Source organism: Myripristis murdjan, chromosome 14, assembly GCF_902150065.1.
Source record: "Myripristis murdjan chromosome 14, fMyrMur1.1, whole genome shotgun sequence".
NCBI classification, from domain to species: domain Eukaryota; kingdom Metazoa; phylum Chordata; class Actinopteri; order Holocentriformes; family Holocentridae; genus Myripristis; species Myripristis murdjan.
In genome coordinates, this window is record NC_043993.1 from 17,777,530 (window position 1) to 17,921,708 (window position 144,179).

General features: G+C 41.1%; 1 protein-coding gene across 3 annotated transcripts; it reads left to right on the top strand.

Moving 5' to 3' along the window:
* The first annotated feature begins 8,091 nt into the window (after positions 1–8,091).
* dscama (Down syndrome cell adhesion molecule a) lies at positions 8,092–113,214 on the top strand. Of its 3 annotated transcripts, none has more exons than XM_030068602.1 (33): positions 8,092–9,054; positions 32,243–32,560; positions 32,715–32,864; positions 71,989–72,135; positions 73,149–73,427; positions 73,926–74,201; positions 74,739–75,035; positions 76,496–76,771; positions 77,959–78,237; positions 78,762–78,881; positions 80,175–80,354; positions 90,460–90,656; positions 91,998–92,094; positions 92,266–92,394; positions 92,690–92,857; positions 94,274–94,344; positions 94,816–95,059; positions 95,932–96,078; positions 98,826–98,981; positions 100,507–100,640; positions 101,085–101,238; positions 102,640–102,757; positions 104,009–104,172; positions 104,548–104,646; positions 104,784–104,972; positions 105,386–105,676; positions 106,691–106,867; positions 107,251–107,281; positions 107,418–107,533; positions 107,659–107,817; positions 108,933–109,130; positions 109,291–109,593; positions 111,202–113,214. In XM_030068602.1, the coding sequence occupies exons 1-33, from the start codon at positions 9,012–9,014 to the stop codon at positions 111,579–111,581; spliced, it is 6,087 nt and encodes a 2,028-aa protein (XP_029924462.1). In that variant the 5' UTR covers positions 8,092–9,011; the 3' UTR covers positions 111,582–113,214. The 3 variants fall into 3 exon arrangements, with proteins under 3 accessions (XP_029924462.1, XP_029924463.1, XP_029924465.1); XM_030068603.1 differs by having other exon boundaries at positions 107,659–107,808; XM_030068605.1 differs by lacking the exons at positions 77,959–78,237; positions 78,762–78,881; positions 80,175–80,354; ... (20 more) ...; positions 109,291–109,593; positions 111,202–113,214 and having other exon boundaries at positions 74,739–75,028; positions 76,496–76,641.
* The last annotated feature ends 30,965 nt before the right edge of the window (positions 113,215–144,179 follow it).

Below are 144,179 nucleotides of genomic sequence, written 5' to 3' on the forward strand. Positions count from 1 at the left end.
GGGATTAATTACAGCTGATTCCTATTCATTTCCCTGCACTGTCTACTGAAATTAGCTCAGACTACAAGGTTCACCCTCCACCCCCCACCTCCTTCTCTTCGCTGCAACCGCCCAGAGAGTACAACATTTTGCGCAAGGTGACTTCCAACTCTTGACAGGCTTTCTACAGGGTAAACGGTGAAGATGCCCCAGGGCAGAATGCCAGCACCAGGGCCAGATGGGAGCCCCAGTTCCTACCTGCCACCCTATCCACCGCACCCCTCCTCCCCCTGCACATTGCCAGTCCCCCTGTACTCCCCCCTGCCATCTGTGCCGACCTGCCCCTAGCTGTCAACAGTTCAAGAGGGGAGGAGGCAGGGAGGGTGGGGTGTGAGGTGGTGATGGTGGTGAGGGAGGGGGGGGTTCCTGCCTGTGTGTGGCAACTGACAACACAGCAGTGCAGATGTTGTCAGGGTAGAAAGATGGCGGTGCAGGCGACAGCGAGGCTAACATCTGTGCTCCCTGTGGGAACAACAGAGCAGCACTTTGCAAGAAAGCCACTTGCTGTGATACTGTGTCAATAAACTGACAGACGTGGTAGAGAGGCGCTTAACGTCCCGCGCGGCGCTCTGCGGTTAAGAATCGTCAGCGCTGCTCTTGGCTTGCAAAGGCCTTGGAAAACCCTGTGTATATACATGCAGCACATAGTTGTAGTACTGCTGCTACATAATGCTTGATTAATTCCATAAATGTATACCAAGGATTAAACTAAGCTTAGGACACTGTGCGATGTAAACTAGATAGATTTACATCAGCTAAGTAGATCACAGCACTGTGATACTGTAAGCACATCATTTCATATCATATCGTAGGTTACACAACGTCAAGTGACCAATCCAAATATCATCATCTTTCTTAATCCTGCATCCCCAGCATTTTTTATTTATTTATTTTTTTTTTGTAGCTGTAGCACCATAATTCCTCTCAACATTGTGCATGCAGGGTTTGGTATTAAAAAAAAAATCTTCCAAAAAATGTTTCAGTGTTAAAAATGAATCTGTTTTCCTGCTTGTATCCTCTGCCGTTTTGTTAGTTTGTGGCTTGTCACTGCTGATTTTTCCTGTCACTGGATGCTCTCCCCCACCTCGGTCTCCTCATGCTGCTTGATACAGTCTGTGGCATGTGTCAGGTATAGCCCTTCATTACTACCCTGCTGCTCACACACACACACACACACACACACACACACACATAAATACACACACAGGAATAATGTATTGAGGATGTTTTCATCTTGACTGTGTGTATATGTGTGTGTGTGTGTGTGTGTGTGTGTGTGTGTGTGTGTGTCTTTGTGTGTGCACGTGTGTGTGTGAGAGTGAGAGAACAAGAGAGAGAAAGAGAGAGAAAGAGAGAGAGAGCACAGCAGAGAAGGGAAAATGAATTAAAGGACTTCATACATTTTTATGACCGCACCGATAAGGTCAGCCATGTGCTGTGGTTACTAAGCAACGCTGCCACCCCATGTTGGACAGTTATGGACCAGAAGAGTCAAACTCAAAGATGTTTACTATACTGCTTGGTGAATGACAGCCTAGAACGATGTTGTTGCCGCAAAATCTGCGCTCAGAACAGTGTAAAATCATTAACTTTCAATCATTAACTTGTTCAGTATTTTAAAAAGCATCTACATGCCAGCGCCTTATTGCACAATATTATGGAAAGTCATTCCATAAATTGATAAATATATGACAAGATTTATCAAGCAGTAAGCAGATGATGCCTTGACTTTCATAATTTTTTTTCACATTACACACATTGAAATCAGTGTAAAGCATGGCCTCATGTAGCTCTTTTTTTTACATAAAACACTGCAACTTTAGAACACAGGATTACACTGATATTTCAATTTTCCAACATACAGGGCCAATACTGGGCTTATAATAAAAAACAGTCTTCAGCCAATTAGTGTTGTCTACCTTCAGTAGAAATGGTGCAGTTTGTAGGGTTATGTATTTAGTGAATAATTGAATAATTCGATTATTTCACTGGTACTTCACAATTATACATGAATACAATAATAACAACATAATAATGTTATCTTAGTTTGTTATGATGTAAAGCCTAGTTCAAGGGGAAAAAAATCTGTATTGGTATCAATATCAACCCATATAAATAACACTCCAATAACACACCATTTTTAAAAAGGAAATTGTTTTAAACAGGCAAGAGACCTTGTAGTGCTTAATCAAAAATAATTAAATGTTGTCTTCTCACCAAGCAGTACAGTTCTTGAACAGTAGCTACACAATGCTGTTGATAAGTAACACATAAAAAAAGTAATGCATGATGTGTAGAATGGCAAACATAAACACTTAAATAAACTTTCATAAACAAGCAGGAATCCATAAATGTATTTAAGTGAAAATGTTACTAAAGTACATCCAAGGCTTCTAATTTTCAGTATTTACAGTAAAAAAATAATCTTACAGTAGTTATACCAGGGCTGAGCCATAAAATGGACCCAAATATCTCAATGAAATCATCCTGACAACTGCAGTGGTTACCTCTGTAATGTTTTGATTTTCAGTGGAACGATGTATCAGTGTGACATTAAAGAGAGCTTTTCATCAGTGACAGCATACAGCGCCTGAACTTAAATAACCATTACTACACTCTACTACCATTTTTTTTTCTTTTTTAAAGATTGTTTTTAAGGCAATTCTGCTGTATTTGATAGTTACAGTAGAGGAACGGCAGGGATGACATGAGCTTAGATTCGATCCCAGGCCACTGAGGTAAGAACTTGACCAGAGGCACGTGCTCTACCAAGTGAGCTGCCGGGGCGCCCATACTACAGTCAGTTGTTAGTGCTTTCTCTTGATCTTCACAGAAATTACACAACTCAGGACAGCTCTCAGGTATTAAAATTTGCAAATCACTGCTTCAGCATTCCTCACCAAATATTACGAGTTTAGGTAATTTAAATTCCCTAAAATCCTAGAATTACCTCTGAATGACCCTGCTGTACACTCAATCAGGACTGGACAGCAGGGCATTGAGTTGTGAGATACAAAGAAGTCAATGAGTGGAATCAATGTATAGATCCAGTAAGGTGGGCCATCAAGGAGCTCTGCTCTGTCCACTCAGTTGGTCACTACCTTAAGAGGCAGGGTGATTATTGAAACCAACTATGGAAAATTAGTGTTTTTCAGCCTTGTTACCCAGGACTCTACAAGGGATACAGTTAATTCCTGGATCCTAAAAATTTACTGTCATACATGTTAGGTTTACTGCAAAGAAAAGCAGGTCAAGTCCTCACGTTTGTGGAACAGTAGAATAATTGTAGAAATGTGTCCGCAGAATTGCCACTGTAGTTTGAAACATAAGAGAATATTATGTTTTGAAGGAAAATACACCCAAAGACACTTGTAACACCAGAAATAACAGCGACTGGCGACACATCTTGCACTCCTGGGCCTGTGATGTCAAATGAAGATATTAAACAGGGAATAGCAAAGCATGCAACATTCATACAGTAAGAAATACTTCATAGAAGCGAAAGAGATGCTAATGTCTCTGCAGACAGTAGCCTCAATAGACCAGAATACAATGCACTCATGAGACATGGTTTGATCGAGTGTGACTCTTGCTTTTTTTTTTTTTTCCTTGAGTGGAAAAGACATCACAAATGTATGATGTCTAACAGTGTGAGAGTATTCAAAGGTGGATTTTGCCTTTAAATTTGTTGTTTCCCTGGGTTTTAGGGAGACTATCGCCACCCTATGTCACCTACAATGGGGAACATATGGTGTGTGGCTATTTTCAAGCAGACAAAGTGCTTTCCCTCCTCTAATGGTGGAGAATTACTCTCACTGGGAACACGGTTTCTCCATTTCTTTATTCTGGAGACATGTCAACTCATTAAACTTGAATTGTGACTTTGTTTCATGTTCCCTTCACAATTTATAGGCAGAGAGAGAGAGAGATTCAAAGATGATCTAATAAAATCAGGGTCTCACAATATACATTAGATGACTGTTTCTCCATTTCTACCTTATAACCTGATCTGAATTATTCAACAATTTGACCCAGGCAGTGAAGCTCTCTTATTCCTCACAAGTCATAATTGAGATGACCTTGTCATCACTGGTCTTTTTAAAGGCATAGACAGATATATATTCACTGGGTTTTTTGAATATCATCAAAGAATTTGAGATTATTTTGATAATAAGAATCATATGAGTTACCCTTGGGGAATCAGGCTCTTTAATGGATATTATCATTTCATACTGCACATTTTGCGTCATTTCATACTGTCATTTGTGTCTTTGTACTTGTAAGTCCTTTACTTACTGAACTACAAACCTGTGCCATACACATTGTAAACTTGACATTACTTTGAGCTACAAATAGCTGAATTGAGCAAAATATTAAAAAATTGAGCATATAAATGTGTTCAAAATCTTTAGGAAAAAAAAATCATGTACCATTTTTGTGTATTCAAAAAAAAAAAAGTGACCATCAGTACTGAGAGCAAATCTCACATCTTGTTCCATCAAGTACTGTAGCTTCACATCCATTTCGTGGAAATGAACTGTAGTGTTTTGGTCAATCCTGGCTACTCACGACTTGATGAGTGCTTGTCACAATATGTGCTCTGTGGGATATTTATAACCCTTTCAGTGGTCTCCATGTTTAATGATGAGTACAGGCTGTAGTACTCACATTTCACTTGCCATGTTGCTAGTATGTGGCATTGGCCTCCAGTCAGCTCTCTCTCTCTCTCTCTCTCTCTCTCTCTTCCTCTCTATCTCCCTCTGGTATCTCTCTCTCTTTGGCCATTCTTTTCTCTTTCACAATCACTATTTTATCTATCTGTATCTCTCTTGATACATTGTTTTGGGAAAAGCAGAGGCTGACAGAGATGGAGCTCTTTTGTTGGTAAATGCTGTGCTGTGGAGGCTCACGGTGTACAGACCGCCCCTGGGCATTGTAGGACATGGTCACCTGATTATGTACCATCCACTGACAAGATAGTCTTCTGCTGCAATGCTCAGCGAGCAAGGAGCAAAACAGTGTGGAGTGGATTTCCTTCTTTTCTGTCTTAATGTCTGATTTTATGCTTGGCTCTCATGTAGAAAAAAAGAAAGCAACAACATCACAAAACCAAACAAGGATCCATATTTTTTAATCCTTTGACTTGATTGACAAAGCTCCTGATGCAACAGCGTGTGACAAGTGAAACTCAGGTTGACATGTATTCTCACTAGCATGAGTCATACACGCTCACTAAAAGTCCATTACAAGAACATTAAAATTACCATGCTACATTACAGTAACAACAGTAGTATTTACACAAAATTATTGTGAGGGATACAGATGTTTTAGAAAGTATTCACCCCCTTGACTTTTTTGCTTACTTTGGCAGTGCAGCAATTTGAAAATGCATTCTTGCACAATTTTTTTGTGTCAGATTTATGCAAACCACTTTATCACTATGAAAAATAAATTTCTGCAATGTATGCAAAGGTATAACATTTAAATAAGAGAAGGCTTTAAATAGGATAATACCCTTGATTTGATCATAACCTCTTCACAACATATCATGGAGTTAAACTAGGGATTAGAGAAAAAAGGGATTTGGTTCTATATATTACCATGCTGCCAGTGATTTAAAGCTGATCTCCTTACCCAAACGGTCCACTGGGATGAAGCCGGGTAAGAATAATTTACCATATGGCTGAATGATTAGTCATAGGAAGAAAAGAAATACAGTGAATCGATGAGACCAGTGAGGAAATGGGTCAATGCCGGGTAAATGAGTCTTCCGGTAAGCTGTTGTGTGTTTGTGTGTTTATGGTTTGTCAAAAACATAAAGCAACAATAATGCATCTAAACTGAATTTGTGCATCTACATATGCTACCACTGGTGGTTTGCATGATGCTTTTCTTGTATCTTGTTAATCCGTTCATCAGTGTTTTCTGCGGATGTTTTTAACATGAGTTCTTTGACCTTGATTTTTGAATTAGAAACAAACAGACAAAATGAGGGAGAAATATATAGTAATCCAGGTCACCGTGCAATGCAGTCATAAAGATGGACGACCAATGCCCTGATGAATATCAATAGGTGATGTTGTGTAAGCCAACTTATCTAATGAATCGTCTCATTTTGCAGGCAGTCTAAGTAGGTAGCTGTCATATTTTCCGAGCACCTATGAAACTGGAGGAAAATAGTACAGTAGAGTTTCTAATAATAATCCATTTGAAAAGGCTAGTGGGGCGTTGAGAGTGCCAGGCTGCAGACCAGCGCTGTGCAGAGGCAGGTAGAGGAAGAGGAAGAGGAAGAGGAGTGGAGCTGTGCAGATTATAAGGAACACAGCGCCATAACTGAATGAACAACGTAGCCCCTCACTGCAGGGGAGGCAAGGAGACTGACAGGGAGGGAGACTGGGAAAAATCCCCACACAAAAAAGAGAATTACTTTGTACACAATGTGCGAGGAATAGTGCATGCGTTCCTCCCTGCCATCTTGGTCCGGATGGCTGGAGTCAGCGATAATGATCTGTTTTATTTTGGGGCTGCCTGGCTGGAAGCGCAGGGGCCAGACAGGCGGTGACAGGTCCTGTATTCCTGGTGCAGTGCATGTTCATGTGCAGGTCTGATGTGGATGCTAAATCTAAGAGACAGACACTGGATCTGGGCGGAGGGCTAAAGCCTGGCTCGCCTACTATTTGAACAGAAATGGGCCAAGCTGAATTCAAACAGTCACATGGTAGCGGCTGTCATCGCTGGTACAATAGTGTCAGGGCCTGTGAAAATCGTTTTAAATTGAAAATATACACAGGTAATGTAAAAGTGTGATATTCCTACCATGACACTGTGCCTGTTGGTACCGCTGTGAGAGAAGTAGCATGGATGTTTGCTCAAAAAATTGTTCACTAGAAAGCATTTATGACATTTTTTTTGACTCTGTACCCTATGTGCATCACCCAGCTATGGTGAAAATTTCTGCTGGTTGAAATAGAAAATGAATAAATCAAATTAATTCTACAGTTCAACATTTTGCCCAGTCTGCAATAATGTGCTCTCTTCTTGTGGGCATATGTTAACTTCTTGTGACACCTCCTGTCGTTGCTGATGTAGGCCTACATACAGACAACCATGTTTTGACTGTAAAATCACTGGGGCTAAATCCACCTATAGAGATGGTTTGCCCACTTTTATAAGCTGATGTTAATATTTATTATATAAATTATAGTATTTATCTCATATCATACTGGTTTAAATTACATAAAGATAAAGTCATTTATGGGGAAAAGCATAAATTAAAGTTTTAATGAAAATATAATTCATTTTGTTTACATTGGTGGCTATTTTTCACCAGCTGAAGGTCAGTGTTAATGTTTTATCCACCATTCAATCTCTGATTTCTCTCCAGTTAGGAAACGAAATTGTGCCAAGTTCTACCTGTACATGCTTGTTGTAGTTATGGCCATTAATTCCGAGCCTCCTGTGTGGTTTTGAGCAGCAGTGAACTCGGGGGGGCTGTGAATGTCTGACATGGCCGCCGTTTGATGCCCCCTGGTGCATTGGGGGGTCGCTGCTTATATTTGTCAAGGTCAATTAATGAATGCAGGGCTAAGGCTGGCTGGATCCCCAAAACGCCCCCGGGGCTCATAAATTATACAGAAAACACATTAAAAGACAGGATTTGATCTCCTCCAATTAAGATAATTTAGCTTTTCCCCCCATCGCGAAAATGCCTACATATCTAGTCAGGTGTAGCCTACATCAGTCCCTCCCTCCCCCTCCCTCTCTGTCTCCCTCCCTCAGCATCCATCCTCCAGCCCAGCACAGCCGCTAAACCACAGAAGAATGTCCTGCATGGGCTAATTTTGTCTTCATTATGTTAATGCACAGGTTCCCTCTCTGAGTGGGACACCTATATATATTACAACAATAAGACAGGGGGTGTTTTTGCGGTGTTTTAGAAGCTCTGCTGTGCGCCCCCCCCGCCCCCTCCTACTCTGCACCTTTAAGGCAATGGAGAGGGAGAAAAGCGGCTGCGGAGAAGGAGGCGAGGGTTTATTCCACAGTGCTCTGAGGCAGGGCAGGTTATAAGCGCAGGGACCAGTGTGCGCAGTTTGTGTGTGCGGCTGCGGGGGAAAGATGCGTGTGCTTGTTGCTCGCCGGACGGAGAGAGGCGGCGAAGAGAGAATGAGTTTTCAGCGCAGCTAACAATCAAGTCCATGCGCTTTTTTTCTTTTTCCGAAAAAATCCAACTTTTGTGCATATTTTTTCCCTTTTGGATGACTTGTTTGACTTGAGTTCTCTTTTTGGCCGCGCATAATCTTGTAATTTATTTATTTATTATTTATTGATTACTTTTTATATTGAGATTTTGGAGGCATTTTTTGGTATGTGTTTTGTTTTGTTTTGTTTTTCATTTTTAATTACTTAGCGTAGGAGTTGTGTGCGCGTTAAGGGGGTTTGTCCTGCCTATGCGTCTCCTGCCTCTGACTCAGCAGCAGCAGCAGCAGCAGACCTCACCTGGACCCAGCCGAGCTCCCTCATGTTCCCCGCAGAGCAGCGCTCGGAGACCGGGGGAAGACTGCACTGAGGCCCGGTGCGGTACGGTGCGGTCAGTCCAAAACGGGAGACGCGCAGTTGTGGATAATATAGTATCTCCTCCTGTACCCGGAGACAATCAAAAGCAGCGGCAGCAGCAGAAGAAGAAGCCCATACCTCCTCCTCTTCTTCTTCTTCCCAACGTGAAGGATTGGGAGAGTGAGTGAGTGAATTAGAGAGAGAGCGGGAGAGAGAGAGAGAGAGAGAGAGAGAGAGAGAGAGAGAGAGAGAGAGAGAGAGAGAGAGAGAGAGAGAGAGAGAGAGAGATTTGTGCAAGCTCTCTTTTCTTTCGTTGCAATTGACTTGTTGAAGAAATAAAAAGGAAGAAATTACAGGAAGAAAGAGTGCGGGGAGAGAAGAAGAAAAAGCCTAAGCTTGGATATTGAACGGAGCGGGGCATGTGGATATTGGCTATTATCTTTTCCCAGTGCATCTTGAATGGTAGGTAATGCATTTGTGCACATTGAACTTCAAGTTTATGTTTAATATCCAGCAGGACTGACCGTGCAAATAATAACCTGAGCCCCCCCCCCCTGACTATTTCTAGATTTAAGATATTGATTTCTGCCTTTTTCCCCCCCTGCAGTATTAAAAGGAGGAACAGGCTGTTGCTATGTCCTGACACAGAGGCTTAGTTACGGGCTTCACAGGGCTTGGTAGTTACATCCAGGTTAACTGCCCATACAGCTAGAGTGTGAAAACGCTCACCTACTGATGTTTTATTACCGTTTTAGATTTTATTTTAATGTACAATATATAGAGAAAGACAGAGAGGGAGAGGGTTAAAGAGATTGTGGCATTTTTGGGTGAGTGATATAGATGCATCTTATTTTAAATGTGAAATAAAGGATTAAAAACTGTTGTAAGAAAATGTAGGCTTAAACTAAATATCATAATTATTTTAGTGTATTCTCGGTTTTTACCATAAAGCATCATTTATTCCCTCTCATCAGATGGGGCTGGGCCTAAGTGTGGCTTAATTTTGCTAGATTATTTTTTAGATGTTTAGAGTGCATGATCATTTTTAAAATCATTGTTTCATGTGTCTATGGTTTATGAAAAATGTGCCTTTTCTGAGCAATTAGCTTTTATTGTAACACACTTTCCTGTTTCCCTGGTGTAAGCAGCATTTTTTTATTGTTGGAAAAAAAACATAAAGTGCATATGAATTGCATGCAAACACTAGAATTATTTAGTTTATGAAAATGCAGTAATTTTAATCCAGGTATGTGTATTGATTTTTTGATACAGTAAATACACTTCTCCTGAACCAAGAAATATGATGCTGAAAAAATATATTAAATTTAGTTGCATGCCACAATAAAGGCCAAAAATTTGATTACTGTATTTATTAAATTAAATCGTTTGTACGTAAGATTACTTGCACACTGATCTATCCAGTATCTTCTAGAAAAAAGGATTAAATGGGTTGGCTGTGCTTTTTTTATGGCATTGCACCCGCCATATTAGAAGCACAGACATGGAGTCGTTTTGGATTGGAAAAAAACAGTAGACAAGCCCTTATCACCCTTTCCCAAGTGCACCTCTCGCAAAATGCACCCAGGTCCCTTTTTGTGCACAGTGATTTCCCAAAAAGATGGGTTTAATAAGAGGCAATTGTGTTTTTTTTTTTTTTTTTTTTTTGGTCTGGTGGTGACTGATTTTACAGCGAATACAAGAAGGGTGTGTGAGGAAGAGGGGGGGCAATGAGGAGGACAAGGGGCTGTGGGGCTAGAGGGTGGGTGTGTGGGAGGGCAGAAATCAGCTCGAAAGAAAATTGGGGCATTTAGAGGCTCCTTTGAAAGATGGACGGACAGAAAGGGGTCAAAAAAATGAAAAGTGGACACATGCAATGTAAACTGAGGGTAGAGGGTGATGCGTCAACTCAAGATGACAGGAAAACCATTTTGTGACCATGCTGAAGGGCTGAATGAAGGCAGTGGTTGTTTATAGGAGAGAATAGAGTAAAAGCAGTGACGGTGGCGTAGCAAAGACTCCTCTCTTCAATTGTGGCACGACAGTCTCCAGAAACAGAGAGGACCTGTCCCATATAGGCTGATACCCATTTCAGATCTCACCCAATGGCGCGCTCAAATATCTGCTTGCCTGAGTACGATGTGTTTCTTTGCTTCTGAATGGCTTTTTCAGTCTCTTTGGTCCAGGCAACAGCGTTGCAAAATGGCTGCTGCTAGAGGCTTCGACATGGAAACTTTGAATGGCAATAACAGCACTTCTGGTTGTGATGAACATTACGAATGTGGTTGCTGCTGATGCAGTGCATTTAATATCGATAGACGCAGTTCATTTAACTCTCACCTTTCCATTGATCCTGAGATTAAAATATTGTTTTGTGGGCAGAAATCAGAATAAGTCACAATGCACAATGACAGTTTTGCTTCCATCTGTATGACACTAAATATAAAACACACCTCTACATGCTAATCATGATTATAAGACAAGTGATTCTTGGTCAATTAAAAAGGCCATGCTTGCTGATCTGAGATGCTGCCTGCTTTACTGTACATTTGTGTTTACTGAATAACCCTGAAAATGATTAGTGTGAATGCTCAGGTCCCATTACAGTAGTACAGTTTGCACCTCTTCTGGGCAGAGAGACGAGGCTTCCTGAAATAAAGGCTTTTAAGGCTTGGGTGCAGTACAGGCTGCTGAGGTTGTCTCTATGGAGACCTGGTAATGAGTGCTGCTGCAGCGTGGACTCTGGGCTGGAGCAGCGCTGCTCCCTGCTCAGGTGACCCCGGAAGTGTTAGCCATAGATTTTGGCCTGGCACTCTTTCAATGATAGTTTTGCGTGAAACATTTAAATTGCTCCTCTTGATCTGATGCATAATGCTCGAAATGTCACTGATTCTCCTCTCTTTCAGTTATGCTCCTATGGATATTTACGCAGATAATGATGTTTTCATTGTGCATTCTATGTAGAGGATCTATTTTAAAGACAAAATATTCAGTCTACTATCTATTTGCACCAAAACACCCTTTTTTCGGTGGTCATTTCTGGTCAGTAACTCCATTTTACTCTGAATTGCAGTTTGCCAATTCAGGGACACATTTGCAAGCTCGTCTGCAGTGGATATAAACAATTCACTGTTGTAGAGAGTAAAAATTGTTGTAGAGTTCACTTCAGTGGTGCTTGAGCTTTTAGAGTGCTCTTGCAAAAGTATCTCTATTAAAACCTAAATGGAACGGGAACAACAGATTCTAGTTATGAAGAGATAAAATGGGGGAAATGGCATAATGTTGTTTTTGCTCAGCCATGCCGGGGGGAAAATCTGACACATGCTCAATTGGACACTAATAAGCAGTGTAAATATACAGCGAAGCTCCTCAATTGGCACTTAGTATCACTCTGTGCATGTGTATTTTTAGCTTTGAGCATATGATGGTGAGGGGCTGCAGTGGAGAGGGTACCTCAGCTTATTAAAACATAAGCCTTTTTAGTATGAATTCATCCAGACTTCACACTGTATTAATGCACGAGTAGGATTTAGCTTCCTGCTGTTTTTTGTGGTTCAAATCAACATAGCAAGAAACTGAGATGTAGGAAAGTGACTGCAGGCTCCTTCAGGCTGAACAACTGTGTTCAGAAGATTAAAGATATCCAAGGCCCCAGCATCTGAATATCTGTCAGCAACACTTAGACTGTTCATTTAGATCAGAAATAGCCCAGGGAACCCAGGTATGAGATTAACCTTGATAAAGCTGTCATGAGGACTGAGATTGTAATCAACCAACCCCAGAGAGGAGAAGTGGGTTTTGCGCTGAAGATACCAGATATGTAGAGTTAATTTAATAAAACTGTATGGATACAAATGCAGCGCAGAATTAAGAGTGACCATTTAATTTAGAGTCCAAATGGAGGTATCAGTGATAGATGCGATTTTAATATCTGTAGGCTTACTGTGAGTGTGGAGGCCATGTGGTGTTTTGTGTCAAGAAAGAGGTTGGAAAAGTATTTTCCATTACTTCAATCAAGATACAGCATTACTTTTTTGTCCTATATTCCCCTCTGTGATAAGTGTTTATTAGTGGCCATTTTTTGACATCAGCAGTCCACAAACCAACATTTAGGCCAGTAACCTTTGCAAACATTAAACATGGAGCCCATATTTTGGTTAAATTTGATATATCTTTCTGCCAATCTTATGACGATTTCATTGTTTGACTAATTATCGCTACCAAAACAGCGTTCCTTGGAGGTCATGTTCAGGCCAGTGGGAGACTGGGTCTGTGTAGACTTGTGTCTTTTGGTATACATCTGTCACTTCACATAGAGTCAGAATGGGCTGACAGAGTCACAGCAACACACATCAGCAAACAGCGACTAAACTCAGCTCCTCAGCAGCCTCTGAGGCGGCCATTAATATTAGCAGACCTGTGTCACTTCATGCAGCACAATGTAGTGGCAGCATAATTCTTAAATGTCTGCTTATTCATAGCAAGTAGGAACAAGGCCTTGATGTCTTTTACCTCTCAGTGGGGAGCTAATTATTAATGTGTGCGCTTGTATACACACACACACACACACACACACACACATGAGAGAAAATGTAGCTTTAAAAATATAAAATATAAACATATAAAGTATAAATATAAAGTGAGTAGAGTCAGAGATTGAAGATTTGCATCAGGATTAGAAAATGTAATTTTTTTTTTTTTTTTACATAATTCTACATTAATATCCACTGCAGATTATTGATTATTGTGCATTATTTCACAACAGTTGTGCACCAACTTAGTCAGTGACATGTGCTCCATTGATCAGTTCAATATAGGTGAAAGCTTTCATTCCTCATGAACTGCAGCTTTTGTACGAATTGGAGATGTAGTTGTGAGGGTTTACAGACTGGAAAGAAGGGCTCTGAACTGTTTTAGTTAGATTATACATAAGGTTGTGCAACTCTGGATTAGAAAGGTACTCCAAGTTGTTCCTTAAACACTAAGTGACTATTAGTGAAATCTTTTTTTTTTTTCTTTCTTTTTGGACTCACTCATCACACCAGTATTCGACAGTGCCACTCTGTAGTGAGTCAAGATTTTCATGGCCAATCAAATTGGCAAAAGGGGAAATCTCTCCACTGTTTACTTATGCCTTAACTTGGCTGTTCAGAGGAGAGTAGACTCAAGCATATGTTAATGGATGCACATTGAACTGTTAAAGGTTTCATTTAACCCAGACCAGAATGCTTAAGGAGATGATGGTGTGTAGTGAGGCAGAAAAAGAGGAGGGAGAGAGGGGAAAGAGGGACAGAGAGAGTCAGCTTGTGTTATGTGGTATCTAATGCTCAAAGAATCATATCAAATCTGGCTATTGCTGTTTTGTCATGCAGAAACATGACTATATTTAGCTGCTGACCAATATATCAGTCACGTATTATGTTTTTAGAGACTGATGAAGATTGAATAATTTGTTTGATTTATCAAACATAAAAGAGACCTTTAGTTCTCTCCCATTATGGTAATATACACTACTGTGCTTTTTGACAGTCATGAGCCAGTGTTACGGCTAACAGTGACAGATGTAGTTCCAGCTCTTTGCAAATGCATTTTTGAATTAACATCTATACAAAATATAATCCCAAAGTTTATTTTTATGTGCACGTAATATTTATTTTGCGTATCAAACATCCACAAACCTGAATATTTCTAAGAACTGCTCTACTATGTGTTTTCTTTAGTGATGGTGCCCTTTTTCTGTCAGTAGTGATATGGCTACCTCTTTGCCCTTGACTTCATCAGTGTAAAGTTAAAGTTTATGTTTATATCACACTTATAAATTATTACAGAGTTTTTATTTCAGTGGCATCATCGATTGTAACCAGCAACATTAGAAAGCATTGTTTGGAGGTCATGTTCAGGCCAGTGGGAAACTGGGTCTTTGTAGTCTAGTGTCCCTTAAAACACATCTGTCACTTCACATGGACGTCAGAGTCACTACAAAATGTCAGCAAACACAAGTACACAGCTCTCAGAGTTGCTCCAACACTTCTCCGTAGTGTTTCAGTTTGTGAGCATGCAGTGCATTTTCATAAAATAATCGTAAAATACACAGTGTGGGCAAACACTGGACATTGGTTTTGATTGGTGTTTGATTTTTGTGTCAGCCAGGAAATTGCCAATTTTTTGTCTTATATTTGAAGACGTGCTGGGGTTTACTGGTAGCATTCATTCAATTAGGTCACAATGCCCACTTCGCCTGTCATGTATTTGATTTTTTTTACTTTTTATAAGATCTGATATAGGTGAGGAAATTATGTAAATGCATTATTTATACCTCAGCAGACTGTTTCTAGTCGTTGTCTGGATCAGTAATTTAACAAAACAGTGGTGGTGGTGGTGGTGTTTGTTTTTCAAAGGCTTCAATTATAAAGTGGGGCAGTAGGCTAATGCTCTGACCACGCAGGTACTGCAGACTGACGTAACTCATGCTATCTTGTACGTCAGGATGCTGGCCATTGTTTATCTCGCTTTGGCTTGGCTGCATTATCCTTACTTGGATTTATGTTCAGTTCTGTCAAAGTGTAATATTACATATAAGGATGCTACTGCTGACCTAAGATATTTTGGATTAGGATAAGAGTGATAAATCAGTATTGGCCTATATCAACACTTTGATATGACACTAAATATCGATTGGGATTTTCGATATCATAATATTGTGATATGGCATAAGTGTTGTTTTGTCCTGGTTTTGAATGCTGTATTACAGTAAATGGACACAGTTTTCTGAACTTAATAGACTGTTGTAGCTTTTGTAGCTGTTCTGTTAATTGACTACCTGCTTGGCCATCATATCTACATTGCTAATGATTGTTTATTAAAAAAAAGTCTATTGTGTATGTCCATATTGCTGTATGCAAGTAAAAGAACATTTTCATCAATGTTTTCTCCAGAATTCTTGTCACGATGGTAAAGCCCTTGAAATCCCAAAACTCTCTGATGGACAAATTTATATAGTGAAAAATTTCAGGTGAGTTGGCAGCTCTTTAAGGCAGGTTGTCCCACCACACCTGTTCAGTAGTAGGAGAAAATATGACTGGTATTTCAGGCCACTGAGACTGACTCCAGCACATTTTGTGGACACATTCTCTACACTGTACCTCAGCCTTTATCAGAGAGAATCTAAAATCATGCTCTTTTCTGAAATCAGCATATCTATAAGCACACAGTAGACAGACAAACGGCAGCCGTTCAAACTAGGATTGTGTCTTGTAGGTGAAACAGAGAGAGGTTTGGCTGCTACTGTCGTTTATGAAGACATTGCAAGCCAGTGGCAGAGAATCTGGGGGCTTTTTCGAATGTGGTTTGCACACTGCATACACATACTGTGTAGCTATTATTGGAAAGCCATTTTTAAAGGCTGTCACTGGGGTAATGGAAGTGTCGCCAAATGACCCCTACAGAGACTCTGGCTCTTGGGGTTTCTCCACACCCTTCTTGGGTGGAGACGCACATGCCTGCATGCATACACACAGAGATCTGCCTGATTTGAGCCACTTTGAACAAAACATATTGGTATGCCTAAGAAGAAGAGATAGCAGCTGGTAAAGTGGTTTACAGACTCACTCTCTTTATTTAATGGCCTATAGTAGCTGTGCACTAAATTAGACTTGGGTAACTGTAATCATGGTGGGACCAAAACAACTGTGTGGAAAATGAGATGCTGCTGGTGAAATGTATATATATAAGCTTGGACTTTTATATAGGCAACCCGCATTTCCTTCAGTTCATTTAATAAGAATGGGATAACCAGAATGATAAATGGCTAATGTACCAATGATTTAGATACATTTTAAACACAAAGATACTTAAGATTGTAGTGCCTCTCTCTCTTTGTCTGTTTTTTTAGTAATATTTTTAGTAATAACGTGACAGTTATAATATTGCAGTTGCAAGAATAATATGTCTTCTTGCAAGGTATTGTATATCCAGTTTCTTTTTTCTTTTTTTTTTTCTTTTACAACAAACAAAACAAACAGAAAAGGTCTACAGTCCAGTGACTGGATTCAAATTTAGCCAGACAGTCAACACAGAAGACAAAAACACAACACCCTAGGAAGTCTACATTGCATATGCCCAAACCTGTACTACCTGTTCCAAATACAAATTATGCTCAAGTAAGGGGCATCAGGTCTAAATATTGAGCAACTGTGCAAGGAATGGACTCCAAACCTCATTAAATAGATCCTCCCTCCAAGCCACTATAAGCAACCTGCTCATAATGTGCCATTTTACTGAAGACCTCGATCCATTATTTAAAAGTGGATACGGTGGCGGATTTCCAGTGGTGCAGAATTATCCTACATCCTGTTATCAGAGCTAAACAACACCATGATTCCTGGAGTTTTGACATTTTAACTTTGTCTGCGAGTAGACCCAAGAGACACAGTGTGGGACCTTTGATCAGGTGTATTCCAGATATTTTATTTAAGAAAAAAATGATGTCATCCCACATATTGCATGTTTTATCACAATTGCGTAACATATGCACCAGAGTTCCTACCTTTCTGCTGCATCTCCAACATATATCATTGTTTCTGAATTTAAGTCTTGCTTATTAAAAAAATTGTCACAGCATTTCGCATGAGTAATAATACCATGATGCAGAGAGTTTTGTTTTGTTTTGTTTTGTTTTGTTTTGTTTTGTTTTTCCAATTCTCTTCTGGGATTTCCTGCCACAGATCCTTTTCCCAACTTAGTTTTAGGCCATCCAATTTTGGAAAGTGGTTACTTCTAATAAATTCATAGACTTTTAACACTCCATCTATTATAAAGTTCCTGAATCCCAGGTGTATTTTGCAAAATGTGATTTTTATTTGAGAGAATACAGTCCTTAGCATGTAGAAACCTCCAAAATTCTGAGTTAGTCAAATTAAATTTCTTTTTAATTTCATCAAAGGATCTGAAACCAGCATCTCCCATCACATCACTAATCATCTATCTATCTATCTATCTATCTATCTATCTGTCTGTCTATCTATCTATCTATCTATCTATCTATCTATCTGTCTGTCTGTCTGTCTGTCTGTCTGTCTGTCTGTCTGTGTCTGCCTATCTATCACTCTAAAACCTAATATATCCATGTTATTTGTACTACAGCATCCATATTAAACTGTGTGCTACATGATGGAGACGTATTGGATAATGCATAGCTAAGAGTGCATGAATGTATGTTTGAATACAAATCACAGGATTTGAGATAGTTGCATCTTAAAAACAGTGAAATACATTTTTATACACATACTTCAAAGCAGTCCTTCCTCCCTCAAGTCTCCACCAGCTGTAACTCTTCATCTGTCATATTCCTAGAGGTCACTGTAACATCCAGCACCAGCACACAGTCTGGTGTAGTAACAGGGGTGTCCAGAGACCTCCAGTGACTGCAGGGTGTGTGTGTGTGTGAATGTGTGTGTCTTCACCTTAATAATGTCAGTTGAGCTGACAATCAAACAATCTGATCAGTCTCTTGTTTCCAAATTAAGACTTATTCTGTCAAGAGGGCAAACCAGTGATGTTCATTTAAATGTTTGAATCGAAAGGCATTGTATTGCCGTATTGTCTTCTCATCCACCCACACGCACGCACGCACGCAGACACACATACACAGACTAAACATTGCGTTTTCCAGTTGTATTTCAAGGCTATTAAGGAATGATGTATCATAAATACAGAAATGGAAGCACATTAATATTGGAATCTACCAAATCTACCCATCTTTTTCTCTTAAAAGTCAAATTAATTTTGCCATTGTCTACTTTCAGCCTCTTGCAGTCCTTCAACAAAAAAGCTGAGTGTTAAATTTGAAAATATTGCAGTCACACTGACCAGTGCTTAATGTGCTGGGACCTTTTTTTATTGTGACAATATTAAATCAGGTACTCATTGGCAATTTCCTTCCCTACGGCTGACTATTGGACGTATTCACGAGGCATAACCAAAAAGTGCTGATTAGCATTCAAAAAACAGCTCTATTCCTGTAGCCCGAAATGTGTAACATTTTCAAACATTCTGGCAAACGTTTCATTAAAGTGCCGCTAGCCCCCAGGTCCATTCCGCTTCAGTCTCCGCTCTATCAGGCCTTCCCCAGAAGTGATTATGCTAATTGCTGTTTGATCAGATGATTAAATTATAATTCGATTAATCCCGAGCACTAAACGCTCTGAATACGTTTATGTGTATTTTGCTGCCTGGCTGTGTTTGAAGAGCCCCAGTGTCCCCTGTCACCAGGCAGACAGGCTGCTATAGGACAGAAAAATACACAGTATTTAAAGCTGCTCTGCGAGTTATTATGAAAATGAAGGAAACCTTGATCTTGATCTAATCATCACAGCGAACACGATGGTTAATAAAGGATGATCCACATTTGTGTGCAGATTGAGTGTAGCTCTAATGCAGATGGCTGCCATTTTCTCGGTCGTTGCTTGTCTCTGTTCTTCTCAATTGACCGTGTGTCCATCAGCGTGATTTATAATCGCGCTGTATGGACCATCTCCTGTAGGACTGAATTATGAAGATGCCATATACTGTATGTCAACTATACATCACAACCCTGCTCTGTTATTATAAGGTGTGTGTATACATGTTTAGTCGCATATTTCAGTTTTGCTGTGTTTCTTGTTTGAGAGTAGCAGTGGTGCGGTTTCTCAAATGAATTTGGATGCGGAGGAAACACACAAACACTAATGCGCACACACAGACTCACACGCACAAAGCAGATTGGCCAGCTATATGTTTGCATTGTGTAAATAGAGGAGGACTCGCCTTTGCAGTCGGCTTAGTGAAGATGAAATACTCTCGCCTTTAAGGCAAATGGAGGGCTGTTGGGTTGGAGGGGAGAGGGGGGTTAGGGAGTGGAGGGGGTTGGCATTTTTTTTTTTTTTTTCTGAGGCACAAGAGGATGGCTGTGAGCGGAAAGGCAGTGCTGTCTAGTCATCTGACCCACAATCCCATTTAACCCCAGGACTCTGATTTGCCCTCCACTGTCAACTGCAAGCCCATTTTGCCTCTTTGTTTCTCTCCTGCAAATGGCTGCCTTTATTTTAACTGCTCCCCATGACACAAAAACAATAAAGCTAACTCCTGTAAATATCTGCAATCATAGCCTATAGCAGAGTAAAATACAGTCTGACCTTCAAGAAATTTTCTCTAGACCATCTAAAGGTTTCATGCAATAATCTATTTATACAGAGCTGAACTAATTTTTTAGAATGTTCTTAATGTCCTTCTTAATGCAATACATATTAACAAACAGATCAGTAACTTAAGACCTTTCTGAGCAACTGCTGTCACAGTCACATTATTTGCTGAAACCATGTTGTATTTAAATACATACATACATTTATATATGTCAAAATCATATCAGCAGTGCATTACAGAGGTTTTCAGAAAAGTGTACCTAAGGGCAAGACAGTTAATACTGTATATGCAATGTTACCCAAATTTCTGATTCTGATTGATTATATGAACCTTTCACAGCTTTCATATCAGAGCTGGGTGAAGTGGACAAATATCAATATCAATCAAATATCACAATGTCTTGGATTGAATACATTGATATTGATATTTAAATAAATATGGCAGGAATGACTTCTGATGCTGTCGTAAGGTATTTTTACTCAAGGGAGTTTTAATAAACAGTCATGGTAATGTGAATATTATGTCTAAGCAGGTAGAGGCAAATAATAGAATAGCAAAAACACTAAACACAGTAAATTGCATCCCCTTATTGTAAAGTAGCCTTTAAAACGAGGAAAACAACACTAAATTAGATACCCATTTTCACATCACAGTATTGATAATATTGATATACTGCCCAGTTGTAATTCATTATATGGAATAGTGACCTCCTGAACTGCTGCTCCTCCTCCAACAAGAGTAGGTTAAACAACTTTTATTTAATGTTGCTGTAAATATATTTTATTTTAATTTGCTGACAAAAACAGAATACCATAGCCTCTTCTATGGTGTATAAGCATGTAACGTGTGTCTTATGTCAGCTATAAGGCTCCTGTGTTGTGCTGTAGCATATATAGCTGATCTCGAAGCCGTCAGCCTTCCTCCTTCAGCTAATCTCCCCGCTCATCCCTGCCTGCTGGGTTTAATGTCCTCCTTCTCTGTTCACCTGAGATCCCCCTGTATCTCTCTCTCTCTCTCTCTCTCTCTCTCTCTCTCTCCCTCTCTTTCTCTCTGTCTTTAACTCTCTCTTTCTCACTGTCCATATCGACTTTAGTCACAGCATGCTTGACACTATAGCAAGCAGAGGTGAAAACAATTTTACTGGAATAGAAACAATGTCATTCTGAGCCTCTCCTAAAGCATGCATATATTGTATTGCATACCATATATTAAATGAGTTTATTATGAGTAAATTTGAGTTAAGTCGAAGTGATCAGTTTTGAATTAGAGTAACCCAAGGCAACTTTTTCTTCATACTAACTTTATTGTCAGTAGAGAGAGGGGAAATCCCACAGTTACTGTGAATCAATTCCAGACTCAAAGACTTATTCTCATCTACGCAACCCAAATGTGTCAGAGGACAGGCATATGGTTGGGCTGACAGCCACTGTGCTTTATTTGTTGTATTTTGGCGGTGTAATATAGTGTGTGAGTTCATGTTCGTGACTCCAGAGCTCTAACATGAAACCCATGTCAACAACAAGCTCTGATTCATACTTTGATATTCATGCGGGGTAATAATACAAGTTGCCAGATTTGGCTCAGCCCTTTCCATATCAGTGCTGTGTCACTTAGGAAGGCTAATGGAGCATTATGAATCTCTCATATGGTTGTTTTTACCTGTTTTTCGTTCTTCCTCTTGATATGTCTTGGCATATTAGCTTCAGTGGCAACCAGAGAAAGATTGTTTACTGGCTCAGACACAGGAGTTCCTCCACTTTTCATTGTGCATCTCCCTCCCTCCCTCCCTCTCTCTCTCTCTCCCTCACTCTCTCTCACTCTCTCTATCTCTCCCTCCCTCTCTCTCTCTCTCTCTCTCTCTCTCTCTCTCTCTCTCTCTCTCTCTCTCTCTCTCTCTCTCTCTCTCTCACTTCACAGTATTTGTACAGTTCCATCTTGGCGATGTAACTGATTAAGGCCTTCCAAGCGCCCACTCCGTGGGAACGCCTCCTCTCTCCTGTTGGCGCTCATGTAAATGAGCATTCATATGCATCAACTAACCCACTCCAGAGCGACTCTCGTCTCGCCCTCCAGAGAGTCGACATCAGAGGAGGGTATCATTGGTTTTACATAGCGGCTACGTGGCACTGAGCACACCACTCAACATTATTCATGAGGGCAAATTGGGAGCCGGTGATTCGGGAGAGTAAGGATTCCCTGTTCTCCAATCTGTGCATCACGGCACAGCGCAGCGCTCCTCTTTACCGCTTACTGTGTAAGCCCCTAGGGCAGGAGAGGGGGGGCAGGTTGAGGGTGTGTGGATGGGGGTGGTGGGGTGGTGGGGTAGTTGCTTACTCACTGTCATCATGAGGCCGTCCTGTCCTCCACCCCATCTCCACCTCCCCTCTGTCCCTCCCCCCTCTCTCCTCCCCCAGCCCTCGCTCTCCCCTCCCTAGGCGGTCTCTGCAGAGCTCTGCCTTAATTACCTGCATCTCCTGCCATGAGCTGTCAGTGTGGCTCAGTGCTTGTTTGCCCCACTGGAGTCGCCCTAATGTCTTGATGCCCTGGTGCCCAGTGTAGCACCACAGAGATCCCTGACCTGGCGAGGGCCGCGTTGTGGCTAAGAGCCAACCGGACTCTGATGTTTTAATACAAGATCAGCCTTGGGCGGGATGGTTATGTTGTGGATAATAGCTAATTCAATGTGATAAAATCATGGGAGAAAGGGGGAAATAACAGGCCAGTGTTGCAGAAAGCCAAGCAGTCAACCAGAATAATTTGAAATAAAAAGTAGGATGAGTAAGTCTTTTTTTTGTAATCTCAACAAAAAAACTACAAGGTGCACAAAAGCAGATTCAACTAAGGTGTATGGTTGATTAATGATGTTTGGTTGAGGTAAACACAGGCCCAGCAAAGAGCCCCTGACACATCGGTGAGCTAATGCACAGGCTAATGCATAGGCCTATTTATATTGTGTGTTAGTGGGGCCTGTATTGATCAGACATTTACTTAAATAAATTGCCTGGGTGGTTTTGGAGGCAGCTGCTGATGGGCACTGTCAGAGTGGAGGTCCATAGGTCCGACTGAGCAAATGCTAACCCTGCACATTAGAGGGGGGCTACAATGAAGGTTTTTAATTTACTCACTTGGAAGAGGAGAATTATTAGAGCTTTGCAACTGGGATTTTTGTGCACTAGCTGATTCCTTCTTTATGAATGTGTAGATTAGGAATGGAATGATTGCTCTTTTCACTGGTTACACTGTTTTAAATTTCAATCATAACAATAGCCATTTTTGATTAGTGTATTTTTAAAAGCTCACTTTGTGGCATATGCTGTCTAGCATCAACCAGTGGGATCTTCTTATTTTCCTTTATCTGTCTGATTTGCTAACATCCTAAAGGGAGGCTCAGTTAAAACTGCCTACTCCTGTAAACACACTCCACATCTGTTCTTAAGCCTTGCATGTCTGCAGGCTCTGCTTGCCCTTTACAGACAATGACGTGCCTTCTTAGCCACGTAAGCTGCATTAGTTACATTTTTAATCATCATACCTCATAAATTAGTTGTAAATGTGTTCCAGTTGGATAAAAACTACAGGTATATGTCTTCTTAAGATGACCATCCCTGGTCATATTGTGCATTTATTTAACCATACATGCCAGAAAAATACAAAAAAAAAAAAAAAAAAAAAAGTTTCTTTGTATTGTTATATCAAAATACAATCACTTTTTCCTTTAAAACAAAATATGACACGTTGTTACGTACGCATGAACCAACAAATAATATCATGATATCCACCCATTAATCAATCTTCTGCTCGTAGCGGCATAGAGCTAAGATTCACACCCACTTTTAAACGTTCAAATCCAATTCCCCCCAGCATTACCTCCCGCCTGTCTATCCTGTCGCACTCAGAAATACCTTACCATACAGAAGTCAGATACTCTGCCGTTACATCAGGACTTTTACGCAGACAGTTCATAGTGCTGATAATGGAGTTAAGGTGTGGTTTTAAATACAAAACCTATGAAATGACTTGTGAAATGATTCCAGTGTGTTTTAACAATCATTTAAGATTTTCAGCAGATTTTACCAATATCAAGAATACCCAAAAATGTAATTGATTTTGTCACAACAATTCTGAGACTGGATCTCCAGTCTAGATGTTATTCTTTCCTGATGTGTTAGAAATATTCAGTAAGTGGGTGACCCTCTGTCTCAAGTGTTCTCTGACATGGTGGTGGGCAAAACCAGCAGCATTACTGACTGAGGCTGCCTCCTCGCTGTCTCGCCCATCTCCCAAGCCCATGTCAGCCTGTATGTGCAGTGCACCCACACACATCACCCCCACCCACGTCCCTCTGTACACTCTCCTTGACCGAAGTGTGTATGGAGCCCTTGAGCTCCAAACACAGCAGCAGGGCCCTCATGACAGGAGGAGTGCATTAGGAGTCACCTGCATCCAGGATTAGAGGCTTCAGCAAGGCTTGCCACCAATAGGTCCTGACACCTGGGACTGGGCCAGCCATTATTTCACACAGCAAGGAGAAGGAGGCCCACTTCCCTAACCCAACAGGACCCCCTCCAATCCCCCAACCCCCACATCCCTCAGTCCTTCAGCTTTGCTAAAAGAGAGAACACAGAAAAAAGAGGGAGTCCATTCATTATAGATGTGTGGGATTCATAATTGAACAATATCACTTTTTTCTCTTTGTGGTTTTGGCTCACGGAAAAATGATGTCGATTAAGAGAGGCTCTGGCACAGACTGTTTGGCATATGGTGACTGTTAGTGAGTGTGTGTGTGTGGCCATGACAGGCAAGGGAGTGGGCTGCTGTTGCTTAGTGCATGGTAACAGTGTGTGTGTGTGTGTGTGTGTGTGTGTGTGTGTGTAAGATGCCAATGCCGTGTCAGTGGAGATTGAGATTGAATGAGCCTATTTTTGCACAATAAAAAGAAAGAAAAAAATGTAAAGAGGCAAGAATGCAAGCACTTGTAATATCTCAAATCTCTTTTTTGGCTCAGTGAAACGTGTGAAATGGGACACAAGCAAGAAGTTCTAATGAAAGGAAAGAAAATTAAAAAAAAAAAAAAAAAAAAAACATTGCCACATGATTTTTTTATAGATCTATTCAATAAACAGTTACATCGTCTAAAGAAGATTATCCATTTTAGAAGGGTAAGATTGAAAATACCACCACTATGCATCAACAGAGAGAGAAATTCAGATGAGTCCTTTGAGATGTGGACCAAAGTGTTGCAGACTGCAGCCTTAATCTGCCAACCAAGCTGACGGCTGACCGACTATCGATACGGTCCACATAAATCTTTTATCTCCTGTTTTAAGATTCAGCCGGCTCTTGTTTTGATCTAGCTTGTGTGTTCTTAGTATTATCAATAGATTCTCAAAAGTGTGCCTCTTTGCTCTGCAAAAAAACAATGCCTTGGATATGGGGATGCGAATTTGTATGTGTTACATCTTACTATTTCATGACAGCCATTAATGAGATTATTATTTAACGGTGCTGTACACAAACACACTTGATGACAGCAAACAGCCACCCACACACTGTCTCCTTTGCTTGCAAACGAGCATTATGATAATTTAGGCTGGTTTGACTTAGGCTATTCATTTACAACTGAATATTCACCCTTCTCCCACCCCACCCCAAAAAAAATCCCAATTATTTTTTATGTAATTTTTGCTTTGTTAGGTAATGCAGTAAGTAAGTATCACAAGAAATATAGAAAGGATTGGGCACGGAATTGACTTGACATTGCAAATAGTCCAAGTGGGATAGCATGCAATAATGTGGGATTTTCCTGTCAATACAGAGGCACAGCATTCCCCTTTCCTCTTTTCCCAGTACAAAGCAAAATTTGTCTTGATCGTTTTTTCCCAGTGGAACTGCATTTGACTTGTACTGCATAGCTACGAATCGCGTTGTTTGCCCAGTGTGTCTAATAGCACAGCAGTGTCCTTATCCATACAGTGACTACAGCACTTTCATTTTGGACTGCGCTGCTTTTCAGCTGTAGGGACTCATGAAGGTCCAGTGGATGATAAATACAGATAGTCAATGGAGAGCTTGGCTCAGGGTAGTATGTGCTCCAGTGTCTCCCCTACAAGGTTGCATACACACACACACACACACACACACAGGCGCACAAATGCACTCTTCACATTTGTTGTTTTTTGCACCTGCATCCTTGTGTAAAGGTTGAGCAAGTCTGAATGTGAGAGACAGGGTCAGAGGAGCGTGAAGGAGAGATGAAGGTTAGAGAGAAATAAAAACAGACAGAGCAGATCTGGGAAAGAGAGAGGGAGGCTGAGAGAGAGAGAGAGAGAGAGAGAGAGAGAGAGAGAGAGAGAAACAAAAGAAAAATGGGGGGAAAAGGGAGAGTATGAATTTGCAGATGCACCTGAGAGACAACAGACATGGAGCATGCCTTTGACCTCTGTCGTGGCCTCGCTCCTATCTCTCTCTCTGCTAATAGCTGCCTGCGTGTCACTGTCTTGAGTGCTTTCCAGCTTCCCCTCATCCCCACTCGACCCCCCTCATTGTTTGCCTTGGCAATGCACTGAAAAATAAATGGGCTCCTACTGTATCTAGCCGAACTGTTGGGATCTGGCAAGGTTCACGTCCATCACGGCTTGCTTGGTTTAAGGAATCAGTCGCCCAGAAATGGTGATGGTGGTTACAGTGGAGGGAGGGTCTTAATTTTTCATGAGTTGGTGCAAAGCAGATTGAGACAAAAGCAGTGATGAGGCAGCCCCTCTTCTTCCCTTATGCACCTTTCAAACATGCTCAGACCAGGGGCTGTATGATGGGTGTTTATTTTCATCAAGGGAGCACCAAGTACTGCAGCACCCAACCCCCTCCCTAAACAAAACGCCATTACAGGCCCAGCGGACCAACTAAAACAAAATGTGGCTCCTGCTCATGCAAAATTACTTCTGGCCATTTCAAATGAAAATGAAAGTCATGATTGCATTTTTCTTGCAAAAACTGACCAATTAATGATCTCATTGGAGAAAAACTAACATAACAAGCAGTGAAAGTGACCATTCATATTGCACAGAATAACCATTTCATTGGGAAAGCCTAGAAGCCAGTTACAAATGTTCATTTTTTCCAGCTGTTTTCAAAGTTCTAGATGTCAGTAACTCTCCTTAAAGACATTTTAACAGCTACTATACTGAACACTTCATGCCTTCCAACATCTGTGAAAATTTTGTTCGATGTCAAAAAATCAGTACAGGCTTTATTTGTTTTAAAAAATTTGCTTAATTTTCGAATGTTATTGGAGTTTTGCATTCAGATTTTTTTACCCAACATTTTTGCATCACACTGGTATCACAACTTTCCCATGTACAAATACTGCTTGTCCAAAATGGACATTTACTATTAATTTTCTAACAGTGCGGGACAGTGGTTGCCGAGATTGTGCAGTACAAGACTTTAAATTGTTGTTTTTATAAACACGCAACCTGAATGAGAATGAAATTCAGCAGCTCAGTACAATGCATTGTAAATTATGTGAAGGAGGATGGGGTCAGAGAACAAGAAGGGGTCAAACACTGACACAATAACAGACACTTGTGAGAGTATGCAAATTCACAGCACCATCTGGTAATTGGGAGAATTATTGTTGGAAATTTATGCAGTTGAGGAGTGCCAGGATGGCTGTTTCTGTTTGAAACCAATAAACTGAATAGTGTTAAAATAGTTTTACTTCTGGTCAATGAGTTGGCTAACAGCTGTTTGTAACAGCTGAGATTTTATGATGGTATAAAATCTTGATTTTGGTATGTGTGGTTCTGGACCCATGTGCCTTCCTGCGCAGAGCAGTCTGTGGGAGACATAATAGCCATTGACATTAGGTCCCTCCACATGATTACCTTATCTCAAATTAAACCCTGAAATGTTGTACACTCATCATTATAGAAGGTGTGAAATTTGGAAGTAGTGATTTTACACATATGAATGCAGCGTGTTCTGAATTGCTGATTGTTATGAACTGAAGACACATCCAAATCCTTTTGGTTCTTTTCCTTGTTTAAGGGTTTAAATAGTAACATGTTGAACAATGCTATAATCTCTTTCTGAAGGGTAACTATTACTAACTTCCTGCTCATGCTTAAAATTTCCATGCTATTTCAAACCAGCTTTCCATACAAATGATTAGTTGGCAGAGAAAGATTAACCAAGCAGAGATGGGAGGTTATAGTAATACATCTGTTTTATTTATTTATTTACATATTTATTCATGTATTTATTTAGATTTTTCATGTTTTCTCAAATGTGCAGAAAATGATGAGATGACTGAAAGTAGTCCTTAATGCCATAATGAAGCAGCCAACATAAAGAATTTAGGTTATCCATCTGTGTGTTGAAGACAGAGGACATGCAGACCCAAAGCATAAAATACAGTCTCATACATACACTCAGGCATGTACACCAACATGATTGTGTGTGTGTGTGTGTGTGTGTGTGTGTGTGTGTTTGTGTGTGCGTGTGCGCATAAAGTATAATCACACATTCACTCAGTGTGAATGTTTTGCCAACCTGTATCAGCAGATTTGTGTTTGAGGTCTTGACTCATAGATCTGCAATATGACACATCAATATTTGAGTGTACTTCTAAACTCCCAAATGACCAGTTTGAAAGGGAATTAATATCCAGGTTTCAGCATCTACAGGTCTGCAATCAATAAAATATCCCCCCCAGAACTGACCAACCCCAGAGCCGCTTTGCCTTTTCTTGCCACCTCTTGGATAAGAAACTCCCAGGCTTGTAGCTGCCGACAACCAACATCCATTCACATTTCAACACCTCCATGACCAGCCCTCTGAGTACTGCATGTGTGAAGAGAGTGCAGCTAGAAATGTGCAGAAACATGTGTACGCGACAGTGTTTGTTTGTCGTAGCAGGTTGAACAACCAGTGGGTGGAAGTGGCCGGTGATTTGAGCGCGCTCATTAGGAATTTATGAAGCGCTAAAATGTTTGGTCCTCGGGGAGCAGGGATTGGCAGCTGTCGCACAGGCAGGCAGGCGGGCCGGCTGGCGACAGGAAGAGAGCCCGTGTTATCAGAGCCAGACTGCTACAGATACAGTCAAAAGGCCTGTGATATTTACAGTAGGTGACTGACAGACTGGGGGTGTTCACAGAGTAAGGTGAGCTTTAAAGCACCATACCTGTGTTCAGAAGTTTTCTACTCCTATCATTATTTCTGCCAGGTGGTAGCCTGGAGAGGATGTTGCATTGTAGTTCTGTGTGTCTGTGTATTTGTCTGTGTGTGTCTGTCCGCAGCTAATCTCACATACTACTGGGCCTATCAGCTAAAAAAATTTGTGCACAATTATGACTGTATGATTAAGGACCTTGTGGTGGTTGCGGTGATTCAAAACCTTTGAAAAAACTATTCTATACCATAGTCGGGTGCTAACTCTTAAGATATATATATATATATATTTATTTTTTTCATTTAAGTCCGTGCACGGGAGAAGAAAGATATGCAGGCAGTGCCTCCATTTTGTCCCTTCTCACAGTGGGTGAAAAAAGGGGTGGCTTGTCGCCTAAGGCCGAGCACTGGAGAAGGGGATGTGCGCCTGGCAGAGATCTGCACTCTAAAGACTGCACTCTTCTAGTGCAGGTCGTGTGTTTACTGTGTATTTTCTATTTTTTGAGCCTTAACTTTGTGTTTATATTACATGTAGGCACACCTTGCCCACGTGCAATCATTCAGCAAGCAATTGCATCATTGTAAGTTCTTATTAGTACACTAGTAATATTTGGTATTGATAACAGTAGCCTGTACTTTAAAACTTGAAATAAATTCAATAAACATAAATTCAATGAATGATAGTCATGTAAAAAAAAAAAAAAAAAAAAATTCTGACCCATCACAACTGGCTGCTATAGCAAATATGCACAACTTTCAAATCTGAAACTTTTACAATTTTACATAAACACAAACATGTAAATCAATTAACTTTTTCATAGTGCTCAAGTATTGATATGAATAGTTTGCAGAGACAACATACTCACTGAAGCAGTGACTACTGAAACCAAACCATCTTCTGTTGCATGGGCAAAAGAGTGATGGCAGCTCAGCATGACCTTTACTTTTGTGGGAATACATATCCACTAACTTATACAACAATGGCATGATAAGATGTTAACTTACATTGGCATGTAATGGAAATCAGCCCAAAATACTGCCCATCTTTCTAGCACAGAGGCCAAAGTTACATCATGCATGTAGTTGAGCTGCACTATAAAGACAAATCAGGAGTTTGACTTACAGTAGGATGTATTTTGTTGTGTAGTCACACATCAAAGTGGCCTAGCTTGAGGACAAACTTACAAGATAAAACAAGGATCCAAACTATAATACTGTTACCATAAAATGTCTTCTCACCTCAAAATGACGCATTTCCATAGCATGGTATTGTATTGTTATATCATGTCATTCGGTATAGAAAAATTACACATTAACAGGTGCAGTAAGAGTCCCTCTTGTACTTTTGATGTAGTTCATTAGTTTGGGTTTGTGTTGTGAAGTTTTCAAATCCCGATACATAATACATAATCCAAATATGAACAAAAGATACCTGCTATTGAAGGCATGGCTATTAGTCAGATAGATTTTCAATTTCCATTTGACTGAACTCTTTTTGCAAGGGCTATGTGTGACAGCTAAACCTGAATTTAAATGTATGTTAGCTGGGGCAGCTAACATCAAATAGCAAACATGTCAGAACATATTTCATTGAACCTTATTAGGTGCAGCTGTATAGAAATGCAGAAAAATTAAATCTTAAGGTCAAATTTACTGTGTAAGGTACATATTTATCTTTTATTATTATCATTCATTTGCTCCTCTTCTAAAATAAACAAAAAAAAACAAAACAAATGAATTATACAATAATGCCTCCACCCATGATTCTTTGGGATCCAGCCAGTATACATATCCTGGCTTCATGCCCAATGTGTGGGTTTTCCATTACTGCAAAGACTTGCGTTGTCAGTTTTACCCAGCACAGTGACTTACTACAGGGGAAGTGTATCACATTACATAGCCTTGCTTCATTAGTTAAGATGACTTGGAAACAGCTTCTGCTGCATACTGTGTAGACAAACATGACAAATTGACCCCATAGCAGCTCTTAGGAATATTTTTGCCAATATCCAAATTGTAATCATGGAAACTGATTCTCAGAAAGTGTTTGACATCACAGTAACAATATAATTGTTACAATGACAGATCGCTGACATTGATCCAAGATGAAACCTTCTGGAGGCTTTAGGACCTATGAGGGGAATTGCTTTTTATTCTGAGGAAGCGATGGGTGCATATTAGTTTGTCATAGAGAAAAGCATGGACATTTGGTTACTTTAGGGTCAACAAAAAACAGAATAAAAACTTAATGACACAAGTGTGATCTTGTAAACATTCTATTTAGTGTTATAAAAAATAAAATACGATGTAGCCACTTGCAGTAAAGCATTAGCATTATGGTTGGGTTGCTGAATTGAAATGGTTATTTTCTTTCCATGCACTGGAAACACACTGTTTGCTAGAAGTTTGGCCTTAACTTCTAGCAAGAGGTCTAGAGGTTTTATTGCTCTGTTTTAATTTGTTTGATTGTTTTTATTCTTTCTACTGTTCTTTCTGTTTTGTTGTTCTATTATCATTTTTGTACAGCACTTTGTTTTCAGCTGTGGTTGTTTTTAAAGTGCTATATAAATAAAGCTGAGTTGAGTTGAGTTGAGTTAAAGTCATTGGTAACAAGGTTGACAGGTATGCAAAACATACAGTTTTGAATATGTCCTGTATTTCCCAGAATCCTGTGTGTTTGTGTATGCAGCACACATACCCCCACAGCTTATAAAGGACTGGTGCAGGACTGTGTTATGGGTTTTATTTGTGTGTGTGTGTGTGTGTGTGTGTGTGTTTTAGTGAAGGGGTGTGGCTCCAGTTGCCCCCCTTTCCAATCACTGTGCACGTTGTGTAGTCTGGCGCTGTGCTGCCTCTGTTAGTTCATATCCACTGCTGCTCTCCCAGAGTCCTGCTGCAATGCCTCTTCATAGACAACAAAAGACACACTCCTCCAAGCTCACTCCACTGCAGCAAAGACAAACACCATGGCCAACCAGAAAAACACACATAGGGTGAATTCCAAGGCAAACACAACACAGTCGAGATGTAGAATAGGATAGTCCGTTCAAGAATAATAGTTATTTAATTTTGTTCAAGAATAATAGTTATTTAAATTTGTTGTGAGAATAGTTTGGGGTTTAGCAATACATTTTAAACATATGAGAGATAATCATTTGCACATATTAACCTCTGAGTGAATGTATCAGTCCATCCACATTGTTCTCCAGACTTTGATAGGAAGTAAATAGCTTACATATGCTCATGCAGCACATCCCCACATCTGTCTCTAATATTTCTATTTCTGGTTTCATTTCTCTCCCTGCAGTTTTCAGTGAAGATCTACGTTCCAGCTTATATTTTGTCAATGCATCTGTGCAAGAGGTAGTGTTTGCCAGCACCACAGGGACGTCGGTGCCCTGTCCCGCCGCAGGCGTGCCCCCCGTCTCGCTGCGCTGGTACCTGGCCACCGGCGAGGAGATCTATGATGTGCCAGGGATTCGCCATGTGCACCCCAATGGCACCCTCCAGATCTTCCACATCCCCCCTTCCAGCTTCAGCAAACTCATCCACGACAACACCTACTATTGCACAGCGGAGAACCCCTCAGGGAGAATCAGGAGCCAAGATGTCCATATTAAGGCTGGTCAGTTTCCTTCTTCTGTCCCATGCATGTCTGCACTTTGTCTAGTGGTACTTTGTAGAAACCCAAGTAATGATGTTCCTTTATGAGCTGTAGGTTTTCTGCCTCAATATTAGGAGATTCCATGTAATGTCACTCTTTATTCCCTCCCCTCCAGTCCTACGAGAGCCCTACACTGTCCGGGTGGAGGACCAGAAAGCCATGAGAGGCAATGTGGCGGTCTTCAAGTGCATTATCCCTGCCTCAGTGGAGGCCTACATCACTGTTGTGTCCTGGGAGAAAGACACAATGTCAATCAACGCTGAGAGTGAGTCATCATGTCCTTCGTTACTAGACAAGCTACTGTACAGTGTCTTAAAACCTAATGTTGGAAATGATCACATGTAGGCCTGCTGGTGGACATCCAGTAATGTTGCAGTTTGTGAGCATCTTGTTTACCTCCATGCTGAATTGTGCCTCTAATGTTCTTGTTATGTCATGATGCAATGTGGCAGCCGCTGGTGGTTAGATTGATAACAGCCTATGGAGGATTCCTAATGGATATGTTGGTTTGAACCTTGTTGCACAACAATCCACACAACTCTTACTTTAGAGGTGCTACTTGTCACACGTTAACATCCAAAAATTATTACCATTTTAACTCTGAGGCAGGAGTGTAATTACCAAAAACAAACAAGATCACTCTGTTGTGCACCATTGAATCAAATTTGGATGGTGTGTTGGATTGCTATACAGAACAAAGCAGATTACCTTATGGCACCAAACAGGAAGAAGGCACTGTTCTGTTCTTCCAGCATGTATGAAGCAAAAGCTTTCAGAGTTTCTCACTGTGGCAAATGGTAGAGTGACAGGCTGATATAAAAAAATAAAGTCACTTGTGACATGTTTATCATCTTAAGCAAGTGACAGAAAACATGCAGAGTAACGTGACAGAGAAGGAGGGAGCAACATCCTGTTTATGATGGGACATAAATCTGGCAACACAGGGTTTATGGCAAATGTGGTCCTGATATTGATGAACACCAAGAACACAATCCTTGAGTCCTAATAGAGCCTACCAGTCTTCTCATTCATGGTCTCGTTTGTTTATGGTAATCATACCAATGAATCAGTCAGGATTAATTTGACTATATATCACTGTTTAAAAGTACTATATATTGTACTTTCAAGGTTTCTCTTAACTAAATGACAAATTACGGGCAGAAGTGTTTGCCAAGAGTTGAGGATTGTGGCAACAGTGTGTATGGTCCGTGTGGACAGTGAGACATGAGGGACATGAGGGTTGGGCCGCGGCATGGCTCTGTGTACCAGCCGGCCAACCAGCCCTGCTGTGCATGTGTGTGTGTGTGTGTGTGTGTGTCCACGTCTGTCTGACCCAATGACAGTGAGGTCCCACTCCTCTTCCTCTGCCAGTCTTCTACGAGAGCGCAGGCTGCCAGCCGTGTCACTTAGTCTCAGTGTATTGACCCATTTCTCTGGCTGATAGGAAGCACTGCAGCGCTCCGATCATTCAAATCACTTAAATGGAACGCTCGCCTGCGTGATTGTTTCCCAGCCCTGGGGGGCAAATTCACTTTATGTGGGGCATTTAACAAACTCAATAGACAAGAGCTAATGTCATTTTGCTTTTGGATGGAGGGCAAATGCTGGCTAGTGATTGCTTCTTTTTTTTTTTTCTTTTTTCTTTTTGTTGACGTTTCACATTTGTCCACTGAGGCGAAAGCGGCCATGTTGAAATCTATAGCAATCTCTTAATTGTCCATAAATGGATTTGCCGCAAGCATGTTTTTTGAGCCTTGGGTGTAGCACAGTTGTATTGGTGATGGAATTTGGTGGTTTTAAAATATTGAATTGTTTTTAGACTTCTTAAAATGTATTACTGCACTGTTTTTCATCAGTTTGCAGTATGAGTTCATGTTTGAATTGCAATTTCACATTTTAGAATGCTGTATCTTGCAGAGCAAATTACTTTTTCACCAGTTATCTTTACCAAAAATAGTTGCCGCATGCTCAAAACAAAGTGTTTATCTTGGGCTGTTAAAATCATCACTGTAGCTGTCAGCCATGTAAATGCTGTCAGAACAATCATCCAGCCACCAATCCATGCTCTTCTCCATGCTAAATAATGGATGACGGAAGCCTATGAATCCATGAGCAAATGGTCTTTATTCACGTCTCAGTGCACGCATCCTTCTGACGCACCGTCCATTCGCCTCATCTTCTATGGTACACGCATTTAAGTGCAGTTTTTGTGTGTGTATTTGTCTGTATGTGTGTGTGTGTGTGTGTGTGTGTGTGTGTCCATGTCTGTGTGTCGGCACGTACGCTGACTGGCAGCTCACTGGCAGCATGGCCAACCCAACTTCCCCTTGACCAAACTTCACTATTTTAAATATTTAATGAATTAAAATAATATCAACACTTAAACTTGGAGAAAAAAAACTTTGTGAAATAAAGCTTTTCTGTCTTCGGCATGAATAATTGACCTGAGCATTTCTGTTTGGAGGGTGTAGCATGATGTGCAGAACCCATCTGATGGGCCCTCTGTAAGTCTCACTGGACATATACTACTTTGAGATGTTACAGGGTGGACTAACAATGCACCACTTAAGGAGTTGTGGTGTCCATTAGAATAGAATGGAAAAATGAAGATGAAAAATACATTCAATCAGGTCGCCCATAAAAAATAACAGTGCAGTATAGCATGTAGCTCCAACTCAATCCTGAATACTGAACAAACAAGTCCTGTGAGATAAATTCCCAGTTTTACTCACCTTCCAGATCCTTCCAAGAAGATTGTTTACATATGATTGGTTTGGGTAAAATTACTATACCTGAGTGGATAGATTTTCTCGCCTGGTTTATGAAAATTTTATATCTAAGCCTCAAAACTTGACTAAATGATTTGTTTAAGATGAAAATTCCTATATTTACTCGACCAAAAGTGTTGACCAAACACCGAGATGGAGCTTAACCTTGTGCTGCCTTGTTTAGTACCTGTCTGCACTTCGGTAAAAACACTTATTTCGTGGATCAGTTTTGCCAGCCATATTATTTTGAGATTCTGGTTGAAACACTGATAAGGATGAGGAACTGATGATTGTGGAGAAATGTGTGGACAGAAAGCAGAAACATCCAGGCATTTTTCTCCTCCCTCAACTGCAAATCCAGTGATGTGTCATTTGATCACAAAATTTTCAACTTTATTTATTTATAACTTTTACTTAACAAGCATGGTAGCAGCTACTACATTGATAAACAGAAAAATTGTGATGTGTTTACCAAATGCACAGGCAAATCATGTCTTGAAAATGTCTTGATTAGTTCTGCAGTGGTGGTTTAGTTTATCTCTTATGGGTCTAGGAAATTTGTAATATATATTAACATTGATTCTTTGTCATTGTGTTATCCTTGACTTATAGCTTTCAAATTGTGAGTCGTGGTTATCCAGGATGACAACATGTATACAAAATAATGTATGTGAAAGTTCTCACTCAGCAATTTTAAAACCTTGATAATTATGTTTATTAGATCATATTACTCTCTCAGAAAAGATATGATTCGATTTGAAAATTTATGAAGGTTCCTGAAAAGCATCTAAAGTTCCCATATTAGACATTTTTTCATATTTACTGTGGCTCAGAATTTAAAATAATGTACGTTTTAAATAAATGTTAAAAATTATGTTAAAAAGATATTTTTTGAATATATTTGGAGATTGAGTCCTTGCAATACTGGACTGTGATTGGCTGGCAATACCAGCTCCTCGCTCAAATGGGGTAAACCTGCTGAGTGGAACATTTCCAGGTCAAACGCTGCAAATTTACCTGATTGCACGGATATTAGTAATTATTTTGTGAAAGTAGCCAATCAGGGCCCTCAGGTGGGATGTGTTTACTGGATTCGGTCTAAAACCCCCTGTAAGAGACTGAGCTTTTTAAAATACAACAACATTGAACAAAATCAAAATTTCACAATGTCTCTATTAAACAAATGAGCAAAATCAGCTAATACCCTTAAAAAACACCATCATGGAGAAAAATCTGCATTCTGTTCCTTTCATTTTAGCTGTACCTGGTGGGGAGAATGTGCCTCTGTACCTAGCGTCGGGTTGTTTATGGGGTGTATTGTGATGGACTGTGGCTAGCTGCGGCTGTATTGCTGTGCTGGGCCATTCCCCAGGTGCAGCCTGTGCTGCAGTCACTGAGGAGGCCTTGTAGTCATTTGCCTTGGCCTGATGTTGCCTGCTCTGCATTCAGCACCAGTAGGGCCGAGAGGGGGCCGACCCCCCAGCACTACTGCAGAGACTCATACACACATACACAAACACACACGCGCACACACACCCACACAGGGGCTTCTTTTCATTCAGCACACGAGCTAAGCACAAGGGCCGTCGGCCATCACACAGCTTCTCTTTGCTCTGCTCAGCCCTCCCTCATCTCTCCTCTGCTTCAGTCTTTTCTTCTTCTCTTGCTCCCTCTTCTCACTCTCGGAAACACACACAAACTCACACACATACACTAATACGCAGGCACACACGCCCAAAGCATCCAGAGATTTCTCCCATTCATTCCCCACACTCCATAAGTTTAAAGGCTAAATATTATTAGTTATGCAATAAATATTTCATGTTAAAGATCAGTCGGGTTCTGGTAGTTCAGTACCTGTAGTCACAATTGTTTAAGGATCTTGCAAATCCCTCCAGCACCTTCAATCTGGCTATTTGCTGAGCCATCTTGTGCATTTCACAGTTTCTCTCATGTTTGCTGACATTTGGAACGTGTTTTCGAGTTATTTCTACAGCCAGTCTGTATCCCCAAGCCACTGCCGTAAGGGAGAAGAGCCAGCCACACTATGTCAGTTTAATTGGCTGCATATAATGGGCCTTTGAAGTAAATATCAAGAGTTTCTATCAGAAGGCAGCCGGACGTTATCATGTGTTTCCACAGTGCCTGATGTTTTCTGCTCCGCATTTCAAGGCAGCTACAAAGCCAGGCCGGTATTGGAGGCATGCAAATGTCCATGAGTTGAGGAAGGCTTAGCGGATGGTTGTTGGTGTAAGAAAACCTCAGCTGACCTGCATGTTTTGCAACTCGTCTTTGTCACTATGGATACAGTCAAGTCAACCCTGAGATGTCCTTGGGAGGCAGGTGTATGCAGACACACTGAGAGTAAACCTCCAAAAGCTCCAAATTTCATCTTTTGTTGTATGTTGACAGTGTAAACAGTTTGTGCGATCTAAGCAAAGTAAATCTTGTCTACACGTGATGCACATATCAGGGTTCATATTGTATTTCACAGCAGCATGTGGTAAAAATGAAAGAGCAATTGAAATCCCTTATCGTCAGTACTCCAGTGTTGTGTTTTTTTTTTTTTGTTGTTTTTTTTTACGGTGATAATGTTTTTGTAGAATGGATGATGCCTTACTGTAAATGTTTGTGAGGAGAAAATCATTTGCCATAGAGTCTGCGCCATAGCCCACAGGTAGTGCGGCATAATGAATGTGCATTGTTGGGAGCAGCTCACTCGCTGTTGCTTTTGCCCTTTTCTCAGAACGGTAAGGAGAAAGCGCAGCTATTGGTGCAGCGCAACCTTGAGCTGGAGGCTGGGGTGGGTGGGTAATGGTTTTACTGGTCCCTGTGTGGTGGAGATGAGAGAAGGAGGAGGGGGTGAGGAGAGAGAGGATAACTAAGTCTCTCTCTCTCTTGCTTGCCCTCCCTCTGTCGACAGGCAGGGTTGGGGCTCTGACGTGTGACAGGCTGGATGGAGAGTCTTTTTCCAGCATTCGTCATTCTGTCTGCCCATGATTGGCTGGAGTATTGTTATTCACACAGAAAAATGGGTCAGGTGGCCTGTGGAGAATCGAGTGTTTGTATGGACGGATGGATGGACAGCACATGCGCACACACACACACACACACGCGCGCGCGCACACATGCATACCTACATACACTCACACTCACATGCTTGCACACATCCAAAAGTCTTCAGATGAGGATTTGACTCTGCAGCAGAGCAATAGTGTCAGATAAATAACAGATAAATGAAAATAAATCCAGGTTATGTGGTGAGCGTCTCTCGTGTTGCGTTCACTGTGTCCTCTCACAAGCTGAGAGCTGCTTCTTCCCCCACACCCAGTGGCAGGGGGCTTAGTGAGATAAATAAAGGGGATACGCGGAAGAAAAGAAAAAAAAAAACTGGGAAGAAAATCAATACCTGTGTGCATGAATCTGGCTGCGGCTGCCACAAAGCATTATGGGAACATGACGGGTAGACACATTTGTGGGCTGGGCAGTGTGCAAGCAGCATGATAAGCTATAAGGGTAAAGAAAAACCAGGAACCACATGAAATCAAAATGTTTTCCTCGAGCACTGGCTGCTCGTTTTAGACCCGGATCTGAAACAAGCTAATAATTATGCTAATTAAGGGATGTGATTGCCAACAATCAGTGCAAACTGCTACACTGTAAATGTTTTGTTGGAAATCATTACCATTATTTGGTAATGATTTTTATTGTTTATTAGTAAAGGGACAATACAAATTAAGATACCACCATTATTATTAGTTGACAATCAGTTAATGTAGCCGATGCTCTATATATTGAGGCCTAGTTGGGCTTTTAAGAAAGAACGTTAACGAGATTGTGTTAAGGGGAGTGAAGATGAATATTGAAATACACAGTATTATATAGAAAGTAGATGGTAAAAAGAGTTATATAGGCAAATTCATAACTGTTAAATACCTGCATAAATTTCATACTGTTAAAATAGAAAGGAAACACAGTTATCAGAAACTTGAAGCAACAAGCAAAAATAACTTAAAATGTATACAGTTTGGCTTTTCTTTCAGTCGGCATTTAACATTTGCGTAAGAGTTTTACATGACTTTACTCGATGTTATGGTATCGCCTAGCAGCAGTGTATCAGTACACATTTCACACTGCACCGGCTCTCACCAAGACATGTTACAGCATCAGCTATCAGTCATCTGGCAAATACCTAGAAGTTGATTGTCAAGTATATGTTCTCTTGCTAAGTTTACACACATAGAATCAAAAATATATATATATTTTTTTTTTCCACATAATTTCCACAAAAGTTCATGAATAAAAATGAAAGAGAAGATTTAAAAAAAAATTAGACACATAAAAGAAATGGGAAAGGAATAGGCATGTAAAAGATTAAAGTTAAAGATTAAAGAATTAAAGTTAGGTTTACAGTTGACCACAAAAAATGGTTAAAGTTTTAGCAACAGAACGATAACACAATTCATGCATGAAGCAGTTCCATATGTAGGAATATTTGTTGTTGGCTAAAAGTAAGTAGACACTCAGTTGATGAGGTCTGTTGATTAGCATGTGAGATTTCCTTTAGTCTACTAGTGGTTGGTTGAATACAAGCCACTCATATACTGAGAAAAATCTGTCAACGGACAAGTTGCACACAGTCAACAGCGCACTATCCAAATAAAGTGTTACCAATTTTATTTCTGCTAGCAATGTGGTCTGGAGGTAAGAGCCCTTTACTGAAAATGTTGATTACCCAAAAGAAGTTGTGCACTGTTTGATTGTGCAATTGCTGATTTTTTAGCCTTTGTTTAGGAAAACATGTTATACGTCTGGTTCGGTATGCCTAAAAATAAGTTATCATTACACTTATGGTCATACCTCAGATGTCCCAGACTGATATGTAATGAATGCTTTATTGCAGCATTATAGGTGGGGTAGAAAATGCAACCATAAAATCACTATACAGTTATGATAGCATTCTTTGATTGTATTGATTGTCCGGTCCCATTTTCAGATATTACCATTACACAGTGATGTGTGTGCTCACCACATGCCTCTCCACACAGCTTCCTGCTCCAGTCTAAGCCTGAGACCAACAGAGATATTAATTAAATTGGCTGATGCCCTTTCTCTCTCTCTGTCTGCTGCACTGGTGCTGCTATGATCACACTCCCAGCTCCATAGTGTGCTGTTTGCTCACCAGTAACCGCAATTTGTTCTTTATTAAACTCTCGGGGCTGGGAACAATTAGGGTGTGAGCTGAAAGTGGTGGTTGGTGGTGTGTGTGCATGCGTACATCTGAGTGCAGGGAGGAGGAGGGATGAGGGGAGAGATACTAAACACTGCTTAATCTTTGATAAACAGTGTGGTCTCCTTTGTGCCGCTGCAGTTTGGCACATCTTCTCCGGGCTGTTCAGTGCTGTGCTGTGCTGGTTCACGGCTGCTGCCTCCACAGCTCGCGGACCTGGACGGACGCCAGGTCACGTGTGGCTCCCTGCCAAGATACAGATTAGCTATAAGCGCAACATGAGCTAATCGTGGAAGGAGCCACCAATTAATTGGCACTTAGAGATTCTATGGACTGTATGGATTTGGTGCCGGGTGTTATCAGTGGATCAAAGTATTTGGCATGAATTTCAGTGGTGGGTGCTGTGTATTCACATGTTACATTAGAAAAGAAATATATTCCTGTAGCATCAGTGCATGTGTACGTTTGAAAGATCCTTCCCATGATAAGGCATTCGTTGATAGAAAGAGAGAATGTCGTGAAAATCAGTTGATTTTGGCTTTCGTTTGGTGCCCATATGTATGAGCTGGAAAGTCAACTGGAAGTTAACAAGAGGCCTGGAAGCTGGTATTCACATTGCTGCGAAGGCTCTGTGTGTTTATCAAACAAGAGTGGGAGGGCTAAAATAATATGGCAAAAAAAAACAAAACATATTGCAGTTGTTTTCAACTGATATTGTGATAGCGATACAATTAACAATATTAGTGGGAATGGTAAATATTGCATCATAATTTTCATTTTTTCTGAAAAAAAAAAAAAAAAACAACCTAAACTTAAAAGATGATATGATTTTTCCTGGGTCTGAACCAAACAAACACATTTTCTTACATCTGGAAAATACAATTTGTAGGCCAGGGCATCTCTGTACTGTAGTTCCAATGCTTTTTACATTTATAATGCTATTTTGGCTCATATTTTGATGCACAGGCAAACAAACATCCTGTCCAGTTTCATAGCACATTACAAAGGCATATGGACCTCACACACTCGACAGTGCAGAGACAGTAGAGTCTTAAAGGGCACCCCGCTGCCATAAGGAGCTGGTGATCTTCAGGCATTTAACCGATCATCTGCATTTAAGAGCATCAGGGAAAGAGAGACAGACAGAGACAAAGAAAGAAGGAGAGAACAGCTCGACAGCTAGACGAGCGTCAGTCAGTCACAACGCCACCGCCTGCTTAGCACCGTGTGATTACTCTCTGTCAGTGATAAGGAGGGAAAGGCAATTCCTTCTCCTTGTTCTCCAACCCCCCACCACCGCCACCCCATCACCCGTCACCCCACACCCCCTTCCCATCCACCTCTCCATTTCGTCCACGTTTCACCTCGCTGTCGGTTACTCCGACGTCACAAAACAAGGCGAAAGCGATTTCGCGAGGAAGACCTTTGACCGGCAACAATAGCTGCTCGAAATCGCCACATCTGTGCAAGAACCTGCAGACGGGTTAATGTGCATCTGAACGTGTGTGTATTTGAGAGAGAGAGAGAGAGAGGGAGGGAGAGAGAGAAACAGATAGAGAGAGGAAAAAGTGCATTGGTGTGTGTGTTTGTGCGTAGGAGGAGGAAGAGGGGGAGTTGGCTGTGAATGGCTGCTCTTATCGTGTGCATGCAGCTGCTGCAGTGTCTTTGAGAGACAGAGGGGCTGTCCATGCATGCCACTCACTCACTCTGCCTATTCACAGCCTCCCTCCCTTGCCCTCTCTCTCTCTCTCTCTCTCTATCCCTGCCTGTGCTGCGTTTTCTGTCAAGGAAGCAAGAGAAAGAAAGAAGGGGAGAAAAAAAAAACATGTCTTGAGCTTTAATGCAGACTCATGACACACGGGCCCGCAGTTTCACATCTTCAGATTTTTATAACAAGGGACAGGCAAGAAATGAAATGTCATTTGACATCACTGCGTCACCCTGGTTGATATGTTTTTGTTTGTGCGTGAGTGCACTCTGGTGTGTGTGTGTGTGTGTGTGTGTGTGTGTGTGTGTGTGTGTGTGTGTGTGTGTGTGTGTGTGTGTGTTGACACAGACATTTTAGCGTTTCAATAAATCATGGTTGTTTAAGTGTAAAAGCTCAATGGGCCTTGAATGCGGTTCGAATGTGCTATTATCACATTATCATGCAGAGATCTGGTTTCCTTTCCTCCTGGACAGAAGCAAATATTCAGTGGAAACAGTGGATTGGTGTTTGTGTTTGTGCAGAGCTGACTGTTTTCACTGCACTCTCGGAAAACAAAATCACCTTGGTTACAAGTTCCCCGGTCTCGGCTCACTCTCAGCTGCTGCAGGAGGGGAAAACAGTGTAATGAAAGGAACTTTACGGTAGATATACAGTGGTGGAAAACAAAAGAAGTGGAGGGAGGCTAACCTCAGCTGTCCCACAAGTCAGTCAGAAGATAATGGTGATGAGGGGTCCTCCCCCAGGTCCACGATGCTAATCAAAACTGGGAATAATGAAGTGAATTAATTCATCGGGGAGCTGGTGCCAGCAGAAAGGTGACCTGTAGAAAGGTATTTCCAAGGCAACCCGCCATGGGAAATCACCTTGATAGATGGACGTCTTGGGCAGCTGGGGGAAGTGATATCCCCGAGCACTGTGTGTTGCATGCAGAGAGCATTCTGGGAATTGTAACCCCCTCCCTCCCTCTCTTCCCAGCTCTCCCTTGCCCAGGTGCCCTGTCATGTGCACAGTACACTCCTGCAGCAGTATTTTTCATGCTGTGATAAGTAACCTTGACTCTGATAAAACAGTGCAGAGGCAGATGGTGGGACAGGGTGATTAAGAATGAATTTGGACCGGCCAAAGACAGTTCATGTGTTTAATCAAGGTGTTTTTCAAAAGATGGAATGGATATTTTTTGGGATTGCATTGACCCCAATTTAATTGAACCAAAAATATTTTTAATTAAAATAAACATAAAAATCTGCATCTAAATTTGAAATGGATTTCATATTTCAATATTTTTAAATGTTCATGCTTTCAATGATAATTATTTTACAACTAAATATTAAAAGCAAAAATATATCTGTTATAAATCAAAAGCCAAACTGAATTAATATTTCAAAATTTTTCTCTCCCCAATCAAAATTTAGTGCTGCAGCATTTTAGAATCTAAGGTTCATGTTATTTATTTTAATTGACTAAACTATACAATAATAATAGTATTAAGGAATGAAATAAGTAGAAGAGATTTTTCATGTAATAAAATAAATGTCACATTTAGGTCTAATTTAGCAGAGGATTACTTATTGTAATTATAAATAAAACATAACAGTTCAAGATTCATAGAATTATCAACAATAATAATGCATTACAACTGAATCTGTTTTTTATTGATTGCTTTATTTTATCATGATATATTTACAACTTTGAAATTAAGAGCTTGAATTCTCTTTGGAAATTAAGTCTTAGTAATGAAAATACTTTCTGTTGGCCTTGCCAACAAATGATTTACATTATTTTGTCTAAGGTGAGGAAACCTATTTTTTTTTTTTTTTTTTTTTTTGGAAATGCTTGCATAATCCTTTAGTTCCACTTGGCAGCTATAGACAGAGATACAATACCAAGGGAGTCTGTGAAAAAATAATTCAGCGGACAAAGAAATTAAACTGATAAGGAAATGCATGAAGCATCGTTTGCATAATCCGTGCTAATCCATAATACAGAATACAGAATGAACTGTCTAAAAATAACTCCAACCGCCTTCAACTTGCACAGGAAACATGTTTAATTAGCATGTTAGATGCTACTGCTCTTTTTGCAACCATTGATAAGAATATTACATTTTCATGAAAAAGGAAGGTTTTCGTTCATTTTTCTTAGTTTACATTAAATTGTCGTGCATTTGGTGACTACAAGAGAGAAATAATAATAATAAGTGCAACAAAAATGGCTTTTAAATTAGATATATTTGACTAAAATAGGTAAATAAGTGAATTAAATGTTTGTTTGTATTTCTGGAATTTGTATTTACATTTAACAAGTAGTGATGAACCCCAGAAAGATTTTTCTGTAACATCCAGAAAATCGTCATGTTGTTGCTGAGGGTCTCAGTTGACGCTGTCAGCCCCACCTGATTGGCTAGAGCCTACGATGACTCGTTGAGCGTTTGGCCAATAGCTTTTGCTCGGCTTCCACTCCTCTGTTTTTTTTTTCCACCCTAAATAAATTGCCTGGAGAAAATGAACAAAAAAAAAAAAATTAGAGAAAGGGAGAGAGCCTTTCATCTAATTGAGAAGCTCATATTAGCTGTGGTGGGAAGATAAGCTCCTCTCTCTCAACAGCTATTAAGCTCACTATATGTTAGCCAGTTTCTTCTCTCTTTTTTTTTTTTTTTTGGCTTGATTTTTTTTTTAACTGCTCTCACCTCTGCACTGGGAATTAGCATGGTGTCAGTTTCATATCATATATGAACTCCCATTGTGTCTATGTTCGTGTGTGTGTGTGTGTGTGTGCGCGCGCGCCTCAGGTGTGTTTGACAAGCACCCACTGCACCTGTAGACACACACACACTCCAAAATGGAGGCCAGACCATGTGACCTTGTGCAGCCATTTTCTCGCTATTTCCAGTAAAACCACAAATACACACAGTCGCAGGCGACACACACATGCACATACACACTCATTCCTCTTTCCAGCAGTCCCTATTATTGCATGTAATGCTGCCATTCTCTAGCATTTATGAGTGCAAATGTGTATCATGTTGTATGCCAGTATCACATGCATCATTAAAAGAAATAGCATTTCCCTTATGTTTGTGTTCATACAGCTATGCAGTGTAATTAAAAGACAGACTGGCGTTTTTCCTCTTCCAAATAAAGAAATTAAAACATTTTGATGGACTATGGAAAGGAACTATTTGTCCTATGATTCTGAATAAATATTTCAGCAAATTGTAAATGCAAGACAGTTGTCCTCAGTGTAACCAAGTGCCTGAAACGAGTGCATCATGGGTCAATTACTGTGTCCCAACATATGTTACTTGACAATGTGGATAAACCTCTGCCTGGATTTATTATGTGGTCTGGTTCTTGGGGTGTAGACGGTATTTCTGATTACATTGTATCTTCTGGTGCCTTGATCCCTTTAGCCCCCAAACCGAGATTACATTTCCACAAAGCCTGAGGGTCACCCCGACCCAAGATTTCTTGGCGTGACGGCAATACTCTCTTGAAAGAAAAAAAAAAAAAGAAAGAAAAGAAAAGCAATCAAGTGGCGTTATACTAGTGATTTGTTAATCTTTTCTCAATCAGAGTGAGGAAAGAGAGAGAGGGAGCAGGGGGACTGGTAAAAGGTTTGCTCTGTCTAGGCTGCTGCTGTGCTCTGGCTTACTGCCTCTCTCAATCCAAGGCAGCCATTTTGTGTCAGCCAGTCTCTGTTGTTAGAACAGTGCTGGCTCTCAGTGCATATTGAATAGATGAGCTGATCACTACAGGCAAACATAGAACATTTTTTATGCCCAACCAAGGCTCTGCTGTTTTTTGTCTGGAGAGAGAACATCTACTGAAATGACGCATTATTAATGTGGGAGAAGCCCTTAAGATAGAGACGTTTTGATGATTGTTGCTTAGTTTAATGCTCATGAGGAAGCACATGTGTAACAGTTGTCTGTGCCTGTTTCCGTAGGGGAATCCAAATTGTTGAGCTCCACCTAAGTAAATTGCATCTACGGAAGTCTCTCTGTCTGTCTTTACCTAATCTATTCATGGTTACGGCCTGTAAAAGGGTTCCTTTATTACTCTTGAACAAATTATTTAGCAGTCTGGTCTTTATATTAACATATGTTAATGTTCAGTGTCCACTGTTTTCCATGATTATGTTGTTGCTTTCTGTCTTATGTTGCTTTCTGTCTGCTCTATGTGCTGCATGTGTTTGGCACTTTTTTGTGCTCTATGTTGCTTTCTGTCTGCTCTATGTGCTGCATGTGCTTGGCACTTTTTTGTGCTCTATGTTGCTTTCTGTTGCTTTATGTGATTATGTCTGCATACAGGTGCTGTGTCGTACAACCAATTTCAGTACTACTGACAATAAAGTTGTATCGTATCATATCGTATCGTATCGTATCGTATCATATCGTATCGTATCGTATGATTGCAGTAATGCCTGATGATGTTATGGTATCAAGTCCGCTACCCCTTATTCTCCAATAGCAGGTGTATTGCTCATCACCCACAATCATTCTCCTGTGACTCAAATACTTTCTTATCTGTGTGAAAAGAGTGGCACTATAGTAGCACTATTGTGTGCCTTGTGTAGGGTCTGCGCAAACACGCTGTCTAGGTAAGTGATCAGTCAGCCCATTCAGAGAGGCCCCATAATGGCCAGTTTCTTCCATCCTTGTTTGCTCTGTGCTTTGTGGCTTGGGCGTCTGGCAGATGGACCTTTAGGGATTATACCTGCTAACGAGGAGAGGTGCAGGGGGGGTGGGGTGACACCAGAGGAGGAGGAGGAGGAGGGGTGGAGGGGCAAGAAGTTTTAGTTATGATGTGGCCTTGCCAGAGATGACATCCAAGCCACCAAAGGAGCCACCTTCCACTGAGCTAATCATTATTACACTCACTTACTAGTTAGTTTGCAGTTAAAACACATGCTTGTCCCCTACAAGATGAACAAATGCACAAGATTTTCACATCAAATTATAACCCACTCAGCCTACAATCTACTTAACTAAACTTTTCCCAGGATTGGTTTGCAGTGCATTGCGTTTAATCTGAAACACAATGCATAAATGTGCCACCTATTCCGTGGTGCTCTAATGATGCACAATAAATTGAGCAATTCAGACTTCAAGTATTTCAAGTCTTTCTTCTTTCATTCAAGTAATTCAAATATAATCACATCTGTTGACTATTTACAGTGCTGTATATTGTATTTATAGCGACTTTGAGATGTGCAATCTGATGTTTGCACACTGGTATAAGATATATGTTAAAATATATTTGTGATGTCAATGAATATGTTGAGAAATTCCCCAGAGACTTGGTGGAGGGTGTTGCAGAGAAATCATTATTAGCCTCAATTAGCTGCATGATCAGTGGTTACCAACATGAAATTCCCTTACAATAAACAAAACACAGAAGCAAGTGTTCTTTGGCCTGAAAAGAAGTCCCAGTTCATCAGATGTGATTTTTTTTTTTTTAACAATTCATCATCACTATTATCTGTAAAGTTTTCATGTACAGTAATATTTGTGTCACATATACACAGTGACATTTCTATTTAGTGTCCAGCTCATATGAAGGACTTTAGAGGCAATTATGCTTTCATATTTTCCAGTACATGGTTTATTGTAGACTGTATGAACCTGCTAGTTTCACGGTTGGCAAACTCATCTGCATTTGTAGTGTGTGCGGCAGCAGCCGCAAAAGCAGTCAGTTTCCTGGGAGGGGTTTGGGATTACACTGGGGTACCCTGGGGCCCATGGACCCTCACCCAGGATTAGAGCCACACATGGGACAGGGATGGACAATGACCGGCCCTTACAACATGATTATACAAGGCCTGTGTCCAGACAGGATGTCCTAATCCCTGACACCCCCTGCTCCCCCCTCCCACCCTCCACACTCCTCAGCATATGGAGACGGACGGAATTAGCGCAGTGGAAGAAAATAAATGAGTTAAAGCGGCCAGCAGCTTAGGACCGCCAATATTTGTTCTTGGGTGACCCGTCTGAATGTCTTAGAACTGATGCACTCGTGGTGGAAAGCCCCCTTTTTCCCCCTTTTAGTTTTTTTTTTTATTATTATTATTATTATTATCATTATTATTTTCAGCAACAAAACATTGCATAGGCCCACAACACTGCTGTGTACTTCACTCAAATTACAGCTTTCCCAAATAAATGATACATTTTTATCCAACAGTTTGCAATGGACATGGGCAGTGGAGTTTGGTGCACACTGTCGAGAACCAAACCGTTCAGTAAGCCACAATCTGACCCTGATGGACTCCTCATGTGACCCCACCAACACGCCCCACCCCTGGTTCAGCCCAGATCTTGTTAAATAGGATTACGCTGGCTACCTGCCATTCAATGGCTTGGACAAGACCTCTTATCTCTTGTCTTCATATGGCTGCCAAGAACAACATTGTCCATAACGACCTACATTAAACAATGCCACATACATATAACTTATTGGGTTTATATTCTCTGCTTAGGCTCGGTATTGCTGTCCTCTCCATGCTGATTTCCATGGCTAAGTGTAGGTTACTGGGGTACTTTCATGCCTAATTGGGATCTAATGAGTGGCCTCACACTAAAAGGCATTCAGGCTCAAGCCAATTAAATGCTTTGATGCCATTCTGTCATGTGTGTGTGAGTGTGTGTGTATATGTGCATACGTAAGTACAAGCGTGTGCACATGCTAGTGTGGGTGAGTGTATTTGTGTGCATGTGTGTCTTGCCTGTCTCGTACAAATGTGCGTCTAGTTCTGCATGTGAGTGTGCTCTCTAAACCACGTCTTAATTCCCCATCCTTGAGCCAAGAGCCTTTACGCCAAGTAAAACGCAAAGTTTGTCCATGTATTTAATATGCTGGGGGCTGAAGAAGACTTTTGCAGGACAGAATGAGCAATGGAATCAGTGGAATGTCCTCCAAAGCACATGTGACATGTCTACAGCACCCTGCCTTACTCTCCCTCGAAGAAGGGACACCAATTCAGCGGGGTAAGAGGCTTTGTGGCCAAATCCCCTGTTGATCTTCATAAAGTTTGTGTCTTACAATTAAGTACAGATGGTTTGCAGCTGGTTGTAAGGCTAGTAAATAACTTGGGCCTCTATTTTCACCAGGGATTTCGTGGGGTAATCCCTCTCTCTGACAGTTTTACCAGATTCAAATCAGCCCAGCTTTGCTTTCCTTCCTCCAGTTCTTTGACCATATTTTCCCCTCCTATCCCCCCTCATTCCATCAAAAGCTCCTTATCCTCATTTGAATATGCTGTCATTTAGTAGAAGCACACACAACAGTACTGTATCTAAGAATAGGGATGTGGGTGATGCAAGTAATCTCTCTCAATTACCCCTCAAAAAAGCATTAACACTGAGATCTTAAAATGTCATTGTGCAGGTTGGAATCATATTTTTATCAGACTATGGATATGCTGAGAAATCATCTAAGCACGGTGCAAGCTGACGCATGTTGCTCAATGCAAATACATGAAAATAAGTCACTGGCTCTCTTTTACTTCTCATGCCTGTCATGCCAAGTACACTCCTTAATGTGGTAATCCATAAGTCTCTTGTTTTTTTGTTTTGCTTTGTTTTTTTCTCTGGCAATGTCTTTGCTGCTTAGTGGGGTATTTGCACTGTGCTTCCCAGAGATTGCTCGTCATTCAGTGTGTCCATTGCTGTGATGTCTTCTTTCTCAGAATATCCGTTGATGAGGGTTCTTTATGGTGACTGTCACTGTCATGGTGACTATCACTGGTCATCATGAAAACTACCCAGTTCTTTAATTTGTTCCAAATCAAACTGCTGCAGGAACGTATAATGCATTGCCATACTATTTTTTCCAGACATTGGGTGTTTAGAACAGCAAGTGTGAAAGCTTTCATTAACGGTGCTGTGTTATGTCAATCTGCCATAGAGAAAAGCAAAACAGACACTGATTTATATGAAAGTTTTAAAACAGCCTGACTGGAGGTACCTCATGCTTTTCATTATGAACACCGATATCCAGTTTGTCTTACTGACTGAAGAAATCAGAAATCAAACACAAACACTAATGGTATTGCTTAGCATTCCACCATAGCTCAGCTCAAATAATGCATGTCACTGTGCATAGAAGACCCCTGTTAAGCAAATCTCTCTCTTGGGGCGATGCTGGGGCCCAGAGGAAGGCAACCCCTAATGAGGAGAGAGTTATGGCACTCGCACATCCTGAAAGAGCTGTGATTATCAGGAAGTCAAAAACAAACGCTTCTAGGCAACGGCTTGACCCCGCCGCTCCTTGTTTTCACATTCGGATGCTTGTATTATTCAAATATATTTATATATGTATCCTCTCTAAATGGAAGGCCCCGGCGCGGCAACGCCTCATCTGCATAAGACAGTAGCTAACTGCCCTAGTAGCGCCTCGGGATACGAACAGATGGGAGTGTTTAGCAACCTTACCCACTCACCCCTCCTACTCAAAACACACACACACACACACACACACACACCACCTCCACCTCTCCTTCTCCACCTCTCTTCCATGCTTTCCCCCGTGCCCCCCTACCATTCGCCCCCCCGCCAACTGCTCAGTTAACCTGTCAGTTTTCATTGCCCAAAATTCAAGGTGCCATATGCCTCGCTCTGACTTCTAACCCTCTGCCCCCACCCCACCCCCACCCTCCCCCCACTTCCTATCTCCTTCATGGTGACATGAAAGTCCCCCTTGAAACATAAGGATGTCATTCCCCACTTGTGGTGGCTGCTGTTTGATTCCGAACGCCTGCCTGAGATCACAGAGATTGCATGCGTAGCTTGTCTTGTATAATAAAAGGAGTCAGTTAGCGCTTTCCCTGCACAGTTGGAGTGCATTTACCACACTGGCACCAATGAGACTTTTGATGAACTGCTCGGGTAAATACGACAAGTAACTTATGAAGGGAATAAATGCTTTGCCATCCTGAGTTTGTAATATGCTGTGTTGTGGAATGCAATTGAAAATTGACTGATATGTGCAACACCCACTACAGGGCTCATGTGGCCTCACCAATCGGCTGATGGATGAAAGGGATTTAGCAGTGCTCACTGAGATTGGCTTATTGTTCAAATGAGTGTACAATATACGCCAGCAGCCCAGGAGCGTGCCCCATACCCAGATATCTAATAGTCTAGTCTGCGATGTTTGGCAGTCCTGTCCAATGAATTCCAGGCCATTTGCCCTTGCACAGAGGGCAGCTCCCAGCAGGCCTGGCCGCAGTGACAGTTTGTTGTTGTTTATAAGGTCATCCCCACCACAGGGGGCAGCATATTCATTACACCCGCCCCATGGCTCTGTTTGTCTCTGGCAGTCTGTTTCTCTGTGGGCTCCTGTCATAAGGTCAGAGGGTACTTGCTATCATCCCCCTCCTTGTCCGCATAACAGGCCAGGAAAGTCATAATGCCTTTAGAAAAGGTTAAAGGTTAATTTTCCTCTTAGCAAAATGACAAGTTTATCTTGAGAAATGGGGCAAAATGCATGACAACATAATTATCTGACACATCTAGCAGGCCCATTGTATGTTTGTGTTATTTTAAAGTCATTTAATCCAATCCATAAAAGTATGCATTTTAATGACTCAGTAATGTTAATGCTTAAATCCAGAAGTTGATCTCATACATGATCAACAGTTAGTACATTATCTGTGATAAAATTTAAGCCCACAGTCATCTACAGTATAGTTTCTGGTGTGTAGTGTTTCTGAAAGAGAGAGAGAGAGAGAGAGAGAGAGAGAGAGAGAGAGAGAGAGAGAGAGAGAGAGAGAGAGAGAGAGAGAGAGAGAGAGAGAGAGAGAGAGAGAGAGAGAGAGAGAGAGAGAGAGAGAGAGAGAGAGAGAGAGAGAGAGAGAGAGAGCAAAGAAGTGTCTGGGAGTGGGAGCAGCAAGCTAAGTGAGGTTGTTAGTAGGAAGCTCTGACAGTCCAATCCAGCATAGCGACCATTCAAAAGACAGCTCCTTTTGTTTCTGCCTCCCTTTCTTCTGCCAGGGTAGGAAAAAAAAGAGGGAGTATCTCTGTGTGCAGTAACCCGCTGACACCTCCCTCTGATCTGCCTCCTGCTCTCTACCTCCGCCACCCCCCACCACCACCTCCCTCTACTACATCCCTCCATCAGCAACCCCCCCCCAACTCCCTATGCATATGTCATTGCCTAAGAGTCACTCTCCTGGTTGCCACAGTAACCAGCTCACCTCTCTCTCTCTCTCTCTCTCTCTCTCTCTCTCTCTCTCTCTCTCTCTCTCTCTCCCCCCTCTCTCTTTCTGTTTGGCAGAATGAGGCAGAGAAAGGGGGGGCAGAGAATGGAGGGGTACTGAGGTGAGAGTCGTCATTTTCAGGGGGAGAAGAAGGGGAATTTCAGCAAGCTTTTCTTTGCAATTTTCTTTCTTTCTTTTTTTTAACATTTTTTTATCATTGCAGACAGGCAAAGCAAGAGCAAAAGAGATTGGAAAAAAACAAAAACAAATAAGAAATAATAACATAAAATGAAAGACAGGGCAGTATGAGTATAAATAGGAGGAGACAAGACATGTATAAAGACAATGTTGCCCCCCTTCCCACATTTACACCAGTAATGCCAGTGCTAGCCGGCATTCTCCACCTGCTCCAACCATGATTCCCCTCCCCCCTTTCCACAGCAGTCCTCCCACCTCCTTCATCCCCCTCTCCTCCTCCTCCTCGTCCTCTCAGAGTGGCGGTGGGGTGGTGGGGGTGTCTGCCCATTCTATAGAGCATCGCTGCAGGCAGCCTCTCCCTCTGACAAGGCCAGTCATTCAGCACCTGAGCTCTCTCTCTCTGCCCTTTCTATCTATCTATCTATCTATCTATCTATCTATCTATCTCACCCTCTCTCTGCATCATTGCACGTGCCCAATTACTCTCCCATTACCTCCTAATTACCCTGGACACAACAGCAACTGGTAGCACAATCAGAAAGAAAGCAGAATGTAAATCAATTACATTCATTTTGACATTATTTGTGAGACTTTTTTTCCACTGGGTGGTGGCATGTTAAATGCTCCCCTGGTGATTGTGGTAATTTAGAGCAATATGGTAATAGGGGTGCTGATGGCTATTTCTCCTTTCATGAGCCGCTGTTTTTGTCCTTTCATGAGCCGTCGTCGGCCAAATTACATGGAAGGTTTAATTGAGTATTTGAGATTATGGACATCGCAGTTGATGAGTGATAAAATCACCTCAGTGATCATTGATTATCTTTTTTAGAGAACGCTTCATGAATTAGATCATCACTGACTCGAGCCGTTTTATTCATGCATGCTAAATAAACCAGCATTAGCAGTCACAGGTTTACAAATAGCAAAATCTGAGAATAGCGTGGCACGCTTGTCTGTGAAGAGTGAACTTCATATGATTGAAGGGGCCAAAATCCATTCAGAACAAATATCTGAAAGATTGAATATGTAATTGTCATGTCCAGATACAAATTTGAGTAAAATTTTTGCCACTATTTGTTTACAAATATACACAATGTGCAAATGTACAGTATGCAAATATGCACTGTATATTAACTTTAACTTATAACTTTCAAAATGATTTGAAAGAACAAACTGTGCAAGTGAAAACAGCGTCTGGAAGTCCACAGCCAAGAATCAATGACTTGGCATTTTTACTGTTAGGTCACAAATCATATTTGCATGCTAAGACACTTCTCAAAACTCACTACTAGTGGACAGGATGTCAGTTCACTTAACGCCAAGGTATGGCAGAGATCTTGCATTTAATATTTACTTTGCCACCCAAAGTGTGAAACCTGCTTTTATCGACTAAATGTCTTGGGACAAGTGGAGCAACAAATGATGACTGACAAGATACAATTTTGTCGGTATGATAAATTATAACTGTAGGTCACCAAACTATCAAATACAAAGCAGAGACAGACACGGCTGAGAAGCAATATTGGTCCTGGTAATGCGACTTTTTTTTATTATCTTCCAAATAAATTTCTGGTGATTTTTCTTTAATCTTTACTTTTATATAGAATTTTGAAAGGATGAGACAAAACTTGGATTGGATATTGTGACACCTTCCCATGGTCGTCAGACCCCCATGATAGCAGAGAGCTATGATCAAATGTGGCACGTGTCTACAAAGAAGGATTAAGGACAATTTGGCAAAAACAAATTGAACTTGTATACATCTTCTGTTAGCATGCAAACATAACAGACATTTGCACATTCACATTTTGTAATATGTATTTGCAGCTACAAGATCTTGAATGAGCCATAGTACCATACTGGCCCAGGGTTAGGGTCAGGGATATTGTAAATAACTCTTAGGAGGGTCTATTAATCAGGTACCACTTCCTGCAAGCACTCTTGCAGCTTACCATACTGTACCAAGGTTAGGTTAATGGATATCACTCCCCATAGTTTATGCTAAAGTGCTAGCTTGGAGGGCCGCAGTGAATCATCTACAGCAGACAGCTGGATGATTTTGGTGTTTGGTGTGTTCTCATCACTCGACAGCTAAGTTGACCAGCTGCCCAGTCTCCCTCCAAAAAAATGGTGTTTTCTTTATAAACAGAGCTCCATCTCCTGCCGCTACAGTATCAGTGTAACCACTGCAGTTTTCTGTAGGTATTATCCATCCATCCATTCTCCCTCCCTCCACCCATCCAGACTGTGCTTATGGGCTTCCTCAGCAGGCGGGGTTGTTTAACGAGGGCAGCGGGACAGTGTGGCACTAATTGCTGTGTGTGATTTATACCAGGCTGGGACCAGACAGGAACACAAGCAGACACTGGTACTCTGAGAGCAGCTGCTTCGCCCAATATTTACTTAACCCTCTGCTGGCGGGCCTGGCACTTGTGGCACTGATGGTGGGTCTATGGGGAATAATTTCACTGGTTAGCATTATGTACCGCAGTAGGGTTGGGGCCATGTTTTGGGACCAGCTGAGATGGTGAGGGTTGAAGTGGGAGTGTGCGCCGTATGGCAAGGTAGATTGATGCAATTAGAAAGAAGACTGTGATTGGTCTCATGACACCTTTGCTATCCTTGAGGAATCATCGCAAAGTGACATATTCACATCTTTTTTCACAATAACTCAAAGGACCATACCAGTGATTTGGCCCATTCACTACAATTTCCTCACATTTTGCATTGCAACAAACCATTTTGCAAATCATGCGGGGGTACTAACGATTTCACAACATATAATCAAAATCCCTTGATTTTCACATTTTAATTTTTGGTTGAAACACCCATCTTATAATGTTCTGCTTCTGTGGCTAACAAAGTCATTGCCATTCAAAAACTATGTAACTGATAATTGGCTGTGTAATTAAAATGTTTCCCTGGGAACCATTTAACTCCTCCCAATTTCAAGCCATCAAAACCCAACAGTGCTGCTGCTTTTAGGAAAACGAATGTGGACAACTTTATCACGGTGATGGAATACTGGTGTTAAGAAAGTTTGAAGTCTATGAAAGTTCATTTTCATATCATGGTGGAATGAATGGAGACCAGTGGCTAGATAAAAACTAGGAAGAAAATTATATTGGAGTTCTAAAATACGACTGCTTTCCTAACCTAACCTTGTCATTCTCACATGCATCAGAGGAACCAAGAGTCACTCCAAAATGTTCATGTCTTTTTCAAAATTTGCATATTTCTGGACATCTAGATCCTCCAGTGAACAAATAATAACAACAACAACCCCAAAAAAATAATATTTCACCTCCAAGGTGTTTGTTTGTTTGTTTGTTTGTTTCTTTCTTTCTTTCTTTCTTTCTTTTTTATGGACAGGGGAGTGTGTGATAGTGCTTGATATCCTTTTGAGCATTGCCCTATTTTGGGCAGCATAATTTATACAGTGCTCAGTGTAATGCCATGTGTTAGCAGTGACAGACATTTCCATCCCACGCCTGTCTGCCTGGCTCATCTGGAGTGATAGTCTGTGACATCTAGGGGGTTTGCACCCGCAACTCAATTAGTCACACCTCGAAGAAATTAGCAGCAAAAGGCTCTAATGTACTTCCCCTGTAACAGATCAGTTCAGGAACAGATAATATTTCATCAGGGTAAATATTCAAACCTAGATACAGGGGTGAACTAAATGATCCCAAGGTGGGAAATCATGCCTTGATCATGAATATTTAGTTGCTGCTGTATCAAAAACAAACAAACAAACAAACAAACAAACAAATAAACAAAACAATACTGTATCCTTGCGATCCTCACATGCAATGAAAGGAAAAGATAGGTAAAAAAAATAAAAGGAGAGGAGCATGTTTCGGTCTCCACAGCAACACTGATTGATATTCTTCAGGTGGAGCAGCTGTCAAGCGGCCTGACCACTGCAAGCTAATGCTCTGCAGGGAGACAGAGAGGAGGGGGAGGAGGAGAAAGAGAAGGAGGAGGGGGAGGAATGAAGGGAGACACAGAGGAAAGACAAGAGATGAAAAGCAAGGAGATGGAAAGGAATAGAGACAGAGAGGTGATGGGAAAGGGAGATAGCTGAAATTAAAAAGGATGATATAAATGGAAAAGCAGAGTGATTTTTTATGTGTGATTTTGAACCAATGAAGGAAAGGCGGAGGCTGCTGTGTTGGATTAGATAGTTGTCCTGTAAATGAGGGGTGTGTCTCCCTTCTAGCCAATTGTAAAGGGGATAAATGGTGAGTGGAGCACAGTGTTTCAATAAAGGTCAGTCTTCTCACATCAGGATCAGAGATCAGTTTGCTGATATATGGAGCCAATATTGGCTTTTTATTAAAATTAGACATGGGTCAGTCAATGTTTTGCCCCACTTATGATACAATAAATATGATGCAAGTTGTTTATGATATCAAATAATTTTAAATTTGATCAATACTGCACTATTGTTTGTTGGAATTGATGACGTTATTATTGTGACATTATGAGAGTCCACAGTGTCCATGAATATGTTTTATTTATTATCAATATAGTTCTGGGTTTCAGGGAGAGTTTTAATGTCCTTCAGTGGTGTGAATGTTGTATAAGAGTTTATTCATCCTCACGAGAATATAATTATGGAAGAAACATTGAATGCTTGTAATTTTCTGTCTTTTTTGGCATACAAATGGTCAAATTGGAAGATACTGAATATCTTTTAGCTAGCTTTAGTCAAAAAGTATTGAGCCTTCACAAACCCATAACGAGCAAACCCTAATGTGCATCACATCTCAATGTCACACAGTCAAATCAAGCCAACTGTTACAAGTTTAGTCACACACTACCAGCAAACGCAAAATCCCCAACACCATGTCAAATATAATTGAGCATCAAGCAAACAACAGGCTCTACCAGTGACTTTTAAGCAGATCTTTAGTTCAAGCTGCATTTTGTACAGTAAAACAATCCAGAACAAGCCTACAGAAAACACAAGTTGGCAACTTTAGCTTTTAGTTTAGTGTTAGTTTTTACACAGTTACAAAATACACAAAAAATGACAAAGATAACAAATAATATACAGTACAGGGAGAGGCAGAAAACCCAGTGGCCTTATTTAAAGCCTCCACCTAAATAATGTTAAAATTTCACAATGTTATAGAGAACACAGAGTTGACGTTTTGGTCACTTTTTTCAGAAGCAGTGTTGGTAACGATCAGCTGGTCTGTGAGCCAAGCGCAAGCATCACTGATTAGTTCTTGTCAAGTTCATTAAAATAAGCTATCAGTGAACTAGGTTATACAAGATTACCCATTGTCTTTACAGCTCCATCTCCACATCACAAAATCTCTCAACCACCTTTTTCTTATTTAACTCAATATTCCTCTGGAGGCTGAGACTGACAGTCTGCATGCAGACTTGCAAATATGTTGAAATTCCAAGCAGCTGAAATTCCTCTCAGCCTTGGCACTGCTGATTGATATAGTTTTATGAATCAGGTGATTCAAATTTGGAAATGCAAGATGCATGTCACTGGTGATTAGGAAGGAAAGTTCTTGGTCGGTCTTAAGCTCTGTTAATAAAATTACATTGGTAATTCTCAGCACATGTACAAATTTTACTTTAGTTTTGAATGAGGGAATATTAACATGTAAACATACATGAATGTACTGAAAGCCATTTTCATGCAAAATTGGAAAAAAGACGATAAATAAATAAATACTATACCATGTTCAGATTTTTAAAACCTGAAAGCCTTTTCCTGCTGCCATCAGTGGATGGGCCTGTATCAGTGACCTATTCTAAAAATCATAATTGTAAATAGTAAGCAGTTTGTGTTATTATCAAGGCTAATTTCAGAAGTAATTGTGCTTGATGTTGTAGACAAATTGTTGATTGCAGACAAAATCCAAACAAATAAACAAACAAAAAATGTATTTGTGGACCCCTATTGTGGTGGGCCAGGGTCAGAAGACCTGTCTGCTCCGTGACAGGTTTTGACTATAAATATTCCGCTGGACTAATGAATGAATGTTGGTGTCAGTGAGCTGACCCCCTGACCTTGTAACCTATTTGTTACTAAGTCAGATGCAGTAACCTTTACAAGGAAGTTGGTGACAAGAAGGCCCTGCTGAGAGAGGGGTTTCCACCCCAGGCCTGCAGGGGTTTCACTGGATCTCAGCGTTTGTCAAACTGTAAGTTAAGGTAGATCCATGAAAATTTGTCTGTCAAAATATGTGATGACTTCTTTATCAGTTGTAGGAAATTAACTTTTCATTCTCATAGCTGGAGCCTGGTGTGTGTTTGGGCAGTGCAGGTTTTATCTTCATGAAACAGAAGCATGTTGAGGTGTGTAAACCAGGCAGTGGTTTATATAAACAATCTTCAGATTCAATAAGCCTGATAATCAGCTGTTAGGAGCCACTCACAACAAGTAAATGAGACTTTGAGATCATAGAGAGATGTCTTAATAGTCTCTCCCTCTCCTAAATCAATTACTCTAGCTTTGTTCTGATGACTGAATTTCACAGATATTTTATTTTTGATAATATATTCAGTAGGAAATTAAATTTGTTAGGCTTCATGCTAGGGGAGGTAGGCTAAAAATAGACATTTTGTTGGTCAGGAAGAATGATGGAGGGGATGTGAAGGGGAAGGTGCAAAATGTTTTTAAGCAGGTGAGAACAAACATCAAACTGGATTTTCAGTGTCTGTAACTGAGAGACTCAGAGATGTTTTGGGTCTATAATCATGCACTTAGTGGAACTGTGATCAGGGAGCTTATTTTGCTAGATGAGTTGCAGTAGGATCATTTTTGTCATTTGCACATTTTTGGAGATCAAATGCAGACTCATGAGTGTGTAGTTTTTTAGAGTAAACCCACAAGAAAGGCTTGAACTCAGAACTCACTCTCATTTAAATTTGATATGTTTTATTGGCAGGAATTTTATATAAACAGTTTCACCAAATCAACAAAATATGGGGCAGTCTGTTATTTTGGCTGATATTGTTATACAGGACTACAGTTTCACTGCAAAACAATAAATAACAAATACTTTCTTCTACTCTAAAACATTATTCTTTCCTCAAAACAGGGGACAGGATCTGCCAGGGGTGTGATAATTTCTCTTTTACTTTGAGAACCCAAAACAAGAAAAATAGGCAGACCACAGCGTTAGGATCAACATAATGTCACTTTCACAAATTCTTGAGGCAAGACGATTTGCATTGGAAACAAATGAAATGAACCTGACTTAAAATTCAGATATTAAGACTAAATACCGGAGTAAACATCTTGTTGAGATGTGTTTTGTGCAGTGTTGTGGACATCAGACTGGCTGAATAGATTAGAAAGCAGCATTTCTGTCTCTCTCATCTCCACTTCCTTCATGGTAATCTTCATAATTGGGTTCCCAGTCTTTTTTATAGACCGTTTGCCCTTATGGAACCTCTCTTGCAAGAGATTTTACACTGTCAGGATTTCTCTGTATTGCTTGTTCTGTTAGCAAGTACTCTGTATGATCTTTGTTCATGAGTTAGTACTTTAATTGTAATACTGTCTCTCTTTCATAGAAACACTTGTGTAATTTTTGTGAAGAAAGTGGTCATAAAATTATTTTTTAGTCCATCTAGTCCATCTTCCCCCTTTAATCCCATTAAGTCAGCATAGAAACAATCCAGATTTTTATGCACGACAGACTATTTGTATTTAAAGAGAAGTGTTAAAACCTAGCAGATGGTCCATAGCATTTATCATTCTTGTGGTTTGTTAACTGTATAAAACCGTTAGGCTGGCTTCTTGAAAACAGTTCTTGAAAAACCCTAACCTTTTATCCTTGTCTTCCTGATTTTGTTCTTCTCTGTCTGTGGTCAGCTCCTCTCAGTTGGAGCGTCTGAGTTTCAGCACCATGGAGAGCTCCACTCAACATTTCTATCAGCTCAAACCCAGTGAGGTTCACGCTGCAGATTTGTAACAAAAACAGCAGCAGTCAACTTTTGCCTCACTTAAGTTACATTCTCCAGTTTGCTATAGCGCATGACCATATTAGTGTGTTCACTTTTATATGGGTAAATGTCAACTGAGTTTTTCTTTTTTCTTTTTTTTCTTTTTTTTTTTTTTTTACATTACATCTCCTGCTGCATCCATATAGGATCTGTTTTGCTGTGTATTCATCTTAATATACAATACACAAACTTACAAATGCCCCAAAAAATAAGTCTGGCAGACACATGCAAGTTATAACGATGAATAGTTAGTAGTAAGTTGACTAATTCAGTCAATTAACTTTATTTAAAATCTGGATATTACTTCCATGATTTCACCCTGCATAGACTTGGTTAATAATGACTTTCTTTTTTCATGATGGAAATGGAAGTGTATTTCCCTCTCAGATGTCTTTGTCAAGCGGTGACCACATTTACACCACCTCCTCTTTGGAAAACCACATCTACCTCTCCCTCTCTTCTCCTCACTCCTCTCTCCTCTCTACCTTCATCACTCTCCCTCGCTATCCCCTTCTCTCTCATCCTCAGTGTGGCTCCTGAATATTTAATAAGCCTGAATTACTGAGGCCCTCAACTGTAATGACGGGAAAATCAGACAATTAAACCAGAAGGGCTCCGGCTTTGAGTCTCACCTCCCCCAGAGGAGCCAGAGATTATTTAAAGTGGCACACTGTTTGATTATCTAATCCTCCTCTTGCCCCCTCTGCTTTACTTACAGAGCGGCATTGGCTGCTCTGCTTGCCACCGCAAATTACCATGAAATGCCAATGAGCGCTGTATTTAAGACCTTTTCCATAAAAGGGGACACGATGCCACTGAGTCACAAGGGAATGGCACCACAGGACAAGCTCTTATTGACTCAGGTTATAACTGCGTGCCAACAGTTTGAAGGGTTGTCTTAACTTGATTTGTGCGCAAAGGATAAAGAAAGGCTCTCGTTTCATTAATGTAATTCATAGCCACGTTGCAATGCACATATTTGCATGATCACTGCAATGAGGTGCTTTGTGCTAAAAATGGGGTTTCTCATACTAGCGTGCGAGGGTGGAGTCCATTAGAAGCCTCCCTCTCTTCTTCCCAGTTCTTTCTCTTTGAGGACTGCTTTCGTGCAGAGCTGGCACTAATGACACTGGACCTTTTTTATCCCCAGCTTTCAACAAGCATGAGTGAAAAGGTACTGGAGGAGATAAAACAACAGAGGGATACATTTGGAAGAAAAACAGTGTAGGAATCAGTGTGATAACCCTGACCCGTGACACTGGTCAGTGTCAAAGAAAGTGAAAAAAAAAAAAAAAAAGCTTAGGGACTGGACACAGGCCTGCTTCTTCTCTGGTCCCAAAACAAAGCCTGTTTTGTTCAGCTTTCAGTGATAAGTGGAATTGTTGTCAGCTTGACTTATTATCCAGACAAAGTCAGAGATAGTGATTGAATGGATAGTAATAGCTTCCTTAATGCCTGGCAGTGCAGCGCACACACACAGAGGTTCCACACAGAGACTGGGAGATGAATATTCATGATTATACAGCTGAGGCTCAACACTGGCTCATTTAGTGTTGGCCAGAGAGAGGCCAATGATCGCATTGTAAACGCTCAACCATTGGGGGTTTAATAGCTTGACTCCAATACTGGCTAATTACGACACCCATGCAGCCCATACACACACTCCAGCTAGTAACACACAGGAGCACAGTGTGTGTTTGAATGCTATTGTGCCTGAGATTTCCCTGCTCAGTTTTGACTTCATCAGACAGACGTTTGTCTGATAGTGAAAGTGCTTACACAGCTGCCTCCAAACAGTCTATTGGAGAATAGAGATAGCTTGTCATATTATGTCAGTGAGCTCAGTACAAATAAGACCCATTTTTAGACGGCACTGTCCATTGTATGGTTTTGTTTTTAGTCAATGCGATAGAATTTCATTGGTTTTCCTACAGGCCTGTGTGTGTCTATAGTTACTGCAAACATTGCAGCCGTAATTCATATTCGACAAAGCCGGCAATGACCTTCAATAGCACAAAGTCACAGCCACTGGGATTACTCTCCTTGTTCAGGGAGACATTGACAGGTGGCCCTGATATATACAGTTTATTTTCACTCCAGTTAAACATATCTCCAGTTAAAAGAAGCTACATACTACATAACTACATAAACGGCAAAAATCATTTGCAAAGACACATTACTGTTCTTACCATCTGTTTTACTGATGTTCAACCCTCTACAACATAAAAATGAACAGCCTAAAGTACCGAGCTAACTACAGCACCATAATTGAGTTTTACCTATTGCCCTGTTGTATATGAACATTTTGTTTCATAGCTGACTTAGCTGTCTTTTATAACAAAGTGCTAAAGATAGAGCATTAATCTTAAGTCTCTATTTCTTTTATTACGACAAAGGAATATGGGGCAGCGATGAGGCCAAGTGCCTCAGGGCTTATGCTTCCCTGTTGCCTCCTAATTTGAATATCGTTGAACGTCCATTTACATCTAGTTTTAATAGTGGTTTATTCAGTCGAGCAGAAGATGACATCTTTATCCGTGGTTGACATATGAGGCCGTTAGCCTCAGGCTAGCGTGTGTCTAGTTAATGAGCAGAGGGATGCTGCCGCTGATTAGAAGCAGCAATAAAAAGCTCTGCCTTCTACTCTGACTCAACTCTGTCTGTAGCGAGCCGATAGCGTCTGGACCCATACAGCTCAGGCCCTGGAAGTTCGCAAGTTCAGGTAAGATGATAAGTTAGGACAGGTGGTCAGTGTGTATGTGTGTTTGTTCTTGTATTTCTGTACTTACAAGGGCCAAATGTCCTCAAAAGGATAGAAAGAAAAAGACAAGATAAAAGATACAGACAATCAGTTCAATTCAAATTTAGGACATTTTGGTCGGTTTTCTGCAGTTTGGGTTTAGGATTAAGGTTAGACATGTAAATGGAAAGGCTTGAGGTTCAAGGTTTGGGAACACACGTAGATAATGATGGTCATCACATCTATAGTAATACAAATGTATGTGTGTGTGTGTGTGTGTGTGTGTGTGTGTGTGTGTGTGTGTGTGTGCATGCCTCTGTAGTTTTATGTGTTTGTGAACATGCATTAGTAAATGTAATATTGACAATAAATCAATATTGTGAAGATTAGGTATCATCTGGAATTTGGCTATCGTAATATCATGATATGGCTTAAGTGGTTTCATAGTTTTAAAGGCTGTGTTACAGTAAAGGAATGCAATTTTCTGAACTTATTAGACTGTTGTAGCTGTTCTATTATTGGCCTCTACCTGCTAGGTCAAAAGATGCACATCAACAATAATTGTTAAACAAAAATCTTATTGTTCAAATATTTAATGAAAGCACCAGTAGTCACCCCTACAACCTTATCACAAAATCAATAATGAGGGATTCAATCAAAAATATTGTGATATTTTGATTTTGTGCATATTGCCAAGTCCCTTGTATGCATCTGTGTACATGCAAATCTGCTCATCTGAGTGTGTGTGTGTTTGTGCGTGTGTGGTGGGAGGGTGGGGGTCCATATGTACTTATACGTACATGTGCATAAATATCTATAGAAGTTCCTCACCACAGTGTATCGGCACACATGTCGAAACATTTAACTGTACAACATTTGTGTGTGTGTTTCCACCTCTCCACCACTTACAGTGCTGGGAATATTGCTTGGTAAGCGAGTGGCGGCCTGTGTGTTGCCATGACAACCCCAGTAGCTGTCAGTGTGCCTCCTGTAAGAATGACAAATGGTTTTTATTAGAGGGGTTCTAATTTGGTGGGATCCCCCTCTCCATAGAGATGCTTATCCCAGCCTGATCAGACTGGAGTCATTCTGCCAATAACTCTGACCAGGCCTAATTACAACACCGGCCCTCCTGGGCTCATCATACACTCATTATTACTCACAGACCGCACTGGCAATTCTGGCTCCAGTCACTGTGTGACATTTTGATAGTGTGAAACCATGTGGCACTGCATATGGCAGTATTATTGCCGGTTTACGATCACAAAAAAATTTGTCCAATGCAATGCAGTAGAAAATTGTGCATGTGATTTACTAAATTTTGAAGGTGTTTTTCACAGCTGGAGATATTTAAATTTGTAACTGTCACTTAAGCAAAAATATAATTGACCATAATCATCCCAATAATATCATCACCTAATCCTTTTCATTTCTGTTTGTTCTCCTGTGTCATCACAACAACAGAGAGGATTCACATCCAATTCTGTGCTTTGAATGTCAGCACACACATTTGCAATTTCCCTGAATAAAAAGCACATGCATTTTTTAGGAAGATGTAGTAGAACAGTGAAACTGTGCAAAACACAAATAAGGTCATGCATTGTGATGCATAACACCCCGGCTAAGATCTACACTCACCTACATCTCATGTTCACAGCCCAGTCAACCTCAGCGATGCTATTCACTGTAACACACTCCCTTTTATCTTCTGCTGCTTAATTATAGTCTTAGGAATCCTTTAGCAGAGGCTTGGCTTGCATCGCTAGTTGTTTGGTTCGAGGTAGAGGACCTTGATGTCTCTTTGTTAAGCTACAGTTTTCAAAAGAAGTCTATCTGAAGTGGGATAAAAGTGCAGTAATCAAGCAGTTCATGTATTCGAGCAGTTTCAACACAGCAGGAAGCATACACACACACACACACACACACACACACACACATACACATAAAAATGCATGTGGGCACAAATGCGAGCATGTACACACTCTCTTCCTTTTTATTTATCTGCCTCCACGAGAAGGTTTCTTAAATTAATTATGGATGCAGATGGCTGCTGGTCTGCCAGTGTGTCTGTGTTAGTGTCAAGCAACATGAACTCTTTGTTTTTTTTTTTTTTTTTTGTTTGTTTTTTTTGGGTTTTTTTTGTCAAGCAGCATGACTTTGAGTGGCCAAGGTTATGGTGACAGTGTAGGCCCCAGCTGTCTCCAGGGACCACACTCTACTCACTAATACACTCCAAGACAGTCGCACAGTGGGGACACTGCTGCTGTGCTGCCAGCAGAGTGATGAGGATGCAATTTTTATCTGCATTGTTTAGCTGACTCCATGAGTTTCCCTTAAGTGGCGTTGCAGACCGTTGGTGTTGATAGGTCAGATTATTCAAAGTTATTCAGAATGCGAGGAGTGCAGGGTGGGGTTGAGGCGTTCAAGGTCAGGAGAGCAAACAATCTGACTTTTGATTGGGTAATCTTCAGTTAACCCAAGGATCTGTGTACCCAACTTCTTTGAATGAAAGAGAGAAAGAGAGAGAGAGAGAGAGAGAGAGAGAGAGGGGGGGGGGGGGGGGGGACAGACAGAGAGAGAGAGAGAGAGAGAGAGAGGAGCAGGGAGTTGGCGTCGTCAGGCGCCTGTTGAGATCTGTCAGACAGGACTGATTTTTTTTTTCTTTTTTTTTTTGATAATTGCTCCTGCCTAGCCATGATCTGAATTAGCATATGAAAGTTGTGTCTTTTTTTCTACTCCGGGAGCGCGTTGCTGTCAGCTAATTTGTAAGTCATTTCAGATGACAGAGAGTGGTTGTATCCCAGAGGTGCTCTTTCCTGCTTGATCTTTTATTTTCTCTCTCTCTCTCTCTCTCTCTCTCTCTCTCTCTCTCTCTCACTCGCTTGCTTGCTCGCTTGTCTCTATCACTCTGTATCTCTTCAGTCGCTCTTCCTTCCCATCTCCACTCATGTCTCAATTATAGAATATTGAAATGACTTAAGGCACCGAGGTAACTCTGGTATACAGGCAGATACGGTACACCTGTTGGCCAGATGGTCACCCAGCAAGCATGGGTCAAAGTGCTTGGCTAGGTCACCACATGTCATTGTGCTTCACTCTTAGTCCTTGTTAGGCAAAGCTGTGACATCAGCACCAGTACAAAATGTGCAAAAGCCCCAATGGAAAGTGTAACAATAGTGTTGTAATGTGGCCACAATTCTTGCTGTTGCTATTCATAGTTATGACTCACAAGCAATTCAAGTTTCAGCTAAAAAAAAAAAAAAAAACTGCAGAGCATCCCAGTTTGAATAAATAGAGCATCTACTTGCTTGTATGGGGATTAATTGAATCTATTGAGTGGCAATCCACAGAAAGGGACTTGTGTTTCTGGCACGGCCAATGCCAAGCAGCTGGGCGGGCCGAGGAAGGGAAAACCAAAAGGGACTGGCAGGCCGGCAAGCCACCTGGGGTGAAGTGATGCCACAGTCGCAGAAATATACGCTAATACACCCAGGTGTGGGCACAAACCCGTGCTCATGCATGTTGTGAGCTCACACACACACACACACACACACACACACACAGAGTGCAAGAACAGTGGAGGCTCTCTCTCAGGCAGTGTTAGTATGCAGAAGGTGGAGCAGAGAGGAGCAGGGAAAAGCATAGTGGAGCGCCTTCGATCGTTATTATTGACCATTCCTCTATGCAGCTGTGTGCTGCATAAACACATTCACACTCACTCTTAGGCACGTGCAAGCACATGCGCTGTACACACACACTCACTCAAACACACAGTACACAGACTCCCACATACAAACACACACACACGCCAATGTGATTTCAGATAACTGCAGTGATACATGCATACACAGAAACGCCCTCAGTGTACAAGGACATTCACATACAGGACTATACACACTCAGCTGTTTGACAGTGTATGTATTGATGGTTAGCAAGAACTGGTTCAAGGGACAAAGGGGAATAACAAAAAAGAAATTGGACACATAAAACAAGTTCATATGAAAATAATAAATAATAATGTCCCTAGACATAAAATAATGTATTGAAAAATCTTATACCAATTATTACCACTGTTTAATGTTTTCACTGTAATGCAGGTCTACATACTAGTAAACAGTAAACAGTATCAGTACACATGCAGTGTCAATAAACATGCATACCTCTATACTTATGCATGTCCATTTCTCCTGATGAAAAGATGCCCAGCCATGTTTGCCAATGATGAGGCAGTAAAACACTTCTCATTTCAGATTTCAGAAGCCTAAATATTGTATTTAATCTCTCTGAACTCTTGTATTTGTCATGCCCTGCAAAGCAGAGGAGCGCCTTTCTTCCCAGTCCTCAAATACATAGACATGAATGAATGAATGAATGAGTATCCAGATCAAAAAACACTGGAACATCATAATACATGAGGGAGAGCATATCCATGCTTTACACCAACAATATCTTACGATCAGGGCTGCATTTACAGTTAGTGAGGTGGGTAGTCTGTACTAAAGCCCTTATAAAGGAATTAGAGGCAGACTATTCACAGGTGACATGGCTGACTCTCATTCTGGAAGTCTTTTTTAAACTGCATGAAAAACTATGGTCACTCACTTACTCACTGTTGTGTCCCACTGTTTAGTGGGACACATGCGCAGTACACATAGCAAAGGTTTGGCGCTGTTGTCCAGGCTGCAGCCTATCAACGTTGATGTGTACAACCAGGAAATGGCAAAGTGGCACTAGTTGTATTGTATTTGATAGTCCATCCATTTAGAACAAGAGATTTTCAGCAAATCTCTCTCCCCCTTTAACTTGACACCTGCAGGGTCCCAACCCATGTCCATCTGGTAACCTTGAACAACCAGGAATCTTACAATCAGTTTTCTGTCCCTGTTTTTCAGGCAAAATCTTACTTTGTTTATAACCAGTTCAGGAAAGCTATTTTTAAGGCAGAAGATGAGCAAAAAAACAAAAATACTGCAATTGCATTAGTTTTCAGGACAAAATGGTTATCTCTCTGTCCACCAATGCATGCTGGACAAAGAGAGAGAGAGAGAGAAAGAGAGAAAGAGAGAGGTAGGTACTATGAGGGACAGGATGCTGCTTTAAGATATCCCTGTTTCCTTTTGGAATCTTATGGGGGTTAGGGATACTAAGGTGTGCACTGCCTGTTTGTATTATTCATAAAGCTGTGGTACAGAAACAGCACAGAAGGGGGGCTGAATGAACAAAAACATAAAATACTTTGTCCTCACTCTGCGGGACTTTGTGAGCCTAGATTTTAAAACTGTGATGGTTGTGAAGTTGGTGGGTTTTTTTTTTTTTTTTTTTTTACATTTTTTTCCCACTTTCTTAGGATTTTTTTTTTAAGTCAAACAACATATAAGAGTTTATCAAGACTACTAGTCTAGATGAACACATCAAAATCAGAGTCAGGATATACTTTATTTGCCAGGTATGTATGTACATACAAGGAATTTGACTTTGTCACTTCCACCACAGTAAACAAGCACGGTAAACAAACATATTACTGCCATGTACAGAGACTAAAAGGAAACAAACTAACCAAAAAAAGTGAAGTAGAAGACAGTAGTGCAATGGAGCAGAGTGCAAAGATGCTGGAATAAATATTGGTTATGGATATATACATGGATATACACATGCAGCTGCACATGCATGCAAGTATGTGTGTGTGTGTGTATGTGCCACCATTTTAGCATGCATTTAAAACACAGGTGTACTCCCTTCTCCCAGATCTGGCCTTTTGTCATGGGTGACAGGCAGTCTGTTCTAATGAAAGCTCCTCTCATTCATAAGCCTGCCTTGTCAACCTTTGATGGCTTCCAGGGTGCCAGGCAACTTTTAGAGGGAAGGGAGGGGGAGAGCCAGGGGGGAGAGGAAGGGAGGGGGGCTGATGTGAAAGACAGCTGCTTTCCCCTGCTTTGATATCTGCTTTCTATGAACTGTTTGTTTCCTTGAAAATGAATTGCGTTTGCAACCTGCACAATTCAGAATTCATAACGTGGCTTGTCTGTGTGGGTAAATGATAAAGGAGGGTGCATGCACACACACACACACACACACACACACACACACACACACACACACACACACATTCACACAACCTCTGCTTTCCCCCTCATTTTACGAGTGGTTGTCTGTCTGTCACACACAAGTGCATCTAGACCACAAGCTGAAAACCCCTTCAGGATATCAAATCCATGGTCTCTCATTTCTAACTAGGTCAACACTCGCTCACAATAGCTGCATCCTTACTCCTCTCCTTGCTTCTCCTTTTCTCTCTCTTTCCTTCTTCCTCTGTTTTTTCCCCTCTTTTGGACCTCAGTTTTATGGTTGCACGATAATTCCATCCCAATGCTAAATATCTAAAAGTTGAGTCAACATTATTCTACTTAACAAGGGAATACTACTCAGTTTAAGAATTTATGTGGTATTTCTATGGTAAGGAAAGCAAAAGCAATATAAAGCAATATATCGATATTGTGATGTGAGACTAGATATCGTCTGGGATTTTAGTAAGGGATACAATTTTCTGAACCTATTAGTTCTACTATTTGACTCTACCTGATTGATAGAGTCAAAGTATCTTCATTACTGTTGGTTGTTTATCAAAAATCTCTTGTTCATAAATATCTTATAATAGCACCAAACAATCATCTCTGCTATATTGTAGCAATATTCATATCAAGGTGTTCAGTCAAAGATTTTGTGATACTTGATTTTGTTAATGTCCCCCAGCTCTATTGGTGACTGTAAAAGAACCCAGAGGGGTTGCTGGGAATACCTGTGGTATTTTCCTACTCAGAACTGCACAGAATCTCTGAAATCATTAAGTAATCTTTTATACTGTAAAGCAGTCCTCAGCACTTATATCACCAAATATAAACTGGGTGGTAAAATATAGTGTTGAAGCCATTGATGGTCCTTTTTGTGTATACAAATGATACTAATCTCTCAAAATTAATGTGGTAATTATTTGTTGATGTGAAAATGTCCATGATTGCAGAAGGTCCATCTGCTTTCTTAACATTATTTTTGCGTGCATCACACAATGGCCTGTGAAATTTCAAGCTCCATCAAAGTGTTATGACAGGAAGGACCAAATGAGAGTCATTCGGCACCCCATACTGTTTGGGTTATGATATCTCTGCCTCTGTCATATTCCTTGCCCAGACTCATTCCACCATACGCCGGCCCCATTTGAGCCCCATGCCAAATAGACTTCTCCATCATCAGAGACACAGGAATACCCCAGCAGCCACTAGCCACGGCACACATCACTCCTCATAAATGCCAACTACCTCTCCCTGCCTCCATGTGTTCCCACAAATTAGCATGACATTAGCATGATATTAGCACATCCGACCTGCGCAACCATGTCTTATCAAAGCTCTCTGTGATCCCTGGCTCCCTGCGCTTTTAGTCTAGAGCGGAGAAAGAGAGAAAATACAAGACAGAGGGAGAGACAGAGGGAGTGAGAGAGGAAAAGAAAGAGAGTTTCCCCCCAGAGAGAGAGAGGAGAGAGCGATGAGCTACATGATAACGAGCTGTGTTACACAGCTACACAACACACAGCCTTGTCACAGCGCCTCAGAGCTGTGCTGAGCTAAATGGGCTGCAGCAGATGTTTGGTGACTACAATCACACAGGGCTGCATACCTCACTTGACTTGCAAATATTTGCTAAGTGACTTCAATATTGGATTTTCTGTATTTTTTTATGGAACATGTAAGGTAGCGATCCCAGTGTATAAAAATGAATACACACACTACACTTTCCTCTCCCATTTACTCTTCGACTGTAAAATATTATTCTCTCCAAAATGCTAGCTGCCCCCCATGATGAAATCTGGAAGCAATCGATCCTTTGTTCATTCTTTTGTTGATGCGTCACACAGGATGGTTCAGACACTGCTGATTGGATTTTGGCAAAACTTGGGTAAAGATGCATCTCACCTCTGCATTCAGGCCCGATTGGCCTAAGAGGAGCATTACAATTACAGGTTGAAACAAGGTGACATATTTGTTGCTGATTGGCCCAGATGGAGTTTGCCTCATTCATGTTTTTGTTTTTGTTTTTTTCTCAGAATATATTAAGTAGTGATCTCATTGTATGACGATGAAAGCAAACACTACACTTCCTTCTTATTCACAATCTCTGACTATAGATTTTTTTTTTTTTTTCTAAAATGTTAGTTGTACCACACGATACATTTTGCCAGACTATGGAAGAGCATCCATCCATTTGTTATTTCAGGCACGGCTGATGAGTTTAATAAATCTGGAAGAAATGATGCATTTCACTGCTTCGTTTTAAAATTGTCAAAGTTGCACTATAGGACATTGCAGTTCAAAATAATGCTACCATCACAGGACAAGCTGACATGTTTGTAACTGATTGGCCCAAGGCAGCTGTATCATTGCTGGGGTGGGGGGTCTTTTTTTAAAATATGGTATGTTATTTTATATGCCATTATGACCAGTTTCAATTTGAATTGCACATTAATACTGTCTGGTTACTTATGATGCGTTCTGTATTTCTGTATATTCCCAGTGTCACGGTTTCTCATCACATCCACGGGAGCCCTGTACATCCTGGATGTGCAAATGGAAGACGGGCTATACAACTACAGGTGTATGACACGCCACCGGTACACAGGAGAGACACGACAGAGCAATAGCGCCCGCCTCATTGTCTCAGGTAAGAGGAGCAGCAGTACAGTATGTCGAGAGCGCTTAACTGGTGTCCAAGTTTCAGTAACCTGCAATAATGTGGCTTGTTGCAATAATCTAATCCTGTATATGGTGGAGACAGTCTCATAATGTCACACCACATCTTACAACACAAGTTCCTTATAGTTATCTAAAAATCAAACTTAACATGGTAACAGAAACTGATGTGAACTGTAAAAGTGACACTAAGCAGTGAGTCCACAGTCTTTGCCTTCAAATAAAACACCTCAGTCATCATTTTCAGATTTTCAGTCCGGTTTGGCTTGAGGTTTATTTTGGTTGGTTTCAAAATTAGTGAGCACTCTGTAGGGCAACACCATACGCAATAGAGAGTGACAGGAAAGGTTTGTGAGAGAAAGACAGGATGAAGTGTGACAAAGGTCGTGAGCAGAGCTGCACCAGAATATTTGAGGGGGAGGGGATCAAGACAAATAAAGGCTATACCTTTACCTGTAGTGGTGAGGGGTGAGATGTAGCTTTTATGAAAAGTGACTGTGTTTTGGATGTCCATCTGTCTTAAATGACAGCGGTGGCTAATGTGTTTTGCCAAACAGGGAGAAAAAAGATAATTATCACAATTTTAAGGGATATTTAACAGAGCAATGAAGCAGAGGCTTTGTCCACATGCCTTCCCAAATCAGATTTTGACTCACAATACTGCAAGAACACTGAGTCCCTTTGCCACCATGAATTTAACTCTGGATGCAGAATCGCCACTTCAGACACATCATACTTGGCTCTGTTAGCCTGCTTTTTTAACATACAGTAATATTTTGACCAGGAACCTCTAACAACTCACAACTGTCCTAGTACTTACACTTTCTATTTTTCACAACATGCATTTAAAATTGTACCAGGGAAGTGTTCACTAGTCCAAGCAAGAAAAATGATCAGCACAAAAACCCACTGTGAACTAACAACAGAAACAACGTTGAAATAGGACGCAGAACTCTTCTCACTTTTACCTGCTGTCCCTTGCAGACCCCACCAACTCAGCGCCCCACATCCTGGACAGCTTTGAGCGCCGCGAGGTGATGGCGTCCCACCGGGTGGAGCTGCCCTGCAAGGCCTCCGGTCACCCTGCACCTAAGTACCGCTGGCTGAAGGACAACCGGCCACTGGAGCCTGACACGCGCTTCAGACAAAGTGTGACAGGCCTGCTGATAGAGAGAGCCCAGCCCAGCGACACAGGGACATATGTGTGTGAGGTGTGGAATGGCTATGGCAATGCTGAGGTAGTCGGCAGGCTGCATGTCAAAGGTCAGTGTCAATGGGGTGCTCGTAAGTTGGTTGTGGATTATGACATGAAGTATTTTCAAACATCAATATATTATTGCCAGATTAATTGGTATACTGTTGGTTCCTGTGGCATAGAGGATCTTGCTTCTTGTTCCCTTTCCTTTTCCTGGTGTCACTACACATGGCCGTGTTTTCTTTTTGTCTTTACTAAAGAGGATAAACATCCTTGAAGTAGGGTTGACCGATACTGTACAAAGATCATTTTGTCATCATTTTACTGGGAATGGTAATTTCTGCATCACACTTTTATTTTTGATTTAAAAAAAATATATCTAAATGATGATAATCTTATATTTGGTAGGGGAAACTTTAGCTGCGTCTGTGCTGGGAGAACAACATCTTCTTCCTGTTTTGTACCAAAAAGTCAAAACAGGAAGAAACAGAAAGATATTTATGCCACTTTTCCTATTCAAAGCAGCCACTGAAGTCTGCTCCTCAACCCTCTTTCACCACTTCCAGAGCCCCTGAAGGCGGTGGTGAGCCCGCGGAAGGTGAAAGGCAGTGTTGGGAGCCAGGTTTCCCTGTCCTGCAGTGTAACTGGCTCCGAGGAGTACCAGCTGTCCTGGTATCGCAATGGAGAGCTCATCTACCCTGGTAATAATGTCCGCATGACAGGCCAAAACCGGGAGAACCTGGTAATGGCTGGTATGGCTAAGAGCGACGGAGGAGCCTACCAGTGCTTCGCCAGGCATGGCAAGATGTCCGCTCAGGATTTTGTTCAAGTCATCCTAGAAGGTCAGCATTCACAGAGCAATGTCATGTTATATGAAAAAAGCAAAATTTAAGTAAAAATGATGTCTGTCTCTTCATTAAGTGACAGATTTGGCATGTACAGGATCTGTGTAAATTTGTGTCCGTGTGGCATGTGTGTAGGTGTTTGTGTGTGTGTTGCCACTCACATCTAAAGGTGTTTTATGCGCTGATGAGTGCTGCAGTACACCCCAGCTTCTGCCCATTTCATTAGATTTTATGAAATAGTCTTACCTAGCTGACATACTGTTACACAAGCTGAGCCACTGCAACTCTGCCTCCTATGACTATATATCACCATAACAAGGTCATTGCTAATCAGTGATGTTGTGGAGACAGAAAGAATTTGTGTTAAGCTTCTCTACATTTACTCTTTTGTATACCAGATGTGAATGTGCTGCAATAGAATATCAGTCTGGAATATGACAAGACATCATCAAATATGTTTTTGTGCATTTTGAGAATCATTTCTGTTCAATAAGAAAATGCACAATACCCTGTCTGTCTGCTTCCACTGCCCAGATGGCACCCCCAAGATCTTGGCCTCATTCAGCGAGAAGGTCTTCAACATCAATGAGTTTGTTTCACTGTCATGCACGGTGAAGGGTACGCCAGAGCCGCGAGTAACATGGACTTTGGATGATGAGCCAGTGGTACGAGACAGCCGCCACCGCATCTCCCACTACACCAACACCGAAGGCCACGTGGTCAGCCACCTCAACATCAGCCAGACCCAAGTCCCAGATGGAGGAGTCTACCGCTGCATCTGCAACAATTCGGCTGGAACAGTCTCCTACCAGGCGCGAATAAACGTAAGAGGTGCTTGTCAGATCAGCTCTTCCAACACACCATCACATATACACATCAACATGTCTTGATTTATTTCATTTTTGGAGGGTTCGGCTGAGATTGGAGCATGTGGTTGTGCAGCCTCTGAAAGAGTGCCTGACTATGTTTGTGAAGGTTTGCTTTGTCTCGTTCTTGTCTGCTCTGTATATAGTGATGATTTACTTCATAAGCTCTTTAGTCACCACATATGTTGCTGGTCTCTCTAGAAAACCCGCTGGCTCTGACCTGTTTCCTCTTTGCTCTAGTGTCATATTCAGAACAGGGCAAATATTCCTACAGCCCCTTACAGTAGCTCCTCCCATCATCAGTCACTGGTGTCAGCATAAGCTTCTCTATTGCCCCGCTCCCTACCCAACACCTGCTGATAGCTTTATATTGGGATGTCATTAGGGTGATTTACAGTTAGCGCTAGTGTATGACTGTAGTGCTGTCTTTTCTCCACGGGGAGATGGCTGGCTAGATTGCCAGTGTCATGCAGCGGTAATACTGAGGCACTCTCTGTGCAAAGCCATTAGCATTTCCTTGTTGCGTAGAGAAGGGTACTTGCTGTATACTGATTGGCTTAATTTCATTGTGTTCATTCGTGCATGTTGTAAGGCTAAATAGGGCGATTCTGAAGCCCTTAAGCGAGGGTCCATGGATGCCGAATGCAGCCAAGCAATGAAGATAAATCTCCACAGGTGCCATTGTGGAGAAAGTGTAATGACTGTTTCCCACATCGTTGCCTCCTTAATCGTGCTAAAGAGAGTAGCAACCCGGATGTGCTTGTGCTCAAAATACACTACAGAGCCTAGTTAAACTGTCCTCTACAGTATGTTAAAAAGAAGCCTAATAGTCCATTTTCCTGATAGGCCCTGTGCTATGGAAGCCTATTGGTTATTCTGTTGGTTTTGCACGAGTGTGTGAGAGAGCAGGGAACATGAGTAATGGTTTTGATAATAGGTGCATGAGTGGGGAGAGGGAACATTCCGCTCTAATGCTTGTCAGAGGCAATCATAGCCGGCACCGAAGAGGTGGGAGCACTAGGTAATATTCACTTCAGACTCAAATAGAAAGGTACACCCTCCACCTAATTCATCCAGGAATAAGTCCCCAGCACTGACAAGGCAAGATGCAAATTTGGTATGAAGGGATACAGAGCAGAATAGATCCATCAGTGTTGCTCTTGGAATTGATTTCCTTTTTGAGCAAGAGAGTTGTTGCCCTGATCTGTTTCTTTGACTGACTACAGGGATATATTAGTCAGGTACTCTGAAACTCTAAATTTTGCCAATCTTGTCAATGTGTTTATTTTTTGGCTATCAGAATGAATCAAGACATATGAACTTGTGGTGTATTGAAAACACACACAACACAGCACAGTTCTTTGACGCAGCCCCCCTGCCTCAAAACCATTTTAAGAGAGGTGTTTCTCCATTGTGTCCTTTAAGGGCCTGCCAGCATACGACCAATGAAAAACCTCACTGCCATCGCTGGGCGGGACATGTACATCCACTGTCGCGTCATTGGCTATCCATACTACTCCATCAAGTGGTACAAGGACTCCAATTTGCTGCCATACAACCACCGCCAACGGGCCTTTGAGAATAATGGCACCCTGAAGCTGTATGATGTGCAGAAGGACGTGGATGAGGGAGAGTACACGTGCAATGTGTTGGTCCAACCTCAGCTCTCCACACACCAGAGTGTCCATGTCAGTGTGAAAGGTATGCACCTCAGTCTGATCTGTGCAGCAGTGATACATGAGCTAGGAGGTTGATTTAGGATGTACACACATCACAAGACAATATTTTCTGTGTACAATCATGCAATCATCCATCTTGAATTCTCAGTGCTATGGGCACTAGGAAGGACTTGGCAGTAGTCGATTACCACAACACACACTAACCCCAGAGTATCTTCCCAACTGGGTTTCTTACTGTCTTCACATTTAGAAAATACATAAAAGCATCACCTGCATTATCTTCCATCCTATGTTCAAGAAAACACTGTTACATGGAGGAACATTTGTATATCAGAGCCAGTAAAAAAGCACTCACATCTCTGATAGTGGAGCACCATCTCCATCATCCTAGCCAGCTTATCTGGGGCTGATCTGAATATGCAGCGGCGCTGAGCTGAGCCAGATGATGATAACCTCAGATGGCTCTCTTTCTTCAATGACGCTGCATAATTTGAAATGTCGGATGGGCAAATCCCCCACACCCCCCTCTCTCTGGCGGGTCTCGGTGCGCTATCGAGTGTGCGAGGGGGAAATCACACTGCCTAGACAAAGCCATGCCGCCATTCTGCCTCAGCTAATTTGCCTCTCGGCTGCTTAGCATTCCACCGCTGCCGAGAGGGAATCCCCAGGAGCCCATTATGCCTATTTTGTTGTGAATTAAATAAGCGCTGAAGTGCTGCTTATTCCAATGTTATTTTAAATCATTAATTTTCCAAAGCATCTGTTTCTCACGATGGCTACAGTGTCCCCAGAGAGCATGAGAGAGGGAGAGAGATAGAGAGACAGAGAGAGACTGTTACATGAGAGAAATTAGCATTGTTTGAGTGAGAATTCTTCTGCTCTGCATGGGGAGAGGTAATAAAATCTTTCTCTCAGTCTGGCAACATCTAAGCAGAAGACTTTGATATGAGTAGCAAAGTCATAAATATTGAATTATGACAGTTGATTTGCTAGTGGAGGTGGAATATAAAAACCTGTTCTCTTATCATACATGTGAAGGAAAAGTCATTCATGTGACATTCCCAATGAGAGTGAATCCTACACTTAAGGTTAAGCCTTAATTAAATGAATGTACTCACATGCCTGAGGTAAAACACCTGAGGTGAAATGACACCTTACCTGCCAGTTGACACAGAAACATGTCTCAAGTGTTCTTGTCTCTTTACACAGTCCCACCTACCATCCACCCTTTTGAGTTCCCCCGGTTTTCCATTGGTCAGCGAGTGTTCATCCCCTGTGTGGTCATGTCCGGTGACCAGCCTGTCTTCATCACCTGGCAAAAGGATGGTCGGCCTATCCCGGCCAGCCTGGGCGTCACCATAGACAACATAGACTTCACCAGCTCCCTGCGCATCTCCAACCTCACACTGCTGCACAACGGAAACTATACCTGCATTGCACGCAACCAGGCTGCTGCTGTGGAGCACCAGAGCCAACTCATCGTCCGAGGTTAGAGGAGGGGAGATAGGGAGAGAGATGGGGCAGCATGCTGGGACTACATGGTACAGGAAAAGTTTGTGTTATATATATGAAGTCTTTGTGGAGCAATATTGTCGACTGAAAGAATATTACTCGGGCAGTTTTAATTAGAAATGGCTCACCAAATAATAATCTTGTGGGGAACTTTGATCCTGAATGCTTCATTGGTGTTTTGCTTTGTTTGTTTTTAGAGGAGGTGGGGATGGGGTGGGTCCTTGCCCTTTACTCTAATCGCATTTATAGAATCTATTGGCTAAAATTTAGATTCACTCATGCTAGAGTATGGCAAGTGCAACACCTTGCAATACCTAATTAACAGCCATAGAAAAGGGTGAGCTGAAGTGTCCTCACATGCAGGTCAGGCTATATGCAAAGTGAGGCGTGAGTATGATCACTAGACATGTTTGGGTGGCGAGAAATGGACGTGAGCTTATGGTTGCTGCTCTCACATATATCACATGACTGACCACTAGGGATTCATTTTGCACTTGCAGTCCCTCCAAAATTTGTGGTGCAACCTAAGGACCAGGATGGCATCTATGGAAAGGCTGTGATACTCAACTGCTCAGCAGAAGGTTATCCTGTTCCTACCATCCAATGGGAGTACTCTAAAGGTAGACACAAAATACACACACACACATGCACGCCACAAACCCACACATCAGTCACAGAAAACACAAATATTCAATGCAAAGCCACTCCTGTATCATAAAATTGATGCACATCTTTCATTTATTTTCTAAGACTTTAGACTGTCTAGTTTTCTTTCCCTCCCTTTTGACTATCTTGTTGAATTGCAGTTTTTTTTTATTATTATTATCATTAGCACCATTATTATCATTATTATTATTCTCTTTTTTTCACGTCCTACAGCAAGCTTTTTCTCTACGGCAGCCGATCTGTTTGTGAATGCCAACACAACAAACATAATGTCCACAGCCTTGAGGTTGAATGCCAAAACACCCACCTCCGCAAGTCCAAACAAACACAGCGAGATGAGAAACACTGATGCTTCCTCTACCCGTTGTTAACAAAAGCGCTTTATTATTTCTCTGAAAGGAGGAAATAGGTGTAAGATTATGTGAAAAATATTTACATTATCTTGTCTAGACTTGACGAGATGGCAGTATCTTTTATAGGAATTCTGACTATCTATTGCTTCCATGCAATACGTGAATGAAGCTGGTATGCTGTTATTGACATATGGGTTAGACTGATGTGGGTTTGTGATGACCAATCTTTTGTGCTGAAGCTTCCTCTACCCAATATTTTTTGATTCAATGCAAATTTAACCATTTTCAGTGATTCCAAAAGTTTACAAGGATTAAGTGTTTCCTTAGAATTTTGTTTGTAGAAGAATAGCAAAGGCAGTGCAGTGGTATTTAGACCATCATATGACACCAGAACCCATGCTAGTGAAATTCTTTAAAGCAGGGTGACTCTTGGCTAGCCAAGCTATTTTTTTGTGTAGTTATGTGTTTTATTTAATCCATGTTGGTAAATCCACAGTGACATGGCTGAATCTCAGTAACGTTACCCGAATCAGCTGGTATTATCTCCATTGCTAGGCTGTTTTAGATATTAGTCTGACCCTGATTTATTAGATATTAGTCTCCCTAATTATTTAATTATTGGCAAGTGGCCAGCAATCACAGTAGCTGCCACTTCATCCATTCATTTTCCATATCAGAACACCTCGCGATGCATTATTGGTTTATTAATTTATGTACAAGAAAACATTATCGAGCAATTAAATGAATAAAAGAATTCTGCAAAGCCCTCTACATAGCTGTGGTTAGGGATGTACCCTCATTCTATTGAAGGTGGATGACAATGTCCACACCCAAGGCCAATACCTGCTCGCTATATCACTTTACCTCTGACTTACACTCGGTGCCTTCCAACAGGTGCTGGTGTGCCTCAGTTCCAACCTATTGCCCTAAACTCAGGCTTCAGGATCGAGGTGCTGGTCAACGGTTCTCTGCTCATCAAGCACGTGCTGGAAGAAGACAGCGGCTTCTACCTGTGTAGAGTCAGCAATGATGTTGGGGCCGATGTCAGCAAGTCCATGTACCTCAATGTCAAAAGTAAGTCCTGTGAGAAACCTAAGATGTGATTTTCAACTTAAGCATGCACTGGCCATGATGTCTGCATATCACTAGTAGAATTGCAACCGCAGGCCATAAGGCTAGTTTATGGTTTTTATATATTTCCATGTAAGTTAAGTTCATGGTTATTAGTGTGCACAGGCCACTTAAAGATTAACTTTGTTTAGTTATTCCACAAACAATTGTTAGTCACACCCGACTTTGACTAGTTGACTCTCCTTATGCATGCACTGGCTGGTCCTGCTCAGTGCTGTGGCTAACATTAAAAGTGGGAAGGTTAAGTGAGTTGAACCGGGCTACGCTTTGTCTGTGGTAGTCAGGCCACCAGCAAGATGCCGCCACGGTGCCTGCACTGTGCTTTCTGCCTGAGCGAATCCCACGAAAGCTACGTGCACTGCCACTGCCACCACCGCCACCGCATCTCTTGGAGAAAGTACAGCGTTTATCCGCTGTGTGGCCAAGGACTTAGCTCCCCTCCATTAAGCTCTGAATTCTGCATGCAGACAGGGGCTGCCATGTGGAAAAGAGGAAGGACTGAGGCAAGGGGGGGATGGGGAGGAGAAGGGACGAATGGGTTATCCATGTCTCTTCTCCCTTCTATGTCAGTCTCCTCTCTCTTTTCTTTTTCCACCTCTCCCTCTATTCACTCACTTTTGACTCAGACAGCTTACTTTTATGTTCACAAGAAATACTGCACATGTGGTTCAGTATAGAAAACCCTGCCCTCCTGTATCTGTGTGTCCTTCCCTTTTTGCTTTATCAATGCCTGTGTGTCCTTGTCTAGCCACTGTGTTCTGATTACCGGTGACATGATACGAGGATTGGAGCCAGCACCTGTCACACACACACATTAACATGCATACATAAGGGCTAGTGGTGTAACTTTTCAGAATTTTCAGCGACTCGAGATCATCACCCCATGTTTCCTTTTAAGGCTATATTGTTATTGCTGAGGCATTAAAAGAAACCCTATGCAGACAGTCCTAAAGTGTATGAAACAGAAATCAAGCAGTTTGTTTTTTGGTGCTGCCCTTAATTCATTCAATTTAATTCTCAGGCATTCTCTCACTAAATGCTTACCATTCAGTGCTTGTTTGTGATAATGCCTCACTTTCAATATGAATACTGCCCTCTTCAGGTTTACAGAAGACTTGATAATACATGAGACCACCAGACGATTGTATTTATCATGTCTTCTCAGAGAAGCAGGTGCTGAAAGCAGAAAACAGACTACAGTAAATAGTTCTGGAGAAAATTATTGTTTAAAAATAAATGCTTTTTCTCTTGAATTGGCACAAACATTAGAGGCCAAACCCACGAAATGCCATAAATGCATAAAACATTTTTCTGACCTCCCTCAGTGTGTTTAAGCTTGTGCATATGGATGCATGTGTTCATGGTAGTATGTATGTGTGTACATGAGAGTCCATGTGTGTATATGTGTGTGTGTGTGTGTGTGTGTGTGTGTGCGTGCGTGCGTGCGTGCGTGCGTGTGTGCGTGCGTGCGTGTGTGTGTGTTTGTGTGCATGTGACGTGCAATCTGTAGCTGGGTGCTCATTTTGATCAGCCACATGCTAGATGAGGCTTATGTCCCTGTGGCTCTTATCAAGCCAGAGCAGAACACTCCCTGCTGAGTGTCTCTCTGTCTGCCAGACACAGCCAAATAGGCTACCACTCCTTCATGACTCCTCCTGTCTGCCTCCAACATATCATACCCCTTGCAGAAAAACACACATGCACATTCACACAAAACACCAACTCTATCAGTACAGTTGCTCCAGTCATTTTAAAGTGATTTACAGCCAAGCATCCTGCACCCTTTGAACAGTTTTCTTAATGATGATAAAGCTTCAATATGTAACTTTTTGTCTCGAGGCGGTTCAAGTTCAAGTGCTGTCTGATGTGGGATGTGGGATGTGGGATAATGTAGCACCGCTAGCTTTCTACTTTGAAAACCTAGCTAATTTTTCTAGCATCCTACCAGTGTAATAATTTTACATCAGCTTGAAAAAGAAGTGGTGGTAGTCACTTGTAATTTTGAACATGTTTGTTTCATTTTAAGCTTCATTAAGTTCTCCTCTCTCACTGCTTTCTTTATGACTTCCTTGTTTTGTGGCCGCTAGCTTTTTCTTGGTATTCAATGGTATGTACTCCAAAACGTCCTGACTATCACTGAAAAGTCAGTTTCAAGCGAACAAGACAATTAAGGCCTGCACACACAGCCTCACAGACAGACAGAGACTGGTAATGTGTAATGCAGCTGATGTGAAAAATGTTTCCTATTGCAGTTTTAATTTATTACACCTTTTACTACTGAATTTGTCTTAAAACAGAAAAGCAAGAACTCAACTGTCACAAATAGAGCTATGTGGAGACAAATTGCACCTAAGCACAAAACATTATGTAACTGTACATGCCTAGGCAGTCATATTCAGCAAATTCATCAAGTCCACACAGTACCACAAATTCCTCACCATTAGGACAGGACACTGGCTAGAACCATCTACATCTGCATTGCACATGTTTAGTAAAAAAAAAAAATAACTATATAAGAATAAATATAAATATAGGATAAATAAATATAGGAATTTGTCATCTGCTGTTTCTGTGCAAAAATATACAGTAACATGATCCTTCATATGAAATGTGATCCATTTTAAACAGGTTGGTATACTGTGGGAGAGGTTTCAGAAATGAATCTTTGCATTCATACCTTTAATCATGTATTGCATGTTAGGGGACAATACATTATTTGGTTTCAGTTATCAAAAAGAGCATTTTGATTAAACTTTTCTCTTATCTATCTAATCTATCTCTTGAAATAAACTCAGTAATTCTCTGAAAGGCATAGATTGCACAGCTCAGAACAGGTTTATTTAATATTTTCAAATAGGTATGCTTGATCATCTAATAAACATCCATGAACATCTGTATCCTGTACAGTAACAGCAAACAGATATACTGTAAGCTTGAAAACATTTTGATTTATCATTATGATGTACATGAGCGTGTTTTGTTTTGTTTTTTTTTCCTTTGGTGTGTGTGTGTGTGTGTGTGTGTGTGTGTGTGTGTGTGCGTGCGTGCGTGTGTGTTTGTGTGTGTGTGTGTTTGGGTGTCAGCATTCCCTGAGGTTTGCGCTCAGCTCCTGGAGTGTCAGGTTGTTGTGATTGTTGTGCTATCCAGCGTTGTATTTTCTCTCTGCTCTTTGCTCTCTGTAGTAACCTGAACCTCCCTGTGCACCCATGGAGCCCCACCTCACCCTAGCTCTTCTGTTATGTGTGTGTGTGTGTGTGTGTGTGTGTGTGTGTGTGTGTGTGTGTGTGTGTGTGTGTGTGTGTGTGTGTGTGTGTGTGTGTGTGAGTGTGTGTGAGTGTGTGCGTGTGCGCGTGTTACCAGCAGACAAAGAGCTCATTAACCCTGGAAGCATCACCGTGTGCTTAATGGGTGCTGTGTTCCACCCCGTACAGCCTACTGTCATGTCTGACACTGTGCGGCCCAGTAATATCTGCTGATATACCATAGTGTAATGTCCTGTACACCCTGTGCCTGTGCTGGTTTTTTGTTGTTTATCCAGGCCAGCCTACACCACTTGAGCAGTGGCAGCTACTTAAGAGGCTTAGGAGCCAATTAGGGAGGCACACAAGCTGACGCATGCTGAAGTGCTCACGTGATGGATAGTATGATCTTCGCTGTGTGTTACTGGCTGCCCAAGTGCCACTTGGTGTATCAGTAAATATTACACAGTGCTAGACAGGGGAGGAAGGTATATAGATACATGTATGGTAAAGACACAGTCGGGTACTGTATGTAGCACAGGTCAACACATGAGCACATGCACAAAAGAACATACTCTGTGATTCAAAGACATAATGTAAAGGCACAGATAAAGTGCAGTGCAATGCAGCCATTACAAAAAGAATAATGGGCCAGCCGGTTAATGCAGTGCTGTAGATAGATCCCACGCTGCCACGCTATTGTGGTGGACTCCCTGGGAAATGAATTGCAGCTATTGTGATATCCTAGCTTGGCACTTTCATTGTTATGAGTGTCTGTGCATAGGCTAATGTCTCGTCATAATACACCATGCATCATCCTGCATGAACACAGCACTAACATCCAGCAGAGATTGCACTGGTATTATGCTGTGTGTGTGTGTGTGTGTGTGTGTGTGTGTATTTGTACATATATCACATCAGGGTGATGCATCTATATCATGATATTAGATGAGATTTCATCTGGGATTTTGGACATTATAATATTGTGATATAGCATAAATGTCTTGCCCTCGTTTTAAAATCTGCATTACAGTAAAAAGGGAGCAATTTTCTGAGCTGATTAGACTGTTCTAGTGGCTCAGTTATTTGCCTCTACTTGCTTGGTCATCATAGTATGTTATCAAAGCACCAGTAGTCATCCCTAGAATATCATCACAATATCAATATTGGGGTATTGGGTCAAGATTGTCATTGCCATATCGCCGAGCCATACTTTACATATAATTTACATATCAGTGTATGTTTATGCATGACTTCTTTTTTTGCTTTACAGAACTAGTGATCAAGACTAGTGATTTTTTTTTCCCTGGCACTGTTTGCAGATGGGGGGTTCTAAACAAAAAAATCTTCTTCATTTCCCAGTTAAGCGTTCCTTACTCCAAAACCGATGCAGTTGAGTCAATTCATTACCGATCCACAGCGGATGCTATCAGAGTCAGTCAACAGCCACTCACTGTTTATCAGCGCCAATTAAGACCAGTCAAGTCTATTAGACATCATAATGTCGCCAGACACAGTGATGAGAGCAGAGCGCATAATGGGACTTAATTGAAGAGAAATGGTATTGTCGCGTGGTCACCAAGCAGTCTCCCAATCGCCATGTCCCTTCAGACAAAAGGAAGTCTCCACTTCCTCCCTGCTCTGTACTTCTCTCTCATCTTATTTACTCATCTGCATCCAGCTTCCTCCTAACTCGGCACAGAGGCCCACCCAGTCTGCAGGCGTATGCTCAGTATCATGCTCTATGTCCGAGCCAATTGTGCAGCTAAGGGAATTATTTCAGTACATTGCAAGCGGCCAGTGAACCAGTCATCTTTGCACTCTTCCCTTCCCCCCATGCAGACCTTCTCTTCCCAGTGCCCTCTCACATTGTGCCTCCAGGGCAGGGACATACACACAGCTCAGCTCGTCTTCTCTCGTCTGGACCCTGTGGCCCCATTGAGCCCCGGCGCCCTGTGGCCTACATTGGCCTCCCAGCCAGACACTGTGTAGACTGACACCTAGTCTCGGAAAATGGTTTAGCTGACAAAATTATGACAAATGGACTTTTTACAGGGATAATAGGCTTAAGTAGTTATCCAACATGTTGATCTAAATAAATGTCCATTTTCTATTGATATTTGCTGATTAAAGTAGTACTCATTTCATGTAAGCTTTTACATCTGTCACTCTTAACACCTTACATCAGGTTGGTGTTTCCAAGGAAATATCCTCTGGTACAAAGGAAGATTAGCATTAGGGTTGGTTGAAGGGTTATCTTGCTTTCATATCAAGGCTCTTTTAGGAATTGGGCAATAGGTGCAGTGAATTTTTTGACCAATCACAGCACTTGTGGGCATATTTTGCTTAGAACTGTGATATGACTTGTAATAATGTCGCCGTAACAGCGATTTGTTTGAAACAAATGGACCAAAGATGTTGAGATTACCCTAAGTATTTAACTTAAATCTTTTGTTGACTGAATTATCGCATGAACTCATTTCTAATGAAGGAAAATGTGTAAGGTCCAAGATAGGGACGTGTTGTTTTAGCACTGTTTGTTGTTAATGACATTAAATTCAGCTAATCTGACGTAGAAATAAGTTTCTCTTTTCTTCACCTTTCCCGTCTCATTTACACTGCCCAACTGCATCACTGCACTCTGTCTTTGATCAGAAACAAATAGGCCTATATTGAAAAAATTATATATATAGTTTGGCCTAATTTCATGTTATTACCCTTCTGACCCCACTATTAAACTGATGTTGTCTTCCACATCACTAACTTCATCGGTCAAATATATTTGCAACATTTTCTCTATGCATCTCTTTTTTTTTCCCCCACCATTCTGCATTGCGCCATTCAGGAGGTGATTGTGTAATCATCATCATACTCCTGTGAAAATCAATGGCAAGTCCATGTTCCATTCCTGGCTACGAGAAATGGCCCTTTTCTAAGAGCGGAGATTGGAGAGAGAGGAGGGAGGAGAGGGAGACGAGGTAGGGAGAGGAGAGACTGTCCGATGCTGGTTGGCATGGTAACCTGGCCAGGTGAAAGGGAGCCTGGGAGAAGGGATGGGAGAGGGGGGGCAGCTTTTGTCTCACGGGAGTAGCCTATCAGCAGCCAGCCTATCCCCCACAATCCCCTGCGGGCTTAGGCGTATCATCACTGCCCTCTGGGTTGTTGTGGAGGAACAGGGCTCTCCTCACCTCCACATAAAATAACGCACTATGCTGTGTACTAAACATACACAACACACAATGAATGTTGAACAATCTCTTGTTTTGTTTAACCTGGAATACTAGTTTTATTATAATAACATTCTGAGAGCAGTAAAATATTCAGATCTCTAATCGAAATACTAGTTTTGCTCTCCTTTTTATTTTGCTGCTTTCAGCTACAGACACAGTAACAGATATCCCTGAATACTCTGTTATGAGGAAAAATATAGACAGTTTCTTCCAATCAAAGCACATATGCAGGACAGCACATGCTTTGTCTCAGAGTTATGGCTTCTGACTTTGACTGATATTTCACTGAGCTGCAGAAAAGGGACTGTACACTACACAATAAACCCTCAGCAGCACACTGGCATACACACTGTCCTTTCTCATTGTTGGTTGCTCATCCTCAGCACATCACATCTCATCGCTCTTGGATTTAATGCCTTCCAGACATTTGTATTTACATTCTCTGTGTTATTAATGATACAGGCTGGACAGTAAACAAAGATATCCAGGTTAAGATGAACTGGAAACGAAACAACAGTGACTCACAGTAAACGGTTTAGGTTGAAATGACTGTCCAACAACACAACCCTGTGCATAAACACATGGTTTTGTTGGAGTGAGTCTGTATTGGATATTATGGGAGTCGATGCCTTATGAGGAGGGGGACTCCCACCTTCTCTTCTTCTCCCTCTCCCTGTCTTTCCATCTCTCTCTCCTCTCTCTGCCCCCCTCCCACCGTCCAACTCCTGTTCCCATAATACCGCTGGATATTAAAGAAATACATCAACAGCGCGATTACAGGGCCATGAAGTGAGCCTCAGGGCTGGCTCAGCTGGGCTTTTTGCACACACATGCATACACACAGGCGCATACAGTACATGCACAAACATACACACACACACACACACACACACACACACACATACACACACGTACAATTAGTATGTACCCCTGAGCACTCTGCAAGTCATATGGACACTCCCATTCCGTTTGTCTGTTTGTCTCTGCTCTCTTTGGCATTAAACCCATAGCAAGATGTCTCTTCTGAAAATTAATTAACTACTGTGCTGTCTTCCTCATATGAAATTCAATGCATAGAGTATTTTGATCAGAAACCTGTAGAAAATAATACCACTAATATGCAAGACAGTTTTCTGCCAAGGTCAATAATCAGTATAGGAAAATTATGCTGCATTTAATTCATAATATTTCCTTTAGCAGTTGAATAAAAGACAACGATGGCTACTTAGGAAGGATCTTAGTCGAATATGTCAAACTTACTCAGCCAACAGCCAATTTCTTTCTTAATACTAAGAAAGAAATGAAGGAATATTCATTCATACATTTTGATCAGTTGAGTATGTTTATACAACCCCATTTTGCTCTGCTCTTTTGTAAACATTATTCCTTTTCCATGTGTCTTATTGCTGTTTGCTGATGCTGTAGCCCAACTTCCCCATAAGGATCATTTAACTTTCATCTAATCTAATCTAATTCAATTTGGGCTCTCAAAGCCAAATCATGAAGGGTAACTGCATTGCAGTCTTTTGTATCCATATATTCTGTATCCTATCCTTTCATTTTAAGCAATATTTCTCTTTGGAGTGGCAGTCCTTTTAAAGGGGGAGTGGGAGATATTCTTTGTTTTCCCTACAATATTAAGTTGTTGCCATGATTCAAACAGAGAAGTGAAAAAAATGTTTACATAATTTTATTCTCTAGTGCTCCCCTTCAATTTTAAGAGCTACAGGTTATCTTGGGAGGCATGTCTAACAGCCTGAAAAAGCCGTTGATCTGATTGGCTCTCAGTACTAGAGGCTCTGCTCCCCTCCCTCCATGTTTGGCAGACACCAGTCAAGTCAGATTTCAGCATCTTAAACTTAACATGTTCTCACCTGCCCATTTTAGGATTTTTTTCCCTTTCTAAATACCAATGAAAAAAACAAAACAAAACATTTTTTTAAGAAGAAAAAAAACAAATTTTAGTGGGGATAAGGAACATTCAAGGTCATAAAACCCATTAAAAACATTCCATTTTCTATTTAGAAAGATGCCCCCTTTAAAAATTGATTACATATAATTTTGTCTTTGATTATTTTATCACAACACTGAGGGTCAAATGTAAGTTGAGGCAGCACTCCTGACCAAAACCCACAATATTATTGTTGCAACATTACTGTAAAAAATAAAAAAAGGCATGCACTAGAAAAAAATGTGTCAATGTCAAAATTTTACAAGACTTGAATATACTTAAGCATGCTGTAGGGAATGCTGAAATGCCTCTGATGTTTACAGTTTAGACATTTTGTGAACAGCACGGTCTTAATGGGCTGGTCTGTCTTCTCCTCTCCTCCCTCCCTGCTTTTTGTCACCTAGCATAGTATCCTATCCTGCCAGGAGTGTCAACACCATGTGCCACCTCTGAGCCACTTACACGGCAATATGAGAGTAGCTTTGCTCTAAAACGATAACGTTTACATAAAGCCTGAGCAGTTATTTTTTCCCCCTCACTTTTCTCACAAAAAATTCATACTTGTCATGCAAAATAAATCAGCATTCTTTTCCATAGCCGAGCTCCAAATGGCTGCAGAGTGAATAAGAGATGAGGCTTAAATGTTTGCAACCCCTTGCCTGACACTTCCCATCACATCACTGAAGTCACGCTGTGGGTGTGTGTGTGTGTGTGTGTGTGTGTGTGTATTAGTGTAGAGTGTGAGTGTGGAAGGAGGGAGACTGCATGCATGTGTGTGTGCATGTACTAGTTTGTGCATGTGTACAGTATGAGTGTGGGTGTGTGCGTGTGACTGTGTGTGTGTGTGTATGTGTGTGTGTGCATCTGGGAGCAGAGCGTCATTATACACTCTGCTGTTGGATGTAATGAGGCGTGCATGTCGTTAGTGTGTCTTAAGAGTGTTGTTAGAACAGCTCTCACAGGACCCTCAGACGCAAGATACAAACCGAGGCCTCTTGTTGCCATCAACACATTAAAGAGAAGCTTTACATACATTACACATTACTATATATATATAAATGTGCGGTAACTGCTTTATGTGCCTAAAGTGAAACACTCACCTATTATTGTTGTTGTCTATTCATGTAAAAAGTTGTATGTTTAATGGGAGTGTATGATGTGTAGGGTGCTTTCGAAATGTCGAATGAGCACACACAGTGTTTGCAGTAATACAAAATTAGCTGCAGATTTATTAGTACTGCTGGCTGTTATTGTTGGATCATGCAAAGACAAATATAACTAGAAAAATTACATCATGATTGTGGGAGATCTACATAAAACAATAACTTTGGTTCATTGTTACATGAAATGTCACATTACTAAAGTCCTTTCAGTGCACTTATATGTAGGTTGAACAATATTAGGCATAATTGAAACTGAAAAAAAACAATGATGGTTGATTGTTACTGGCTCAATTAAGAGCCGTATGATCTGGTGAAATTGGCCTCACATTCTTTTGAACTGTACAGCTATCAGGTGTAATTTGGGAAAGGAATTATGGATGAAGTGAAACACCTGTAGCTAGTCTCAGAGAGAAATTTAACATAATATCTTTTCTCATCTTCTCCTCCTTCTTGCCTTCCCACCAGTCCCGGCCATGATCACATCCTACCCCAACACCACGCTGGCCACTCAGGGCGAGGAGAAGAAGATGAGCTGCACGGCGCATGGGGAGAAGCCCATCATGGTGCGCTGGGAGAAGGAGGAGCGCATCATCAACCCTGAGACCAGCCGCTACGTGGTCACTGTGAAGGAGGTGGCCGACGAAGTCATCTCCACCCTGCAGGTAGGAGGCAGAACCACTAGGGGGTGTCCCATTAGGGTGAGCTATACCAGGCTTACTGTATATTATTACAACTGCTAAAAGTAGTACTGTAGTAGTAATGTTATTTTATTTTACATAGCTGACCAAATAAATCATTCCATTATCATATGGTTTCAGGTGGCAATCTCTACAGCAATCTCTGCAAAGTAACCTGCAGGGTGTGAACCCATTTTAAATAATTAGATTTTTTTGGGTTTCTGTGGAGATCTTTAGTGTCCCATCATGTTGATCCAGATGCTTTCCCTGCCAAGAAAATAATTCTCGAGGAAACACTTGTTGTCTAATTATTTTGAATTTTTGGCCGGGTAGGATACAGATCATGAAGGTAGATACAGAAAAATAAGAATAATCCCATGTACTGTCCTCACTCGGAATTACAACAGTTTAGTAAGACCATCATCAGGTAAAATGCACGTGAAAACAGTATGCCGGATTATTCTGATTTCTGACATCTGATTTCAAAAATCCACACTGGTCTAACCATGTTCATGCTTATATCATTATGCAGTGAAAGATACTATCTTTTGCCTCAGCTAAACAAGGAATGTTTTTAATCCAAATCAAGCGTTCTCACTAGGGATGGCGAAAATGGAAAATTTTCTTGGTCGGCCACCGGGCCTCATTAATCGGTTTATTTCGGTTAACCGAGAATATTATTTTACTGTCTATAAACCATAAATGAATAACCGCAACAAATAGAAGCTAGCAGCGCTAGCACCGGCGCCATTGTCTTGCCCCGGACGCATACCACTACGTCCGCGACAAACATAAGCTTGGCTCGTTTCTCCCGTAGATATCTATAATATAATTATAATATATTATAATATAATTATTATCGATATCTATGGTTTCTCCGGTCTGTCTCTACCGAGCTGAGCTCTGTGCGTAATGACGTCATCGAAACCCGGTAGAGCGTCCCGTTGCCATGTTTACCGTATTAAACTGTATGTAAGCGCAAGAGCAACTTCTCCGCCTTCAGGAACAGTTGGAATTTTTCGATCGATAAAATCTTACAGTAGTTACGGTATTTACAATCTGACATGCGCATTTGTGTCGGCGACGACACGTTCGGACTAGAGTGCCTGTAGAGAGTGGCGACAATTCCGTTCACTCCAACGGTTACGTTTTTTCACAGCAATGGCGGCGTAAGGAGACCCTCAGCTCCTCTCTCTACAGGCACTCTAGTTCAGGCTTAAAGGGTTTTTAACCGAAAAGATTATTCGGTTAAAGTTCAAACGGCCAACAACCGGTCAAACGGCCACCGGTTAGCATCCCTAGTTCTCACTCCTTTGCCTCCATCAGATCATGCCCACGGTGAGGGAGGACTCTGGTTTCTTCTCCTGCCATGCCATCAACTCCTTTGGTGAAGACAGAGGAATCATACAGCTCACAGTGCAAGGTAGAGCTGCAACTACCTCAGCTACTTTAACAAAAATATATGTTAATGCTGAGATAGAAAATTCCAGCCTCAATACAACTTGCAGATTAATGATAAGCCTATGCGTTGAAAGTTCACTAACACTGAAACAATTATGGATGAAATGATGTGACCGTATGTTGTGCCTCCTAGAGCCCCCTGACCCTCCAGAGGTGGAGATCAGAGAAGTGAAGGACAGGACCATTGCTCTGCGTTGGACTATGGGCTTTGATGGCAACAGCCCCATCACCGGTTTTGATATCGAGAGCAAGAACAAATCAGGTACAGGAAAATACATTTCAGTCCAAATTGAGATGGTATGAATTAAGTGTGTGACACATGTGAGAATATAAAGGAGTTCAAATAGTCCAGGTTATAATCTGTAATCTTGTGGAGAATCATGTTTTTGTTTGGAGCACTTTGCTTCAGGATAGGAATTACCCCTTGCACATTCACTTTGTCTCATTGTTATAATTTGATAGAGGCTGTCCTAATGCACTTAGCTAGTTTTGACCTCTCTTCCCCTCCCGACTCAGTGTCCTTACTAACGCCAATAAACCTTGGCCTCCCCCCACAGCCTCCTGGGATACTGCTCAGAAGACCAAAGACGTGTCACCCCAGCTCAACCAAGCCACCATCATCGACCTGCACCCCTCCTCCACCTACAACATCCGCATGTTTGCCAAGAACCTTATTGGCAAGAGTGAGGCCAGCAATGAGCTCACTATCACCACAGATGAAGCAGGTGAAACATTTGTGACCGGAGATGTATTTTTAAAATTTCTTATTTTTTTTCTGTACTCACCTTCAGTATACAGTCTACACAGCATATTACTTAGAACGCACTCATGCAAAAGGGCTACACACACACTTAAACATACATTATACAATGACCATCCCTTAGGCAATTCTTCTGTCAGATATGTGTCAGACAACATGACATGTGATCAGAGTGGGAAATGGTACCAAAATATCCTACTAGACGTACTATTACTTTTGGGACAAGTAAAAGTAATTATGTACTCAGTGTAAGGCTTCCCAAGTTACTTTTAAATATCTGACATGGTTGTATAATGGCCGTTCCCATGCAGTGCCAAAAGGAAGAGGTCACAGAGGGTTCAATATGAGATATTTTACGTTTCAGTAGGCAATGTAGAACATACTGAAAATAGATTCTGCAATGTATGTCATTCTTCAGTGTAAAAACAGAAACTCTCAATCCCTATTAATCAGTAACATTACTGGACTGATATTTCTTTGACTATTAGCTCTGCAACTAGTTGACAAGGTTGGCAAGACAGCTACACAGTAACCAGGCTAACACAAACCAATGATACTGTAGCAGAACTGATGACAACCAAGCTACCAGCATGGATACATTTGAACTTTTAAGAATATTGTTAATGTTAGTTTCTGATGCTTATGGAGAGCTTACAAAGTGTCATTTCTACTGGATGTGATTTAAAATGTAGCAAAGTAATGAAGTACTTTGCATAGTATTTCAGTATTACTTAAGCACTTCAGACATACTCCGTGTAAAAGTAGAATTCATTCAGGTAGACCTATAATAAAAAAAAAAAAAAAAGAACTTTCAAAAATACTAAGAAAGGACAAGTACTTAAAAGCCTGCTCAGCTACAGTAACAATTGTAAATATCGGTTAATTTCTTATTTTGACCCAAACAAAGCAGAGTTACACAGTCAGAGTCAACAACACAACAGACAGGCATGAGTGAGGGCAGTGAATGAAAGACAAGAAGTGAGGGAGGGAGAGGGCCGACCAAGTCAATTCATTAACAGCGCGGTGACATCAGCCCCATTGGCTCTGTTGCATTATTGAACACACGCTGACCCCGCACTAAAAGCAGAACTTTTCAATTAGTGGCCCCAGTAGTAAATGTCACACTGCGGTCAATAGACTGAGGCTGGACCCCTTCTGCAAATTACCCGCCCATCCCTCCATCTCCATCCTCCTAACCCCCCACTGAGCACTTCTCCTCACTCTCACCAGCCACCTATTACCACAATGAGTATATTCAGCAAAGTAACATTTTGTTCTGTTCATTAACATTCTCAATAGCCTTTACAAAAGTGAATGGTTGACACAGTTGTTGTTGTCCAGGGTGCTGTACAGTAAAATGTACATTTTGTTCTGATCTCAGCTCCAGATGGACCGCCTCAGGACGTGCAGCTTGAAGCCCTCTCCTCTCAGAGCATCCGAGTAACTTGGAGGGTAAGCTGACATGACCCTCTTGGCTCAAATAAGAGCCAACAGGGTCACACAAAGATGCACACACACAAAGATGCGCACACACACACACTGTGTAAGATACACTTAGGGGCAGCAGTGGCCTAGGCTTTAGAGAAGTTACCAGAGAAATGTGGTTTTGAATGTATTGGCGTCGGAAATTTCCCTTCCTCAGTAACTACCATCCATGTGCCCTTGAGCAAGGCATTTCAACTCCCTACTGCTGGACCTGTGTGAAGCAGTGTGTTACTGAAAAACAGTGCACATGCTCAATTGATTTTTACTGAATAAATAAAGCTTCAACAAAATGTGTGTGTTGTGGTATGCGTGCATTATCTGCCTTTGAGTTTTCAGTATGTTTTCCATAGGCTCTTATGTATTAGTCAGGGTGACAGCACACACACTTGCCCAGTCATTTCTCATCATCTCAAGTAACCCCTCTCTTCCCATCACCAGGCCCCTAAAAAGCACCTCCAGAATGGAGCCATCCGGGGCTATCAGGTGGGCTACAGGGAGTACAGCTCTGGTGGAAACTACCAGTTCAGTGTGATCAGCATGGAGACCACAGGGGATAACGCAGAGAGCCTGGTGCTGGACAACCTAAAGAAGTTCACCCAATATGGGGTGGTGGTGCAGGCCAGCAATAGCGCCGGGACAGGGCCCTCTTCCACAGAGGTAGCTGCTACCACGCTGGAGGACGGTAAGCAAAGAAGTTAGAAACTGGATGTCAAATCTGTAGTGTGATAACACTGGTAGAAAAAAGTCCTCAAATCTTTGCTTAATTAAAAGTAGCAATACCATAGTGGAAAAATACTCCATTTAAGGTTTATGTCCTGCATTCAAAATGTTACATTAAATAAAATAATAGATGCATTACCAGTAAAGTGTACTTCAGTTTGAAAAGTAAAAACAGTCACTGTGAAGAATGGTTCATTTCAAGAGTGTTGAATTATTGATGCATTAACCTGTAAGAAGTGTTTTAATATTAAAGCTGTAACTGCTCCATACAGCGTTGGCTAGTTGACTCTAACATTCCATCACTTTTTATGTTTTGTGTGTAAAAGCATATTCTGCAAAGTAACTAGTAACTACAACTATCAGATGAATGTGCAGCAAAAAGTACATTTTTTCCCTCTGAAATATAGTGCAGTTAAATATATTATATATATTTATTTATATATTATAGTGCAATTAAACTGCCAGAACCTTAAAAGAGTATTGGAGTACTTGAGTAAATAGTTACTTTTCACCTAGTTCAACTCAAGCTCAATTAAACTTAATTAAATCAGTGCATAAATATGAATGTATAGATATAGCTATCAAAATGTCTGATAGCTAAACTAATAAAACACACCTGCTAAAAGTAAATACTTCCACAAACTACAGCAGAATGTAAAACACAGTTGTTGACTTAAAATGCTTGAAGAAGTTTCTTGTTGGATTTTAATGTGAGGATGTATCACAACCTAGTGGAGGTTTGAGGGCACTACCAGTTGCAGTCAGTCTTATGTCCTCAGTGCTGTGTGTCTGTTGTTCTCATTGGTTGTCTCTCCTGGATTGTGCCCCACCCAGTGCCCAGTCGTCCTCCAGAAAACGTCCAGGCCACAGCCACGTCTCCAGAGGTCATCTCCCTGTCCTGGTTGACCCCACCAAAAGAGGCTCTGAACGGCAACCTGCTGGGCTTCAGGGTCATCTACTGGGCTAACCTGCCGGATGGAGGTACACAGACTTATACCTGTGCACTATTTATAGTCAAAGCAATAAGGTTATGCATAGTGTACATATAATATAGAGAAATCAATTGTGTATGAAGGAGAATTCCCGCTAACACGCATTCAATACCAGCATTTTCAGGAACCCGCACTTTGTCAACATAAAGTTTGGACAACCTGATCCTTGAAAAAAGCTTGCAGTGTCACCTAATGACTATACTCTATAAAGCCTCATAACATCGTTAAAAAAGGACTGGGATTATAGTTTTCCTGCAATAACCAAATAACTGCACCTATATTATCGATGCATTTTTTTTTTTGTCCAGCAATGCAATCAACAGTATATTATTTTATCACAATTACAACATTGTAAGTTCAAGTAGAACTGCCTGTGCAGAAAAACTCACTTTGTTGTGTTGATTTGGTCAGCATACAAACACACGTGCGTGCGCGCACACACACACACACACACACACACACACACACACACACACACACACACACACACACACACACAGATTTCAAATCAAACCATGTACTGTATCAAATCTAGGTTATTTTGTTCTTATCTAATTTGGATTTATTGTAACAATCATCTGACACCCTGGCTGAGGTCTGGTCATGAAGTGAACCAAGTTTTATATATTGGCTTTTCTCCCACAAATGTAAAAAACACTTAAGATGAACAGACTGGTGGCAACACAAACTGTATCCTGCAAGTGCCCAGATGGCTTGTGGGTATCGATGTAGCAATTCATTCAATGTATTGATGGATCAATTATAAATTCTGCCAATTCATAAATAGAGTGAATCGCTCTGACTTCAGTCCAAAGCCATGTGAAGTACTTTGAATCAAATCATTCACAGTTCATAAAAGAGACACCTATTGTGTTGACTATGAATATCAGATTTTTTTTAACAATGTATAAGTAAAGTTACTGTGTTTTTATGTACCAGATATACAATTTTGGCTAAAAGTCAATCATTAAATTTGTTGAATTGAATCAAGTTTTTGACTATATATATATATATATATATAGAATTGAATTGATTGAATCACAAACCAGTGAAACTGGGAGTCATATTGAGCCTCTGGTGATCCAAATCTTCACATCCCTACTGTTGATGTCTACAGGCTTCCAGCCCTTTCCCACTGTCTAAATCAGGAGGGTGATTACAGCCTCCACTGTGGGCCAACAAGCTGAACGGTCCTGTGGAAGCCAGACAGCATGGCATGCCATTGTCACATGACGGGAACGTGTCAGTGCAATGGGTTGTGACAGCACGGTTACCTTTGACCCCTGGACTGTCAGATCGCATCGGCCTGCCTGTCGAACATGACTGCTCACAACTTGACAGCTAGGACTAGTTTGCATAGTAACAGTCTGCGGCACAGCCAGACCTGCCCAAAACTGGACCGTTTACTATTAGATTTACTATGCACACATCACAGAAACACATGACTCATTGAGAGAAAACTGAGTGAATGGTAAAGGTTGAATGTATTTGTTATTACCACTGGTGAAAAACCTGACTTATCACTGCATGTACACATATGTTACGCATAATACACACAGTACATGTACATGGTTCACATATGTATTCATATATCATTTTATTTTATAATCACATGATATGCATATTTCCTATACCACTTAACCTTGTGATGCTTTTGTGTGTTTACTGTTTGTTTGTTTATTAAAACCTTCAGTTAATAAGTCATCATTCATTATGTGAGCACTTCAGCTCATTGGCCAGTAGAGGGAGATGCAAGCACTATTAATAGTAATAATAGTGGTGCAATTTGTGCCATAATTATCAGTTTTTTTTTTTTGTTTTTTTGTTTTTTTTTTTTAATGATCTAGCTTTTCAGTGCCCCCTATTTTTGTCCTACTCAAACAACAGCTGAGTTTGGGTAAAGAAGTTATACTGAAGTGCCGCAAATGCCAATAAGAAGCTTTTATGTCAGTGTATTTGGATCACATAAATGATGCTACTTGCATATACATAAAATGTCACTATGTGAAGGAGTATAAAACACAGTTGTCCCACAACACAGGGCAAAACAAAGCTTACCAGTTTCAGAGATATGAGATAATGAATATGAGATAAGATACTTTTTCCTGTTATAAAATGCTGTTTTATGTTCCATTTTGTGTGTGGATAATATAACTTGATATCAAGACTCAGAAAACACACACACATCTATATACATATACACATACACACAAAAAGAGTCAGCAGTTCTGCAAGTGTTATGGTTATCCGATGGTAATTGGAGTTTTAATTGCTCATTAAAAGTCAGAGATGAGGAGCTACAGCTGGACTCATAGATCTCTGGAATGAGGAAGAGAGAAAGTAAGGAGGAGAAAACTGAGTGGAGGATTGATGAGGACGGAGAGGAGTGAAAGAATGAGCAAGACATCAATAATTCAGACCCTCACAACTGAGTGTTGCAGATTGCCAGTCATGGACTGCCGCTGGGGCAGACCTTGGATGCAGGGTTGTTTAAATTTTGTGATTGAATATGACATTATACACAAGGCTGTGGTATGACCTCCTTGGACCTGCCATTTACTTTTATGTATGTGCTTTGCAGTGTGATGTATTAGTCACATGCTTGTAACAGCGGCAGCTTGTCATATCACTGGATTATTTACGGCATGACAGTTGCATTTCCTAAAGCTTTTGATTGAAGATACCCCCACTAACTTTTGCTTTATTCCCTGTCCTCCCCTGTTTTCTGTCCATCAGAGCTGGGGGAGATCAGGAACGTGACAACCTCCAAGCCCTCTCTGGAGCTGGATGGCCTGGAAAAGTACACCAACTACAGCATCCAGGTGCTGGCCTTCACCAGAGCTGGCGACGGTGTTCGCAGCGAGCAGATCTACACTCGCACCAAAGAGGACGGTAGGATTATAAACATAATCATTTCTGAAAACATAAGAGACAAAGGCTGTAGGGATGCACGATACTGGATTTTTTTCCAATATCTGATACAACAATACAACAATATGACAGTATTTTTTGTTTTGTTTTGTTTTGTTTTGTTTTTTTCAAATAATTGCTGAGTTATGTTAGGTTGATTTCATTTGACATGGACATTACAATAGCATTGAAAGTGTAACATACTATTCACAAGCACTGCGTTTTTTCTTCAGAGCGAAATGCTATACTGTTGTATTAGATGTGAGAACAATATTACTTCTCTTTTCGCCATAATTTAACACGTCTATTGAAAGCATTAAAAGAGACAGAAACAGACATAAATTACAATGCTTTTCAGAACAAACACAATCACTGGGCAAAGTAAGAAAACTACATCACATTAATGGATTTTTTGACCATATACGATATGCTAATATGCTAATATTGATTTTAAAGCCTTTATACCGATGGCGTGCCGATATTGTCGTGCATCTCTAGAAGGCAGCTTTCGGATGTCAGTGGAAAGCTTGTTTTTGTTGTTGTTCAGCCCATGTGCGTCACACAGAGAAGTTGAGGCTGACATGTGAATGAGTTGTAGGCTTGACTCACTGTGTGTCATTGTGTTGTGTAGCCCAGAGGAAATACATCTGCAGTTTACATAAAATGTCAGATGTATAAAAAAAAATTGTCAATATTTTGCAGCAATGAATGTATCCCAAGGGTCAGACAGAGCCAAAGTGGGGTCAGTAGAGCATTCACGTTACAGGAAGTCCTGTGGTGTTTGAAGCTACAATGTCAGGATCACTAAGCATTTTAATCTTTGACATCTTTAAACAGTCTTTGACAATCTTTAAACAGTTCACATCTAAAAAAGGAATTAAATTCCCTTAAATTTGTTGACCTCCTGTTACTTTTAACCCCTGAAAAACAGTCTATCTTCAGTGGATATAAATAAAAATTTCAATAAAATCTTCACAGACTTTTTAACAATGCTGCCCTTCCATCCGTCCCATCATATAAAACCCTGATAACAGATATCGTATTGGTTTACACTTTTAGTTGATCCAACCTACCACAGCTCATGCATAATTTCAAGGTTTTTCATAGGTTTAGAATGAGCTATTTTAATTTACATAGCTGTGGCCAGTTGCATGTTTTTGTCCTGAATGACCATACAAGAAGAGGAGCTTCGTGTTAGCAGTGACAATAGCATCTTTGCTGTTAAAAAATAAAAAAGACTGACAATGTCATCATGAAAAATTAGAGCGATTTGCCCTGCTGAACAGGTGAGGGCAGTATTGAGATTCAGTGTGATACAGGTTGAACACAGAAAAAACTTTGTGAGAAATCACTTAGTGCTCATTTAAGGTATTTAAAACATTCTCACTGTTGAAGATGTATAATTTTGTTTGATGATCAGGGCTGTAAGTCTCACTGTTTTAGAAAGCCCCATATGAAGTTATTCCTTGTTACAGATTGTATCAATTCTGTCCTCTTTTTCCCTCAGTTCCTGGTCCTCCGGCAGGTGTGAAGGCAGCAGCTGCATCCAACTCAGTGGTGTTTGTGTCCTGGCTCCCTCCTCTCAAAGTGAATGGCATCATCAGGAAATACACAGTCTTCTGCTCCAACCCACATCCCACAGTAAGTCCTTTGAGTACCTGGGATTGATTCACTCTGACTTGTGATAATTCAGTGAATGAGTTTTCTTTTAAAATTATACTAGATGTATTTCCCCATGTCTTTTTTGAAACAAAAGGGGATTGGAAGTAAACATTTCTACCAAAAATGTGTCTTCAGTCTCCCTTTTCCTGAAAAAGTGCATCCTTTAAAAGGGTTGATATACTGCACTGTATCATTGCTTTTGGGTGTTTCCAAAAAGAGACTGACCTCTCTAATATTTCCTTGATAAAAATCATTATTTTCCAGACTGAAAAGCATGAATATTTAATCATTTACAGTTTGTTTTGAATATGTTTCATTTGCCATGCTATCCTTCAGATTAAGCCAAAAAATAAAGAAAGAAAACATCATAACAGAAGCTACAGCAGCAAGATAATACAACCTTGGATGTCTTTCCTCTGCCAGGTGAGCAGTGAGTTTGAGGCAGCCCCAGATGTTTTCTTCTACCGCATCCCCAACCTAAGCAGAAACCGCCAGTACAGCATCTGGGTGGTGGCCGTCACCGCCGCAGGCCGAGGAAACGCCAGTGAGATCATCACCGTCAAGCCCATGGCTGAGGGTACGTAGACCTCTGGTACTTATGGTGCTGAATCTGTTGCTCTGCACTGCACATTATTTGATCAGTGGGCGAAGTCAGTGATAAATACAAAGGTGGATACACTCTGTCAGTGATCATAAGGCATCACAACCTTCTTAAAACCCTCTTAAAAGACACCTTACATCTGTTTGAAGCAACTTACTATGATCTGTGCTAATAATTTTCTGTTATAAATGATTAGACTATGTCAAGCTCTGCTCCTGTAAATACAAGGGTGGGTTTGCCCTCTCACTACTTACACGGATGGACTGTATAAATAAGATCAGCTCCTGTAATTAATTCAGTTTACTTTAATCTGCAATCCTTGTGTTATTCATGTGTTATCCATGTGTTAACATGATCATGCAGAGTTCAATCGGTGTTTGAAAAAGAGGAAAAATCTTATCCACAGCTAGAATCAAGATATATGTGACTTTAATTTGTGAAGAGAGACTCATAATTATGGGAGCTTTATAGGTCCCATCATGGTTTTTGCATTATGGGGTGTCTCATTGCCTTACTCTGGGGTGGGAGCAGGCAGACATAGCCGATAGAGAAATAATGAGATAGATGCAGCACAAAGAGCCTAATTAAACATGAATTAGCCTGGATTTTATTTATACAGTATATAGCGGACATAAAGCACAAGCAACCTGTCTCTGTCAAAATGTTAATATTTGTAACTTTTGACATTAACATGATGTACATCCCGCCATCAGAGGAGGTCTTAGCATCTGTTAGCATCACCTCTCTGTGCATTTATATAATTTGATGCTAGCTATTCTGAATCTGTTTTAGATACATGCAATATTTTTAAGACCTTGCCAAAGCACTGTATTGGCTGTAATGCATACAGAAATCCCCTGTTGCTCTCCTTCAGCCCCAACTCACATATCTGAGGGGTAAAAAAGTATCTCATTCCCAGTATCTCTTATGAGAACACAGGTGGGGGGTATCAGCTGAATGAACATAGCCCACTGTTTGGCCCTGTCAGCACTTTACATGCTTGGTGAGGGCTGATAAGCTGATTGTTAGCAGTGATAGACCTGGCGGTGTCTGGAGTCGGGACCCACACCTCCTATCAGGACGTTCACATCCTGTCCGAGGTCTAGGTGATGGATGTCCTCTCGTGGCTGCTCCATAACTCAGATGGAGAAAGCAGCACCTTCACCCTGCAGCTTTAGTGGTGGAAAGTTAACTGAATGAAAATAAATACAGAACACCCTCATAAACTCTGGAGTGTTTGGCAATTTATATTACCAATAAAATGCAGAATTTCAGACTAAGTCCCAACTCGCTCAGGACAGCTTATTTATTTGTCACTGTATGTCAGTGTGTGATATCTCCACCGTGGGCTGATGAGATGTTTGGGTATTTTTGCAGCTCCGGCACGCATCTTGACCTTCAACAGGACAGTGACCACACCTTGGATGAGGGACATTGTGCTGCCTTGTAAGGCGGTCGGTGATCCTTCCCCAACCATCAAATGGCTGAAAGAGACGTGAGTACACATCAGTTTAACCTCAAAGGTGCCTAGATAGCTGTTATAATAGATAAATGAATGCCTGATACATGTACCATGTATCAGGGCTAAATCCTTACTGCTGTGACCTGGGTCGAATCCGGCCTCAGCCATTTGCTGCATGTCATTCTCACTCTCACTCTCTCTCTCTCTCTCTCCTGCCTTTCCTGTATCTCTCTACTGTCACTATCAAATGAAGCAGAAATGCCAAAAAAAAATCTTAAAAAAAGATAGATGAATGCTTATAAGCCATAGGCCACAGGACATGTGCCACCACCCGAATCTTCATGAATTATTTTGGACTCAGAACAGCTGTAAATGTTGTGGGTCAGATAAAGAGCTGTGTACTTTTCAAAATTTTATCATTGAAAGAACAAAGAATGAAGTATATATTTCTATACTCTATCCATCTCCATATAGCAGTGACATATACAGAAATCTGTCTGATAATCTCAATTTGATGAGTAATAGCTGCTTTGCCCTGTATGGGGCAGCGCTGAGCCATTCTCAGTCATTAAGAAAGTGATTGTGCAGATACTATGTCATTCAGCTATCTTTTCTTCTTTCAAGCAAAAATGCTTAGTTACAGTGTTGAATTGTGAATAATATATAATAATGTTGCTGTATGAAATGTGCATGATAGTGACCCTTTTTAAGATTAATAACTACAGTAATTAGATAAGAGGAATAACTATAGTAATAATTACAAAGTGCAATCATTTAAATATGTGAAGTGTTTTCACATTGTCCTGCCAATATCAAACAGATATGAATACACTTCACAGTGACAATGTACAAGGACAGATTTTTTTAATCCAGTCCATAAATTCCACGTGTATGTCCAGGTCCTGGGATAGCACACTGATGTCAAATACTTAGCAAGGCCTTGAATAATAAAATCAGATGTGCTAGCCCAAGAAATGAACAGATACATGGAATGTCTGAAGTTTCGTTAGGACTGGATTAAAAAAAAAAAACTGTAATAGGATGAAGCTTTAGATGTTCAACTTAACAAATGGAATTGATGGCTAATTGGCATCTAGTTAATACAGTATGTTCATATAACCCCACACCCCCCAACCCACACACACACAAATACACACACACATACACAAATACACACCACCACCACCACCACCTTTCAGAGCATAGTTATGCCCCTGGAGCTGTAACATTTAAATCATGATGCATTTTGAAGCAGTTTGAGACTTAAGCACATTTATGTTTCAGCAATGGAACCCCAGCACCTGTTGTGATCGACAGCAGACGCAGCGTCCACAACAACGGCAGCCTCGTCATCCGCACAGTGAAAGCAGAGGATTCTGGGAACTACACATGTGTAGCCAGTAACAACTTTGGGCCGGACAAGATCGTGCTCAACCTGCAGGTTCAAGGTAAACACGGCAGGATGTATAAACAAAAACAAAAACATGCATAATCCAACCAACCCTCAACAACACAATCCATTCAGAATCCAATCACAGAAAATGAAAGAGTCCAAGGTGGGTGAATTTATTATCACCTACATTCAGGTGAGATGTCAAGTGTGCTGCTGCTATTCATCTGATGGTCTGATGACGAGCAGCAGGCTCAAAACATCACCTGTGTATAGGTGTTAATAAGTTTACACACCGCAGGCACCAGATAGCAGTGCATGGACCCCAACAAAGAGTGCAAATCGCCTTTTCAGTTTCAGATATTTAATTTTCTGTGTGTAATCTCTAGTCTGACTGAGCTGGCTGGCATGTGTGTGTGTTTTCGTTCACTAGTTCCACCAGACCAGCCTCGCCTCACCGTGACTAAGACCACCACCACATCAATAACCTTGTCCTGGATCCCAGGAGACAACGGCGGCAGCTCCATACGAGGTCAGACATACACCATGCACTTCCTATTTTTCCTTGCATTTCCCCTCTACAGTATATTACTGTAATGCATTTCACATTTAAAATGATCCTTAACTCCTCTTCTGGCCCCTCATTGGTCTGCTCTGTGGTTGCTCCAGGTTACATCCTACAGTATTCAGAGGATAACAGCGAGCAGTGGGGCAACTTTGCCATCAGTCCCAGTGAGCGCTCCTATCGCCTGGAGAACCTCAAGTGTGGCACCTGGTACAAGTTCACCCTCACGGCCCAAAATGCAGTGGGACCTGGACGCATCAGTGAGATCATTGAGGCAAAGACCCATGGGAAAGGTACAAACAAATATGTTTTCTTCCAAGGGGTACAAAATGTTGTAATTGCTATTTTTGTTTATGGTGTTTTTGAACTGGGTTGTAATTATTAGTCAAATTATAATAAAATGGCCACTTGAAATGGATTCAAAATGTAATAATACCTGCTATTGTAAAGAACTCAGTATAATTTAACAACTCTCTTAGAGTGATATTGTTATGGTCTGGTCAAAGTAATGCATTATCTCATTGAGCAAATGTGACATCATAGGGGATACAAATAACTACAGTATGAGTCTATTTCCAGGCCTTATCCAGAAATGTAGAAAAGTTACTACATGATTAGTTGCCACAAAGCATATTTTCCTTATGCAAGGCTTTTCTTCATTCTTGCTATCTGACACATTTGAGTTTCCCTTGCATTTGCATTACAGAACCGCAATATTCTAAGGAGCAGGAGCTCTTCACCAGCATCAACGCCACTCGGGTCAGGCTTAACCTGATTGGCTGGAACAATGGCGGATGTCCCATCACCTCCTTCACGCTGGAATACCGACCTGTCGACTCGCCCACGTGGACCACGGCCCAGCGCACCTCCCTGACCAAGAGCTACATCCTGTACGACCTGCAGGAGGCCACGTGGTACGAGCTGCAGATGAAAGTATACAACAGCGCCGGCTATGCTGAGAAGAGAGTCAAGTTCGCCACACTCAGCTACGACGGCAGTGAGTTGTCCACAAAACACAGTGACAGACACCGATGCCATTGTCCAGTCATTTCTCATATAACTGTCCATGCCATCCATAAGCAGCAGAGGCTGTATAATATGAAGATTGACATTCTTACTCTTGAAGCAAGTATCTGTGGAGAACATGTGATAAAAACTTTACTTTCTTCAATAACTTTCACATCTTTACAGAGTCTGTCCCACAGTAGTTTCAGGCTAACTCTCAGGTGATTCATTTACTTTTTTGTTAAAAGCACAGTTCACGGCTCATCTCTCTGCTGTTACAGTACCTATTTAATGCCAGTCTCCCATATAGCTGTAAAAGACTCTTGATGAAGTGGGCACTAAAAAACACATCTTACATTGACTCCAGTGGCTGCTGCTCTTTCTGATGCCCTCATCACCTCCCCATTGAATGCCACTGCATAAGTTCAGTAATCTCATGATGTCCTTTGAGTGAAAGGATATGAGCTTTGCCACACCACACTTCCACTGCTGCACACTCAGGGAGCTCAGGAGCTTTTCCAGCCCATTTTCAAAGACTGTTCATCTGCCCCCCCCACACCCCCACCCCGCTTCTTACACCCTCAGCCCCCCCATCTTGAAACTCTTAAGAGAAAAACCAGGCTGAGCATTTAGCCATGAAGGATGAGTTCATTCCCTTTTAAGAACTGCTTGGCAGAATGGAGACCAGACACCACTGCCAATTCAGCAAAAGGTCAAGTGTTGATCGAGTGAGGCAGCTGGTGGTGCCAGATTGTGTGTGATTGCTATAAGGAAGATGTTACATTTGCAGGCTTTCGACTGCTGAAGGTCTTGCTCTAATTTCATCAGTCGAGGGCTGCATTTTTCCATTAGACAATAGACAATGTATTGTAAAGGTCATTCAGTATTTAGCATTCATCGGCACAGCTCATTCCTACAACAGTACTTGCAACAACAGTGCTCACACAGTATTGTTCTTCTCCAATTACGGCAAGTGAATTGTAACCTGCATGTGGCCTCTGTGCAGGCACCATCGCCCCGCTGGTGAAGGCACCCAACGTGAGCGAGGGCACCTCAGGGGGTGGCGACGGTCTGAAGATGATGGTAACCATTTCCTGTGTGCTGGTTGGCATCGTTCTCATCTTCATCGGACTGCTGGTGCTGAGGAGGAGGAGGAGGGAACAGAGGCTCAAGAGGCTTAGAGGTGAGATGATGAGGACATCTGCAGGAGCTTATGGCTAAATTGTAGTCTCCAGGGTTCCTACACTGTCTGGAAAACTATGAAAATGAATGGAATGTGATTTTGATCATTTACATATTTGGCAAAGTATGGAAAAAATGGAGAAAAGTATGGAAAATTATTTGATTTTCCAGACTGTTGCTAGTATTTTTGAATTGTATTTCTTGTGTTTTTGTAAATCTGGAATTTTAAAATGGAAAATGTGTAGGAACCTTGAGTCTCTGTCCTCTCATATGGATAGATTTTAGCCTCTGTTCTCTGACAGACTATTATTACATATTTTATTTTAATCTATTCTATCATATATAATGATTTTAAAAGGCTTTTTTTGTCTGATTATTTTATAGATGCAAAAAGTTTGGCTGAGATGCTCATGAGGTAAGAATATTCAACAACTTCATTGCATATCCATTATCAAGACAAATATCAGCTCCAGATTTATCAGTAATATGTTTCTTTGAGCAGTAGTCATGTCTAGAGTAGCTAATAACCCAGCTCACTTTCTGTTTGCCAGTAAAAACACACGGCCAGCCGAGCCAATTAACAAGCAGCAGCAGACGCTCCGAATGCACATCGACATCCCCAGAGCCCAGCTTCTCATCGAGGAGAGAGACACCATGGAGACTGTTGGTAAGAGTCCATGTGTACAACTGCCATATGCTAAGCAACACTTCTTATTTCCAAATAACACACAGAGCAGATGAACCTGTTTCTATTAGTCCTGAACCTATTTTTGTGAATCCTCCACCCCACAGATGACAGATCCACTGTGTTACTGACCGATAATGACTTTGGGGAGACACAGAAACAGAAGTCGTCCACAGTCACCCACACAGTCCACTACCAGTCCCTGTCCCAGGCCACCGGCCCTCTGGTAGACGTGTCTGATGCCAGACCAGGAACCAGTAAGTCCAGTACGGACTATCTTTTTTTTAAAACTTCAATAGACTTAGAATAACGTGCTTGTGGTTGTGTTTGTCTAATTGGTTGAATACTTGTCACAGAGCTGGAACCCTGTTGTTTTCCCTGCATTTTTCTCTATTGTTTTATTATCCCACACTGTTGTTCCCCATTATGTCTGTTGTTTTCTCCGGTTGCTAGGGTTCCCCATGTGACACAACGTTCATGATGCATGACTCGTTATCGCCAAGTTAATCTTGGCTACTGTTTTACAGTAGCCTTTGTCTTCTTCCAGTAAATAATTTATTTCAGTTTGAGGAATCAACAGAAAAGGACTTTGGCTAGACAGTGCATCTTTGTCTGTGTAGAGTTTGTGTTCATTAGTGACAGGTATTTGTCCTTAAATTTTTAGATAGCTGTGACCGCTGTGTGATACATGATACTGAGTGTCAGTTAAGTATGGCAGGGCAAAGACATTAACCTTACTTTAGTCCAAGTGAGTCTAAAACTGAGTCTGGACAGTTACTCACTCAATATTTATTTAGCCACATCAAACCATTTGATTGATACCTCACCAGTTATGGACTCGTGTATTGGCAGACCAATATCAGCTTTAAAAGCAATGTCAGTATCGGTCCATAGAGGGTTTTTTTGTTTGTTTGTTTTTTTGTTTGTTTTTTTGTTTTGTTTTTTGTCAATACTTCGCTGATTATGAAATTGACACTTGTGTGACCTTTTTCTCCAGAGAGTGTGTCACTTAAAACTATTTAAAGATTAGGAACACAATGAAACAAATCTGGTCTTCTGAAAACAAGTATCCTACAACAGACCGGTCTGAAATGCTTAGCCTGTTTCATGCCAGCATTTGTGCTGTGATTGTTACAAAAATGTGTGTTGTTGTCAGTATTTTTGATACGGGTGGAAAGATATCCAATATTGATATTGTTCTGGCTTCAAAAAAAAAAAACATACTGGTGCATCATTTCTCATAAGCTTCTGATGTATGTTTTTGAAATTTCTGTGATAACTCATAATGAATGCACAGATTTTGCTATACTTTATTGTTTAGTGAATTGGCATTTGTGTGAGCTGCATCACCAACCTGCGTCGTCATACTTTCTATTCTCAGACCCCACAGCCCGTCGCACAGCCAAAGCCGGCCCGGCCGCCCGCAACCGCTACGCCAGCCAATGGACACTGAACCGCCCACATCCTCCTGTCTCCGCCCACACTCTCAGCACCGACTGGAGACTACCCACTCCCAGAGTCGCAGGCTCTGTTGACAAGGAGAGTGACAGCTACAGTGTTAGCCCATCTCAGGACACAGGTAAGCATGTGATAAAACTACTACAGTTTAACACTACTCTTTAATCTCTAACAACTATTGAAATCTCTGCTGTTTTACAACTTTAACAAACATAACCCCTAACAATGCTGCTACTAACTCTTGACACTCACCCCTCCGCTAACTCCTGGCCCGCGTTCAGACCGTGCGCGGAGCAGCATGGTGTCAACAGAGAGCGCCTCCTCCACCTATGAGGAGCTGGCCAGGGCCTACGAGCACGCCAAGATGGAGGAGCAGCTACGCCACGCCAAGTTCACCATCACCGAATGCTTCATCTCAGACACTTCCTCAGAGCAGATGACGGCAGGCACCAACGACTACACCGACAGCCTGACCTCCAGCACACCGTCCGAATCTGGCATATGTCGCTTCACTGCCTCCCCGCCCAAGCCTCAGGATGTCAGCCGAGTCATGAACATGGCCGTGCCGAAGGCTCACAGACCGGGTGAGGCCACATCGCTAAAGGCCACAGCTCTGTGTGTTGGCCCGAACCTCAACGCCGCACTAACCCTTCTGTTACAACTGGCCCAATAACAATGCTGATAACATTTAATCCCTAAACTTTAACTTGCAATCTAATGCTGACATCCAACTGTGATTCTAACTCGGTAGATAATCATTTCAGTCAAGTTTGTCTTAAAGTCTTTAAATTCACAGAGATTGTTTGATAGTTAAATACTTAAAATAGTTTACATGCTATATGTTATTTCTGTTATCTGAGATGGCTTAGTATTAAGGGACTGCAAAAATTTTAGTGCCTCGTGGCTTTTACCTCAGAATCAAAAACATAGAGATAAAAACTGAATGCATCTATTTTTTGACATGTAAAATGTCAAAATTAAATATATTGAATATTGTTATATAGCATTAGCTATCAGTGGCTTTGGTCTCATAGTAACTATTGCCAGTTCTCACAAACAAGTCATGTATGGTTGGATAGTAAAGTCTCATTTGATGGTATTGCAAATAAAAAGCGGGCTATACAAAGTGTAACCCAAGATTTGGGTGAACCTTAATAATAAATGAGCACAAGCTGCTTTTGATAAGTGACACATTCAATATGTGTAAAACTGATATGCTAAACCACTCAAACTGCATATTAAAATTCAGGCCTGATATTGTATAAATATTTAAATTAAGTGCAGTGCAGTGCTCAGATCGGTGACATTACACTTTAATTCATCCCATAAGTGTAATGGAGCCAGCAGGGATACGATGGAGGATGACAGTAAAATCATACTGTTAAATTAAATGTTCAATATCAGAGCAAGGACACAGGAAGACAGCTTGCATGTCTGTGTGATAATACTTAATGGACACAGAGGACCTCAGTGGCATAGTGCTGCGATAAGCAGACAAAACAGTGCCTTCATCACCTATGAAGGTGAGTATGACTTTAAAACAGAGATGGGCTCTTCTGGTGATGGTAGGCAAAAAAACAGCGACCTGGTTGTTTTTCATGCACACTCAAACTCTTACTTGCAACATTCCTAACCTAACTTGAAGCAGCATTTGTATGGAGTTGCTATCAAAACAGGCAAAAAAGTGCTAAAATCATGTTGATTATTACAATAATCCTTGAAGTCCCAATGATGTGACCTATTTCCTGCAAAACAGAGTATCTTAAATAGTGGCACTATCCTGCACTAGTGGGTGTCACTTAAAATTTCAACCAACCTGAACAAATCTTTAAACATCCTCAAATAAAATTGTGTTTCTCTCCCAAACTGAAATCCTATTGGTTTGCACTTGTCAATAATCCTTCCCTGCACCATGTCCCATCCAAACATCCTGTTTCAACAGGAAATACTTAAAATCAAGAAAGTTTCATGGGGTCTTCCCTGGGCTTGAATAATATTCTAGAAATACGTGTGTTTATCTAACAGAGATAGTAAATCACTTTCAGTAAATCAGTGAATGAAACTAAATTAAATACTATTTAGAGACAAAGAAAAGAAGTGTGACACATCAGCTCTCTGCCAGCTGCAACAAAGCCACTTCATGTGTTTTCTCCATGAACTAACTCTGCAATCCTCTCCTCTCTGCTCTACAGGGGGCGAGTTGGTTCACCTTCCTCCGTACCTGCGCATGGACTTCCTGTTGAACCGAGGCATGTCCTGCTCAGGGTCGTCCAGGGGGACAGCTAGTGGGGAGGGAGCGGCGATGGGCCAGGCCTGCCTGGAACCCCAGAAGAGTCGCTCGCTAAAGCGGCCCTCCCGCATGGCACCCCCCACGCCCACGGAGGCCCCTCAGGCCAGCAGGGACCCAGTGGCCCAGTGGCAGCCTGGCTCGGCAGCCACGCTCCCCCACAGAGAGGGCTCAGAGCTGGCCCAGGCCGCCAAGCTCAGCACCTCCCAGGAGTCCCTGCTGGACTCGCGAGGACATCTCAAACAGAGCAGCAACCCCTACGCAAAGTCCTACACGCTGGTATAACAGCAGGGGCAACTAGGGCGGGACTAGAACTCACTCTAACACTGGACTTAACACTTAAGTGCAGTAAACTGACTTTCACCACGCAGTTTGTATATACGTCCCCTTCCTCCGAGGGCGGGGTCACTTTTACTAATCTCCTTTTATTTATTTTAGGGCTTTCTTTCATCTCTTGTTTGTTTTTTTGTTTTTTTCACTTGAGACAAATTCACTCATCGGAAATGACTCCAGGTGGAGCTTTGCCAAACTAATTGAGTAACGAGGGAGCATTATTTATTCTTGATTATTGTTAATTCTTAATAATTAATCAGTGATTATTAATTGTTAGTTGTCAGATATTAATGATTATTAATTATTGATTACCAAATGATCAATTGTTACCATTACGACAATGTTTTCGTAAGAACCCGGACATCTTTTTCTTTTTCTTTTTTTTCTGGAGAGGAAGATGACGATTTGGAGTAATTTTTTTCCTATGGAATATCCCTCTGAAACACTGAATGAAACTCGGGAGAAATCTTGGAATGAAAGCAATTGACACCAGTCCAAACTTTTCAGCTGCTCTCAAATTGTTACTTTTTTGAAGAAAAAAAAAATCTATTTCCTATGGATGCATGGGGACTGACCAACTAAAAGACAATGAGGATTACGATCGTGACTGGAGAGCCCAGTCAAGCATTTTGTCACACTATGAAATGATCCAATGTGAAGATTTATTATTCTTATTACTATAAATATATATATAAAAAGAGAAATCACTTTTATTTGTGGATATTACAGGGAAGAATTGATTTGGTTAATAAAGTCCTTAGTCATGTTTGCACATATCTCGTTTTAATTAGGAAATGGAGTCTCTGTTGATCTTTCTCTGTGTCCCATTCTCTGATGGTGCAATATGAAAAAAGATATGAAAAATTATATGAAAACTATTGCTCTATGCTGTACTGTATTGATGAAAATAACTATGTTGTGAGTATACTTACAGGGCCGGATACACTCCAGCTATGTATTCAGGTGTAGTTTACCACTGCTTCTTTGCCAGGGTGGTAAATGATGTTAGCTAGAACAGGGAGGGTTGAAGAACTAATGGTTTGCACTTCACGACACCCCAACTCAAGTGTGTCCAGATAGAGCCCCCTAATCTCAGTGCACTAGGTAGAGTCTTCAGGGCTCTCACTCTCCTCAGTAGATTTACTGTTACTGCATTGCAGTGATGCTCCTCTACAGGGAAAAAAAAACGTGAGACAATCCAACAGAATCCCCCCTTCAAACCAAACCTAATGTCTATGGGAAATATCTGAAAAAAAAATGTGGATTATAATAAGCTGTTTTTTTTGTTTGTTTGTTTGTTTGTTTTTGTTTTTTTATTATTGTCTACCCTGGCCCATTTCTGTTCGTTCTGTTTTTATTTGAGTTAGTCCTGGAGGGAGAGTTTGATCCAAAATGCTGTGAGGTCATTATGTCAGTTTCTATGATTAGTTCTATGATTAACTGTCTTCATTATGATTATACATTTTAACGAAAAAATGTCACTTTTTATTTTTAACATGAGTGTTCACCTTGGTGGCACTAGAATAAAGAGAAACTAACACACAGTTCAAATTTGATTAATAAAATGGCTGTTCCCCAAAGTGTCCTCCACAGTTTGACGTGAATCACTGACGCCGGTCTGGAGATGACCCAGACCCACGTACTGAGAGCCGCTCTGTGACGCCATGTGTGGTGAATATCAGCGGCACACTTTGATCTGTGTGTTGTTTTTATTGCAGCAGCAGTGAGACATCCCAACAGTGGCCCCCCTTCAAGTGACAACATCGTTCTCAGCAGTAGCATTGATACTCTTGGTGAAAACTAGTGTAGTGCCTGTTGAAATCGTGCCTGTTTGGAACGGGACGGTTGCACCCAGCTCGTCCAGTGTCATGGAGGTGCAGCGTCTCGTGTCACACTGCGCTTTCTTTGGTCCTCAGCAACACACCCGCCAAGTGTGAATGAAGAGATGGCCAGCGTGTGTGTGTACCGTACATGAGTGCTTGTGCATGTGTGTCTGTGCTGTGTTTGAGTAATTTGTTCTTTGCGTGTGTGTGTGTGTATTTCATGCTGCTTAAGCCCTCTGCTTAGGGCTGGGGCTCAGCATGAGTAAGGTTTACACTGTCTGCTAGACCCCTGTTGTGTCCCGCCCCTCCCCTATCACTGCTGCCTCCCTGCACTGAGAACCTCAGTCACTCCCCTCACTATTAGGGGGGGCGGTGGGGGGATGGGGCCTCCTTGGCTCCTCAGCAATAGACCTGCCAAGTTTGAAGTCAATCAGATGAAGAACTGTGGAGAAAACTGAAGGACAGACGCACACTTCCTCCATTAGATAGTTAAACAATGGAGTCAAATTGTATCCTCTGAGTTTGTGCATTCCCTGCCTGCAGGTGGCAGTGTTGCAAAGGGTTGCTCGTTAATCCTGCATTTTTCATCTCCCTCCCCTAATTCTTCACAGCCACCTCCAGCTTGCTCTGTGTAGAGTGAAGTTGCTGCTGGTTGCACGTTTAGATCAGTTTGGGAATTTCCTCTCCACTGGATGAGGTCAGGAATCTGATTTGTCAAAGGCAAAATTCCAGGTTTAACAAATTAAACGGAAAATCCGAAACTTATTAAATATGATTAAAAACAATGTTATTGCATTATTTATTTATTTTTTTCTCCAAGGCATAACTAGCCAGCTGACCAAATGGACAGGCAACCTGCCCTGGGTGTTTCCCTCCCCTCTGCCCAATGCATCCTGGGATAGGCTCCAGCCCCTCCTAGGCTGACCGCGGCCTAAGTGGACACTGAAAAACAAAAGGCTGAATAGCTCTCCAAATCGGCCGCCATGCAAAGATATTTACAGCACAGCTACAATGCAGTTTGATGGTTTGATATCATCAGCATTTGATGTCAGGTTCTCAACCATCAGACGGACAAATCCATCATAGAAAAGGCAGATAACATTTTCCTCAATGACAATAGCTTTAATAGACGAGAATGCAATACAGCCACAAGACATGTTGTGTTTTTTATTAAGGGTCACAGCCACAATCATAGTCACATCGCAATGTTCACAAAGTAGTTGGCTAACTAAAGGCATCGTCAGAAATGTAGGAAATCACTAATTGGGGATGAAGTAGACAAAGCAGAGACAGTCGATAGACCAAAAATGTAAATGACAACATTTGATGACAAACTAACTCACTGATGCAATGAGCATTAAAAAGTGAAGATCTGACGGTGGTTTTCTTTGAACAAAGTCAGTGCATTCCAGTGCCAGATGTAAAAATATGACCACTCTAGTCCACAGCAGTGTCACCATGAGCCCATAAAGACTAATTCTGAATCTCAATTTAGCTGTAAAGTGTGTGGCAATATAACTGTGAGCATTAAAGAGATTCTCGTTCTCCTAAACTGGTTTATTGATTGAGGGTTTTTCCCCCGTCACACTGAAGAGTCTGCCTCAGCTTCCAAATGTCCTGGCTGGAAAATTGCTTCTATGGTCTTACATCACAAGACTTGGGTTAATAGGGATGCGTTTAGCATGACAACTATTCGCCATCGTCTTCTGAAGTGCACAACAAATTAAGCGTGGTGACAGAGATTTATGTATTGCCATACATGGCGGTTAATAACTGCTGTCATAAATAAGGGTCAGGCAAACTGAATTCTTCCCTCTGATCAGCCTGAGAAATGTGAAGCTGCCTCTGCCGCTGCTGGGGAAATCATTCTGGAAATGTGGTTTAATAAACTGCTATTTCTATGGAAACAAGTCCCGCTCCAGAATTGCAGTAATGAGGCCCCTCTTGAGCACTTCTCACCAAGCAGCTGCCGTTGTTTATGTTTTGATCTATTGGATTGAAGATTTTTTTTTCTTTTTGTCTCATGTTCATTTTCTGAGGGTATCAAGAGAGGAACCACAGTGGTTTTGCCTAGATCTTCTTCCGATCTGTGTGAGGACACTGGAAAACCTCTAAAATGATGCAGAATCAGTTGATCCATGTACAGTTCGTCAACAGAGATGACAGCAAATTCAAACATACTAATTTTATACAAATAATTCACATCATTACCACAGATAGCAGACCACTCACATAAAAACTGATTGGACTACAGTGGATAAAACATGCTATTATTCATAGAGAGTAGATTAACAACTGTGGGCTCACAGTTGGTAAGGCTTCTGTAGGCTAGCTGATATGTATTAATATTTAAAACACTATATTACTCAGTTAATCTATGTGCATGTTAGCAAAGCAATTCAGTCTAATATGAAGCTTCAGAGAGCAGTAGTGCTGAACTTTCTCATATCAGCTCTACTACAACAAGCCTCAAAAGTGGGTGTTTTTAGCAACTGAGTTCCAGTATTAGCTATAAAAACATTTGCCAACATATTGTTGCAGTGTTAGTAAGACATTTCGCTGTTTCAGTTCCAACAAGAGGAATATTTTCACTCTGCTGGCGAGCTGGTTGGTTGTTCCAGGGTTTAGACAGTCTCTACAAGACAAACTGAAGCCCACCCAGGCCCACTGGAGTGTATTACTGTGGAAAATGCAGCCCATAAAACATTTTATTACAGTTATTGACTTTTAGGAACTCTCTTGGTGGAAGATCAAGACAGTACTCAAGAATAATAGCCGGGTTTACCATCCTTTAAGTAATTAAGACAAACAAAAAAAATACTTTGGGTTCCGGTTCCTTGTCATTTAAGGGCATGAATAGGTAGGGAATTTATTTTATTTTATTTAGCATTTTAAGGATGGGTAGGGGGAATTTATTTTATTTTATTTATTCATGGGAAGGATTGGGTAGGTAGGGATTTTATTTTACTTTATTCTTTTTTTTTTTATTTTCGGAAGCGATGCATGGGTTGCTTTTTAAATATAATTAATTCAATATTTGCATGAATTACCACCTTGTAAACGGACGGAGCAGCGTTATTACTAGCAGAGGGAGGTGTCTCTGACTCGCATCGCAGCGCTAGGTACCTGAAGTCGAATACACCCATCACGCCCACCGCCATAGAGCCAAGCTCCGCGGGGCAGCAGGCAAACATGACGGATCCCCCGTCATGTTTGCCTGCTGCACTTGCAAATCTACAATGGCACTGTTTCACCTCTTTCACTGCATCTGCAAAGGTTTTCCCTTGTTGTCGGATTATTTTCACTGGTGGTTTGCGAGGACAAATCACACACACCGTGCGGAAGTTCATTCTTTCCAGCCAGTGCTGTCGGTGGCACGTGATTCCATTAAGTTATTTTCCCAAGTTAAGCGAGAACATCACAAATAAGGCGAGTGCAACATAGATCAAAATAAAAGCCCTGCTTAACTTTTGACCAATGCCAACAAGGTCACACTCGGGTCGCATAGTGCCTTTATTTTTTTATTTTATTTTTACACAGAGGCCAATAAAATAACCTGACTCGGGGGTTCAATGGGACACTCGGTCGGGAACCGGAACCCAGATTTTTGTGTGTGTGTGTGTGTGTCTGGCCTTATATGTGACATGTATTATTACAAGGAGTAACACTGAGAGTCTCAGTGTTGCTAAAAGGTCTATACTCAAACATTTGTATGTCTCAGTCTGAGACATACAAATGTTTGTGAGTAGACCTTTTAGCAATCCAAAGTTTATATGATCATTTATGCTTTGGTCAGTTATGTCTCATATATTCTGAAAACAAAATATTCTTAAGTGAAATCCATTACTCAATACTTCAAAAACTTCCCCTGGAAGGTTTAGCTTATTGTTTTTAAAATGACTTCCTTCCACCAAGGAGGTTTGACCCGGCATCAGGTCATGCGATCGCCCAGGTCCGTCTGTCAGTCCAGTAACAGGAAAAACTCAAAAAGTACTGGATGGATTTCCATGAAACTTGGAAAGAAGGCTGTTGATTGGCCAATGAAGAACTGATGAACTTTTTGGATCAATCAGCCTCAAGCTTGGCATTTGGCAACACTTACCACAAACTAGGGCTGTAGTGTTCAAACAGATCCATACAACATCATAAAAACCATACAGGAAAGTTGGTCATGGGTCAAGGCTGCACTGACCAGCTTTCCACACTGATTGGCTGGAAATTGTGTGTCACCTTGGGATCAGGTGCCGCCTCAAAAAGAAATATTTGTGTTTCCAATCCCTGTAAAGGTCAGGCCATCGCTACAAGGACCACGGGAGCCCTGTTTACCTTTAATTTTTTTATACTTGGCTGCTCATACGCAATACCCAATGCTTCCACTCTGGCCTGACCCTCTGTTCTCTGAAGCAGAGATTAATATTAGAGAAATGTATTGCTGGGCATTGTGTTACTTTCTTTGGCTGTCCAGTGTCAGCAGCTTATTGACCCAGGAAATAAAGCACCACCTGAGACTTACCTACTTTTACTAAGAGCCTGCGCAGCTGCCAGATAAGAAGAGCATACTTCAGCTTTCCTGGGAAAATTGTTTCTTTTTTTTCAGCAGCCAATACTCACATTTAAGAGGGAATTGTTGCAGTGTCACACTTGCTTAGGTAGTGAAGGGATTCATTTAATCGTACAAAAGTCCTATAAACATATTTCCTTTTTTTATGACCTTTAAGTAAACTCCCCAGCGCAAACCTTGTCTGCTCTTTGTGCACATATTTTCTTTTGAGGACAGTGATACACTGGAAAATGTGACAACAGTGTACTTTGCCTGTCACAGCAGGGACAATTAAAAGTGATTTATACGTAGTGCTGTCTTTTTATTACAGTGGTTTTGTCCTCGCAACAGTGATTTATAGAGGAAAATGTCATCAGCAGGTGTGTGAGGTGAAATGTCACCATTATGATGATTTTTGGCCTTCACAGACCTGGAAAAAGATGACAGGTTGTAAAAACTCAAAACTGTAAGCACCAGGTAACTCTAACATGATTAAGTCGATAATTATACGTCAAGGTCTTGACAAGTACACCCATAAAATATTGAGTATTCCTCAAATGACATTATAATTGTAAGGTTGGCAGCTCACTCACATCAGCATGTGGTCAGCATCATGTCAGGTTGTCAGAGAAATGATTTGTGATTTGTAATTATAAATTCTATTTTCTCTGCTTATTTTAATGTGATTTTATATGCTGCATATGCTGCAATTTCACACGCTTCCAACTGCATCCACTTAACAACAACTGGAACAAGCTGAAATAATAGAAAGTAAATCAAATTGCTTTCCTTTGCAATATATTTATTAATTATTTGTGTGTGCATATATATATGTGTGTGTATGTGCATGAATGTGTGTGTGTGTGTGTGTGTGCGTGCATGTCCAAGTTTGTGCAAGCTTGCATGCGTGTGTGTGTGTGTGTGTGTGTGTGTGTGTGTGTGTGTGTGTGTGTGTGTGTGTGTGTGTGTGTGTGTGTGCGTGTGTGTGGGTGTATGTGTCTGTCAACTGTACAGTGGTCTTGCTGAAATCATTTCTTTATACTGAACGATATCAGGGAGACAAACAACTGGAATCAAAACAACAAGCACAACATCTATCTACAAAAACACAACAATCCAGAGCGGTTCTCGTCATGAAAAAGCAGAGCACATCAAATGAAATCCCTCAGTGAAGACATGGTGCAGGGAAAGTAAAACAAAATCCACAGCTGCAACACGAGAGATACAGTAAGCCCTGGGTTTTGACATTAGCTGCAGTGAGACTTCGAAATGCCAGTTTGCGATACTGATTTCATTTTAAACGCATCAGTCATACAGCATGAAAGCACTGGCAACTGGACGGGATCAAACAGACAGGCTGTAATGCCCGGGATCGTTTTACCCTGCCGGGGGTGGAGGGGGTGATATCATTAGTGGACCTCCGGGGGAACCGAAAAACCTTTTGATTTATGAAGCCCGGCCAAGTGTGCCAATGAAAGCATGACTCCAGCAAAAATGTTGATCATACCAATGCATGTGGCTATATATTCCACCTGAATTAAAGACAAGTATTTATCTGGCTCATTGCTTTGTTCATTAACGAAAGAATCTATTTCTGAAGTGCCTTGTTCTGTTCATGTGGTTATATTACACTGAACGTGCCATAAGAAAGCCTGCTGGGTGCTACTGCAACTGCATCGTGAAGTGCATTAGTAAAGTTTAGAAAAAAAAAATAAAAACAGAAATAGCAAAATTACAGGAAAGATTTAGATACATCCAGTTATTATTTATGCATACAGTACAGCAGTCAAGTTGATAATTAAACATATACCCTCACACAAAGATACTACTGAACCCCCCCCCCCCCCCCCCCCCCCCCCCCCCCCCACCCACCCAGCCACCCCTCCACTACCCCCTCTGTTCAGTTCATGACGGTGCAGTTTGATTGACATGCAAGACCAAGCCCGCGACGGGTGCACGGCAGCCGAGAGGGAGCCCGAGCTACCGGGACCGGCCACGCCTCCCTCTCTACGACTTCACGGTCTGCTTCTTTTTCTGGAATTTCCTGAACTGCGATTGGATGGCCACGGCGGCCTTCTCCGTCTCGGGGGCACCCATGTCGATGTCGAAGTCCGGGGGTAGGGCGTCCTTCTTTTCATCTGCAGAGGGGAGAGGGGAGAGGGGAGAGCGGTGAGAAATCCAACATGTTTCATTATCAAGAAAGTGTTGAAAAGGAGTTTGGCTGCTTTTGACTCTGATGGGCTGTTAAGAGCCACATCCTGGCAAGAGGCTCTGTGCGGCAGCAGCTGACAAGATCTTCATTAGAATCGGTTGTTATGATGGAAAATGATGGGAAAAGAGGGTCCTGCTGGAGTTAGGCTTTAAGTGGGATTAAGGGTCTTTTTCAGACCTGGTTCACTTGGATTGAGGTACAAATCAACTCTCAAGCTAAAGCATTGTTGCAGGTGTGTTTAGGTATGGATGGGTTTCACACACCACTACCAAATGAAAACGAAACAAGGAGGTGGGAACACAATTATGACAAAAAATTTGAAAGAAAGAAAGAAGGTTTTTTATGAACCTTTTGTCCAACTTCACATCACTGATTAAAATAATCCACTTCTGCTGCATTGATAGGAACTTAGAGAACAATACCAATGATTTTGCATGTTCAGCCTAAGATCTAAAAAATGTATATACTTCACATTTCTGCTAATCTTTTCCAAAAGCAAGCAGTTGTATTTTAGAGCTCCAATATTTTTCCCATCTTTTTATCCAGCCATTGGTTTCCATTCATTACAATATAAAAATGAACTTTCTGAGACTTCAAACTTTCTTCACACCTGTACTCCATCACCGTAATAAAGTCGTCCACATTAGTTCTCAGAAAGCAGCACTCTGGTGTTTTGATGACTTGAAACGGGCTCTCTGCCAGAAAATAGTCCCCGTGGAAATGGTTGCTTTACGCAGACAATTATCAGTCCTGTGGTTTATGAATGGTGATGAGTTTGTTCGCTGCAGAAGCAGAACATTTCAAGATAGGGTTTTTGATCAAAAATTCAAATTTGAAAATTGAGTGATTTGGATTATAAGTTATGAAATATTTATGATTTGCAAAACGGTTTGTTGCAATGTAAAATGTGGATCAATTGTAGTAAATGGGCAAAACATTGAAAATCACTGGTATGGTGCTTTAAGGATCTGTCTACTCCTTACTTGCAAAGGTAATCCTGAGTTCGTAAGAGGCTGGATATAAAGCTAGATTACACCTTCGTATAACTCAATGAATAAAGGAATAAACTGAGACCACAAAGCCTGCAAGTGAAATTTAAAAAATAACATCATGAATGTAGTTCATGAAATTTATAATCATATCAGCACTTTGTTTTTTGTGTTGGATTGATTTCACACTTCAACTAGACCACACCTGCGTTTGATTAACACCATGACGAGGCCGCCACATGATCTGCGAGCGAGGGCTTTCGATTTGGTCCACATGAATAAAACGCTCACACCTACCCAGACAAGCCAACCTTACCAGAGTTGGATCCAGTCAAAATCGGTCTGTCAGGTGTGAAAGCAGCCTTCAACACCTGGTCAAACTGATTCACCTCACAGGATTCACCAAAGAATAGCTTACACCTGTGTTACAGGTGTCCTTCACGCTGAAGAGCAGGTAATGTAGCTTCAACTTGAGTCATGTGTCTTTTCAGTCCTTAACCATTATAGCCCAATGTCTGCCATGTAAGATTTAACATCTAATATGCTTTCAATTTCCAAAATAAGAGCCAGGTATTCATTGAAAATTCTCTAAAATTGCATTTAGATCATTTAGGACACTAAAATGCTCAGCTGAGGCCCAGAGTAATGCAAATCAGCTAGGAGTAGGAACTCTTCAAAGCAGGGGGAAAGACTGGATACAATAAAGGCTTTAAAACAGACTTGATTAAAAAAATAAAATAAAATAAAATAAAATGAAAAATTAATGAACAATTAAAGAATACATGAATGAATAAATGTTCACAGAAAATTAAATTTCACTGCAGGTTTCTGACTTTGTGATCAGGGAGGAACCTCCATCATATCAGTGACTGGCTGATTCCACTGTATGAACTTCTAAAGCTCTGTTACGCTACAGGAGCTGCCAAAGTGTATGGAAATAAACTGGATTTAAATTTTAATTTAACAGAGAGTGTGAGAGGCTGCCACTTTTCACAATATTTCCCTACAGAGAACAGGTTGGTGTTTTGTATGTGTGAAGGAAAATAAACACCTCTAATCCCCCATTTATAAGCATGCTGTTGTCATCCTCTCCACACAGGCAGCACATAATGTCATTACCAAACTCCTCTTTTACCAATCATTTGCCTGTGTTATCAGAAGGGAGGATGCCTCATTGAGATGACATGGAAAACAAGCGCTGCTTAGCTGCTCCAAAAGCAAAATACCTCAAATGCATCACTAATTGTCAAGAAAATAAAACAATGAACAATAATGTTGGTGTCAAAACAGTGAGTCTTCAGTGAGCGCTGAGATCAAAATCATGCTTACTCACGAGAGGTGAGCATAATAAAATGGGTCTGTGAGGTGATAAAACAAGGGAAAGGTCCAACTTTATGGGATGCGGCTTCAATTCCCACTTCAGGTCTCACAGACGAGGCAAAGTAATAAGACATGCCGCTCTTCATTCACACAGAGCTGGTGCGCTTTTAATATGAAAAAGGTCAATTCTTTATTCAAACACCATACTTGACATGCAACACAGTGCTCCTTGTGTGATTGTGCCCAAGCTGTGCGGAAAGGTGACTTGTCCAAATGGCCTACTTACGTTTAGATGGAACCTGTTGTTGTTGACCTTGAAGCCCTTGGATGACACAATTAATAATAAAAACAAATTGACATTTCATGATTGCAGAAGCCATATAATCCATTCTTTTTTTTTTTTTTGCTCATATTTGCAGAGGCAGCACACAGGGAGCTGTAATGTAAATGGATGGAGAGAAAAGACAAGGGTCGCTCCTTGCTTTTTGCTCCTAATCTGCCAGAGTGCCTCTCTGGTCCCTCTTTCAGTCACACACATACACACACAAACAGCACCTTTCCTTTAAATTATGCCTGCTCAGTGAGGTCAACGCCCTTTTCACCACAGAGGGAGTATTGTAAGAGTATTGCTAGCTTTCTAAGTCCAGCACATCACAACTCAAATAAAGAATTGTGCTGCTGCATGAATGAATCAAATCACCACAATGGATGATGGGGTTATTTCCATGGAAGGTCTGTGAAAGGTCACGTCCAGATGGCTGCCTGTGAGATTTGATGTGACTGAGAGGTAAAGGGACACTGATTGATGATGCCTGAGACTAAAACACTAAAAAGGTGACCTGGCAAACGAAGAACGGCACCATGTATCATACTCAGAATATTGACTGATTGATAACGTCTCCAAACTGTGAGGTGCAGTAAGTAAGCAAATGAGTTTCATGCAGAGATCTCAGCCTTGGAGATTCATTACCAAAGAGTAAGTCAAGTGCTCAGCCTCGTGTTCACATAACACAAGGCGGTGTTAGAGATCGAGGAATATGGGAGGCTGGCGACAGATAGCTACCCAGCTGTGTTAATGAACTGAGCTTTCCCATTTTTCCTGTTTCTGCAGGTCACCAGTTTTCTCAATTTATTCCGGCACTCTTAAAGTGAACGGATTGAATGAAAGAATCAAAGAATGTCACGTGGCATTATACAATATACCCAGTCCAAAAACGAGGAAAGAGACAAAAAGAGTGTGAAAATGGGCAAATGTCAAATAAATGTAATTCACGCTTCAGTCAAATTCACTTAGGCTGCCTCGAATCTCCCTTCACCCCCCTCCAGTCTCTGCTGGGTGTTTCCCCATGGACTGAGACTGAACCGCATGATGTTTTATCATTGGAGGAGTAGAGACAGAAATCCATTTCAACACGGGGTCTTAGCAGCGTTATCAGCAGCCCCAGAGAGCGAGGAGGCGACGCTCGGTCTCCAGGTACATGCATGGGGCCTGTTGTATAAGCTGAATGGGGCTATGGAGCTATTTAGCAGATAGATAGGCTACCATTAGGCTGCTGGATCTATTGTGTCTTGAGAAGGTTGGTTTCAAGGACCGGGGAGATTAAATTAGCTGATTCCACGGTGCAATGTGCAAAAAGCAGCTGTGAAACCTAAGTTTTATAATCTTCCAGGCATAAAAAGGTCTTACATTTGTCTATTTAGATATGTATTTAAAAACAGGAAACCTTGTAATATTACATGTATATATTCAGCAGTATACTATATTCCTCGTGTTCACCTGATCAACATTCATATCAGCTGTGAACTTGCCTGCCTGACCCTTTAAGAAGAAGGAGAGCACTTCCCCTTTAATTTTTTTCCCTGTATTAATCAGTTTCAAAGATGGGAATGTTTACTTGTTTATCAACATTACTAACAATGTAAATGTTTTGATTATGCCTCTTGAGACAGTATAAATAATTAATATTCTGTCAAAGTACAAAAGAGTACCATTTAGCTCCAAATGAAGGGTGACAGGCAGCAGGTAAAAGGGCATAAAAGGTTTTGGAAGATACTTTCCAGGAATATCGAGGTGGATATTTTGTGAAATGTGAAGTTTTTTCCCCACTAATTCTCTGCTGAGGACCTTAAGTAACAGACCTAATGGAACTGTTTGTGTTCCTGTTTTTTTTCCTGAATAAATTTTTTTCTATCAGAACAATCAACGCTTGCATGCAATGATCCTCAAATATGACACTGCACAACCTATTTTATATTTGTGACAAAACATCAGCCAGTTTTGTTAAGGTGCTGGAAGTTTGCTAACTCTGCAAGATAGAGAAAATGTCACCATAAATCACCTCCATCTCACCTGCGCCGTTGTCCTGAAAAAAACTCAATTCATTGGTCTGAGTTCATTAGAAACAGGTCTTTGTTCTTGCACACTGTCTTTGCGTCAGGATGACAGAGCTCTACACTTAACACCGTTTATGAATTTCAAAGGATCCTGCCAACTATTGCAAGCCTAATTTTGCCATTTATAACTCTGGGGATTTGAATTACATTATTATGCCAACAATACCATGGCCCAGTTTGCAAAGTAGGTCTTCCTGTGAATTTCTACCAGGGTACAGGAGCCCTTTTTATTGTCATAATCACTGTGGCATGTCCTCTCTTCTATAAAACCACTCTGTGAATACCCACAATATACCAACTTGTACCTTATTACTCAAACACCACCACTCTGTTTTGTTTGCATTTCATTTACTCACACTGCTCCCTCCAACAGAGTGGAGCAAACAAGGATGGTTATTGCTTAGCAACAAGGAACTCTTTTTTTTCTGGCAGAGGGCAAAGACAAAATCATCCAATCAAAACCCCAAGATTACATCTTTGTTTAATGTTTGACAATATTATTAAAATGTTGTAAATATTATATAAAAGTGATTTCCTAACTGCGACTGTAGCTGTCTGGTGCTGGAAGCCATGATACACAGCAGCGCTCTATCTCTCTCTCTCTCATGTGGTGTTAATTCCTTGAAGGTATTAAAAGTTTCTTTAAGTGAAAGGTTATTGTCACTGGAAAGCAGCCAAACATACATCTTTTTTTCATTTGTGCAAGCTTATGTAGCATCATATCAGGTTTTGCTTTATAGTCATTTTACTGATACATAATAATGGAAGTTTGTTGCTGCTGCTGCTTGTTTTTGTTGTTGGTGTTTTTTACTCGTGGGAGCATCCAGACCATGTGATTTACTGTAGTCCAGTAGGCAGTAAGTGCCACAAACTGCTCTCTTTATGCAAAGCTGAAAACTATTATTATAAAAATTTTGAAAAATCTATGAAATCTATGCATGGAAATTGTCATCGTGTTTCTTTTTACTTGATTGATGACAGCCTTCAAAATCTGCTTATTCCCATGTTTTACTGTAGATTTGATATACTGACGAGTGATGCCTTGTGACCGCCCTGTTTATTGAGCAAAAACCCAACATTTCTGACTTGATTTTGCTTCTTCTTGCCAGCAAAATAACCTGTATCACAGGTATTAAAATAGACACTAGAATAGAAAAATGGCAGCTGCCACGTGACCCATGTGTCGGAGGTTTCCTGTCCCAGCGCTGCATCCATTCTTCAGAAATGTGTCGTTTTTGCAGTGGATCTGTATCTTCTAAACTACAGGCATTCAATGGCTTTTGTCAGTAACAAGGTAATGTATTTTTCAGTAATCACATTACAGTTACTGTTCTAGTAAAACTCTCGGGACTTCAGTGGAGTTTTTTACAAATTTAACACCTCAAAAACAACATCAGTTAGCAATCAAATCACTTGTGCCTGCTTGCCTTGATCGTGTATAGCGGGTTACACTGATACACTCCTGAGGAAAATGTAGTGACAGAGGTGGGTGGACTGTCACCAAGATCACCCAGAAACCAGCAAAATCTGCTGCCTCTTCCCGATCATGTCGTGTTAGACAGTTATGGCTTCTCAGTGGGGAGAACATAACATCGTGTGAGCTGAGGTGGAGATCAGGTGCTGTGAACGTTTGTCCTGACCAGTCTCCCGGGTTTTTATATATCATTTATTATAATTTAATCCTGAGTCAGTATTCAGATAATTTGGTGCCCAGACTTATATTCACCTTCTGACGTAAACTGATCTGAGCTTTAAAAAAAAACTTTGCTTGAGTATGTTTTTGAGTAATGTGCCCAAAATTGTTGGCTACATTATTACACACTTTTAACACTTTTAAGTGCAATATAAAGGCAAAACTAGTCCGAGCACTGATCCGTTACATCATTATGGATTTTGTTTGTCAGTCAGACAGTGCCTATGGTGCACATCTGCATATTAATAATACAAACAACAGTGTATTTCTGCATATTGTACATTGTGCATGTAGCTGCCCGTGTGGTTAGAAAATACCTTGTCCAGCAGATGGTTTGCTGTTTCCAGTTGTTGCTCCAGATGCTTGTCTCTGCAAAGGAAAGAGAGAAGACTCAAACTGTGCTCAGCATTTTCTGATGCTAATTTAAAAAAAAAAAAATGTTCTTCCTATTGGAATACAGTGAATTAAAAACACAACTTGAAATGTAGGAATATGGACACAAATACAAACACACGACTTGTGATTTGAAAAAATCAGATCTCAAATTCTCAAAACAGGAAGACAAGATATTTAAGATATGTCAAGATTTTTTTAGCCACTTTTGTGATGGGTGTATTTTCTCCAGCTGGTATTTAAAACACAAGTTAGTTAATTATATTTCGTTTGTAATGGCTGCTTTGTGTATTTTATGAAGCACATTATAGAGGCAGCAAATTATCACCGTAAAACACCATGGTCAGCTTGATATTTCCCTGAGGGAGCTTCATATGAAGTTGTGGTCACCATGATGAACCTGTGAACCTGTGAATCCGGTGCTGCTGCGTGCGGCTGCAGGGAAGCTGAGATGTGCTGATCTATAATCCATGTTTCTGCAGCAGCAGCTTGCTCGCTCTGCCTGCTCTAACAAGTTCCAGCCGCTCTCCCCTGGCGGGCTGCTGCTGCTCTGCAACCTTACAAGATGCACTCAATTGCTCAGAAAACAAGACAGCTTTCAAAAACAGAGAGCACAGTGCATTTAGCAAGGACTGTTGGGGTTACTTTATTTAGTTACTTTATTTAGTCTGGCTTCCTCTGAATAAATAAAGGTTAACTAACAAAGTAGTTGCAAAATTTGTTTATATATTTTGTATCATAATGAAGTTTGTATTCAATGGATATGATTTTTTTTTCACTGATGATTTTCAGTGAAAAAAACATTTACATTTTTTCTGCTATCCACAGTGAGATCGATACAAGACGATGACTAACAGAGCAAAGTTGGTGAGTGATTGGATTAAGAGCAGGCTGAGTTTCTCTCCAGCAGAGAAGACCTCTCCTCTCCATCTCGCCTAGCCCCTCCTGAATTATTAATCCTGCGATTGCCATGAATTCCATATGCCAAAAGCACGTGAGTCAACTGGGAACAAAGCAAAATAAAATCAGCAAGGGAAAAAAAAAAAAAAACACGCTCCATTTCTTCGGTGCAATTATGAGTGCCAGTGGAAGAGAAACTTGTTTGGCAGTTTGGCCATCTGTTTCTCTGTTTGCACGGAGAAATCAAAGTGCCTCAATGCCACTGGGATTCCTGGCACCATGCTGACTCTCATCTGCTTGGATTGGGCCCTGGTACCGAGTGCGGCAGGAATTTTGCCACACAGTAATAGTGCCACAGATCGCACCTACACCCACCAGGACAGAGGCGAGATTTCAATGGCAGCCGCGACAGACTTCCGGGAGCAGAGCGACAACATTATCTGAGTGATTACTGCATCTTCCAAGTGACGGTATCAAATCAAGGCAAATGTCTTTACACTGAAATCCATTACCAACTCCAGGTCAGAGCCGACTGCTAGTCCCTACGCCTCACTTCTTTCATCTCCAATTTCAAATTTCTCCAATCTTTCAATCCTCTCTCTCTCCTCCATTTCCATCGTTCTTTCCTCCTCTTTCCTCCTTTGGCCTTCCTTTTTCAAACAGCACATTCTGTCATATTCTAAGCAGACAGATCATGGCTTTAGACCCACCGAGAGATAGGAGAGGAGTTAATCCAAGTTCAAAGAGACACAGCGTTTCTCCCCTTTTAGGCCACATTTCAGCTATGAAATATGTCTAGGCTAATATTCCACATATCCATGAGGGGCTAAAAAAAAACCTCCCTGTGTGAACAGTGAAAGGAGGAGTGGACACTGTTTTGTCTGTGTTTTGATGCGTTTGTTTGTTTGTAGGATTATTGAGGTATCCCAAACTACAGTTGTTTTTCCTGTAACATGTTTGCCAGTCATACAAACCCAGCAAGAACAGCTGAGGGAATAAAAGAGGTCTAGTGATACGAGTCTTAATCTGGCATTCAAACAGTAAGGCTTACTAGTCTAAAGAAGTGAGTGTGATCGCAATTTTATGTGCATTTGTTGTTCAAACCAATACATTGAAGCTACAATGACAATAATAATAATAACAATGGAATAAGCACCTAATTTTATGATTGAGTCTACATGGGTTTCATTGTCAGCCAGTGACCAATTGATTATGCACTTACTACTTTTTGTTTGTTGAGTTGTTTTTTTTTTTTTTTTCAGTGATTGCCACTTTAAAGATCCAGGTTGTAGATTGAATTGTTTTGCTGAAGATTTTATTTCCTGCCATTAAAAAATGAAAAATCCTTGATTTCATTGTCTGATCACTTGAATCTGAGTGACTGGACATGCACAGTAAGGGGGGGATGAAAACCAAACTGTGTTAATCCTCATGTTGCTGCACACAATGAGGTCAGAGGCCAGAGAAGAGCAGCTGCTGTTGGAGCTCTTGAGGATTCAATAAATTGCTCAAGGGCACTTCAGCAGGGCAGATGCCTAATGACTTCAAAGGGATTTGAAGTGGGATTTCTGGGCTGATCTCCTCACTCACCATGTAATACTGCTGTCCCTGAACAAGCCTGACTAGGTTGCATTTAAATTTTGTGTTTGTGTTTTAGATTCGGTCACATAGAAAAACCAACAGATGTGATTGTTGTGACTGAAAAGCCAGCAAACTGTGGATGAGGTTTCATGTAACATAACACTATTAAGGAGGTGAATCTTCTGCTTTTCTTCATCCCTTCTTCTACCTATATCTCCCTCCCTCTCTCTCTTTCTCTCTCTCTCTCTCTTCTTTCTGCCTGGATACAGTTGGGGCTTACATAAGCACTCCATTCGTAATAATGTGCAGGGGGGAAATTCTCAACGCACTAGCACATTTCCCCAACACTTTCCCTTTTTTCTGCTCCATTTTTTCCTCTCCAGTGAAGGTTTTATCTCCCCAATTTCAGCACTTTCTTTGTTTTACTGTGCCTAATAAACGTGGAAGAAGTCGGGAGAAGAAAAGAGCGTTTGGATGAAAATTCATATGAGGATTCAGAGCCAATGAGTGAATTTCAAATGAGATGTTTGTCATGGCCCATCTCAGACTTTTCTTCAAGCTTGGCACAGCTTGATTCTTATCACTCGCTCACTTCCACCACTTGAAAAGGCACCGTCGTTCTGTTTGACAGCAGCGCTTTTTTGCACAGGGCTCAAGTCCTAAATAGGATATCTGAATGGTATAAAAAAAAAAAAAAAAAAAAAAAAAAAAAAATCAGTTGAATGGTTGTGGCAATGTTGCAGTTTGCCTCTCCTGCTACTGTGTTAATGTCTCAAAGCAAATACACTATGGCGAATCATAACTGAATAATATATTGTCATATTGAGCACTGCAAAGCCTCTTGTATGAGCTTCTGATGGCAAATTGTCAGAAGCAAATACTTCACCATGTTTGATGTATTGCCTCCCAAGCAGGAAATTGCTTTTCTATAGATATTGTATTTTCAATCCTCATAAAACTATGCCAAATTTTACAGCTCGTCGATCTGCAGTCATCCACAGTTAGATTTATCTCTCTAAATCCAACGGAGAGGAAAGGCAGGCATTTACCACTCCCACAAATTACAAACCAGTTCATGGACAGTGTGTACATTTTTTTTTTCTCAGCTTGAGAAGACTAGAGATCTCAAAACCTCAAGCAATGCCCACCTGATCCTTACTCTGACAGTCACCCCACTGAACCATGTGGTACGCAGAAACTTAACCACCTCTAACCTAAAGCCAAAATTTGACCATTTCTAACAAGAACGAAAAGAATGTTCCTCAGGGTCAACATGTTTGGGGTTCGCATTGTGGTGCTACAGCTTGGCTGCTAGGCCAGCTATATGGCAACACTAACTGAATAAGCTTGTATTACAGCTGCTGTAGGCAAGTTTGGTGAACGGTAGGAATTTCTGTGAAATTCTGTTAAAGCAAAACACAGCCCAAGGAGCAGCTTGCTATCAATAGCTCACATTAGCTATTGTTCAGTTAGTACTCAGCTGATTTATATCAGATTTAATACTAGTTTAGAGAACAAAATAATGTGATGACCTTATTGGGGCCTCAACCACGTTTAGTGATGTGCATAGTGGAAGATATTTATTATTTGAAATAAATACAGCACATTGTGTTCGACATTTGTTATGGCCAACAGAGACATTTGCACTTGGAGCCCCTAAAAGGTTGGAACCAGCTGCCGTTTATGTTTTGGTGAATTAAGAGAGGGAGCACGAGATATGAGTAAACCAGGGCATGTTTTGCTAAGCGTACGTTACAAAGTAGTGCCAGAGGTGATCATCAGCACCACTTCAGCAGAATATATACAGTGCTCTCCAATATGCTACTTAGAGAGGGTCCAATGCAAATGGTGCAGCATGGACAGCGTAATTTACGAGTGAGCGTAGGCCGAAGCGCTCAGAGTGATTCAGGCTGATTCACGTGAGCGTCTGCTAATCAGCTGTCATTCCAGCACATCTGAGCTCCTCTCGATCTGTCGCTTTGTCTCTCATCCACTTTTCATCAACCCTCTCGCCCATCATCAGCGCTGACCTTGACTTCAACCCATCTTTGGCTCAGTTAAAGGACCATGTGTAACATACAGGCTGGCAAAGGACACAAAGCCAACACTGGAGAGACGTCTGTAATCATGATAGATACAAGCGATGGAGCAGGAGCCACTGCAGCATGTGTAGCCTATATTTATATATACAATGATTATTAGAAGATAATAATAACAACAACAATAACAATAATTATAATAATAATGCTAATGATATATCCACATATACCCCCAACCCCCCAAAAGAACAGACGCGAGGCAAGAAAAAGTCATTACATAAAAGTATGTCTGAAAAAATGTTTTAAAAAGAGACTTAAAAGATGACGCAGATTTAGCGGGGCTAAGCCTCTCAGGCAGGTCATTCCAAACTGCGCTCTAAGGCCCTCCTCTATTTAATCTACATTTTGGAACAGTAAACAGGGACTGTTTTAATCGGCTCATACAGGGTTAGATGGCCTGAAATATAACAGTGTCAGACCTATACATTAAAGGTGTACAAGATGTTTTTTTTTTTTTTTTTTTTTTTTTTTTTTTGGTGGTGGGGGGGGGGGGGGGGGCATAGAGATTAAAAGATTTTTGTCTCTCCCTTTGTTAGGTCTGTCTGTCATTTTCCAAAATAAATATGTCACCTAGGAGTGTTCTTTCAGGTCCAACGTACAGTGCATTGTCCAGTCTGTATACCTGATGTACACCCTCCAAATGCAAGCGAAAAACAAAACTGCAAATGTGCTCTTGAGTCCATTAGATCTGAAAACATGTAACACATGTTCCATCCTCCATGATCCATGTCCAAATTCTAGGAAGGGATAGTTTAGCTGTGTTTTGTGTGCTGTAAATTCTCATTTGGAGACAGTACAGTTGATATTCTCAGATCTTGTTTCATTTTCCCCCTGTGGCGAGTCGACCGTCACAGAGCAGAGCCATTTTAACAGGCAACGTCTGCAATTACCGAAGCTTACTCATTTCACACTGCAGACTGATGCACAAATAGACAAAGTGTCAACACAAATCCAAGGCAGCAGAGTCTTTTTCAGGTCTGTCAACCAGCTCGGTCCCTCATTAGGAAGTCGGATGAAGGGAGATCATGAGCCTGTCCCTAACATGTGCCTCTGAGCGCCCACAATGTGGCACGCTAAACAGTGAGAGGGCACAGAATCAGTGGATATCATGGGGATAATGAGTACCTCACAGACTTTGATGCTAGCTTCTATCGGAGTTTGGCTTGAGCACAGCTTGTACCGCGGTGCCGCGTTCCTCACAGTCTCCCCACGGAGGAACTGCAGTTTGCATGTTCCCACTTCCATATGCTGCAGTCACAGGGCGCTCTGCTAATGGATGATAGTGGCGATAATTACACTGATAATGATGATGATTTATACGCAGCACATATGGCTTGTGTGTTTGACATGGTTGAGTCATGCCAAGCTGTGCCCGGGTTTGATAAACAGCAGCAAGTCACATTTTGTTCACCCTTCTGCTTGTGGTTTAGAATACAATGTGATCTAGGAACATTTTTTCTTTTTTCTTTTTTTTTTTTACAGAAATGTAAAATATCTTGTGCTCCCTAAGTAGCCACTGAAAATATCCAGCAATAGAAATTAAATAATACATCAAGAGCGTTTGTGCACATAACCTTACCTGACTCCGGTTAAACTCTTTTGCTGTCCTCTGTGCCTCTTGTACTGGTAAATTAATGAGCACTCACCCTAGAGGCAAGTCCCTAGATTAGTTTGCAGAGTTCGGCTTATTCAACACGCTGAGTTTATCCTGGTGTGACCCAGAGGTCTGGACTCCACACCCTGTCATGTTGTCCCCGGTGATATATCAGTTTAATGCTAATTTTCATGTGGCATTTTTGTCAGATTTTACACAGTTATGCATAAAAATGTTATGAAATTTGTGTTTTTTTGTTTTTGTTTTTGTTTTATTTCAGGTGACTCACCAGAGAAACCTTTCTATCATGAGGGGTTTTTAATCAGCAGCTTCAGGCGTGTCACTCTGTAGAACCTGATATGAAACCTGTCTTAAGGAGCTGCTTTAGTGTAGGTTTAAGTGGAGAGTTTTAATCCTAACCTTGATCCAATCACCTGTTCTCATCTTGGTGAACACTGCTGCCTGATCCCTGTTCCAAATGCTTTCAACCCAACACTCCAGACTTGTGAGGTGAACAATGGAAATGAAATCAGAGTATAAAATTACTGTAATGGTCATAAAATGTTTTTTTTTTTTGTTTGTTTGTTTTCCCAGGTTTTGCCTAACCCTGTTAAGTCTAGCTGTAATGCCAGGAAAACACTGATCATGTTTAATACCGTATATTAGCAGAACACATCTCCAAATCATATAAAATCACCACATTCGGATGTATAGGACATTGCCCAATCTTATATGTGTTACAGGAGGTATTGCATCAAACAAATTTAAATGCCTCATGTCCTGACAAACGTGCTGTTTTGCAGCATTTGGAGCAATAGGTACCTTCTATCTGTAGTAGTGAAACAGACCCTACAGTGCAATCAGTGCAACATAGTTTCAGGTCTGTTTTTGATAGAAATAAATCGAAATCTATGATTTTGGGTAGATTATTGCATTTCAAGTACTATATGAGCTCATACCTTGGCTGTTATTGGTACTGAGGACAACATAATTCTGGTACTGTGACAACACTAATCCAAAGCAGGCTGCATCTATACAAATGAATTATGAACAGCAGTTTGGTTATTAAACAGGGAAAAATGAGCCTGTAGCAGATTGGTACTTGGTAACAGCAGGCACTCAAGTTTGTGTCCAAGGAAACAGTATCACTAATGAAAAATGATAATGGAGCAGTCCCTTACTGCATCCATCACCACTTCCTCATATGATGCTTGCATGTTTGTTTTTCCGCTGATACCTTTTAGAGAACATCTAAACTGGCATGCAAGGGTGGCATGGACATGTAGGGAATTGGTAAAATAAATAAATGATCTTCCGACTGTGCGTGTAGCTATTTTTGGTTCTCACGGCAGCTTGGGCTCTCCAGAGAGACTCCATGCTGCACTCACTATCTATTAACAATTTAACGAAGAGACAGCAAAACTAGGTCACAGACAGCTCATCCCAGCACCGTTACAACTCCTTAGCAGCCTCCTCACCACCAGACTGGAAACATGCATGACAACATGGCACTGCGAAGGAATGACTGACAGAACAGGCGGCATGCTGTGAGGTTTTTGTAAAGGAAAAACCCACCGTAAAAGACTTTAAAACAGCAGAAGAGCAACTGGCAATATACTTTGCATTCCTAAGTGTTTAATTTTGTGGAAACAGGCCAAACATAGACAACATGACATCATATCAAGATGTTGCTACTAGAGCAGCAAAACAGTATATTTTAGTTCTATCAGTAGTAAACATCAGGTTTTGGTGTTAGTCTCAGAAATAACTCAGAATTAAAGAGCAAAGCCTGCATTCAACAATCATACATGGAGAAATCTAGCGTAGAAGAGGCAGCAAAACTAATTTTTCCACTGACTGCCTCAGTAGACCAGAATGCAATGCAACCACAATACATGTTGTGTTTTGAGTAAGTAGGGCAACTCTCGCTTTTTCTCATTTGGAAAAACCAGCTCTCTTCCTGTTATGATGCTATTGGGATTGCTCTCTCCACCTACATATAAAACCCACGGCTAAATGCAACAAGTTCACTCTGGTTCTCTGGGATCTGTCCAGAGGTATTCAGATTATTCTTCATTGAAGGAAATCACTAGTTGGGGGAGAGCTATATGAAACAGGTTGAGGAGAAGTGGGTATACTAAAAAAAAAAAAAGTGACTACATCACAAAATACCTTTTGAAATGCGCTGAACACAAATTGTTGGCGTCCAGTAGCATAAGAGGATCTGAGCTTACGCAGCCTATAAAGTGTACAGCTTTTCTGAGACCACTGATCACCAATATTGGTCTCGAGAATTGAGTTAATGCAAAAATCCAATACCAAGAGCATCGTTTCAGTAGATTGTTTTCCTGCTTTTTTCATAATGTTTCAGAGTAACGGTGCCAACCCATGTAATTCAGAAAAAGACATTACTGCATAATGGACTCCATGCTTGCTGTAGAGAGCAGGTATCAGTGAGGGGGAGAGTGGCATCAGCACTTTCCCCATTAGAGTATTAGCTGTCAAAAACTATACATAAACGCTCTGCAGCACATGCAAGACCGCTTCCTAATGAAGAAAAGGCCAGACTCAAGTTGGTCTTTCATGAATAATATTTTCAAGTGAAGACACTGAGCTGAGCCCTTTCCCTGTATCGAGTCAAGGCACTCTTCAGCTGCACTAACTGTTCAATAAAAACTGTGTAATTCTGTTTGCTCTGCTACATCCGCATTTCTTATGCAGAACAAACTCAAATTCATCTCCACTCCAAGACGTTATTACTTTAAGTGTGAGTGGGAGGAACAGAACATGTTCATGTTACAGTGGACACGTTGTCCTCTCATGCATGAATGCTGTTGTGTTGAACACCAGGGGGATATCAAAGTTGTATGGCTTATTCATACATAATTTTAAGCAGGCATGTCAGTCCTTTAGAATATAATAAATAGAGTTTATTCTTCCACAGAGTAATTGTCTCCACTTACTGTCTTGTTCTACTGGCGTCAGTCATACCCCAGACTTGGGTTAGGTTTGGGTAAATAAAGCAGTTCAGTAAAGGTTAAGAATGCGGCTTTGGGCATGGTAAAAAAAAAAAAAAAAAAAAAAAAAAAAAAGTTTTGCTCACGATACTCAAAACCTTGTGTATGGCTGGACATCGACCATATTTAAAAAGTGTCTGTTTTGACCTTGATTCCATGACCAGCAGCTGCACTGGACAGCAGTTTTGAAACCCTAATTATTTACATAGTTAAATAGTGCCAGTTAATTCCCATGGTCTGGTTACGGTAATTAATTGCCAACATGCCCAAGCACAGTTATGTCTGTTTTCAAGCTTCAAAGCGTATGTCGAGTAATCCAGGAAATAACCCAGGAAATATTTTATAAGGTACCAAGGCTTGTATTGATGATGTATGTGCTGCCATAAGAGCAACGGGTAATAGGGAAACACTCTAACACTTGGCCAGCCAGTGGTGTAACCTCATCACCCGGTGACTCAGTGAAGGACATTTGCATCTGTAGTTCTGGCCCTGCTGTTGCTGTAAAAATTAAACCTCACTCACTGTATAAATATTCTTGGTATGAATTGAGAATTGAAAACCAATTGTTACACCCATCCACCACCCAACACCCACTGACTCTCTAATGCATGAGCACAACACCCTCGGGGCGTCTGTGACATGTTTCGCTGACCGCGGGATGTGGTCTGGGTCAATTAAACTGAGGGGGAGGGGGCTTTATTGCACAATTAGTGTACCTAAGCCAATCACAATTCAATGGACCGAATCAAGGAGTATAATTCTATTCATGATAAAAGTCCCTGCACAACACATCTGACTTCAAATGGAAGCTGCACATCTCTCTGGGGCCCCGAAGACAAAACGAGTACACTGATTTAGATCCATCACGTCTCTTGAATTTCCAAATGTCTGTGAAGATCTGAAGTGCTAAACCCAAGAGGAAACTAACTTTACTCACCTAAAAATGCACAATAGCAGTTATTACAATATTAGAAAGGCACAGTTTGCCTTCCTGCTGGAATTATTAAAGCAAAACTAATGACCAAAACAGCATGATTTTCTCATGTTTTCTACATCAAATTGATAAGCTATTGCTCTATCATAAAGAAGTTATAATCAATGTAAATGCATTTCACCCAACAATGAAAAATTTTGTCATGATCTACTCATCACTGTGCCTGTTGAAACACAGGTAAAGTGTCTTTGTCCAGGCAACATGCAGGGAGGTAATGTCAGTAAAATTCCTCCACACAGCAAAACAACACCAAAATCTTCAAATGTCAAATGCTCATGTCCTGTGTGGAAAACACCTAAACTTATACTGTTTTATAGCTCAAACCCTCACAATCGTCTTTTACAGCAAAAACAGATGCACTAACACAACGTTCTATCATTAAGAAGATGAAAAAAACATAGGACTGAAGGAACATAGAACCAAGGGAGCATGAGGCTGAGAGAGCATTTGTATGTTTTCTCAGCATCCAACCAAGCACACACTAACCATTTCCAAAACATCAACACTAGAGAATTTAGCTACAGCAGCTTGGTAACAGACCAAACTCCCTCAGTTCATGTGTCGTTAGCCCATGCATAGCACAGCAGCATAAACATGCACAGATACATCTAGAGACTTTTTTTTTTTTTTTTTTTTTTTTTTTTTTTTACCCAGGATAGTTAATCGAGCACACATGCTTTTTTTCAGCAACGCCCTGCTACACATTCACACTGGGAGCCTGGTACAACCACAGTCGTCACTACTGGCACTGGAGCAGTTGGGGGTTCAGTGTCTTGCTCAAGGGCACATCAGCTTTGTTCAGGGAAGGGAGCACACTGTTCAGTCACTCCCTCCAAACACATTTTCCCTGCTGGTCCAGGGATCAAACAGACAACCTTCCAGTCACAAGCCTGCATCTCTAAATTTAATACCACCCCAAATATGGCATTTGTTAATCACCAAAATCTGCTAGTTAATGTTCAAAGAGAATACTGCTTTCTTTTAAATTGTTTAGTTACCACAGTGTTAGTACTGGGTGCAGCAGGAGTGATTAAATAGACCAAACAAATGGATGATTTTGGTGTGTATGTTCTTATCAAGGTGTTTTCTTTTAACATGTCTTTGTTATGTTGTAGAGTGAATTCATTGGTGGCTCCGAGTGAATTGTAAAATATGAGGATGGTAATATTTTTTCTCTTCACGGCATTATGTCATCAAGTACATATCTCACTTAAACTACATGCATTTCCCTCTAAGAAATGTGTGACACTTAGAGCCTCAGGGTAATGCTATCTTGTGTGATTCTCTGTGAAAGCGCTTAATACCACTGCAGCTCTGATCTCATCTTCAAGTCTCATCAAGTCTAATCTGCTCTCTTTGCTCCACACGTTTGGACCATTCATAACCCGGACCATATTCACACACTGAGGCCTGCCATTTGCCCTCTGCAAAGCCAGGATTACCCCTGGGGGCAACGTTCTAGGGGGTGCAGGCACCAAAGCCGGTTGACAGTTTAGATGGATTACAGATTATTTCAGTGTAATCTCCGTTCATTGTTCAAGGCGATTAGGGTCAGTCTACATGATTCACAACAAGTCATCAGAAATCGCAGATTAAAATGTGTGGATATTTCAGGTCAAAAACGGAGGGGGAAAAAAAGCCCAAAATATCGTTTGGCACTTTTCCCTGATGCATCCAGTTTTTAAAGTAATCTCGAGACACTCCCCATCCACTTTTCACTTATCTTAGAGAGTCGTCCCTTTCACACTGATCAGCAACTTTTTTTCACTCTTTTCTCATTAATGTAATAAAAGGGGCTCTGGTCCACTTTGGATGATAAAACAAATGGCTTTGCCAAGTAGCCACCATAGGCACCACTTTCATTGTAATTAAAGTATGAGAGAGGTGACCACAGCACAAAAAGCACTCAAACTGTGATGCCTTCAATAAAGGACAAGACTTCAGTAAAACAGGACTTACTTATTATTTTCCAACAAATATTTTCTGAAATTATTGAGTGGTACATTTCATTATTCATCCACTGTACAGGATACACCAACATCACATAACTATAAAATTTAATTTACACTTCAGTGGAGGTGCGCTTGGCCATCAAGAAGGCCACTCCCATACTACAAAACCTAAGGCGCTGCAATTAACCTTAAATTACAACCGCATGGTATTTCTAGTTCTGTCCAGTGATTTATTTATTAACAAAACCTGCCAGAAGAACCATAGATACTGTGACACCATGGCTAATGAACACAAAACTGGTTGTATCCACTGACGCAAGACTTTTGACAATCAAGGTAGAAATGTTATTTTTTAAATGAATCACATGTTGTATTATGAAGCAACAAATCTCTCTGAAAGCAACATGCCTTGGACTGGTGCTTAAAGTCAAAGCCGTGATTAAGGGATGCTGACTAGCTAACTAACTAATTAGCAAGTTTGTTGGATGAGATAGACATCCTGGGTGTAAAACACATTACAGAGAGACACCGCCACATGCAAACACATTTAGACTTGACCTTGCTTGGACAATTTAAAATGCAAACTAAAATACACTTAATATTCTTAATACAGTAGCTGATGCTTATTAGCTGTACATGTGAACCCTGCCAATGTACAGTAACCTGGTAAACTGTCTAGAGCTGGCCAATATGTTGACATATCATCATATGAGACTATCATCTGGGATTTTCAATACTGAAATACAGTCATGCATGTTTATCTGGTTTTAAAAGCTGCATTACAGTAAAGGGATACAATTTTCTGTTATATTATTTATCTCTTCCTGCTTGGTCATTATATCCATATTACTAATGATAATCCCAAATATCTTATGAAAGTACCTAGAGTCATCCTTATAATATTGCCACAATATTGATAAAGAGGTATTCGGTCAAAGATACACTATATGGACAAAAGTGCTGGACGACCTACACATTGCACCTACAGGAGCTTTTATGACAACCCATTCTAAATCCATAGGCATTAATATGGTCTCCCTGCTGCAGCTGTAATAGCTTCCATTCTTCTGGGAAGGCTTTCTACAAGATTTTGGAGTGTATCTGTGGGAAGTTTTGTCCATTTATCCAGAAGAGCATTTGTGAGGTCAGACACTGATGTTGGACCAGAGGGCCTGGCTCGCAGTCTCCATTCTAGTTCATCCTAAAGGTGTTGGATGGGGTTGAGGTCAGGGCTCTGTGTGGGCCAGTCAAGTTCTTCCACACCAAACTCAGTCAGCCATGCCTTTATGGAGCTGCTTTGTGCACTGGGGCACAGTCATGCTGGAACAGAAAAGGGCTTTCCCCAAACTGTTCCCACAAAGTTGGAAGCAGAGAATTGGAAACCCATGCCATGAAGTTCCCGGTTCACAGTTTTTGTGCTGATGTTAATGCCAGAGGAGATTTGGAGCTCTGCAGTTACTGAGTCAGCAGCGCACTGGCCACTTTTACGCACTATGAGGCTCAGCACTCAGTGACTCCGCTTTGTAGTGGATTTTTTTTTGTTTTGTTTTGTTTCATTAGAGTCTATCAGATGTGATATATAGTTAACCTGGGGCATAACATCTCTGGTAACATGTAAAGGAATACACCACCAGATCTTTAAAGATACCATATTATATGTCTCAGCCTCGTTGTAACATCCTGTATCTACTTTCTCCATCTACCTGCCCCGCCACATTTGACAGATCCTCTCCAGCATGTGTTTGGCTCATTTATAAACTCATTAAAGTTTGGTTGGACAGCCTAAGGCCTGCACAGACAACATGAAGGTAACACAATAGCTGACAAATGACACTGTGTTATATTTTAATCATCACAACAGCCATGCTCAAATCTGACACAGCAAAACATACAGTAGTCAGCAACATCATCTTTGGCAGGAAAACATAATATCTTTATTTTGAAAAACGGAGTTGCATGCCCCTGCTAACTGCTCCATACATCCTGCCTGATCTGTACCAAGCATGTGCAACAGAGATGGGAAGGAAGGGAGATGGTTCTCTCGTTAGCTACCTCTATCGCCAACTCTGGAAAAAAAAGACTCACTTTGAATGACATTCTTTGAATATTGTTTTTAAAACACATTTAAAATCTTTTGCATGCAACCTAGTTACTAATATAAGTTTTAGCAAAACTGTTTCCTATGTCTGTGTATGAAAAGAGTGTGAAATAAAGCCGTGTGCCGCATTTGGTATTTTCTTTATCTATCAACAATGTATTTTTGTAACACTACCTTTTGCTGATTTTATCTAAAGTAATATAATTATGCCCCCAGTACAGCTCATGTTAGAACTGCAGCTCTGACCTCCTCTTTAAAGGCAGATTGTCCCTAGTGTTTGAGGCAAACAAAACTGTGTGCACACACGCAGGGCCAATCAGGCAGAGATGTAGATCAGGTACCGGCACTCCTCCAAAATGATTAGATTATTGGGATGATTAGCTGGGCAGCACTAACCAGAGGTGCACAACTGTTTGCTGCTCTGAACCACTGGGAGTTGCCTAACGTTCCTGGAAACTGCTGCTGTAAGCGGCACTAACCTACAACAATAAAGAATCCTGGCCTGAGATGGATCAGCTCAACCACGGTCTCATATGTCTACGGTTATTACACTAAGGTATCACAATTTGACAATAAAATGTAACAAGAGTGTGCACCTTTAATGTTTCCGTGAGACGTATTTGTGAATAAAACATTACAGTCATACCAGCAGTCTCTAAATGTGAAGAGATATAAATTTATGGGACAGTTGTAATGCGTTTACCCAGACATAAGGCTTTAGTGCATGAATAGATGTGTTTACCAATAACACACTGCATGCCCAAGTGATTACACTGCCACTGTGGAAAAGCTAAAGCCCTGGGAGTTACCAGCCACTGTGTTCTTAAAGGACAAAGCAACTAAATAATTCCTCAGACTTCTAAAAGATGGTGCAATGAGGGGTCTGTAGTTACAAGATGCTCTGAATTCCCCACTCTGACATATTCTGTTTATCATTTGCAAATATGTGTAACCGAGTGGTCAGGGTATCATAAATAATCAATGGACAGGTTGATTCCACAACATTCTCCAGCTCCCATGTTCCTGCACAGCGTGCCTATTACACTGCGCACTTGTTCACCATAAAAACTTTGTGCGAGCCTGCAGAGGATAAAGGTGAGGAGGCCGAGGCATGGTGGAGGGATGGAGGCTGTCATTGATTTTTGTTTTAATTATTCATTCAGAATAGCACACTCTTGTCTTGCCCTTGATTCTTCATGGGCAGATGAATCCATCACATACATGAGAAGGAAGCGAATTTCCCGAGCAGGAGTTTTCCTGCGCGTAATGTCTTATTTATAAGAGTTTGCACACTTCAATCAGTACACAAGAGAATAGAAAAGAAGCCAGCAGTGGTGTGCGACAAACAATGTGAAACCACAAGCCTGCAATGCAGATTCTTAATGATGGCGGTGGCTGCTAGAGTTGCTGGCAAATTACACATTTTGGGAGCCCTGATCAAGGAGGAGCACCCCATCTGGAAACGACATAACAGCTTCATTTTACTTTAGTCTTCTATTATACAGGACTGCCTGGGACACTTTCCCTCAGTTTGCATTGTGAGGCCAAGACTGACCACCACTACAGGTTGCAGCTGAGAAGAGAGTGTGTATTGTTGTAGTGTCTGGCTGCTGGGATCGGACACCATCTGCCACTGCACCCTCTCTCTCCCTCTCTCTCTCTCTCTCTCTCTCTCTCTCTCAGCTTAACTGTGGGATTCCAGATTTTTGTGGGATTTACAGAAAACAAAAATAATTGTGTTGTACAGCAGAGATCAACTGCATGCATGATCCGCCCAAGGAATTAAGACTACATTGTTTCTCATACTATCCAATTACTCCGGGTGAATAAGCTCCTGATAAGGTCTAAGATTGGAGCCTCACTTATTTCCACTCCCACATCCACGCTGCAAGAATGTTTTGTTTCTTCAGGTCAGCGGCAAGCCTTGAATAATTCAGCGGCTATGGGATGTGCTCTTAGCCGGTGCAGAGTTTTTCACAGAGTAGCCTGTACACTCGGGCATTGGGTTGTTTCTAATCTTCACTGGAACAATCACGGAGACTTGTTGTCACCTCTGTAAATCCACAATATCCTGGCTTAAACCTGCGAAATGATTCATGCGTTCCTGTCGCTGATTGATAGGCTCACTGTGTAGGTCAATACTGCCACCGCTTCCTCCGCCAACTGAGCTTTCATTTGAAATGCCAAAGTTTGGCCCTGTTATTTATGCCTCAGTGTCATGCACCATACTTTGCTCTGTAATTCTCATATTCTGTGCTATTTGAAGTTTTGGGGAGATTTGCCTCCTATCACTTTGTAAGCGGGTTATTCTGCCGGACATTTTCACCTTCCAGATGAATTACACCGACAGATCGGTGCTGCAATTGATGACTGCAAATCAATCATCATCGCAGTCATAAAAATGAATGATTAAAGCGGAGGTGACTGATGCGTAAGTAGTGTCTTTCTGCAGGTTTCATTTAAAATCCGAAGTAAAAACACATTACTATTATTGTTGTTGATGTTGTTGTGGTTATCATCATCATAATCATCATCATTATTGCTGTTAATGATGTTGTTGTTGTTTCATCGGTGGCACATCAGAGCACAGCATTACAGTTCAGCTTCACCACCAATTCTTTTTATTTTACTGTAAATAATTGATGTCATTAGCGATGCAAGATTATCGTTACTCGCCGTAGCCAGAATGGATTTAAAAAGCAAACGGGTAACTTCATGGCACGTTAACCACAATTCACGCATTGTTATAGTCGCTCAACAGTCACGCACAATGTGATTTCACAACTAAAGGCAACAATATTGCAAATGACTAAGAGTTCTTCAGGCTGTCAGGAAAAGCCGACAACTTGAAGCGCGACAGTTCACAGCGATTTGACTCCAAATGTTCCTGCACCGCGTGGTTTACTTGTTTTACTGAATGTCCTCAAACGCCTCAAGTGATGATGCCCCGG

What these genes read in the sequence shown, in the direction of transcription:
- dscama (XM_030068602.1), top strand. Translation starts at nt 9,012, where the DNA reads ATGTGGATATTGGCTATTATCTTTTCCCAGTGCATCTTGAATG. An exon ending in AATGTCAATCAACGCTGAGA is followed by an intron (nt 32,865 to 71,988) that starts GTGAGTCATCAT and finishes GTATATTCCCAG; the next exon opens with TGTCACGGTTTCTCATCACA. An exon ending in CACACTCAGCTACGACGGCA is followed by an intron (nt 105,677 to 106,690) that starts GTGAGTTGTCCA and finishes GCCTCTGTGCAG; the next exon opens with GCACCATCGCCCCGCTGGTG.